Raw genomic sequence first — 144,173 nt, forward strand, 5'->3', positions numbered from 1 at the left:
GGCAATCTCTCCTGACATGACAAAAGTGGGATGATGGGCCTCATTTTTTTTTTTTTCAATATTCAGGTAGGAATGCAGACTCCATGATCCGATCAGGCCTAGACTGTAGGCTTCCACAGATGTTCAGAGCAGGAAGCTTGTGTTTACTGCTCGTTGCCACGTCCCTGCGTCTTGAGAGATGGTCACTGCAAGTGTGCCTCAGCTAAGTACCACACCCACCAAGCGGGGCAGTCCTGGGCTTCTGCCATCTCACCCGTGAGTCTGTGCTGTCTCGACGGTGGGCATTGCTCCTATCCTGTGCTTACAGTTTCCTCACCCAACCTCCAGCTCTGCAGAATGGGGAGGATCATGGAAGCAGAGGCAGGCTTGTGAGAAGGGTATCAGCTGGGGCTCTTGATGACAAGCTTAAGCAAAGAAGGAAAACTGTTGGCTCAGCCAGTGGAGCGCCCAGTCAGTCTCTGGGAAGCCGTAGGCAAGGCTGGACGCAGGGGCTTGTGCTGGACTCCTGCCTCTTTTCCTTCTTCTTTCCTCTGTGATGGCTTCATTGGTAGACCCTCTCAGGTGCACTCTCAGCTCCAAACATGCATTGTCATTCCAGCAACCCCAGCTGGAAGAATGCTCACCCTGCTCACACTTCCAGCCTAGGGTTGTGTCTCTGTGGTTGGACCTGGTTATACTGCCAATTACAGCATTGCTGGCAGGTGGTCAGAACACCATGATGCTTCCCACTTACTTCTGTTTCCACCATGAGAAAGCCTGGGACAGAAGAAACCCATCCAAATAGCCCAGACTGCAGCAGAATGAAGGAGGCTTCAATGTTTGGAGAGGAATGGATGCTACAAAGGTGTAAGCCATCTTTCTCCTCAGATGGTCAGTTTCCTGGAAGACTAAATCACTTTGAACGAAGCAGGGTTGGGGCAGACAGAGAGGCAGGTTGTTAACCAGCTTCCAGAGACTTCCATAAAAAAGGAAGTCTGCTAATCCTGGATGGGTGCATTAAGTCTGCTGGGAGATTGGCAGGTAACTTCCAAAAGCCTGAGTGGGTCTGTGTGTGTGTGTGTGTGTGTGTGTGTGTGTGTGTGTGTGTGTGTATGTGTGTGTGTGTACACGCGCGCTTGTGGATGGGCTGGGCATCCTTATTTGCTGAAGGTGGCATCCATGAGTGCAAGTGGTGTAAAAGTGACAACTGAGATGAGAACTGGGAACCAGGAGACCCCCAGCTTCCTCATGAGTACCATGGGGATATGTGAGGGAACCAGGAGACCCCCAGATCCCTCATGGGTACCATGGGGATATATGACAGCTTCTCAGGGGGCAGCAGTTGGCATATGAGGGGATGGGTGCATTTAGTCAGGATTAAGGAAGAGGCTGAAAGTGTGAGAAGGTTTGTGTAGCAGAAACATGTTGGTAGGAAGCCAGAAGCCCAAGCTGGGAGCAGTGATACATGCTGGTAACCCCAGTACTCAGGAAGTTTAGGCAGGAGGATTGTGGTTTGGAGGTCAGCCTGGGCTATAGTGAGGGTCAGCCTTGGCAACTTAGTGACAATCTGTCCCAAAGAAAGTAGGGACAGAGATCAGGTCATCACGTAGGGCCACACTGAAGAGCAGTAGGAGTAGAGTGGTGTCTTGGTCAGGCTTTCTAATGCTCTGAAGAGACACCATGACCACAGCTGCTCTTATAAAGGAAAGCGTTGAACTGGGGCTGGCTTACAGTTCAGAGGTTTAGTCCATTATCATCATGGCAGGAAGCAGGGTAGTATGCAGGCAGACACGGTGCTGGAGAAGGAGCTGAGAGTTCTACATGTGGATCTGAAGGCAGCAGAAGAAAGTGTGAGGCACTTGACCTGGTGTGAGCTTCTGAGTCTTCAAAGTCCACCCCAGTCACACACTTCCTCCAACAAGGCTACACCTGCTCAACAAGGCCACACCTCCTAGTAGTGCCACTCCCTATGAGCCTATGGGGGCCAATTACATTCACACCGCCGCATTCCACTCCCTGGCCCCCATAGGCTGGTAGCCATATTACAGTACAGAAATGCATTTAGTCCAAGTTCAAAAGTCCCCATAGTCTTTAACAGTCTCAAACCTGTTTAGAATCTACAGTTCCAAGTCTCTTCTGAGATTCATGCAATCTCTTAACTGTAACCTCCTATAAAATTAAAATTGAAAAGCAGATCACATCCTCCCAACATCCAATGGCACAGGATATACATTACCATTCCACAAGGCAGGCAAGGGGCAGAGTGAAGCCTCCAGCCTCTAATGGTGGATGGATAAAACATCATATGCACATGTTGAGCAAGTCACCCAACTGGACCAGCTTCTCTCTGCCAGAGAATTTGTCTCCTAAAGTTATGTCTCTAACATCCAGGATAAGTCTATTTAATGATTCAATTCAGTTAAGTACTTTTTTTCCTCTCCAAGGAATTTTAAGTAACAAAGTCACAAGCTCCCTGAAAGACCTCCAGCAGAGGGGTTTCTGGGCCAACCTCTCGCCTGCAGAGACACCACACAGATGAAAAGAAAGTGCCAGTAGTTTATTTATTTCTCCCAACATAGTCAGCCAGCCCAGGATGCATACTGATGTCATCTCTAATTAGCAGAGGCCCCTGCCCGCCTGGTCACAGTGTGGACTGGCTGGTCTGTGGGCAGGGGCCGTCTCTGAACTGCTCTCCCGCTGAGACACTGCAATTACCAGTTAGGAAAACAAGCTTTTTGAGGTTGTACAGACAGTTGTCAACATCTCCCCAACAGGGCAAATAATTGTTAACACACTTTCAGCCAGGGAGGGGTTTCCAAAGGTAACAGCACCAGATTCTGGGGAACTAGAAATCAGGGTTTCTCTTCATTTCCACTGTCTTGTTTTTGGGGCCCCTGGCTATTATTGCCCACTGTTGTGGAATCAGACCCACCCTAAGAATGAGGTTCAACATCTGATAGCTTACAGCAGATAGAATATGAGTCACGACTGATCAACTTCACAATGGACTGTTCGGCGTGAACCCCCTGTGGCAGCTTTCCCCTTAGCGTGCAGTCCTGCACAGTCCTCCCACTCTGTGTCTTCTGTGTCATGCATGGCCCCTGTATCTGCTGGTCCCTTTGGATCACACCTCCCCCCCCCCTTCATTCTCCTGGCTAACCTCACCATCTTGTCTTTCTCAGCTCACGCTCAGGCACTACCATCTTTCAAAGCCCCCATAACACCCTCCCTCCATGCTCTTCCAGCTCCTGCCTTCAAACAATGCTACCAGTGCCTTCCTCGAACCAGATCTGGTGACAGGCTAAGCAGAGCATCTGGTTGACAAGATCATGGAATGGGCAAGACTCAGAGGCAGGCGGGCATTGAGGAGGCTGCAGCGGAGGCTCACACAGTGTGGTTAAGCCTCTGTGGCTATTTGGATGACATTTGTTGATGTCGTCATTTTAACACGGACTGTTTCATGTCACCACCGGCAGGTACCACCACATCTTCATTTTACAGAAGGGGAAGTCAAGATTTGCAGAGGTTGATTGGCAGGAATAGAGTTGAGAGCCCGAGATAGGTCCACATTTCTGATTTGAGGCATTTGGTGGATGAAGTCACTTGTCAAGTGGGAGAAAAACAAAAGAGACTGTGCTTTGGGGAGGGAGGGAGGCAAATGGCAGTTTGGAAAGTGTGAGCTGTCTTAGGAGACTGTCTTGCTGTGTGTTTGGCAGAGGTTCATCTTGTTGTAAGAGATGGTTTATATGTCAGCCGCCATCGTAAGCTCCTGAGGGACAGAAGAAGGAAGTGGGGATGCCTAGGACAACAAGACATCAATATTTGAGCTGTCCCCAAGTCAGAGATGTGCTACCCACTGGGTTAGCACAGGACCCGACACCTGCTTGACAGACATCTTTGGGATAGTTCATGGTGGGGGAGGATTGTTCACTCAAGTGTCTGCTCAGGAAATCAACACATCTCTATGCAGAGGGCCAGGTCGGGACACAGTGCTGCTGCTGCTCCGGCTTCAAGGGTTCATACTCTCCACCCACCAACAGAGGAGAACAGGAGCACAATCCCACCGTCCGGGCTTTTCAGTGAACTGGTGATAGACTAGGCACGCGGTTCAGGAGGCCTTGGGGTTTGATATTCCAGTTTGCTAAATGTGTGTGTGTGTGTGTGTGTGTGTGTGTGTGTGTGTATGTGTGTATGTATATGTGTGTGTATGTATTTGTGTGTGTATGTGTGTGTATATGTGTGTGTATGTATATGTGTGTGTATGTGTGTGCATGTGTGTATTTGTGTGTGTATATATGTGTGTGTGTGTATATGTGTGTGTATGTGTGTGTGTATGTGTGTGTATGTGTGTGTATATGTGTGTGTATGTGTATGTATATATGTGTGTGTGTGTATGTATATGTGTGTGTGTATGTATATGTGTGTGTATGTGTGTGTGTATGTGTGTGTGTATGTATATGTGTGTATGTATATATGTGTATGTGTGTGTGGGGGTGTGTGTGTGTGTGGGGTGGAGGACAACTTGCAGAAGTTGGTTCCCTCTTTCCACATGGGGTCCAGGAATTGAACTTAGGTGGCTAGGCAGCAAGTACCTTTAACCACTAAATGATTTCATCAGCATAAATTTGCTAGTTTTTTTAAAGAGTAAATAAATCTTTTAAAGGTATGCTGAGATGAAACCATCTTGCATCTCTGAGGACTTGAAGGACAGCCTGGAAGACCAAGAACTTTAGGTGGCAACAAAGGCAGATCAGTTCTTCCTTCAGTACTGAAGAAGTCAGATGCTCTGGGTGGAGGGGAGGATTCAGAGAAAGCCAGATGTTGCCAGTTTTGTACATGGGTGGCCCCTGCCTGGTGAGAGGGGAACTGTGCATAAAATTTCTGCTTCCTCAGGGAGCAGAGCACCTCTGGGAGATGCACCTGCTTGGGCTGTCCACAGACTGCCGCATCGCCTAGGCCACCTCTCCGTCCACTCGGGCTGTCCACAGACTGCTGCATCGCCTAGGCCACTTCTCTGTCCACTCAGCCCCATCACTCCTCCCACCCGTCTTGTTCCTGTCTCCGAAGGACTTTGTCCTCTCCTAAATCCATACAACCTTCTCCAAGTGGCCCTATTCCACAAATGAACGTGTCCCAGAACATCCTAGAACCACTGTGAATTTTAAAAGTTCAGGTCTAGTTTCAGTTACAAAGTTTTCATTTCTACTCCTTGGAAGAGCTTCCCTATTCTGAGCGTGTACTCTTTGCAGTAGGTTTTCTAGTGCCTAGAGGAAGAGTTCCAGCATCCGAGGCACCTTGGGCTCACTGACTTTCCCTTTGAGAATGACTTGAGTCTTTGCCCTCCCCTCTTCTCTTCTCTCCCCTACCCCATGTCAAGCACTCTGGAGTTGTATCTTAGGCACTGTGATGCTATTCTTTAGAGCATCTGGGTTCTGCTATGTTCCTCTGGAGACCTCTAAGCTTTTGCTTTAGTAGTAGAACAGATTGGACTCCCATTGCATGGACACGCTCTGTTTGCTCTGGACAGTGGTCAGATCTTGTCCCAGTCTTTGTAGCTTTTGCTATTTTGCCCGTTTGGCTCACAGGTGCTTTGGGGCAGGCAGAGATTTGTAGAGAGTCTGCATATATAAACAGTCTTTCCATCCCTGGTCCTCTTCCCTCTAAGGTTTTTCACTTACTCTCCAGTGGCCTGGGCTCCTTTGTCTGGTTTCTTTGGACTAAGCAACAGCAGATATTTGCAAAACTATTATTTATCCCTAACTCACAGCTTAGCAACAGTGGTTTGTCCTTAGGGCAAAATCGCGGTGAGAGAGAAGGAATATAATTCATTCCCAGGCCAATTCTCCCTCTCTAAGTTTGATTTAAAAATGTTGTTTCAGAATAAAATCTATTGTAGTACTTACAGTATACAACAGAATATTGTGAGGCACACATTTTGCTGTGGCTAGAAGATGAAATGTCCCCAACAACTCATGTGCTGAATGTTTGTGCCTCAGCTAGCAAAACTGTTTTGGAAGGTTACATAACCTTGAGGAGGTGGGGCCCAGATGTAGGAGTGACTGCAGCTTTTGGGGGTCTGTCTGGTCCTTTCTCCTCTCTTCTGTCTGCATGAGGAAAGCGGCCTCTGCCACATGCTCCCACCAAGGTGAAGTTCTGCTTCACCATGGACCCAGATCCAACAGTGTAAAACTATGGATCCCATGACACTGTCAGTTGAAAATAAATGTTGCCTCTTTTTGAAAAGTTGGCACTCTGTCTTTCTTACACATGCACTTACTAAGGTGGGCGACAGGAACTAGTCCATTATTTCAGTTACCCCTTTTCCTCCTGGCAGGAAGAACGGCTGTGATTGACTGAGCTGCTCTTGTGTTTTACCTGAGGTTCCGATTTGTTTACTCTACACATTAGCTACTCTGAACCCTCTGACCCACACCTCCCTTGATCCTCTCGACCCTTGGAACCACTGCTTTGTACTAGAGTTATGTATTTTACCTTTGTATTTCTGAGTGTGGCGTGCATGCATGTGTGTGCCTATGTGCACCTATGTGCATGTGTGTACCTATGTGCGTATATGTGCCTATGTGCATGTGTGCCTATGTGCTTGCATGTGCCTATGTGCATGTGTGCACCTATGTGCATGTGTGCGCCTATGTGTATGTGTGCCTGTGTGCATGTGTGTGCCTGTGTGCATGTGTGTGCCTATGTGCAGGCATGTGGAGGTGTAAGGCTGATGACAGGAGTTTCCTTCAGTCGTTCTTCACTGTTCATGTTGCGATGGGCTCTCTCGGTTGAACCCAGAGCTCACTCAAGCAGCCCCTATCACTAGCCAGCTTGCCTCGTCTGTACAGTCTCCACCCTCTGAGCACTCCCTGGCTTACAGGCAGCTACCATGCTCACTTGAAATTTTCTGGGGATCCAAGCTCCAGTCCTCAGCCTTGCTGCTTATGCAGCAAACATTTTAAGTATTAAGTCATCTTTCCAGCCACTTTGCTTTGTAAATACTTATATTTCACATATGTGTGACATCATGTAACATTCCATTGTATAATATACTCTAGGTATAAGGAACTCATCTATTTAAAGGCTGAAATACACACACATACATACTACACACATACATATGTGTATTGCACTTGACTGCCTACTCCTCTTTCCATCTCTTCGTCCTACCTGGATGGTCACAGCCTTTGGATGACATCTGCACTTTCATATTCACTGCAGCATTGTCCTCTAGGTTTTGAGTCCTCTGAATTTGTCCATTTCTCAAGTCTCAGGTATGCTTTGGGGCTTCAGTGGAGGCAGTTGGTGTGTGGAGACTCAGTCCACGGGTCCCCACGGGGCAGCCCTTGCTCTCCTTTCTGTTCAGATGCACTGTGACTTTCTCTCATCTGTCACTCAAACACGGACACTGCTGTAGGTCCACCAGCTTCCTAGCCTTCCCTGGGTCTCTGCAGAGCTGCTAATCCAGGAGCCGGTGGGCGGCTCCCACACTAGATGGCACTCTCTTCAGCCGCTGCCATGACTGCCAGGCCGGGGTCAGCCCTTCCCTAGGGCTTCTGCTCTGATGGCTGCTCCATAGCCATTCAGGAAGCCAGGCCCAGAAGAGCTGGGACACCTCCAAGGTCTTCACTGTGCTCTGGGACCAAGCATAAAAGTGGGGTACTTGTTATTTTCTAACTTCCTGATGACATCTAGCTTGGGTGACAATTTGGAAAGAATTAGGGTGAGCATCCCTGTTCTGGATATATGGAATCCAAAATGTTCTAGCACAGGAAATGGCTAAATTTGGAATTTTGGATTAGGAATGTGCAACCTTGTGCATATGCAGATATTTAAAAGAGCCTGATGTGGTGGCACATGCCTAGAATCCCAGAGTAAGGAGTTCAAGGTTATCTCTGGCTACAGAGCTGAGTCTCAGGCTAACCTGGGCTATATGAGGCCCTGTCTCAACAAAACAAAAAAACAAATAAAACACAAAAACTGAAATAAGGGATACTTAACCTGTAGCACAAGACTGAGGAATGTGGCCCCTTCCTTAGCTCCTCTTGAGTATTGAGGGTTCATATTGGCTGCCCGTGATTGCCACTGCTGTACAGCTGTCTTAGGGGTTCTATGTGAGAGGCACCATGACCACTGCTGTACAGCTGTCTTAGGGGTTCTATGTGAAAGGCACTATGACCATGGCAACTCTTATAAAGAAAACAATATGGAAGAAGGTTGTTTGGCTCAAAATGTTTGGCACCCAGGCAGGGGGGTGGAGATCCATCCCTAGTACATGGGCAGGCTTTTGGGAGCCCGGTTGACTGTGGTGTGACGCCTTGCACAGCCTTGGTGCAGTGGGGAGGGGCTTGGACCTGCCTAGGTTCAGTGTGCTGGGCTCTGCTGACTCCCCATGGGAGATCTTGATTTGGGGGATGTGGGGATGTGGGGTGGCTAGGGAGAGAGGGCTGGAGGGTGGGAGAAGGGATGAGGGAGGATCTGTGGGTGGTTTGCAGAGGGAGTAGAAAATGTCTTCTTTCTTTCTTTCTTTCTTTCCTTTTTTTTTTTTTTTTTAAAAAGATTTACTTATTATGTATACAGTGTTCTGCCTGCATGTATCCCTGCAGGCCAGAAGAGGGTGCCTGATCTCATTACAGATGGTTGTGAGCCACCATGTGGTTGCTGGGATTTGAACTCAGGACCCCTGTAAGAACAACCAGTGCTTCTAACCTCTGAGCCATCTCTCCAGCCCAGAAAACTTAATACAGAAAAATGAAAACAAAACAAAACAAAAAAACCCCGAAAAGCAATTAACTGTAGGCTTGCTCACAGTTTCAGAGGTTCAGTCAGTTATCATCATGATGGGGAGCATGCTGAGAGTCCTATATCTTGTAGGCAATAGGAACTCAACTGAGATATTGGGTCATATTCTGAGCATAGGAAACCTAAAAGCCCGCCCCCACAGTGACACACTTCCTCCAACAAGGCCATGCCCACACTAATAAAGCCACACCTCCTAATAGTGCCACTCCCTATGAGATTATGGGGGCCAATTACATTCAAAGTACCACAACAGCTTTACTCTCTCCCTTTATTCTGTGAGCAGCTGGGGCACGAAATACCTTCAGGCACAGTGCTGGGTATATTGCAGTAACAAGTAACAGGAGTGACCCTGGTGTCCTATGGCTTGCATCCTGGTGGAGGTGACTTTTAATGACCTTTTGGTTGTCAATCAAGCACCTTTTCTTTCTTTCTTTCTTTCTTTCTTTCTTTCTTTCTTTCTTTCTTTCTTTCTCTCTCTCTCTCTCTCTCTCTCTCTCTCTCTCTCTCTCTCTCCTCCCTCCCTCCCTCCCTCCCTCCCTCCCTCCCTTCCTTCTTTCTTTTCTTTGTTTTGTTTTTTGAGACAGGGTTTCTCTGCATAGCTTTGGAGCCTTTCCTGGAACTCACTCTGTAGCTCAGGCTGGCCTAGAATTCAGAGATCCACCTGCTTCTGCTTCCCTAGTGCTGGGATTAAAGGCGTGTGCCACCATTGCCCAGCTTCAAGCACATTTCTTAGTATACTACAACACACACACACACACACACACACACACACACACACACACACACACACACGGAGACTTGGCTGTATAGTGCAGGAAGACCACTCTCAGGAGTGACTGCTGAACTTTGAAAACAGTAACAAGGTACCAATGCCTGTCACAAGAAAGAGCCAGTGTGAAAGCCTAGATTTAGGAATGGCCAGCAAAGCTGTCCAGAGACTGGCTTGAGGGCAGACTTGGGACATAGAGAGTGTGGCCTGATAGCTCAATAAGGACTTCAGGCTGAAGCCCTCAAAATGAGAAAGATTACTGTTAAAGGTGCCCAATGGAATAATGAAAGGTCACATTATTATTTGATCAAATTTATTTACACACTGAAAACACACATGGCAGACTCAGTAAGTACTGTGAAGCCACCAAGTTTTAAAATAAGGTAACAGCAACTGACTGAATGAAAGAGAACCTGAGGAAAGAGAACCCAGTCAGTAGAAGATTTTCTGGAAAAATGCTGTGATTATTCAAAAAAAAAATTGCGCGCGCGCGCACGCACGCACGCACACACACACACACACACACACACACACACACACACACACACCCTCTCTTGAAGACAAAAGCAGCGTTTTATGTAGTTAGGTAGAAAAAACCACCAGCCAATTTTTTTTTTTTTGGCCTGTGCAGCCAAGTTGCTATGGTTAAGTGAGAAAAACAACCTCTCCCCTCAGTGTCTACCGCAAAAAGTATCAGCAGAGCCTGCTCCTGGCTCAAGGCAATACCATGCTTACTCAATGACTGCAGAGCCATGCAGATGCTGCCTAGCGGGTAAGAATGGAGAGTTCAGGGCTGGAGAGATGGCTCAGAGGTTAAGAACACTGGCTGTTCTTCCAGAGGTTCTGAGTTCAATTCCCAGCACCCACATGGTGGCTCACAACCATCTGTAATGAGATCTGGCTCCCTCTTCTGGCCTGCAGGGATACATGCAAACAGAACACTGTATACATAATAAATAAACAAATCTTTTTTTTTAAAAAAAAAAAAAGAATGGAGAGTTCAAATACAGGCAAACCGTGTTTCTGCCCTGACTTTGCTCTAGGACCATGTCATGAGGGTAGGTAGCATCTACAGCTGTGAGCAACGGGCCTAGGTATTTGTGGGGCCTTACAACTCGTCTCTTGCCTTGAGTTTCTACCTGCAGTGACACTCACCCGAGGCAGATGTTTAAGACACGCAGTGTTCTGTTAGCTAAGCACACAGTTCACTGCCCCTCACCTCTACCCCGCCACAACCTGTAAAAAATGTAGTTAAGATGGCCACCCATCCCACCCTCCTCCACAAACTCCTTCTTCTGAGCCTTGAAAATCCAATTTGAGACCACTTAAAATAACCTTTCCTCTTTAGTGGCCCCTTGACTTTCTAATTAAAGTGACTAATGGGAAGGGGGTAAGAACTGACATTTCTGAATCTGTGGGGGTGGCAACTATAAGCAAAGAGTGTATGAGTCTGTTACTATAATGAGATACCTGAGGTTAGGTACTTGATAAAGCAGAGAGGTTTATGTATTGTTCAGGGCCTTCAAGGGCAGGCATGGTGGCTCTGTTAAAGCCTGCTTGGTAGATAGTAACACCATGGCAGAGATCACGCTGTAAGACAAGAAGCCAGAGAGCAATTGGAGCCAAAGAACAACCTAAGAGCCACCCACTAGGACCTTGTCACAGCTTCATGATGAGGATCAAACTTCAAAGTCTAGAATCCTCTGAGGACAAGTCATATCCAAATTAAAAACCACAGCAACAGCAAGGAGTAATGCCCCACCGGATGTGGTGTGCTCTGCCTGGGGACGGAGCTGCCCGAATCCCTGTCCTTCCATGCCCATAGATGGGCTGGCACCCTGGAACCAGCCTGGGCCTTTCAGAGCTAAAACATCAGCTAAAACACCCAAAGAACATTCAAAAACAGAGCACGTGCATGTGGGAAGTCTTTTATTATTTTTTCTTTTAATGAGATTCTTTTTGTAGAAAAGGCACGGGAGTGACTGGAACAGTGACATGTCATCTGAGTTACACGGATGCCCATTGGTTCCCACAGCTGCAGGCCCCACCTTGATACAGCTGCGCCAGTGACCCCTGGAAATGCCACGACGCCATTCCTTTCCCTAGCACAGTCTCAGGTTTCGGAATCAGCTCTTTGATTTGTGTTTTGGAGACAAGGACTCACTTCATTTCCACTGCTTCATACCATATCCTTGTCCCCATGCTGGGGCTGCTTTTTCATATGGATCTTGGACAAAGGGCATGCCTTCCGCCCACTGTAATTAAACTTTCTCCCATCATGGAGTCAAGCCCACATGTTCTGGGTTCAGGGGTTGCAGTAATCACATCTGGACAACTGGACTATTAGTTTTGCCCCTTATCCAACTTCTTTCCTGACTTCTTACATTCTGCTATAAAGAAAAATGAAAACACACTGGGCAGTGGTGGCGCACGCCTTTAATCCCAGCACTCGGGAGGCAGAGGCAGGTGGATCTCTGTGAGTTTGAGGCCAGCCTGGTATACAGAGTGAGATCCAGGACCGGCACCAAAACTGCACAGAGAAACCCTGTCTCGAAAAAAACCAAAAAAAAAAAAAAAAAAAAAAAAGGAAACAAACAGGAATGTAGCCAAGCACCACAAGATCATTCTGGTTTGAAAAATTTAATTTTCTTGTGCTACCTAACAATGAACGCTGGTGTGTCACCAACCTGTAACATAACTTCTTGTATCTTTTGTTCCATATGAATTTACATATCCAATTATCTTTTTATTTAATTTCTCATGGTTTTGCTACATTGACTAAACTTTTTAATGAGAAAGTTCTTTAATTTAATGGGCTTTGCGGTTCATTTATAACCAGTGAGTTTTTAAAGTAGGTTTAGGATCCCCCGTGCCCCTGCAGGACACTGTAAAACTTCCGCAGCAGGATAGAGAGCCTCGGTTACTCGAGCATCAGGTTAGGAGCTGCGTGGAGGGTCAGAGCCAGAGGTCAGCGCTCCAGGAGGAGGCAGCAGAGCGGATTCCACCAAGAAAAGGATTTTAAGTAACTCACACTGTTTTTTTGTCCAGGGGTATTGTATGTCAGTGGTAATTAACATGATATAGTTTGCCCAGGGACAGTTCTGGGTTGTTCTCGGGAGAAGTCTGCATCACATCCAGTTTTCCCACTAGGTTCACTGTGATCTGATAATGCTGTGGGCTGGCCGCAGCGGGAGGATATAAACAGGGCAGACACATGGGCTGTACAGTGTCTTCGTGCTGCAGCCTCTCTTCTGGTCACCTGGAACACAGAGTCTGTACATGAAGGTGACATCTGTCATCAGAAAGGCAAACACACCCTCACGTGGACCACCTGTGTTTGCACCATCAGCAGTAACAGAAGTCTTGAAATTCGCATCAGTGGTGGTTATGAAGCTCCCTGTTATGAGGAGTCTATGGCCCTGGGACAGAGTGGTACTATTTGGTCGGCCAGTAAGAAGGAGGGACCTTTGTTTTCCCAGTGTTCTGGGAGTCATGACCACAATTTAACAAAAGCAGAAACAGTTTGTTGGAGGAATTATTGATGATCACACTTGGGTACTGAGCTGGGATTGTGGGCAGGAGGTGGGTATTGACTGTAAACTGTAAGGAACAGTGGGAATCCAGGGCAGGTTGAAAGCTGCACCATGAGGAGAGTTTACCCAAACATCATGTGGAAAGTCTCACGCCATAATTAGAAAATATTGACAGCCTTCTTTTCTGGCTTTCTAAAGGGAAGACAGCCCTCTTTTGAATATAATTGAAGCTAGGACCCAGCATTTTGATTTATATAAAAGGACATCCATTCACAAACTTGCCTGTCTACTCAGACATTGCTATGAGGCGCTGTGGACATTCGTGGGCATGAAACCTGGGTGGATTACATGGGGAATCACTCCTTCATCAGCTCCTTCAGGTCCTCATCAATTCCTCTCTTGCTCAGCTCTTCTAAGCTGTAGTAACGGTGAACAACTTTCTCAGCAGTGATGACCACCACACGGAGCCCGTGGGTGTCTCTGCCCAGCTGGCACCCGATTGCAGATGAAACCACCATGTCAAGATCCTGGTAGGTTCCCCCCGCATTCCTGTGGTAGTGGCCCGAGAACACAGCTCTGATACCTGCAGGGAAGGCAAAGACATGAGAGGGCTTAGGACTCCATGCAGGTAACCTGTGGGAGCCAAATTTTGATTCTGCGAATGATATTAACATTAATGCTAACTACTTGAGAATGCATTAAATGAACTTTTCATAGTAGCTCATTAACAATGAGTTCACGAAGTTCCTTAAAGTGTAACAGTCACAGGGCTGGGAGTGTAGCTGTGTCCTAGAGTGTGTAAGTCAATTCACTAGCACGTGGGAGGCCCAGGCGTAACTCTCACTGTATGCATGTACATGAGCACATGTATCTAGAGTTCTCCAGCATACCTCTGAGCTTGAGAATCTCAACCTGAGGCTCTAGAAGGGACAGTTCCCAGATTTTACAGGGGATCTCTAAATGACAATGAAGAAGTCAGGTGCGGATGAGGGTGTGTGTGTGTGTGTGTGTGTGTGTGTGTGTGTGTGTGTGTGTGTGTGTCTGGGCCCATGAGGCCAGGACAAAAACAGAAAGTCCTGATTGCTCACACTGAACCAGAAGAAAGAAACATCTTCCAGAGCTTTAAGAAACTTCTTGCTAAGTAAGGCAGTCCAGACACCTCGGTCAGGCAGGAGTTCACTCCAGGGTGATTAATTATAAGAAAGGCTTGACAAGTACCAAAATAAATACTTTTTGTATGTCAGAGTTCTTAAGAAAGACTAGCAGCTATAAAAACAAGATCCTTTGACAGAAAACAGACAAAAATTGAATAATGGGAAGCAACGAAAACCCAGAAACAGGGTATTAAGACACATACTAAAACCCCCGATAAAACAAATGGAGTAAATTCTATTCGGTAACAGTCAAAGAAGAAATGAGCCAACAGAAGAAGAGAATCAAGGAAATGAATCGGAAGACACACCAGATACAAAGCAGTAGACATGGAGCCCGGGAACAGAAACTAGAAACAGAGAAAGGAGGAAATGATGCAGAAAAGAAGAGATTATTAGCTTAAAAATTTCCAGAAAGGATGAAGACATGGGTCCTCAGAGAAAACTGTGGAGTAGGGAACAACTTCCGCACCGACGTACAGCGTAGTAAAACTGTGGTACGTCGAAGCGGAGGGATTAGGACGCCCTTAGAAGGACAGCAAGGCGGCACCAGGAGGACACGACAGTCAGGCAATATTGAGAGCAGAAGCCAGGAGCCTCAAGTCCTACACCTAAGCTCACCCGACACTTGAGGGCAAAATAAAAGACATGTCTAGAATGTGGGGGGAAATCAGATCTCACCATTTCCAAAATATTTGCTTATGAATTATCAAGAGAAATAATTCAGCAAGGGATGGGATGAAAAACAAAAAAGAGAAACACTGATAGGTGAATCCTGAGAAGCCACTTTGATAACTACTGCTGGTTTGTTGATTAAAACCATGTATAGTTTTTACCGTTAAAAGCGAGAGCAAGCAGTGGCACAGGCAGTGGATGTCTGTGTAGAACAGTCAGAAAGCGGCGAGATTCACGTCTTCCAGACAGGAGGACACTCTGCAGAGCGCTGTCAGCCAACGTGATTCTCAACCATGTTAGACACAGAGCTAACGACCCAGAGCCTCCACTCTAGACAAAGACCCAAGAGAAATGAAACACACATCGACGCTGATGGCCTAGCATGCAGGAATGAACTAAATGTCTGTCCAGAACAGTGTTCAGCCATAAAAAGGAACAAAGTATGAGTACCGACTACAATGTTAGTGAGCCTTGAAAACATTAAGCTAGGTGAGAGAAAAGGCCATAAAACGTAAGACTCCGCGCATATGAAACGTTCCGAGTAAACAGAGTTAGAGCCCAACAGTAGATTACTGACAGAGGCTGAGAGGCGTAGGGGCTGATGCTATGAATACAGGGATTCTCTGTGAAATGGGAAATACAAATGGCCAGCTCCTAGACAATGGTGATGGTGCACAACCTTTTGAAAATATTTAAACCACTGAATTTTACTTTGAAAGGGAGAATTTTATAATGTGGATTACATTTAAAAAAAGCAATTTATGGGAAGAACAGGAAGCTAGAATATTTTACTTCAGATGTTTCCAGAGAAGGATTGAAGCTGTGCGTGTGCATGTGCGTGTGTGTGTGTGTGTGTGTGTGTGTGTGTGTGTGTGTATGGATATGGTACAATGCTGACTGAAGCTGTCGGTAATGCTCACTTACAGGTGATGGCTATATTGTACACAGATGCCCCTCTCACCCATGAGCAAGACAGCCATAACCCCCAGTGGATACCTGAACCTGGCTGTGCCGACCCCAGGTATGCTTTCCCTGTGTACACAGATGCCATGAACACTATGCTTCCCCCATGTACACACATGCCATGAATACCACGCTTCCCCTGTGTATACAGATGCCATGAATACCATGCTTCCCCCATGTACACACATGCCATGAATACCATGCTTCCCCTGTGTACACACATGCCATGAATACCATGCTTTCCCTGTGTATACTGACCCCATGAATACCATGCTTCCCCCGTGTATACAGATGCCATGAATACCATGCTTTCCCTGTGTATACTGACCCCATGAATACCATGCTTTCCTTGTGTATACTGACCCCATGAATACCATGCTTCCCCTGTGTATACTGACCCCATGAACTCTATGCTTTTTTATGCTCCCTGAGGCATTGCCACACAGTAATGGAGTTCATCTGTCTTTTCATATGTTCTGACTTATTGCCAGTCTTGCACTTTGGGGCTATTAATCAAAAGCATGGTTGCCTGAAACAAGCTGTGATACTGTGACAGCCAATGTGATACCTGAGAAGGCTACTGCATGACTAAATGCATGGGCAGCATATATAGTGTGGATAATGACCAAAGGACAATCCAGAGCAGGACAGAGTGGGGTAACACTAGGTGACACTTCAGCACGCCCTTCAGAATAGCACAGAACTTACAATTTATAGACTGTTCATTCCTGGAACTTGCCAGTTAATATTTTTAGATGGGAGGTACATGTGGATAGCAGACCTCTAGACTGGGCAGGCTACTGAATTTAGAAAGGAGGTAGTTTTACATTTGCTTTTATTGTAAGGGGGTTCTTAACAAGGGAATAATTACTCCCTTTCTCATAACTGTAAATCAGCTGTTCTCAACCTGTGGGTCATGACCCCTTTGACAAACTGCTATCTCCAAAAGTATGTACATTATGATTCATAACAGTATCAAAATTACAGTTATGAAGTAACATCCAAGATAATTGTATGGTTGGGGTCACCACAGCATGAGGAACTGTATTAAAGGGTCGCAGCACTAGGAAGGTTGAGAACCACTGCTTTAGGTCAATGCTTACTTACAATGACCATGACTTGATCTGTTGGTCAGGAGCAGTCCAGGAAGGAGATGTGAATGGGACAGTGGTGGCCAGATGGACCCAGCAAGGGCATTAGGGCTGCAGGTGCTGTTACACCAGGGTGAACCACACAGAGCTGTGGTGGGAGCGCCTGGACTAGGCATCTGAGGAGTCTGCACTACACATGGAGAACCAAATGCTCCTGACTGCCAGACCTGAGTCTGAAGGCTGTTGTTATCTGAAGCCTGATCAAGAGCTTGGGATGATCAGTTTCCCTTGGGGACTCAGTAGCTGCACAGAACATACTGCACAGTATTCTTTGTCTACGCTAATGTTAATGAAACACGAGTCAATGTGTAGCTTACAGTCATAAACAGCACTGTTTTTTTTGTAGAGGAAATGCCTGGTAATTTTGAGAAGGGCTCACAATAGCAGTAGTTAGCTAGACTCAGTTTGGATGAAGTGTCAAGTCATGTTCCTTGGCATTCATGGAGATAGGACCAGGGGCCTTGACTGGTCAAGGGGCCCATGGGACTTTCAGAGTAGAACTTACTGGGCCTCAGTCACATGCTCTGCACCATGTACGTTCCCTTTCTGTGCCCACCAACACTCTGAGGGTTCACCATTTACTATTAGTGTCTAAAGACAAAGAAAATGACCAAAGCAGAATTCTTAGCAGAGCAAAGATACCTAAAGAGGACTAGAAATAAATAGTCAGTAAGCAAAAGAGATTCCGTCGTGTAACAAGGAACTAACATTGGGGTTCTTAGTGAGAAATCAAGTAATGGTAATGTGATGGTTACAAAGGAAGGGTCTGGAAGGAGGTTGAAGTCTGTCTAAAAGCAGAGAGACTGAACCATTCCTTCATGACTCTGATGGTCCTCTCAGAAGCTCTGGGTCTCCTGGCTGGCTGAGAAACCACCAGAAACAGGAAGGATGAGATGCTGTAGGCAATGATGGAGATTCTGTGGATCAGAACTGGATCTGTAGGAAGCCTGGTGAAGTTGGGCAGTGGGAAATTCTGGGTCTCTTGCTGACTCTAAGCCACGCCTAGGCATTTTAAGTCTGAACATGCTTTCTTTGCATGGCCTTGTTAACGAGGTGGGTGGGATACAAAGGGGAGATCCTTTTTGATCTCATCCTGGTGCTTCCTCCCAATGGTCCTGGGGCCTCTCACCATTTCCATGGTCCAAATGGGAAAAGAGAAGCCCAAATAGGTTAAGAAACTAACACAGAGCCTGATCTCAGATACTTGCAGACACAGGTTCAATTTTACTGGGGCATGGGCACATTTTGACCTTTATGGCTGATTCCTTACCTAAGATGAATGCTAACAATAGCACCCCCATGAGTAGGACAAACATCTGGAGAGAAGCAGGGGCGTGTGAACAAGCTTACTGCCTGGCCTGGACTCTGGATAGCCTTTCTCCAGAGCAGCCCAGCTGCTCATTGCTGGCCTGGGGCCCAGCTCTGCGCTGGCATCTGAGCTCTGCAATGTGTGAGCTGAGTCCAAGCGGTGATCCCACTGAGTTCACGCCTATAGGCTGTGAGACCTTGTCAGAAGTTCAACTGCCTTAGTGATTCCCCTGAGTTCACGCCTATAGGCTGGAGGCCTCATCAGAAGTTTGACTACCTGGCTCTACAGCGGCTTCTGAGCACTGAGCCACACTCAATGGTGGAAAGAAATGCACTGATAAATCATGGCTTCCCTGGAGTGGCACATGTGGGTGTGGAGCTCCCAGGAGTCAGGCAGAGCTGCTATTCCTCCTGTTCTTCAGGCATCTGTGGTTCACATGCCTCTGTGGTTCCTTAATTGAGAATCATGGATAAACTGATTTTGAGTTATAAACTGTTCTCTTAAAATTACTGCCAGAGAAAGGATTCCCAGTGAAGGCAGCCCCTGCATCTGCCAGGACCTTGTGTGTGGCAGTCACTGCACATTTATTTCTCCATGGTATTAAGTCATAAAGAGACAAAAAAGTTATTTTTTAAACTGCCTTGACTCAAATTTATTCCCAATCAATCAGAGGATTGGGATACAATCTCTGCATAATTTAATGCCCTGATATTGGAAACTTGCCATAAATCACAGAAGTGAGGTGCAACCTACAATTCTGGTCTGAAAGGCGGGTGCCCTAAAAGCTGGGGTGCTTCTGACTTAGGTCTGAAATGCACTGAGTTCTAATTGGACAGCTTTCATTTTTATCCTGTGTTGAGTATATATTTATGAAAATCCTATGCCACTTTATACTGCAGCAGGAACAGTGAAAACTACCTAAGTCTCCAAGCACACTTGATTTATTCTTCCTCAGTGGTGAGGAAAACTGTAACTCACAAGGGGAGGAGGGTAAGGAAGGAAGGTGGGTGTGGTGTGACCCTCAGAAAACAGGTCCACATACACACTCGCTCAAGGAGCGGGACTTCATCAGCAGGCAGCCAGGATGCCAGTGTGGAGGGACGTGATTGGTGAACCCACTCTGGGTTCTTAAAGTGAGGGCGCCATGGGTTTCCAGTCTGGGGGTCTGCACTTCCTTCTCACCTTTCTGGTGGGGGACATGTGGGAACAGGTGGTGGCGGTTAACTACAGGCTCTTAGAGAAGTCAGGAGACGGTTTCCCCAGTCAATCTGAAGCAGTTACACGTGCCAATCCCCCTCCTGAAGCCATATGTTGGTAATGCACAACAGGACACTGGGAAAGAGGGTCAAGGTGGGCTCCAGCAGCCTCTGAACCAAACTCCGACAAAGGCTTCTAAATGTACTTCCAGCACTTGAACCCTGCGGACACTGGACTTGGGAAACAAGCTCTTCCCAGTATTTTCCAGGAGGGCTGGGAGTGGAAGTCTGGATGTGGGATACAGCAGCAGGCTCAACAAGGATCAGTTGTGCTGGAGGACAGGGGGCTGAAGAGCTGGGCAAGGGCAAGCTGGATCTGGGCTGGGGAAAGGCGGGAATGACTTAAGCAAAGTGCCAACCTCACACCTGTCTTCTTGTCAGACACACGGAAGAGGCATCGCAACACTCGGCCTTCAGCTGATCAAACCCTCCTGCACACTCTTGAGCTGGTGTTCATTCACGTGGGACCCCAGGCATTCCACAAAGCTTCCGAGGATGGCTCCTCATTCCACTGACCTACACCTTCCAGAATGGTCAGGGATTTCAGCTTCTGTGGACTCCATGGACCACTCACATTCTTTTTGTAGTGTGAAAGCAAGAGAGAGGAAGGATGTGAGCCAATAAAACTAAGTGGGAGGAGGGCAACCCCCGCAAGGCAGAGAGAGACACTACTAAAAAATATGCAGTCTACTGAAGAGGTTCAGGCAATATCTCAAGATCCTGCAGCAGCTGCAGGTCTCTGTGCTTCTCAAGACTAACAGAAAGGACACATGTGACACTGAACATAGCTCATGAAAACACGCGTGCTGTTCATGATCAGGAGATGCCAGTGCACAGAGCTCAGAGAGCACATCCTTCTGTGAACAGGAGCACCTGTGCAGGGAAGGACATCCAGGAGGCTCAGTGTGGAGATGTCTGTTCAGCAAGCTGGAGGCCCTGGATTTGACCTCAGAACTGAAACATAACAAAACATCCTCCCCCCCCCCCCGCCCCATGAATTGGTAGTTAGAGAAATACAGCAATATGTGCACAGAGTTAGCCTCAAAATTTTTTATAAAACATAAAACTGGCTGAGCTTGGTGGCACACATCTCTAATCCCAGCACTCAGAAGCCAGGCAGATCTCTGAGTTTGAGGCCAGTCTGGTAAACATAACAAGTTCCAGGTCAGCCAGGGCTACATAGTGAGACCTCATGTTAGGAACAATTGCTAGAATTTTGACTGAATCTGTGTATCAGTTTTGGGGAACTGCCATATTGCCTGCCTGCAGAACCATGGCATGTCTCACCTTCCCACTTAAAAGCTTTTGCTTTCACAAGGTTTCTGCTTTCCTCCTGACACCATGCTGCTCTCAGGGTTTCTGCTTTCCTCCTGACACCATGTTACTCTCGGGGTTTCCTCCTGGACACTATGCTGCTCTCAGGGTTTCCGCTTTCCTCCTGACACCATGTTACTCTCGGGTTTTTGTTTTCCTCTTGGTGGTGCTGGAGATTAAGTTGTTCTCAAAAATGTTTGCTAAGAGTATATAAGAACACAATTGATTTTTACCTATTATTAGCCTTACAGTCTTGGGACCTTACTAAATAACTTACTAGTAAATGTTTTTGTGGATTCCTGGGATTTTCCAAATTAAAAAAACAACCACCTGCCAACAGGTACTGCTTTAACTTTGATCTTTATGTCTTTCCTTTTTCTTGCCCTTTTACAAGGGTAAAGGTGTCCAATAAGGAGGTGTGTGGCTAAGAACTACAGCATCTTTCCTTGATGGAAATTGAGTCTTTTTATTGCTATTTTTTCAGACTTGACACAATTCAAAAATTCAAGTTATTCTTCAGAAAAATTTAAATAACTAAAATTCCCATCAAGGTTGTGAGTCTGGCCACAGAGACATCTCCAGTGGCAATCTCAATAGGAAGTGATTTGACGCACGACACACAGTAGGTCCTTCTTACCCAGAACATCCGGGAGCTGCTGCCCGAATGCCAGGTTTGTGTCATCGTGCTGACAGCTGGTGTCTTCCTCCTGACAGAGCCCCACCACTCGCTACGGTGGACACCATGGTATGCAGTGGCCCCTGGACAGCGGATGTGTCCATTCTCTGCTGTCGGGAGGGTGGGTTGCTCAGAATGCAAAGCAGCTTCTTTCTTAGGAGGGTCCCTTCCCTTGAAGGGCCTGAAGGAGTCACGGCCACTCAAGCAGCAGACCATATGGAGCCACTTAATGAACTGTTCAGGACAGAAAATTCCCCTGGCTGGGATTTCTGGAGCTGGGATGAGGCAGAAGGAAATGCAGGGGTAACTGCAAGAAGGTTACAAGGTTGCTTTACCGGGAAAAGAAAGTACAGAGCAAGTTGTGGTGTGCGTAAACTTTCGATGAACTGTATTGTAGGATGGTTATGTGGATATCTCAAAGTGTTATCAGAAAAAGGAAATCACTCATAGTAACTGCAGTTACAATAATAGGAACTCCAATAGTAACTGGTGACCTACTTTGGTCCAGGCACTGTGAACAAGCTTTAGGACATGTTATTTAAAATTTCTTAACATTCTTTTTTCTTTTCCCCCCTGTTCACAGTCTTAAAATGCATGGCTATACATAGGTTGGGTGCCTGCCCCTGCCTCAGGATGGGACCCCCAGGGATCCGGCTGAGTCAGGTGATGGGTGAGACCACACCTTTCTTGGCTTTGCTGCAGTCCCTCTTCCTCATTCCCGTCCCCAAGTGTCCTCCTAGGGAGCACCTAACACTGCCGCTGGCCAGACTTCTGAGATGGCATTGCTGTGACTGCAGGATGAACTTCAGGAGGTAAGTGACAAACTGGCTCTGTGGCCACCCAGCACCTCCTCTCTTAGGTCCATGTTAAATACAACAGAAACCTGCTGTCATTTCAGCTTGCTCTCTTACTACTGTTTTTAACCACCTACAAAGTAAATCATGCCTCAAGAGAGATGAATAAACTGTGGCTTACACACACACACACACACACACACACACACACACACACACACACACACACACGCAAACACAGCAGACATAAAACAGAAAGAGGACCATCTCCACGAGTTGACAACGAGTGACTGCTAAGAACAGTGACTAAGTTAACAAACAGAAACAAACAAAAGTGGATACATGAGATAGGCTATCCTTTGTGTGATGCACGCAACTTGCCCTCAAATAGATCAGCAATATATATATTTCATATACACATGCAACAGCTCTCAAAAACAATCAGATTAATAAACAATAGGGTAAATGTTCAGGTCAAATATTCACTACCATATTCTAGCAACTTTAATAAGCCTAATAGTATTTCTGGATAGAAAGCCAAAAAGAACAACAGAAGACACTAGAAATGAAAGCAAATACTGTAAGAAGTGTAGACTGTCAAGGCAGAAACAACAACAAAGAGGCAGAAGGAAGCTCTCTCTTCAACCTGTCTTCTCACTTTAGGAGTTCAGCACGTTCTTTCCAGATCATTTGAATACAATTAGGGACGGCAGGATTATATGCATGCACACAGATTTCACAAAGTTCTGTTGTCCCTGAGGTATGTATGACTTGGTGTACTATATTCAAAAATACATTTTCAGGTGTTCCATATAGGTCACACCGCTGCATATCAGAGCTACCCTCTAAAATACTGAGAACTGTATTTTTGGTATGTAAAACCTAAGGATTAAGATGTTCTTTTTGTATTTTAATAAGAACTCAGTCATCATGGAAGGCAGTGGTTTAAGGGTCTTTTAGACCCCTTGGGACTGCCCAAACAGGGACTTAGGCAGCTGGTGCCAACTGTCAGGGAACCCAGGGCGTGAGGCAGAGGTGGGGTGAGGTACGGGAGGAGCTCCTCACTGCGATGCACTGGTTTCGGGAGGTCCACCACCCAGCAGTTCCACCTCTGCATGGCCGGGAGCACAGCAGAGCGGTGGGGACACTATGTACCTGAGAGGCTGAAGTCGGGTTCTGTGGTGGGTGCCCTGTGCACCCAAACGTTTAGACTGGTCACTTCAGTCAACTACTGCGACATGAAGTCTTGGCTTTTCTGGGACTCACAGCTCCTCTTCTGGCTTCCTCTTCCCCAGTTCTTCTCTTCCTTCATCAGTCTCTCTTCCCTTCACTCTCTGGCTCTCTTTTAGGTAAGAAGAAATAACTCAACTGTTGCAATGACCTTCACCCAAGGCTACCTCGTCCTGTATAACCTACAGGGGTTCCTTCTCTTTCTTTCAAGGATTTCCCACCATTTTTTTATTGTCTAAGAATTAGCTATGAAAATTGTACTTATCTTGCCTTATCTAAATATTAATCAAGTTACATTTTAATGGCAAGCAGCAAAGGATGGCACATACTTCTTGGTAACAGAGAAGCAGCTAAGAGAAAAGTGAGATCAGTGTGCATACAGTTTACATAGGACATAGTAGGTTCTTCTGTAAAAGTTTCCAGGAGCACCATGACAGTAACTCCTGGGGTGGCTATCAGGGGCCATTGTTCCTGTTTGTAGCATGGCATTTTCCATGCCAGGCCTTGGCATACACATTTTATGGTGCAGAACAATGTTTGCTTTACCCTCTACAGCTTGCAAGTTTTCAGCTCCAGGATAAACAGTGTGCTAGGAAATACTTACTCTCCAGAGCCCAGAGGTAACCGGGAGCTGCCATGAATCGGCTGCCCAGAAGGTGTGATTAGCACCCAGTACCACTCCTTGGCTGAGACTTCATATTAATTACAGCCCTTCAGCCTTCCTGCCCCACCCCTGAATCCTGTTCTCCACAGCACATGATGCTCAACTTTTAAGTTGATTTCCTTCTGGATGAGCTGGGCATTCCAGACCTGTGGAGAATATACAAGAGGCCTCTTTTTTATTCATATCAGTATTTGATTGCCAGAGAAGCAGCACCAGGAAGGCATGCTCTACACTTACTTCTGTGATGCCAAGCTGAGGGACATGGCACCTGCTTCAACATCTCCAGGCCTTGCTTTCCTCATTTGGAAGGCAGGCTCAGCATAAACCACTCAGGGTCATTGAGGAAATCAAATGAGAAGCGAATGACATGTGGCTGGGGGTCAGAGGGGTATGTCACATGGCAGGAAGCTGCAAGTTACATATTTAATTCTTGCTTGATAATTATATTTTTCATCTTCCAACTATCTGATCAGGAGATCTTTTTTTTTCCTTCATTTGCACAAACTGCATCTTTCTCACTATTCATAACATTCTCTGTACTTTTAAAAGAAGAGAGCAGGCTTGGGAAAGAGATGGCATGTGGGGCAGGCATGAAGGCTTCAGTCCAGAATGGACAATTTTCTACTCTTCTATTAAGCTTCCCATGCCCGTCTTAAACACAGCTGTCAGGACAAGAGGCTCATTAAAAAGATTGTTTTGACTGATGGAGTGTTCATGTATCAAATTGGAAATCTGTCCAAAAATACTAGAGGGAGGTAGATAGAGGTGGCTGTGAGCCACGAAGGGAATGGTCTTCAGAATGTGAAAGGTACATGTGCCAGGAGCAAGTGCCTCTGCCTGAAGCCTTCAAGTATGAACAGCTTGGCTAGGTCCATTTCTGTTTTAAAACCTGTGGAAAGACAAATTCCTACCAGGAGTCCCTTAGACAGCCTATGCACTGAAATGCCCATCACACAGTGGCTTGAAACAGGGATGAGGGGGTTGCCCTAATGTCCCCTTCCTGGTTCATTCCTCTTCATTCTCAGTGTGCTCTCTGTGAACTCCTGTCTGCGTCCTCTTTGATTCCGGATGTGTTAGGATGATACTCAGCTGTTAGGGGCTCTAGTGTCTTAACCGAAACTTGTGTCTATGTTTAGCTGTGATCTGTCCATACCCTAAGAGAGGTGGGTGGGTCATCCAGTTTAGATGGGTGCGATTGCTTGAAGGTTTCACTAAGGTCCAGGCTCCTTTTATCTTTTTGTTTTGTTACTCTGGGATTGTAGCTTATGTCTTCAACAACATAGAAGAACTACAGGTTCTGGGCATTGCATCTTAGTTCTAACTGGGAAGATGAAATGACCAACACACAAGTCTTCATGGAAACTTTACTTGATAAATTCTAGAACTGGGTCATGAGGCCACATGTAGGTTTATAGAGTCCTTCAGCCTAAATAGTGGCCTCAACAAACCAGGCACAAAATGGTGCTCTATGAATAAGGACAAGACTGAATCGGGCCACCTTCCCCAAATGCAAATACCCAACCATATCAATTCTGGGAAAGCATTCGGGGCACCCCACTTCAGGTTCCTTATCTGGCTCCTGTCCTGTGACAATACAGAGTGTCTCCTTGGGCTGCAGTCACCAGGTACCTCAGTGCTGGCCCTCATCCAGTAGGGCTATCCTGCAGCTCTGGCCTCTGCCTGCCCTGTGCTCTGTCTGATGCCTCTTTCCTTTCCAAATGCTTGATAAACTTAAATATTTTTATATATTTTGGAGATCAACCCTCTGTCAGATGTGGGGTTGATGAAGATCTTTTCCCATTCTGTAGGCTGCCGTTTTGTCTTACTGACCGTGTCCTTTGCCTTACAGAAGCGTTTCAGTTTCAGGAGGTCACATTTATTAATTGTTGATCTCAGGGTCTGTGCTACTGGTGTTATATTCAGGAAGTGGTCTCCTTTGCCAATGCATTTAAAGCTATTTCCCACTTTATCTTCTATCAGGTTCAGTATAACCAGATTTATGTTAAGGTATTTAATCTACTTGTACTTGAGTTTTGTGCAGGGCAATAGATATGGATCTATTTGCGTTCTTCTACATGTCAACATCCAGTTATGACAGCACCATTTGTTGAAGATGCTCCCCCTCCACATTGTGCAATTTTGGCTTCTCAAGAAACTAGACATCAAAATACCAAATAATCCAATTTAAAAATGGGGTGCTGATCTAAACAGAGAATTCTCAACAGAAGAATCTCAAATGGCTGAAAGACATTTAAGGAACTGCTCAACATCCTTAGTCATCAGAGAAATGCAAATCAAAATGACTCTGAGATACCATCTTACACCTGTCAGAATGGCTAAGATCAAAAACACAGATGACAGCTTATGTTGAAGAGGATGTAGTAAGGGGAACACTCCTCCACTGCTGGTGGGAGTATAAACTTGTACAGACACTTTGGAAATCAGTATGGTGGTTTTTCAGAAAATTGGGAATCAGTACCTTAAGACCCAGCTATACCACTCTTGGGCATATACCCAAAGGATGCTCAGTCATACCACAAGGACACTTGCTCAACTATGTTCATAACAGCATTATTCATAATAGCCAGAACCTGGAAACAACCTAGAGTCCCTTCAACTGAAGAATGGATAAAGAAAATGTGGTACATATACACAATGGAGTAATACTCAGCTGTGAAAAACAATGACATCATGAAATTTGCAGGTAAAAGAATAGAACTAGAAAAAAATCATCCTGATTAAGGTAACCTAGACTCAGAAAGATAAATATGGTACGTACTCACTCATAAGTGGATAGTAGATGTAAAGCAAAGGATAATAAGGCTACAATTCACAGCCCCAGAGAAGCTAGGGAACAAGGAGGACACTAAGAGGGACACATGAATTGCCCTGGGAAGGGGAAATAATGAGATTTCCAGGAGTAAACTGGGGGTGGGGGGTGGAGGGGAGGGGATGGAGGATGGGAACATGAGGGAATGGGATGGTTGAGTTTGGGGAGGGATGGAGGAGGAGAGCAACAAAAGAGATATCTTGATAGGGTGGCCATTATGGGGTTAAGGAAGAAACCTGGTGTCAGGGAAATTTCCAGGAATCCACAAGGTTGACAACAGCTAAGACTCCTAGCAATGGTAGAGAGGGTGCCTGAACTGGCCTTCTCCTTAATCAGATTGGTGACTACCCTAATTATCATCATAGAACCTTCATTCAGTAATTGATTAGAGAAGATGCAGAGATCCACAGCTAAGCACTGGGCCAAGCTCTGGGAGTCCAGCTGAAGAGATGGAGGAGGGATTATATGGGTGTGTGTGTGTGTCAAGATCAAGATGGAGGAACCCACAGAGACAGCTGACCCAGGTTGTGGGAGCTCATAGACTCTAGATGGACAGCTAGAGAGCCTACATGGGACTGATCTAGGCCCTCTGCATGTGGGTGACAGCTGTGTAGCTTGGTCTGTTTGTAGGGCCCCTAGCAGTGGGACCAGGATCTGTCCCTGGTGCATAAGCTGGCTTTTTGGAACCTCCTCCATATGGTGGTATACCTTGCTCAGCCTTGATGCAGGGGGGTGGGGGGTAGAGCTTAGTCCTGCCTCAACTTGTTATGTCATGCTTTGTTGACTCCCAAGGGAGGCCTGCTCCTTTCTGAGGAGTGGATGAGGGGGCAGGAAGGAGATGGGGAGGGAACAGTAGAAGAGGAGGGAGGAGAAACTGTGGTTGGTATGTAAAATATATATATTTTGGTTTTTCGAGACAGGTTTCTCTCTGTAGCTTTGCGCCTTTCCTGGAGTTCACTTGGTAGCCCAGGCTGGCCTCGAACTCACAGAGATCCACCTGGCTCTGCCTCCCGAGTGCTGGGATTAAAGGTGTGCGCCACCACCGCCCGGCCAAATAAAAATATTTTTTAATTAAAATTTTTATGTGTATGGGTGTTTTGCCTGCATGTATACCCGTGCATCATGTGGGTGTCCAGTGCCCACAGAGGATGGATAAGGCTGGCTCAGGAGGGTCCAGCTTTGGAGAAGAGCTGTGATGGGAGAGTGGGACAGAGGTCTGCTTAGATCCTGGTCGCCACCAGCCACAGGCAGCCTCTGCATATGGCAGGATAAGTCTTCTTCTTCCCTGAACTTTCCTGTTTCCTGGAACTCAAAGGAACTCAGGACTCTGTACTTGTTAGAACAGCAACTCTCATTCTGGGGCTACAAGTTTTAAACATCATTTAGGGTTGTCTTTGGAGGCACTTGGAAATGAGCAGATTCTGCCTGTTATCTATGAGTTCCAGAGGTTTCCTGGTTGGGCTGGAGTTTTATGATTCAGGGTCGGCAATGACTGTGACATTACTGGAACTGTCTTCCCAGGTGCCTTATGTTCATCAGAACCCAAACACTAGTACAAGGCAGCTCCATGCTGGTTCCTTATTGGAGTAGGGAAGACACAGACTCGGTGGCTGTCATTCCAGCCACATTCAGGAAATGGGAAATAGACAATACACATTGAGGTGGAGTGTGAGCCATTAACCCCTACAGAAAACAAAGATCTCTTTGATTTCGATGGTGGTCTTTCCCTGTGGTAGAGGACGTGAGGTGTGGGAAAGGTGGCCTGTGTAATGTCTAGAAGAGAACTGATGAGTGGGTATGTACTATCCTCAGATAAAGTACCCGTGGTTACCTAGTTATCACCCACTGTTTCTCTTAGGGCCTATGAGTGAAGAATATGCTCCTTGTGTTTTTACCTAGTCATGTGTAGGCTTCTGTAAGAACCCATGTGATGGGCCCAATTTTGCTTCTAACTCCAGAGAGCCCAAATCTGCACTGTCTGGCTCTTTACAGGCATGGTTTGCCAACTTCTGATCTATACTTCATCATAGGATATATATATTTATTTAATGATGCCCTGAACAAAACCAGGACTTTGTGAGAAAGGACAAAAGATAAAATACATCCTGGTAGACTGAACAAGGCCATCTTCCCTCAAAGTATATATTTTTTTAATTTAAAAGAGAGATGAGCACAAAAAGTAAAATAATGCATCATTCATACAGCTACCACTCACAGGTAGCATGCCACAAGCTCCCTCACTGTGAAAGAGAAATATAGTTATAGCATCTCTGAAGCTCCTGGCTTAACCTCCAGGCCTGGCTAGAATTTAGGCTGGTGGGGCCGGTCAGTGACCTCCACAAGACTGGTGTGGATTTTCAGGGAAAAGGAACCTGTATACATTGCTTGTGGGATTGTTTAGCCACTAAAGAAATTGGCATGGAGGTCTCTAAAAACACTGAAAATAGAAGTACTATATGATCTGGCTATACTATTCCTGAACTATACATATGAAGGAATCCAACTCAGCACACAATAGTAATACCAGCACAACTGTTATCATGTCACTATTCACAATGGCTAGACTGTGATGCTCATGTATCCATCAAAGGATGACTGGATAATGAAAAGATGGTACAAGTACAGAGTGGGTATCTATTTGGTCTCAAAAAACAAATCATGTTGCTTATAGCAAAATGGATGGAAGTAGTGACCACCATGTTAAGTGAATAAGCCAGACACACACAAAAAAGACAAGTATCATGTTTTTTTCTCATGTTATGGAATAGTTCTTTTTTTTTTTTTGTACATTGTGAAGATGTGTTGCTCTCATTGGTTTAACAAAGAACTAATGGCCAATAGCTAGGCAGAAAGAGGTTAGGTGGGACTTTTGGACAGAGAAAAAGAGAGCATGAGGATGAAGAAGGGTAGAGTCACCAGAAGATGCAGAGGAAGCAGGAGATGAACATGCCAGGCTGAAAAAAGGTAGTGAGCCATGTGGTAGTATGTAGATAAGAAATATAGGGTAATTTAAGTTGTAAGAGCTAGTTTAGTAACAAACCTAAGCTATCAACCAAGCATTTATAACTAATAAGAAGTCTCTATGTGGTTATTTGGGAGCTAGCTGGCATGACAGAATATCCCGCCTATACTCTTATACATGAAACTGGGGGAGGAGATGGAAGCAAAAAACGGACTATTATGGGGATCTGGAAGCAGAAAAGGGGGGAGAAGCTAAGAAAGGGTACAAGAAGGGATTTAAATGGTCAAAGTGCACTGTACATATGGAAAGATCAGAATGAAGCCCATTCTTTGCACAGCTAATACATACAAATGAAAAAAAAGATTTTTTTCAATACAAGTTCAAATAACTTCTCAATATAAGTTCAAATAAAAAACATTTGGGAAGAAAAATAATGACTACTCCATAACCTGACTGAAGAACCAGGAACTGGGTCTCAATGCTTCCTTGAAATGGTAGAATCATTGCATTCTTCTCTTGGTAAGGGTAGACACAGGCACTTAGCACAGGCTGCATCACCTCCAGACACATACATTAACCAGATTTTAGGTGCGTCTAAGGCAGAAGACACAACCATGAGACTAATGTTCCTATGAATTAAAGGGGTAGGACTTTCAACTGTGGACCTAGGGAGTAGAAAAGAAAAAAGGAGGCAAGAACTGTTGCCAACATGGAAGTCATTGTGGAACACAGGTGTCAGGCACCTCCCATGATAAGAGGACCATACCAGGTCACCCTGCAAGGAGCCTGTGCATCCTTCAAGTGTGGCTCACAGAAAGAAGCATTCAGATGGAAAGAAGGCTCCAGGGAAAGGTTGAAGGGTGGGTCTAAGCTACATCCAGGAGGAACAGGAAGTTCCTCAAAGCTGATGACTACAGATAAAAGAAAGTTATCATCTACTAAATGAACAGGAAACCAGCTTAGAAGATTTTTACCCTTAAAAATAAATGTTTGAGAGAGATATGATGTGATTTAATGTCATGCAGTATATGCATGTTTGAAGATGTCACATGGCACCTCACTCACGTAACGCATGATGAAGTGCCATTTGGTGACAATGTGACTGCTTCCCAGGCTTCGCCCTAGGCTCTGAGCCTCTCAAAGGTGGGCAAGGGCTTATTCACTTGACCCCCTTCTGTTTACAGAGAGCATGTGACACATGATGACATGCTAAAGACAGAAAGAGCAATGACACACCAGTGCCAGGAGCTCCAGACAGATGCTGAGTCCATCAAAGCACGTGGCCACACTGAGGGCACCTTCAGTCACTGGCTCTGTAAACAGGACACAAGCAAGCATCTTAAGATTTAGGCCTGTCTGTGCACAAAGAAGTTCACAGCAGCAGCATTTATCACCCAGAACAGGTGGAAACATCCTAAATATCCAACAATGACAAAACAGTTAAAGGAACATGAACATGTGCAACACAGAGGACACTTGAAGAACATTTTTAAAGACATTAAATAATGCTTTGTGTTACTTCTTAGTAACAAGAAAATGCTAATGGATGGACTGTTTGCAAACCAAGACAATGATCACCCTCCCCTCAAGCCTGTACAACCAGCAGTTATAACAGGACACTAAAGATGCAGGGTCTCACACAGTATTAAAATTGGAGGTGACCTAACCAGGGAGGTCAATGGTTAGTAGGCTCTGGTAGAATGAACACATGCATTCATATGTATACAGACACATACCTTCTAGAGATGCCAAATGATTGGATTACTGACAAACTCATAAAGAGATTCTTAGAAAAACTAATTAAATCTGAAAACCATCTTCAACTGCTATTGTAAAAAGTCAAAGATTGGGGCTGGAGAGATGGCTCAGAGGTTAAGAGCACTGACTGTTCTTCCAGAGGTCCTGAGTTCAATTCCCAGCAACTACATGGTGGCTCACAACCATCTGTAATGAGATCTGGCACCGTCTTCTGGCATGCAGGAATACAAGCAAATAGAACCCTGTAAACATAATAAATAAATAAATCTTAAAAAAAAAGTCAGAGACCAAGATCACTGAATCTTTTCAGACAATTCAGGCCAGGGTAACCAAACCAACGCCTGCCTACTCCTCTGCTCATTCTGAGATGGTGGTGGTACACTCACAGGGACAGCTGTCCTCTGCTTATTCTGAGATGGTACACCTGAAGGGACATCTTACCAAAGGCAATCTGTGATGGTTAGTGTTCTCAACCTGACACACTCCCAAATCTGTGGGGGATTCACTTGATTATGTTAGTTGAGGTGGTAAAACCTGCTCACTGTGGGCAGCACGAGTCCCTGCCTGAGATGCTAGACTGTACACATGGAGAAAGGGAGCCAAGTAGCAATCACTCACCACACCTTCTCCTAACCATGGACTGGTGCTGTGGGATGTCATCCTGTATGCTGTGAATATGTGTTCTCTGATTGGTTGATAAATAAAACGCTGATTGGCCAGTAGCCAGGCAGGAAGTATAGGTAGGGTGAGCAGATGAGGAGAATTATGGGAAGAAAAAGGGCTGAGTCAGGAGTCACCAGCTAGACACAGAGGAAGCAAGATACAAGGCAGAACTGAGAAAAGGTACCAAGCCATGAGGCTAAACATATATAAAAATTATGGGTTAATTTAAGTGTAAGAGCTAGTTAGTAATAAGCCTGAGCTAATGGCCAAGCAGTTATAATTAATATATGCTTCTGAGTGATAATTTTATAAGCAGTCTATGGGACTGCAGGGTCCTGGCGGGACAGGAGAAACATTCCATCTACAGACTGGCTGTGGCCCGCTGTGTCAAGCTCCCGTTGCCTTAACTCCCACACCATGATGAACCTTGACCCCAGAGCCAGAATAAGCCCTTTCTCCCTTCAGTTGCTTTGGCAAGTGTTCTGTCACAGCAGATATAAAGAAACTGACACATATGCTTGTCTCTCAAGATGTCTCAAGCCTACATTTTAAATTCTTTTAATTTTATTCCTTTTTTTTTCTGGAGCTATAGTTTCCATTTCAAGTGACCTTTTCTTGGGGTCTATAATTCTCAGCTAATGTGCCCACCAGGATTTATATCCCCAAGGAGTTGTGGGGCCTAGGATCCTGGATCCCTCCATTTCAACAAAGACCAGCAACAAACAGCTTGCCTGTATTCCCAAGGTGACAGGAGAAAGGGGGTGGGGGGGAGAAGCTGCTACTTGCTGAGCCCACGGGGGAGTTACAAGCACTCATAACTCACACCCTGTGTGATATTCTGGAGACTCCTTTAGCACAGAGTCCTTGGAACATTCATGCACTAAGCTTCCTGGCTAGACAGACCAGCTCTTTCCCAGCAAAGGCCTGGGTAGAAGAAGTTCTGGAGGCTGTCCTATATAGCTGTGCCTCCTTCCCTCTGCTGGCCAGGGACACTAAAGTGCTCATTAATGCCCTCAGGACATTTGAACAGATCCCGGTAGGACCCTAGTGAGGCCTTGCTGTTTCCTGCCTGCCCTTTAGGGTGTCCTTGCATGTTTAAAGTCACAATGGTACTTGCCATGTAGCATTTTCTACATGGTAACTAGTAATAGTCTAGTCACTTTTTTAAACATACACATTAAAATTGATCCTCAAGAAGGCTGGTTAACCTGTGAATTTAACTCTCCACTGGAGACAGAGTGAGACCATTACAGGGATGGGGAATCCCCCAGCAGTCAGCAGAAAGGGATAGATAGCATCAGCACTTACAGAGAGACAAGGCTTGTGGGGGACCAGCCCCCCACATTTATTTACCCCAGGGACTCTTGAGGAATGAGGGATAAGAGACTTAGAAATAAAGAGGAGAGAAACAGAGAAAAGCAGGATAGACTCTGATGGGCTTGGATCCTTATCCACCGGCCCAGAACTTTATTCCAAAGGTCTATTTATAGCAATGCCAAGGGGTGGAGCAAAGACCTCCTGCTTGCTAGTTACAGTCAAGTGTAGACCCTTACAAACACCTGATACTCAAGCCTGTGGTCCAATCAACCTCTTATGCAGTCCTGCTGGATAGAGGCACTAGGAAACCTAGTTGGCTCCAACCAATATTAATATCAGTATGCTACCGGTACCAAAAAGAAAATGTGTCCTCCAAGTCTTAGTCTATCTAATGCTAAGTCATTTCAGTTGTTTCTCAGTAATAATGAGAAGAGTGAAGGAAATGAGAAAGACAACTGCCATAATTTGCATTAATGAGAACCAGCTGGAAGCAGTCCCTGGGTCAAGAGACTAGAGGCCAGCACCCGGCCGCACAGCTTTGCAGCCCCCAATGAGAACTTAGCCTCTAGGACCTGAGTTTGCAGGCAATGCCACCTCAGGAGTGGCTTGTGTAGGTGTGACAGCAACATGCATATCCCTAGGCATGGCTCTAAAGAAATTTGTTCACCTCCTGTACTTTTGAGGAGAAAAGTTCCTCCTGTAGGGTTCTTGGCACTGAGAAGACATGGCATTGGAAATTAAAGTCTCCCAAGTGAGCAGGAAGCTCAGATCGAGGCCTCACACTAACAGGATAGAGCAGTGCTAAGGTTGAGTAGACTTGCTCTGATATGACTCCTACCTGCAATGCCGGACGGAAGCACTCCTGTGCCTATGGAATTTTAATTGGACACAAGGCTTGGACAGCCCCTTTCCTAATTATTGATGTCTTGGTTGGTTCTCTTACCTGTACTGTAGAAATGAATAAGGCATCTGTAGTGATTAGCTCGCATAGAGGAAGTCTGAGTTACTTTTCAACTGCTATGATAAGATACCATGACCAAGGCAGGTCACAAAGGAAACTGTTTAATTTGGGGTTCACGGTTCCAGACAGAGTCCATGGCCATTGTGGCAGGGGACATGGTGACAGGCAGGCAGTCATAGTGCTGGTGCAATAGCCACGTGCTTGATTAACAAGCAGGAGGCAGAGAGACCTCACTGGAAAAAGTGTAGGCTTTTGGAGTTCAAAGCCCGCCCCTAGTGACACACCTCCTCTAACAAAGACACAGTTCTCAATCTTTCCTAGACAGTTCCACCAACTGGGGACCAAGCAGTCAAACCTATGAGTTTACGGAGGCCATTCAAACCATAAGGACCAGGACTGTTTCTGACCCAAGGGGATATTGCACAACTATGCTGCTGTCTTTCTTCCAAGGTCATCATCAACATACATTTGTCACTTTAGCACTTTTTATACACTTATTTGTTTACCATGCGTCCAGAAATCATGGCATATGTGTGGAGGTCAGAGGACAACCTGGAGGGTTCAATTCGATCCTCCTGTCAGGTGGGTTCCCAGGACTGAACACATCATCAGGCTTGGTGATGAATGCCACTGCCCACTGAGCAATCTCATTGACCCTGCAAATACTTAAGCAACACCAAAGAAAAGCAGCAGCATTCAAGCAGTTCTAGGTGATTCTGCAGAGCAAGGTCCCAGACCTGGACTGTGCTACTGGGAAGTGGAGATGAATACAGCAAGTGAAGGAGAATTTGAACTGGAGAGGAAGTTAGGGTGTTCTGTTCCAACAGGGACTATGGTCCCCACAAAGAAGTCATGCTATGTTTTCATACTCATTGTGAGGTATCAGGAGAATGAGAACATAAGGGTGGGGCCCTGATCCAATGGGTCTGTGGATTTACAAGACAGACCTGGGAAAGGATGCTGGCCTCATCATGTGACATCCAATACTGCCTTAGGAATACAGGAAATCCTCACCAGCAAAGATGTGGCCTCCTGATTTTGAACTTCCGAGCTTTCAGAACTATGAGCCAAATGAACCTTCATTCCTTACAAACGGCAGTCTGTGGTGTCAGTTAAAGCAACAGAGAGTGGACTAAGACATCAGCATTACCCAGATGTTACAAAGAGTCTCACTGGTCATTCAGAAGGATGCTAACTGCTATTTTAAAAACACGGCCTGAAAGAGCAGATAGAACATTCTTCCTTCACAAACCCAGACACCGCTTCTTTCTGAGCTCAGAAGCCCCCTTTTGAAACGCTGCAATGCAATTTTCACCAACACTTTTAACTTGCACTTTAAGAATGATCTGAAAGCTGGGAAGATTTAGTCAGTCAAGTACTTGCTGCATGAGAATGAGAACCTGGGTTCAACCATCAGAACACACATTAAAAAAAATCCAGATGTGGTGGCATGCCTTAGTAATCCCAGAACTGGCAGGTGGAGACAGGCAGATTCCTGGGGCTTGCTGGCCAGCTGGCATGCAGGACAAGGTAGATGGTGTCTGAGTAACAATACTCAGAGGTGATCTCTGGCCTGTACATGCACTTGTGTATATATGCACTACACACACACACACACACACACACACACACACACACACACACAGGTTCTGGAACTCTGGAGAAGAAAGCTCTACTGTTTGTTCATTTCTCTGGCCTGAGTGCTGTTGAGGGGCCTGCACTGTTTGCTGAATCAATACAGGCTGACTTAACTTCAGGAATCAGTACAACACATTCACACGCCAGATTCTCGATTTATAAATATTTACCATCAGGACTTGATTTTAACTTTAATTAGCCCAACTGTTAAGGATACCTCCAAAGTGAGAAATGAAATCCACCACTTCCCACCAGATGTAGCTTCAGCAGTTGGTCTTTTATCTTTTATGGTGAAGGAGATGCAAGCGTCAGATAAAGTATGATGTTTTACAGTGAATGGATCAAAACATAAAACTGACCAAATCCAGAAAAATGAATGGATGACTCATGCTAAAAGACAAATTATAGAGAGGGACATTTGTGGGGTTCAGTGGATGCTTTAAAAAGGGACACTTGTCTGGTCTTTTCCAAAGTTGGCTGAAGAGAAAAGCCACCCAGATTAGCTTCTTAAACATACACTTCAGACAGAGGGCTCTGTGGCGTGACTGCCACTGTCCTGCGCGCGCATTTCTTCGTTTAGAGATTCTGATTATGGAGCTATGCACCCAAAGGTTGTTTTTCAGAACAATGGTGAAGTGTGTGCTTTAATTGTTAAATTCCAAAGGAATTTTGCATCTAGTTTTGTGGCTCTCCCCCATCCAAACTAGTGATCCTTTTTCATAAAATTAAAAATACCATGCATTCCTTATCTATTCTAAAGAATCTCAGGCTCAAAAGAGTCTAATTTCCCACACACCTAAGGAGCCACAAGGCTTTTGTCTAGTAACAACTCCACCCCTAGCAGACTGCAGGCCAGTCCTTGGAGTGCATCTGTCCACCTGGCTCTGCCTGGAGTTTCAGGTGATCCCTTAAAGAAGGAAGCCAGTGTGCCTGGGTTGGGAAATACCCATCTGGCTAAAGGGGAGCGGAGGTTCTCTCCTCAGTTCAGGGTGGTCCTGGCAAACGGTTCTTTATTGAACACTGACTACGCACAGACGAGGTGCCCAATGCTTCTAGGACATGTCTCATCTCATCTGATGTAACAACCCTGAGGTCAGGAGGAGAATCTTTGTTTCACAAAGACAATATAAGGCAGAAAGAGATGCCACTTGGCTAAGGGGCCACCAAAGGATGAGGCTGAAGGTCTGCCCCAACCTACGGCCTAATACTTAGCTGCCCTGTTACACAGCTTCCCCTGTCCCACCTGCCTGCACACTAGCCACCCTGGACCAGTTTTGTAACTTTTCCCTTACTGGCAGCCTAACTATGCTGTTTCTTACTTAGTACTTGTGTTTAAGTTATTAAATTGCTTGTGTTTTCTAGCACATGTTAAAATAAACATTAACCATCAGACATTTGAAGTGTTGCCCTGGGCCTTCTCATCCCATCTCTACTCTAAACTGCATCATAGACCCCAGGCATAATATCGGGCTCACCCAGGCATACAGTCTCCTGGGAACCAGAGCAGGCTCTCTTGGGCAGAAGCCACAGTGAGCCAGCCACATCAGCACAGCGGGGTTTCTGGAAGCACAGTGCCATTAGACACGCACACTGTCTACCCAGGGGCATGGGCAGCAAACGTGCCTGCTGCAGGGGACCTGCTTGCAGACAGGAGCAGGCCCACCACCTCCTGTTTTAAAACAGTTGGAACATGGCTATAACCAGTTGTATACATGTTATATCTTGCCAATTCCATATTGCAAAAGCATTGCTCTATAGCTCTACAGCCTAAAATATTTACAGTTTAATGTTTTTCAAGAATACTTCTATGTCTATGGACATCTACTCTAGGGGTTCTTAAAGTTTTCTATTTATTACACCGTTTCGCTCGAGAAATTTTTATACAACCCTGAAATATAAAATAGGTATGCAAATAAAAATCACTGACAACAAATCATAAAGATATTTATTTATTTACTTATTTTTGGTTTTTCAAGACAGCGTTTCTCTGTGTAGCTTTACGCCTTTTCCTGGAACTCCCTCTGTAGTCCAGGCTGGCCTCGAACTCACAGAGATCTGCCTGCCTCTGCCTCCCGTGTGCTGGGATTAAAGGCGTGCGCCACCACTGCCTGGTCAAATCATAAAGTTATTTTATCATGATCCTTTGATATATGTATAATTTTATAATTTATTAAAGATGAAAGCAAATCTACATACTAATGATGTGGGTGTGCTTGCTTTTCTTTACATGAAGAATTAAATCTTAGGGACTGGAGAGATAGCTCAGTAGTTATGAGCACTGGTTGCTCTTCCCAGAGCACTGGGTTCGATTCCTAGCACCTACATAATGGCTCACTAACAGCTATAATTCCAGTCCCAGGGGGCCTGACACCATTCTGGCCTCTTTTGGACATCAGGCATGCACATGATATACAGATACACATGCAGGCAAAACACCTGTACACATAAAATAAATAAGTAAAATTTTAAAAAGAGAATTAAGTCTTGGCTGCATATTTGATACTACAGGACATTTTGCAGATTGGATATTTTGATTTTATAACTAAATGCTGAGAATGTCAATTCACAGAAATATGTAATACAAAATGGCAGAAGCACACTTTTATGGCCATTTTAGAAACTGTTGTAAATTCTGTCCTAATTGCAACCCAAAACTATTAACATATTTTAAAGGAAACTCAAACAACAGCTTTTAAAATAAAATGTTTTTGTATAACACTATCCAAAGATAGACTACTTTGGTTCTTCCATGCTAAGGAATGATTGCAGGGAACAATCATCTTTGTTTTCTGCAATGAAGCTATTATGTTTCTACAAGAGCAGAACACTGCGTGTGTACATTTAAAAACACCCTGCAATTCATAACATATAATAATCTTGAATTTGAGCAAAGACACCTCAGGCAGCAGCGTGCGGGTGTTGTGTGGTGTGATGGTATGTGTAGTGCTAAGCACATACATCCAGTGCTCAGCTACTCTATTCTGGTTTTGATGTTTCGAGACAGTTTCTCTGCATAGCTCTGGCTGTCCTGGAACTCACTCTGTAAACTAAGGGCATGCACCACACCACCCGGCTAAGTGTTCAGAACCAAGGCTGCAATGATGCTGTGCACCCCAGCCCATGCAACACAAACACCAATGCTTCGAGAAACACTTCGAGGTGTGGTGGGCTTGATTTTGTTAAATTTGAGTTAAATTTTGATCACTGCGTTCAAAGATGTTTTCCTGTCTGCCCAGTCTGCATTCAGTGGCCCGACCCTGCATGTGGGCACAGCCCAGTTTAAGCAGCAGTGCTCTAGCAGCATGTGGGCATCACCAGTGGCGCGGTTACTAGGGCGATGTGAGTCAAACCAGGCTCTGTCCCTGGTAACCAATTCGCTGTTATTTATCAAGGGGCAACCTTGTGTGCAGGCTCAGGCTGGACTTCCACCAGTGGACACAGCCGGGACCTTCCCTCCTAGTAGCACCAGGATCTGAACAGCTTCAGGACAATGGGGAGACAGGAGGCCCAGCATTCTCTTCTTCCTATAGTGTGCCCTGGAACTCTGACCTCTATGCTCTTTAAAACTTGAAACCCTAAAACCAAAACCAAAGGCTGGGAGTTCACCTTTCCTTTCTGTTTCTTTGTTAAAAAGCACACAAATGCCAGAGATGAAACTAGTCTGTGAAATTGCCCATTAACTTCTGCAGGAAAGATCAACTTGCTGGAATTTGTTGTAATTGCCAAATGTGCCCCAGGCTCTTTATTATACAGTGCTTTAAGCTCTGTGCTGAGAATGAGGAGAAAGAAAAGCTATCGAGACATTAAGGGGAAACACGGGCAGCTGAAGAGCCAGACTTCTGTTTTTGTTTGTTTGTTTGAAGACTGAAATTGTAAACTGCATCTGCATTAACAGGAGCACACATTAACCTTCTATGGAGAGAAGCCTGAGGAAAGAGACGATGTCCACCTTCCACCCAGATTTCATTATCTAAGATCTGTCTTTGCAACTCCAATGAGGTAGCAGGTGAATTAGGGGAAAACCAATTTCTGCATCCCTTGGATGTGATGAAATTGATTATCCCCAGGCAGAGCAAAAGAAGACTGGAAATAATCGGTGCTGCTTCCCATTTGTGCATCTGTCCTGCCCTGATATCTGTTTATTTCTACCAGTTATTGACAATGTTTTTGTACCACACAAAGAAGCCCCTCCCCTCTTATTGACTTCAAAAGTAGAAATAGGAAACATCCGTTTCTAGGGAAACCTGAGGTTGGAAACTTGGTTTTCGGATCACAGCTCGCATTCCTACACAATTGGTGGTCTATTGTTGGGTGACAGCCCTTCCTCCTCATTTACCTCATCCCATTTACAAAAATTAATGCAACAATGGGAGATGATTGTTGATGCTCATTATTAAATCATTTATTCATCCCACACAATGATTCAGAATTATTCATTAAACTTGCTGGAAGGAAGCAGGGTTTTATCTCCACAGTGGCTTGGGGAAGGATGTGTTCTTTAAAAGGATATTTTATAACAACACAATTATCGTAATTAAAAGCTACCCCGATCATCTGATGAGCTTCTGACATATTTTTGAGCACTGGCATTTTAGCACAAGGAGAAAAATGAGACTGAAATAGTGTTAGGAAATAATATTGCTGTGGGGGACGAAAGCTAGAGGCAACACTAAATACTACCTGCCACCACCACCCCAGCTTCATCAAATTCTTTAAGTTAATGAATTTACCAAATATCACTCAACTTTTGGCTTTCCAAAACGAGTTCAGGTTCTATTGCTGTGGCTTCAGTCACTGTCTGCACTCCTGAGTGGCTAGTGGCACCCCTCCCCCATCTGCTAACCAAGCCCCCAACCCAGCCCCCCATCTGCTAACCAAGCCCCCAACCCAGCCCCCCATCTGCTAACCAAGCCCCCCAACCCAGCCCCCATCTGCTAACCAAGCCCCCCAACCCAGCCCCCCATCTGCTATCCAAGCCTCCCAATCCAGCAGCCATGTAATTTTGTCCACACCTGAAACTACAACTTCAGATGTTGTCTGTGTTCTCTGTGTGACAGGGCCTGGCTTAGCACGCCATGGAATCCTACTGGTGAGTGCAGGAAGGGCTCCCATCTCTAGTTTTCCCTGGTGAAGTAGGCTTGCCTAGGGGAGGATCCTAAGACTATGGCCAAGAAGAGGTATCTCATCCCAGAAGGTGCCTTGGGGACAAATCAGAGCTGGGGGAACAGACTGCTGAGTGACCCTAGAAGACAGCAGAGAGACAAAGACCATGGCGCCCTGTCATGTGGAGGGCATACGATGTGGGACAGACAGTCTGAGTTGGAGTTTTCTGCATGTGCTTGTCCCAGGGGATGTTCTGGACACCCACTGTGCTTGGTGTGCGGGCCACTGAGGGTTGGATATGAGTTAGAGACTTCACTTCCGCACTCTGTCCATACCACTGATGCCTCATTGTGAGGTGACACCCGAGCCAGACCTCCTGAAGGCAGAGACAGATGGACCCTGTCTCTGCCTCCAATGAGCCGACAGTCCAGTGAGAGACTCAAGACATGTCAACACGTGCAAAGCCACTTGACAAGCCCTGGGGTCAAGGCAACACCGACGAGGATCTTGTGAGGAAAGGCACTTAATACCCAAAAGCTGAACACTGAGTAGGGTTTGCCATGTGACATGGAGGCAGCCAGAGCAAAAGGCAGGGACTTGGGGAGGGCAAGCTGAGGAGCTGAACCTTGTGCGGGTAGGAGAGGGTACCGAGGGCCTGGCTATACAGCTGCTTCAATATGAAGGAGGCAGGAAAAAAGGCCCATGACTGAACACCGTCTTGTCAGGCAAGGAGGCCCCTGTTGGACCCAGAGCGCTCAGGTGCCAGGGTCTGGTAACCACCAAGAATAGAAAAGGAAGGTGAACTCCTGCCCTGCCTTGTGCTTACAAAGCAACTCTCAAATTGTAATTTGGCTCCCATTTAGCTCTGCCTATGGGAAGGGGCCACATGGTCAGGGATTGTCCTGCCCAAAGGCACCAATCAGCCTCATGGCTGTAGATATCAACCTTTGCAAGATGGGGCCATGAGATCCCTGGGTGGATGTGCTGACAAGAAACCTGGTTCCAGAAGCCCTTGAGCTGCTGTTTCCCACATGTAAGGTCCCCTGTGCTCTGGGTGTCTAGTTACCACATTTTCTCCAGGGGAGCCCTGCTAACACTGTGGGTCCTCTCAGCACCTGGACAGTCTCACAGATGGCATGTGCTCTGTCCTGGGATGGGCAGCCCAGACCCACATGCCACTTGAGAAGAACAGAGAGCAGGAAGAGGACTGCGTTTGTATCATGCACCGTTTGTTGTGGGAGGACTGGTTTTGGTAGCATTGAACGTTCCACTGGCTTGATTCTCTGTTGCCAAACAGTCTCCATGGTGGAATGGATGCCATCCTGACACCAGGTTTCTTTGGCATCAAAAACACTTCCCACACTAACTCAAGCATGGCATAAAGTTTCAAAGACCTTTGGTAGACGTTTCCCAACCTCATCTCCATGGAACATTTGGAAATGTCTCTTTCTCATTATGCAAGTTTTTTTGTAAAATGTCTCAGAAGTTCAGAAGGGCCTACTGGACTTTCATAAGTAGATGAAAACATGCTGAACACTGGAGGGAATTAAGAGAGCAGTGGGCTTTTTTGTTTTCGTTTTTTTTTTTTTTTGGTCTAATAAATTTTGGCTCTTGGGTGCGATACCTCCATCCTTGCTTCCTCCCATAACAACTAAATGGAAGAACTCACATATTACAAGTGTTTTATACGAATAAGGCGTGGAACAGTCTAAGAGGGGGGATTAGGGACAGGACACATGCCGCTGTCACAGCTGGAGTCTTGACAACCACTGATCACTTAGGTAAGCCACTTAGGACACTCCATTTCTTTAGAGGCCCCTGGGAGAGGACCTAAGGAGTGTGTGTGGTGGGGAGGTAGCGTAAGATAGCACCAGGGAGTTATGCCATCAGCACTCAAGACTTACCTTCAGAACAGGGCATCTTCATTTTGTGATTGCACACTTGTGACTCACACAAATGATAAGTTGCAAGTCTACATGAGAGAGATCCTGTACATACATTTCCCTGTCGTAATTCAGGAAGGAACCACAATGTACTCCAGTATATGGAGGTCCCAGAACTCATTTACTGAAGCCTTACCCAAGGTTTTTTGCATGATACATGAGGGCAATTGGTAGGATGCCTGCTTCTTAAGGCTTATCTGTCCTTAAGCCAGTTCATGCTTCCCACAGAGATGAAGGAAGCCATCTCCAGCTCTTTACACCTCCCAGGGTACATGTCACCACATTCTGGGCTCTTCTGCTAGGAACCCTGACCTCCAAGACTCCCATCCTCAAATGGGGGCATTTATTTCAGGTTGGTGCTCGGCAGGTCAGGGGCCATCCTAAATATTCCCTAGGATTACTACTCAACCATCCTATGATATCTGTGGATACCAAGGCAGGAAGGATTTGGCAGCTTGTCCACAGCCATACTACTAGTGAGTGGTGAGCTGGGATCCGAGGCAGTCTCATCCAAAGCCCTGTCCCCTCCTCACCTTGCCAGGTGACAGAGAGAAGGGGACACCTGACCCCGACATTACCTGCTCCAGTGAGCTTGTCTGCCAGCTCCTTTCGCACGGCCTTGGTGAGGTTGAAGTAGTCGTCATCTTCATCGATACTCTGCAGGAACAGCGGGATATGCTGGAAGACAATGGCGTGCTGGCACCTCTTCTGCTGTGCGATGCTCAGCTGCTGGTCCAGCCAGTGGTCCTGGGCCTGCTTCAGTGCAGGGCACTTAGAGGCATCGTAGAAGAACTGGGAATTGAGCACCAGAAACAGGACGCCCCCTACCCAGAAGCTGAAGTAGTCATCTCCCCACGTCTGGCAGAACTCCTCCACGGTCTCGGCTGTGGGGACGTTGCCCAAGTCATGGTTGCCACTGACCAGCACCAGTGGGATGTCTTGGTCAACAGCCTTTAGTACTTGCTGCAGGTCCTTGGTCTGTTCTTTCCTCCAGGGAGTTCCTAGAAAATGAAGAGCGATCACCTGAGAGGGCTGTCGGCCATTTACCTATTTCTCACATGAAATGAAGACAGAATAGAGAATAACTGCCACAGAACTGTCAAAAAGGAGTCACCCTCTGAAAACAAGAGGATGAAGCGGGTACCCGTCTACTCCTTACGGTGGGACGATTCCCGTGCGTTTCTGCAACCTGAAAAGTTCAGTGTCTCTGTGGCCACCTGTGAGATCAAGGTATCCATCTGGCCTCACAGACTCCACCAGAATCTTTAGGGGAGAAATCCTTGGATCTAGCGATCAATGTGCCAAGTGTCCCAGCACGGAAGAGGTGTTTTGTATTCCTTCAGCAGCTCAACAAGGCATACACAGGCCCAGCATCTTAGCACTCAGCACATCCTCCCTCCCACTCTGGCCTGCAGGACTCAAAATGGAAATGATTATTTGGATAGAGAGTTGGAAAATGTGTGGGCAACCAGTACCCTCCTTCTTCAGATTGCTGGCTTCCGCACTTCCTGTAATAATGTATTAAAGCTTTAATAAATGGATTTTGAAATGACCAATTCAATTCCACATCTGTTCTTCAGAGCCTCTCTGTGTGAATTTATTCAACAAGTATTTACTAAGCATTGACTGCGTGTGAAGCACCAATTTAGTGACAGGGATAAGCATAAGTCCTTCCCTCTAAACTGGGGCATTGAATCGTGGGTTAGGTAAATCACCAGTGTGTACTCCACCTGCCTGTGATGCCATGAGGAGTTAATGAGCAAAGGAAAGCAGGGTGAGGATGCAACTCTAGACAGCTGCCACGGACAGTGTAGACTGTGGTCCTTAACCCTAATGCCGTGACTTTTTAATACAGCTCCTCATGCTGCAGTGACCCCAACCATAAAGTTATTTTCATTGCTACCTCATAACTGTTATTTTGATACTGTTATGAATTGTAATGTAAATATTTGTGTTCTCCCCCAGTCTTAGATGACCCCTGTGAAAGGGTCATTAGACCCCCAAATAGGTCACAACCCATAGGCATAAGAAAAATGATGGGAAAGAGTAGGTCCACTTCCTAAATATGATGAGACTCACAGCAGAGGGAAAGATGGCTTTGAGATCTCTGAAAATGATGGGTGAACACTGGAGTTGATGCTGTGCCCATTGCACGGTGCTGGGCATTACACACGAGTCCAAGTATCTAAACAGCCCATCAAACTGCACACTTAGGAAGGGCCCCATGAGCATCTGAGATGAGAAAGGTTGAAATGAAGAGATGAGGGAATTCAGTCATAGTAGCAAGTGTGAAGTGGGAACAGGGAGAACTCGGGGCAGAAGTTGAGGAAACAATGGCAGAAATGATAGCTGCACAAAGGAAGCTGCTTTCAAGGGTGCCCCTCCTCTCTGCTCTGGAGGTCCCAGGTGAGCGCCTCATCGATGCTGTGGCTCACACCGCCTACACTTACTCTTTGCTCCTGGCCTGATGAGGATTATTAGATCTAAGGGGCTCACTTAAGTGGCCACAACGATGGCAGATCGATCTGTTTCTCTTTGAGTCTCTGCTTTCAAACCATTCACTGTTAGCTGCATTGTTAGCGTGTAAGGCCAGAATTTCATTCTCAATGAAATGTTTTCTTCATGTATGACCCTAATGAAATAAATAAAAGAAAAAAGTGCAACTCTCCCGATAAGATGCCATCTTAGCCACTGTTCTGTTGCTGTGAAGAAACGTCATGACCATAACAACTCTTATAAAAGAAAACATTTAATTGGGGGCTGGCTTACAATCCAGAGGTTTAGTCCATTATCATGGCAAGGAGCATGGCAGCCCACAGGCAGATGTGGTGCTGGAGACTAGCTGAGAGTTCTACATCTGGATCAGCAGGCAGCTGACAGAGAGAGGCACCAGGCCTGGCTTAAGCATTTAAAGCCCCAAAGTCTACCCCAGTGACACACTTCCTCCAGCAAGGCCACACCTCCTAATAGCGCCACTCCCCAGTGACCAAGCATTCAAGTCTGTGAGCCTGTGGGGGCCATTCCTATTCAAACGCCACAGGTGCTTAACCCACACCAGGTAAAAACAAGGCACAAAGAGTAGAGTCACACACGAATGTGTTAAAGGCTTCCAGATACACTCAGGTGTTCTGTGTCTAGCGATTCAAGGATTCTACTTCTGATGAACACGAGAAACAGATTCGAGGGGTTGGAAACTGCAGGTATCATTTCTCCTTCCCTCTTCTCTTCTTTCAGGAAAGGGGGTGGCAAAGGAGAGCAAGAGTGGGATGTGGGATTGAAAGGGAGGAAGGGGAAAGGAGGGAGCAGGGAAGCATGGAGTGGGGGAGCAAGAGAGGAGAGAGCTGGGAAGAGGGAGGAGTGGAAGAGGAGTGTAGAATAGAGGAGGGAGGGAGGGAGAGGGAGAGGGGGGAGGAGGAGAGAGGGAGGGAGAGGGGGGAGAGGAGGAGAGAGAGGGAGGGAGAGGGGAGAGAGGAGGAGAGAGAGGGAGGGAGAGGGGAGAGAGGAGGAGAGAGAGGGAGAGGGGGGAGGAGGAGAGAGAGGGAGGGAGAGGGAGAGGAGAGAGAGGGAGGGAGAGGGGGGAGAGAAGGGGGGAGAGGGAGGGAGAGAGGGAGGGAGAGGGGGAGGGAGAGGGGGGAGAGAAGGGGGGAGAGAGGGAGGGAGAGGGAGGGAGAGGGGGAGGGAGAGGGAGGGAGAGGGGGAGAGAAGGGGGGAGAGGGAGGGAGAGAGGGAGGGAGAGGGAGGGAGAGGGGGAGGAGAGAGAGGGAGGGAGAGGGGGAGAGAGGGAGGGAGAGAGGGGGGAGAGGGAGGGAGAGAGGGAGGGAGAGGGAGGGAGAGGGGGAGGAGAGAGAGGGAGGGAGAGGGGGGAGAGAGGGAGGGAGAGAGGGGGAGAGGGAGGGAGAGAGGGAGGGAGAGGGGAGAGAGAGGGAGGGAGAGGGGGAGGGAGAGGGAGGGAGAGGGGGAGGAGGAGAGAGAGGGAGAGGAGAGGAGGAGAGGAGGAGAGAGAGGGAGGGAGAGGGGAGGAGGGAGAGGAGAGAGAGAAGGAGGGAGAGAGAGAGGGAGGGAGAGGGGAGAGAGGGAGGGGGGAAGAGGAGAGAGAGGGAGGGAGAGGGGGAGGGGGAAAAGAGGAGGAGAGAGAGGGAGGGAGAGGGAGAGGGGGAAAGAGGAAGAGAGAGGGGGGAAGAGGAGGAGAGAGAGAGTGAGTGAGTGAGAGAGAGAGAGAGAGAGAGAGAGAGAGAGAGAGAGAGAGAGAGAGATCTTTTAAGAGGTGCTTTTTGCCAGAAGACCCTAGGGCTTATTACAGAAGCTTCAGAGGTCACCCAGGCAGCTGCATCCTGCCATTTTATCCTTAGTGGAACCTGCCTGGGGGCAGCTGGAGGACCACACAGCAGAGTGAGGCTTCAGTCTGTGCACAGCTAACTGACCTCAGCTGGAGAAACAGCAGCTACTACCCCAGTACAGGGACCAGGAGGAGGTTCTGCTAATGGTGCTGGGATTTCACTTATCATGAATGGTCTGGGTTCTGAATCTAGGTTTGCAAGTAACCATGGACCTGCAAGTGTCTTCTTCAGCTGAACCCAGATAATATGCACCTGTGTTGGTGATCCCCTCAGAGGCTCTGTTGGCTCTTTGTGTGTGTGTGTGTGTGTGTGTGTGTGTGTGTGTGTGTGTGTGTGTCTAACCTGCTAGCTCAGACCTTGAACATGGAGGACCACTTCACACCACTTCACAGGTGTTCCACAGACCAAGGTCCATTAGTCACTACTCTCTTTATGAAGACTTTGTGGGACACTGTCAGTCTGCCTCCCTGATGGAGAATGCTGCAATGCTCAGGGATGGCCACCCTAAAGTCCCAACAAGTCAGGCACTCTTCTAAGACTGGCCCACAGCAGACAAGGTAGCTCAACCAAAAGGCCATCAGAGTTTGAAACAAGCTGTCCTGGTCATGAACAAGGGTCCTTGGTCTCAGGTGAGGGCACTCAGTCAGCCTGATCCATGGGCTTGAACTTTATGACCCTATGATGTACAGAACATCTCCATTCACTTTTATATTTATTTGTATTTTTTTCTAGAAAACATTAAGGCATTTTCATTTTCTTTATTGAAAATATTTTTTTATACAATATATTCTGATCAGTTTTCCCTCCCTTATCTCTTCATAGAAACTTCTCACCTCCCCACCCACCAACTCCATGCTTTCTTTCTCTATGTATTTAAAAATAAAAAAATACGCAAATTAAAAACAAACCAGAATAAAAAAGGCACACCACCACACACACGCACACCACACACACACACACACACACACACACACACACACACACACACCATAGAAGCAAAAAATTGGAAACCATAAAATACAAGCAAAACACCAGTAAGATACAAAAAAGTGTCCAAACAAAGCAATATGAGACATGTCTACAAACAAAAACCATTGTGATGGCTATTTTTGGTTATCAACTTATGGAACTAACTAAAATCCAAAAATGAAGGACCCAACAATGAAGGTTTTTTTGCTGAATTTGAAGTAGGAAGATCCACTTCTAATCTGGATTTCGAGGCAAGAAGACACACACCTCTAATCTGGACCACACGTTTGATAGAAGCCTATATAAGGACATGGAAAAGGGAAGCTCTCTCTTTGCCTGCCTGCCCTCTCCTTGCTAGCAAGTCCATTCTTTACTGGCACTAGAGACTACTTCTTTAGGATTTCAGAAGCTACTGAAGACATCCAGCCTTGTGGACTGAGCAACTGTTGGGTTCTTGTACTTTCCATACATAGGCAGTCACTGTTGGATGAGCTGGACTGCAGCCTGTAAGCCAGTCTAATAAATCACACACACACACACACACACACACACACACACACACACACATACACACGATGAGGGGAATTCATTCTATAAGTTCTGTTACTCTTGAGAACTGTAATTCAACCACTGAATTTGTTTTATGTTGGCCATCTGCTGCTGGGAAGGGGTCTGCCTTTAAGTGTGGCTTATATTATATGCCCAATGAACTCCATTAGAGAAACTGATTTTGCTTCTGCAAGTGGTTATCCAGTGGAGATAGCTTCTTGGCTAGGGAGGGAGCTCCTGTCCACCTCTACCCCTCTCGGTACTGGGACAGCATCTGGCTCGGACCCTGCAGGCCCTGTGTGTGCTGCCACAGTCTCTGTCAGTTCATATGTTCATCAGTCCTGCTGTGATGGAGGACACGGTTTCCTCTGCATCATCCACCCGCTCTGGCTCTTCACGTCTTTCTGTCTCCTCTTCCACATAGTTTCCTGAGCACTCAGGAGAGGGGACTGATGAAAACATCCTATTTAGGACCCAGTGTTCCAAAGTCTCCACTCTCAGCACATTGTCCAGCTGTGGGTCTCTATATTAGTTCCCATCTACTGCAGGGGGAAGCTTCTCCAAGGGTGGCTGAGAGAGACACTTGGCTATGGGTACAGCAGAATGTCATTAGGAATTACTTCATTGCTTTGTTCCTCTAGCAGAACAGTAGGATTTGGTTTTCTTCTGGGCTCATGGCTTATCTAGTCTCAGCGTCTTACCACCTGAAGAGTGTCAGGCACGGGCTCAAGCTCGTGGGGTAGGCCTTAAACCTACAACATTGGTGCCACCATTGCACCAGCACTTCATGCGGGCAGGTCACCACGGTATACTGCAGGGTTTAGCTGTGTTGGTGTTTACCTTTCTCCTGTGAGTGTGCCATGTACCTGCCAGTACCATCAACACTGGGGTGAAGGCCCTAATTAGGCACGAGCTTGACTTCTCTGTGTTCGATGAGGTGTGTAATTGACTTCAGCAATAGAGCCTTATCAGTTTGTGGACAGCAACGAATAGCCCTGGCAATAGCTGTGGTGGTTTGAATAGGAATGGCCTCCAATGGCTCATAGATTTGAATGCTTGGTCTGCATGGTCATGGTGTCCTTTCACAGCAACAGAAACCCTAATCAAGAAAGAAGTTGATACCAAGGACTTGGGTATTTTGGTGAGAGGTCTGACCATGCTTTGTTTGTTTGGAGGAACATGGAACACACTAAGACTGTGGATTAAAAAAGCGCTGAATGCTCTAAGTGGGGCTTAATAGGCCATACTAGTAGGAAGGAGCATGGAAGACAGTGCTGCTGAGGGTGATTTAAACTGTGGGAGCTTTCTGCCCTTGTCCAAAAATTCTGCCTGAGGCTAAATTTAACAGCTTTGGCAGAGATTTCAAAGTCAGCCCTAGTATTGACTGTGCTGTGAATGGCCAGTCTTATGCAGGCCTCTAATGAAAAGGAGAAAGTTGAGCAAGGAAAAATACAAAATGTACAGTTTGTGGAGAAAAGGGGTGCTAGGAAGTGTAAACAGATTAAGGAAAAGCTTGATGCTAATTGGAATAAAGGGAGTGGTGACCTCAGAGCAAGTACCACTTAGCTAAATTTCCAACTGACGAAAAGGGATGAAAGAAAAGCTTAGAGCCTGGCGTGGTGGTGCACACCTTTAATCCCAGCACTCCAGAGGCAGAGGCAGGTGGATCTCTTCGTTTGAGGCCAGCCTGGGCTACATAGTGAGTTCCAGGATAGTCAAGCTTAGGCAGTGAAGGAAACCACTGAAAACACAAAGCTGGTGAAAACATATTTGAATAAGGGGGCCATGTTCTTGCCCCAGCAACCTGGGTTTTATTTTGAGAGTGTTTCTCCATCCTGTAATTCACTCTGTAGACCAGGCCTGCCTCAAACCCACAGGTCCACCTGCCTCTTACTCCTGAGTGTAGGGATTACAGGTGTGCACCAGCTTTGACCACATAGCTCTGACTTTAGAGTCAAGAATATAAGAAAAGGGTTATGGAATCTTGCTCCATGACTAAGGAAAGCTGTTGAGGCCAGGCATGTCAGAGGTGTCCCGGCATGGAGGCCTAGAGAGGTCACTGCATGAAGTTGTGAAGGTGAAGCTGGATTGCCTTGGAGACCCCAAGATGTTGGAGATGACAGAGTTCTGGGATACCTGCTGAGGAGAGCTACTATCCAGCCCAAGAGAAAGTATGTTGCAGTCAACAAAGCTGAATGGAGTTGGAGATCTGAAGAATATCTTGACATCAGATATGGAGATGTAGAGCTTGGAGTTTGCCCAGCTGGTTTTTGGTCTTGCTTTGGTACAGTATTTTCTCATTATACTCTCTTTCCTTCCTTTTGGAATGATATTATATATCCTGTACCATCATATGTTGGAAGTATGTGATCTTTTCATTTTGATTTAACAAGTGATAACAGTTATGAGATTGCTATGAGTTTCAGAAGAGCCTGGACTTTTAAACAGGGTTGATACTATTATAGGCTGTGGGGGCTTTTGAAGTTGGACTAAATGCCATTTGCATTATGGTATGACTACAAGCCCAAATGGCCTCCACAGACTCATAGGGAGTAGCATTATTAGTGGTATGGCCTTGTTCGAGTAGGTATGGCCTTGTTGGAGGAAGTGTGTCATTGGGGGTGAGCTTTGAGGTTTCAGAAGCTCAAGCCAGGCCCAGTGTCTCTCTCTTTTTCTGCTGCCTGATGATCCAGATGCAGAACTTTTGGCTACTTCTCCAGCACCACATCTGCCTTCATGCTGCCACGCTTCCTGCCATGATGGTAATGGACTAAACATTTGAAACTGTAAGCAAATCCCAATTAAATGTTTTCCTTATTAAGAGTTGCCATGGTCATGGTGTCTTTTTCTGGGGTTTCTATGGCCCCTTTGGCCAACAACTGAATTAGATGTAACCCAATCCTGGAACTGGAGATTTCGTTTGGTGGCACTGCCTCCTCTGTGATCTGGCGACTCTGTTTATATTTCTTTCATATATGCATATATTTTAAGAAGCGTCTACTCTAGTAGGTTTTCATATCACCCCTCAAGTGGCCCACAGTGTTAGCTGTCCCTCTGTATTCCCTCCCTTGCATCCCTCTCCACTTAATCCTTCCCTTCCAGTCACCCCCAACCCCCATCTCTTCCTAACTATATATTCTGTTTCTCCTTCCTTAGGAGATCCTTCTCACTCCCAATTCCTTACTCTATGCATAACCCTTGTGATTACTCAGATAATAGCATGTCTACTGAAGACTAATGGTAGAATACAAACCATAAATTCTTTCTGGATTTGTGTTACTTCACTCAGGATGATTTTTTTTCTAGCTCCAGCCATTTACCTACAAATTGCATGATTTTTTTAACAGTTGAATAATATTCCATTGTGTAAATGTGCCACATTTTCATTACCCATGCATCAGTTGATGGATATCTAGGTTGTTTCCAATTTATGGCTATTGCGAATAGAGCAGCACTGAACACTGTTGAGCAAATATCTCTGTAGTAGGAAGTAGAGTCCTATGGGTCTATGGTCAAGTATAGTGGGATCTTCAGGTAGATGGATTCCCATCTTCCTGAGGAACTACCACACTGATTTCCATAGTGGCTGTAAAAGTTTGCACTCCCACCAGCAATGGAGGAGTGTTCTCCTTACTCCACATCCTTACCAGCATGAGTTGTCACTTGTTTTATTGATTTTAGTGTAAGATGAAATCTCAAAGTAGTTTTTATTTGCATTTCACTGATGACTAAGGTTATTGAACATTTCTTTAGTTGTTTCTCAGCCATTTGATTTTCCTCTTTTGAGAATTCTCTGTTAGTTCTGTACTCAATTTTTTAAATTGCATTGTCTTCTTTTTTCTAAATTTCTTTTCTTTCTTTCTTTCTTTCTTTCTTTCTTTCTTTCTTTCTTTCTTTCTTTCTTTCTTTCTTTCTTTCTTTCTTTCTTTCTTTCTTTCTTTCTTTCAGATTTATTTATTTATTATGTATACAGTGAGTGTTCTGTCTGCAGGCCAGAAGAGGGAGCCAGATCTCATTGTAGATGGTTGTGAGCCACCATGTGGTTGCTGGGAATTGAACTCAGAACCTCTGGAAGAACAGCCAGTGCTCTTAACCTCTGAGCCATCTCTCCAGCCCACATTGTCTCCTTGATGCCCAGATTTTTTAGTTTTTTTTAAATATTTTTTTAATATATTTTGGATATCAACCTGGCTATGTAATTGGCAAAGATCTTTTCCCACTCTGTAGGCTGCTGCTTTGTCCAAGCGATGGTGTCCTTTCTCAGACAGAAGCTTTTCAGTTCTGTGAAGTCTCATTTACTAGTTGTTGGTCTGAGTGGTTGTTCTATCAGTGTCCTGTTCAGAAAGTCTTCTCCTGTGATAATAAGTTCAAGACTATTACTTACTTTCTCTTCTATAAGATTCAGGGTATCTGACCTTATATTGAAGCACTTGATCCATTTGGAGTTGAGTTTTGTACAGGATGATGGGTATGAATCTATAAGCATTCATCTACATGCAGCCATCCAATGTGACCAGCACCATTTGTAGAAGATGTCTTTTTTCCAGTGTGTATTTCTGGCTCCTTTGTCAAAAATCAGGTGTCCATAGGTATGTGGGCTTATGTCTGGGTCTTCAATTCAACTCCATTGACCAATGTGTCTCTTTTTATGCCAATACCAGTTTATATTACTATAGCTCTGTAGTACAACTTAAAATCAGAGGTGGTGATATCTCCAACAGTTGTTTCTTTCTTTCTTTTTATTTTTTTAAATTCAGGATTGTTTTAGCTATCCTGGGTCTTTTTTTGTGTTTCTATATAATGCTAGAAATTGTCCTTTCAAATTCTGTAAAGAACTGTGTTGGAATTTTGACGGTAATTGTGTTGAATCTGCAGATTGCTTTTGGTAGGATGACCATTTTCACTATATTTAACACTAGTAATTCATGACCATGGGAGATCTTTCCATCTTCTACAATTTTCTTCAAGTCTTTCATTTGTTTGGTTAGAACTATCCCAAGATAGGTATATATTTTGAGGCTACTGTTTCTGATTTCTTTCTCAGTCTGTCATGTGTATATGGAGAAGCTACTTATTTTTGTGTGTTAATTTGTATCCTGCTACTTTGCTGAAAGTGTGTACCAGCTGTGGAAGTTTCCTGTTGGAGTTTTTAGGGTCATAAAATGTGTAAATGTATAAATCATACCATCTGCAAATAGGTACTTTAACTTCTTCCTCCCTAGCTGTATGCCTTTATTCAGTTGTTTGATTGCTTTGGCTAAGACTATATTGAGTACTATATTGAATAGGTATGGAGGGAGAGAACATTTCCCATTTTTGATGTTCAGGTGCATTCATAATGGCCATCAATACACTTACTCCAGTAGACACAGGGAATGCTGGAGTGTGAGTTAACAGCTACACAGCACAGTTAAGGAGCATTCCAACAGAAAGGTTTAATCGAAACTCTGGACAGACAGCTACAGTAGAGGGCTGGGGTCACGTGCAGGTACAGGGAATGTGCTCCCAAACAGCATAAGGATGCTACTTTGAGGAAACCACACTATCTCCTAATAACCAATCAATAATAATGAGGCCCAACTTCCCTGAACCTCTTCACTTACAGACACATCTTGCCAAGCTGTTCCAGTACTGTGTAACCTTTCTTACAGTGTTTCAGACACTGGAGGAAGAGTCAGTGAGATGAGTCCTCTGAGCCTTGGGTCCCCACATGTGAGGGTGAGGTGATGATACTGAAAGCTTGGGCACAGCCAGAAGGATTCACACTGGGTGACTTCGTCTTGAGTCTAGTGCACACAAGGCTTGCAGAACACTAGCTGCCCTCCCTCCTCAACAACACCAACATAATGAATTCTTCATTTTTCAGTGGTGATCCACTCACTGCATGCACATGACAATCAACACACCACTTCTGAAGGCAGAAAAGCATTCCCTAGGGACACATACCATGCTTAGCTGAGTTTAGAAATAAAGGAGTAAATTATGGATTATGAAAGTCAACTTGAAGGAAAATATTTGCACTTTGTTTAACAAGTGCTTACTGTGTGTTCTGGAATCTCTTTTGGGTCAGTCTCGGCACAGCTATCCAGAGCAGTCCTGCTGCTGCTGCAGCACCCGAGATGACAAAGCCGGCACCAGACCCTACAGCAACAAACAGAACCAACGGAAACCTGGCCGTGGCTACGGGTTTCCTATGCTGCAAGCAGGCTCTGCACTCCACAGAAAGGACGTGTGTGCGTGTGTGTGTGTGTGTGTGTGTGTGTGTGTGTGTGTGTGTGTGTGTGTGCGCGCACGGGCGCGCACGCGCGCACATGCAAAGGATGGGAGAGAAGCAGGAAAGAAGGGAAAGACTGAAAAATGTAAAAATTTACTCAGAAGAAAGTTAGGGGGTCTTCAAAGCAGATAGATGTGAGGTGTAGGCTGTGGACAGGAAACCCAAAGCCTGTTGCTAGATTTTGGGGTGGGGCTGAGTAAAACAGAAGAGCAATGTGCAAAGCTGCAAGATATACAAAATAGTAGAACCAAAACTTTGTCATAAGATTACAATAATTATTATAGAATATTACAAAATAGATTTTTACAGAATAATACCAAATGAAAATATCACAATCATTCACTGATACCTTGTGATTTAGTAGCAAGAAATCTACAATTTATTTTTGCCACTATCTATTAAGGGATATTAAAGCTATTCTTATTTTGGTTGTGTTCAAAATAGCCTTAAAATATTACCTAATAAAATTTCTTAGCAAAGTAGGAAAAGAGGCATACATCCTTAGCCTGACTAGGGACATGTGTAGGAAACACAGTGATGTTGCACTCAATAGTCAGAACGGAAGGGAGAGGACAGGGAGAACTGCTCTTAGCCCTCCATGGAGTGTAAGGAGAAACCTAGCCATGCAGTGCAGCAGGAGAGGCAAGCAGCATATAGACCAGAAAGTGAGAGATAACTACGGGACCCGACGGGACCCTACAGGACCGGGAATCAGTGTGACCACAAGATCAATATATGAAAACGGACTGTAGTTCTTTAACATTTTTAAAGATTTTTCTTATTTTATGTTAAAGCTCTCCTCACGGGGCTATCAGGAAATATCAACTCAAACTTTCAATAAGGCACCAGAATGACACCAGCCTGAAGAAGCACACACAAGACCCCTCAGCACACCTGTTCCCTGTGTCATTAGCTGGGACCCCAGCTGTGGATGGTGGTGTGTCCCAGCTGTGAACAGGTGTGTCCTTAAGCAGTGATAAGAACAGAGAAAGCCTGCATCCAGCAAAAACAACACACCTGAGCTCTATTCTGACAGTTTGGGGGAACTTGGCCTTGGGCAGGGCCAGGCAAACAGGAGATGGCAGGTGCTATTAGAAATGACAAAATTGTGTTGAAAATAAATCACAGAGAACATCAGGAGATAAAATATCTAGAGAAAAATGGCAGATCTGTTAGTGCTGACATCTATGAGGTGGGAGAGGGGTGGGCACACACCAGGTCCCTGCACACCCTGAATGTTACATAAGCATAAATTACTTTCAAAGTAAGAAAAACAATCAAAATATCTAAAAACTAACAAATGTGCTGAAATTAGCTCTCGTTAGGTAAACAAGTATAAATATAATTTTAACAGGAACAAAGTAAATGCCAAGGCCCTCTTTACTCTTAGAAACAGAAATGGGAGAGGAGAAAATGACAGAAAGGTGCTTCAGACACTTAAAAACACAAAGCAACACACCACCAGTGACATCAATTAAAAAATGTGTAACAAGACTGTGCTCGGAACAAACTGTGCTCTTCCTGAACAACTGCACTTCCATTAATAGCACTCTGATCTAGGACAGAGACTTCCGAAGTCAACATCTGGGGCTGATGGTGTGGCTTGGTGGTACTCTGCCCAGGGCTCCATCCAGGCATCTGGAGGGAAGGTGGTACCAAGGAGGGCAGTGCTCACCGCGGTTTCAAATATCTAGCGTAGTACTCCCGTCCATAGGAGACGGCTGTTACTTCACTTTTACAATTATTAATTCTACTTATCATCACAAGTTCCCCTAAGGAGTCTGAAAGCAGGCATGGCTTGTCCTAACCCTCTATGGTATGTTGTGACTGACTTCCTTTGGTGAACCACGTTTCCAAGTTGTATCTGTTGAGTGACACTTTGCTTATAGTCAACACAATGACAGGTTACACTCTGATTAGGCTGGACTCCTATCTGCTATGTTTGTCCCCAGTTGAGAGTCTGCGGGCATGGTGCATGAAAAGGATCAACACAGGAATGGTCAGAATAGCTTTGCATGGACTACTGTCATGATCATCCAGAAACAGTGGTAAAGCCCTGTATGCAAAACCTAGAGATGAACTCTGGGCTTCCTGAGGACTCTAAGGTACCACCATTTATGTTTACTGAGAATCAGGTGGCTTGTTTTATTTCAAAGAACACAGTTTTATCCATATTGTAGCCATTTTCCCCTCTTCAGATAAGGACTGATTTTCGGAGGGGAAAATCACTGTGCTTTACTTCAGTGTACCTCAGCCAGAGGTATAGGCCGACACCACACAAATGTAGTGCTTACACCTACATAACACATCACAGTCATAACACACCGTCTTCCCTCTGAGTGTAAAAGAGTAAAGGAGCTGCTGAAAACGACTGAAGACTATACCCCTCTCACAGAAAAGTCAGAACGAGAAGTGAGCGAGCAGCTGTCAGTCCTCGGACCTCTCTTCTCTGGTGACAGCCCTGACTAGGCAGTAGCCTGCAGACAAGACAAAATTCCACTAGTGAACTGCTGTTTCAGTTATTAGGGCTGAAGATAACACAGTCAGTGAAGCAAGCACCAGGACCCAAGCCTGAGCCCAGAACCCACGGAAGGAAGCCCAACACACTAGCTTGTGCTTGTAATCTTAGCAACGTGGAGGTGGGATGATCCCTGGGATTCCCTGGCTGGCCAGCCTATTGTACTTGGAGGGCTCTCGGCCAACAAGAAAACTGTCTCAAAAAACATACGTGCCTTCTGAGAATAACACCTGAGTTTGTCCTCTGGCCTCTACGTGCATGCACACACATGTACAACCATACACATATGCACCTACACACATGCATATGTGAGCACATGTACACACACACAAGCCATTCATTTTTAAGACCTTCAAAATATCTTCTCTTCCCTACAGAGGTTGTTTAAATAATACATTGCAAACAGGTTTCAGGCGGGTTATGAATCCATTTACTGTTTGACTAATAAGAACAAGCAAACTAATGTTCTCTGTATCAAACAGACAAGACAGGATGTCGCTTAGTCAAAGAAAATGAGACCTTTGTAATCCCTACTCCCTGAAGGCACAAGTCCTCAAGAGAACTGATCATAAAATACTCAACTATTGCTGGAAAAAGTTTAATTAAATAACAGGACAACCTCAGTAAGCTGAGGAACAAGATTCAGGGGCAGCAGGGTGAGTCTACCCACTCAATACAAGCCATATTGAAAAGAAGAGAGGAGTCAATAAAGCAGACTCCAAGCAGTTACTTGCAAACTCAAAGATCTCGCCAGCTGGGCCAAATAAATGCAGGACAGGCAGTGGTGGTTTGTCACAGGAAGGATTTCCAGCTGTTACTCTTTGTCTAGTCATGTCCCACATACCTGGTCTCTGGGGCCCCAGCTTTCAGGAGCTCTGGACAGTGAGTGCTGTGCAGGAAGAATACACTCCAGCTGCACATTTCTTTGCAAAAGAAGGTGCTCAGTAGGTATTGTGGATTCGGTCTGCTTTGCAATGCATGTGTGCAGACATTAAGAGGCAGTGAGGAATATAGACAAAACACCCCATCTGTTGTCTTTCTTCACCAAAATTTCAGTGATGGGATGTCAACCAGGGTAGCCTGAGGGTCCTTCCCACTGCTCAGGTTATCCAATGAAAACAGCAGAACCTGCAGCTTCTCCATCCAGCCCAAGACAACTCTGATATGTCTACATCCATGTATGTGCATGTGCCCTGTGCACACATAGCTTCACCCTATCTTAAGAGGTTCTCCCCACAAAAGAGCAAGAACCAAGCCCTAGGCTGACAAAGGCAATTCACCTCCTGGCTTACTGCAATCTGGAAGGTCACCAAGGGTAGGACATCCTCCTTACTGACTCAACTGGGTAATCCTCAACTCTTAAATTGAAACCCAATCCCCAGAACTTTAGGATGTGATGTATTTGGAGCTGGGTCCTGAGGGAGGTAATTAAAATGAAAAGAATCCATTGCAATGGGCCCCAATCCACCCAACTCTGGTTCCTCTAAGGAGTTTAGGATATGGGAACACAAGGAGAAGGCACCATCTGCAAGCCAAGATGTGGGGGCTGGACCTTAGAAATTATACTTTTGCTGTTGAGAACAAGTGGTCTGATCCTTGTTAACAAAGCATTACAGGTTCCTAGCACACCTCCTGTGGGTCAGGACAGCAGGGTGTGGACAGCTGAGCTTTCCTGGCCTAAACCTGTGACTCTAGAAGGAACACCTGGAAAATCCAGGCAGCAAAATAGCATGGACTATGGGTTTGTGACAGGCTTCAATGGTTTCTAACCATGCCTCATCCAACACATTCAGCCCTTCTGCAAAAGCCACGTCACCCACCCAGCTGCCAAGAGGGGTCTACGAGTGTGCCCTGACACTTGTTCCTTCCTCCAGTTCCCATGTCTAGCAACCCACAGACCCCAGACATTATTCTCTTAAGCATCTCTCAAATCCATGCAGTGAGCATCACTTCCCAACAGCAGCATCCTGCATCCTGACCTGAGCACGAACTGAGTATCACCTTCCAACAACAGATCCTTCATTTTGACCTAAGCATGCAGAGCATCACCTCCCTACAGCAGCATCCTGTATCCTGACCCGAGCATGCACTGAGCATCACCTCCCTACAGCAGCATCCTGTATCCTGCCCTGAGTCAGAGCATGCTTCACCTAAGACCTGAGGACATGATGTTAGCCACCTCCCTGCTGGGGCCTGCTGGAGCTTCAAAAGCAGACTGATGACAATAAGGGTGGGGATGACAAGGTACCTTTTTATTCACAGTGGAGGGAGGGAGCAGACAGGATACAATATGCTCAGTGGTGATATGTTTTAGCCTCTCTGACTCCGGGCATCTGCCCTCTTCCCAGGAAGGCTCTCCCCAGGGAGCTCAGCAGTTGTTCTCTGCATCAGTTTCTCTGAACTTGACTTCTTCCTCATGTACCACAGAACCCTCAGGACTACGTTTTGCCCTGATCTCATATCACTGCTTGATGACAGCAATAACATCTATCTGGCTCCTTCCTCCCATGAGTGTCCTGATAGAATCTGTGTGCTATCTAAATTTCTCTAGCTATAAAATAGAGAATTTGCATCTATTTTCAAACAATAGAGGAAAAACAAATAATGATTTGTTGTATTCAAAGCCAGGTGCCTTGAGGATCCTGAGATCAACGGGATGGTCTCTCCCCATGATACACTCAGAGCGCAGAGCACACACTCAAAGTTCGTGCCAGAGCTGGGGGTGGCAGGGTGGTGGATGCTTCCATTCCGCTCTAAGCACTGTCCACATACCACCTGTCAAGCGAATACATAGGATAAGGGACCTGCCCAGGCATTCTACCATACACAACTGACTTCTGGGCTTACCAAGCATGCAACACATGCCCAATACAGCAGGATTTCCAATACTGCTGAAAGGTACCTGGCTAGTCATCCATACAGGTGTTCCGATGATGAACGGCAACAGCACAGCACTCATACTCTGTGCGGCTGGCCAAGGCTACACTGTTTGCTCTCCTGGAAAAAATATTTGACACTTCTGTTAATGTTGCAAGATTTTGTGTCATTTCTCCTTGTCACAACTGCTCTGGTCATTAGCCCAGAAGCCCAACCGCTGTGCAGTCTCTGAGAGAGCAACGACATAAGGGGACTCAACAGGGTAAGGAAGACAGACATATTAGGTAGAGTAATAATGTTGAGTAAAAATAATTATGTGGTTATTTATATCTGGAAATACGGTTTGTTACCTTTACCAAAGGAAAATATACTAAACTGCTAGATTCAGAATAATGTGCCCTTGTTATATTATGAGGCAGGGACGAAAGAATCTTCAGGTTAATAGTATTTGTGAGACACCCCTGCCTCTGTAACCCCTGATATGAGTCAGCCATGACTTGGTTTTGGCCAAGTGAAGCAAAGGATCCTTCTAGGCTGCTCAGAAACAAAGGCCAAATGCCAGTCACAGAATCCCATCTGTATTGCTGGACTGCAGCTTGAACAGCCTGTTCCAGGGGGAGACGCTGCATTCCTGGAGAGAATCGCAGCTTTGCTGCCAGTTCTGCAGCACGGGAGGGGCAGAGAGGTCGGCTGCAAGAGGAACGGAGGCAGAGAACAAGGGAGCTCACTGGAGGTCAGCCATCTCTAGCCATCTCTAGGGCATCTTTGCACTGAGCATGCCTGTCTTGTCTGTCTGCAGGCAAAGCCCCACAACTGTGAACAGAGAAGGAGCTGGGCCTGATATCATCTCTGCACAGGAGGAAACATCAGGGGGAGTCTGGAGACCAAGGGCACAGGGCTTTAACTACAGGGCACTGCTTCTTTGGAGAAACCTGTCCTGACTGCTAATTCCAGGTACCCAGGTATTCAACCATGTCTCCTAGCCCAGGTATACTCAAGCTAGCATGGCAGAGACAGCTCCAGAAAGAAGCAGAACCCCTAGGAACCAAGTTTGGAACACTACAAGGTTATACATGGGCATATTACAAGGCTAAACACAATCAAATTTGTGAGACTTGAACCAGATCAGCTTGAAAACCCATAATCTAAAGTCTATGACACTAGGAGTTCTGAAAACTTGGGGGAATTGTGTCAGAAAAATAATACCACAGACTATGCTTTTCAATCATGCTGCCTATTAATCACCATATCTGGTAAAGATGCAAAGCTGGAATTATCTTGGCATTTTGTTGGTGACATAGAACGTGAGGAATGGTCTCTGGAATGGCAGTGGAAGGCTAAGAGCATTGGACCCTTGTTTCTATAAAGCCATCAAGCAAAAATGACTCAGAGGAAATACCAGGGTAATTATGGCCCCTGAAACAAGGATGCGAAAAGCCAGTGTAGACTCCTAGCAGAGGTTTCCAGCCGAAGATTGTGGATTTGAAAACACCCTTCCCTCTATTCCTTCTACATGTCCCATTACAAAGACAGCCCACACTCAGACAGACATACAGTAGCAGAGAAATTAGCCACAGACTCTACAAAACAGAAAGCAGACAGACAGGTGGCAATGGGCTTAGCTGAGTTTATACAATCAGACAATGAAAAAGAACACACAAAACCTCCGGCATGGTACAATCACTCTCTGTGCCTTGTTTATCCAGGAATTCTGTCCCTTTGAAACATCCAAAAATCGGTTGAGTACACTGGTCTAGTAAGTGACATGTACAGAGTGTCCAACAGATTTATTCGTAAGGTTCCGAGAGTAGAAACCACTGTATCCATCAGCCCAGAGACCCATCCAGGAGACTAAATGCCACAGGCAGTAGTAAAGAACTTCCTGTTGCCAGGCACTGTAACAGGAAGGGACCTCAGTATGCACTGCCTGGTTCCATCTGTACCAAGTTCAAGAACAGGAAAGACCAACTAACAGGAACAGGAAGATTTATCAACAGAGAAGGACACAAGAAAGTGGCAAATGTCCCTTCCTTCTCGGGATTTATATGGTGCCAAAGTGGAGTTTTCACTTCAGACCGACCAGTTAATCAGTTTACATTAAATTTGAATTTTTTTGTTTTTGTTTTTTGAGACAGGGTTTCTCTGTGTAGCTTTGTGCCTTTCCTGGATCTCGCTCTGTAGACCAGGCTGGCCTCGAACTCACAGAGATCTGCCTGCCTCTGCCTCCGGAGTGCTGGGATTAAAGGTGTGCACCACCACCACTACCTGGCCAAATTTGAATTTTAATAACAAGTTTCTAAAACAGCTAATAAGAAAATATATATGACTCGTATTAGTGACCTCCCAGCAGCCTGGTTGTATCACAGGTGTTCTGTGAGGGGTGCAGCAGAGAGACAGAGCAGAAGGATGGATGGCTGCAAGCCTGGAAGCTGCACCTCAGAGCTTTTGTAAGGAGGAAACAGGGGTCCGAAGGGAAAAGGCTTGACCTTGAACTTCACCAGGCTTCCTTTCTTCCTCCTCATGAATTTTCTTCAGCCCTTAGAATGAAAGCAAATGGGTCCAACCTTGCTTCTAGCTGGCACCACTCTGCAAGACTCCGAGAGCCTCAGACAGCCTGGCATGGTGGTACAGGCCTGTCACCCTGGCACTCAAAAGTCTAAGGTAAAAGGCTGAGAGCTGCAGGCTACCACCCTGTGAGCTACCAGTGAGCCCAAGGCCAGTCTGGGTACAGATAAGTTACCCAAAGACACTGGTATTATGGGATAGCAGCCTTTATCACCCATGTAAAGATCACAGGCATTCAACCGCTGCTACATTAGTCAACTTTCATGTTCTTTTTACAAGCTTTAAGTACCCGGCTCTCGCCGGGTGGTGGTGGCGCACGCCTTTAATCCCAGCACTCGGGAGGCAGAGCCAGGCAGATCTCTGTGAGTTCGAGGCCAGCCTGGTCTCCAAAACGAGTTCCAGGAAAGGTGCAAAGCAACACAGAGATACCCTGTCTCGAAAAACCAAAAAAAAAAAAAAAAAAAAAAAAAAGACACCATACTCATTAAATTATGTAATGCTACTTTTAAAAGGAGTAAAGTCCAAAAGAGAACTTGGAAATTAGCATTATGTATCAGAGGAACTGGGGAGATATCTCAGTGGCTGAGAATGCATGCTGCTCTTGCAGAGGACTGGAGTTCAAACCCTAGCATGCCAGGCAAGCAGTTTACAACTGTCTGTAACTCCAGTTCCAGGGCATCTGATGCCCTCTTCTGGCCTCTGTGGGCACACAGCCACAAAAGTAGATACACACATACATAAATAAAAATAAAATCTTATTTAAAAATGTCTACAGAAAGAAAATGACAGACAGTTTAAAGCTAAGAAATAATCTTAAGAAGCAAAGTGAGCAAGAAAAGGAGGGGGGCTAGAAAAGGGGGAGCGGACAGGGTCATCAGAAACACAGAGGGGACTAAGGAATTAACTTTGGGAGACTTCCTAGAACAGAAGGTGTGTGACAGATTTCTGTTATTCCTCTGCCCCCTTCTTGGGACAGAGATATTTTAATTATATATAAATATACCTACTAGATGGTTAAGCTAACTCTCAGCTTGCCATCTATATAGATTATATATTATTGATACAAGTATTGATCATATATCAATATTTACTGGCCATTACTTATCATTTATGCCAGTATCTCCAAACCCAATATTAATCCACATCATTCATTGCCCTAGAGAGAATTAAACATCCTTTTTTACTATACAAGGAAAGAGGAATTGTGGTGAGTCACAAGAATATGTCATAAGGAATCCAGCTGTGTATTAAAGTCATACCTTGACCAGGCCAAGGGTCAGTCAAGTAGGAAGCCATCTAGGATGGACTATTTGGTGTTACACAGCTTAATACTCAGCTGTGCCTTGTTATGAATTTCTTGTGCTCAAAATTCCCATAGAATGTTTGTGTGAACTTCCTGCTTGGGCCAGTACTTGGATAAGGTCACATAGGCAGAGCCAAGCAGGCATAGATGCTTAGCTTTGTTTCTTGTGCAAATGAAGCTCACCCCCTTGCCTTGAGGCCTAGTGGCTCCCCAGAGCAACTGACTGAGAACAAATAAGGTGGAAGGTAGGGTGGAGCAACATTCCTGAAGAGGCAGACAACCCTGTGGCCAGAGGAAGAAGAGACAGGCATTTTCTGTAGAGGCAGACAGAAAGGCATGAAAAGGGAGAAGGGAAGAACACAGAGGTTTTGTAGATGGTAGGGCAGAACTCTTGTAGAGTTCATCAGAGCCAGGAGTAGAGAGCAAGTAGAGATGGAGGGCGAAAAAACAGAGGATGAAGATGAGGCGGGAAGCGTAAGAGCTTAGTTGTTAGCAGGACTGTGAGAGGGCAGTAAAAGAGGGGACAAAGAGGACTGAGTGTCAGGACGGAACTGAAGCTGTGTAGACAGGATTTCATCCCAGAGAAATAAAGTAGACGGACAAAGAGCTTGGTGCATCTAGATTTATCCCTGCCCTGAATGCCTGACAGAGCTGGAGCTGTATTGATAGAATTTTGTCATAGAGGAATAAAGTTAGCAGACATAAGAGCATAGTGTACGTGGGTTTTTTCCCTAAGATATCCCATGCCGGACGTAGCGTCTTCCCCAGACTCTGGGCAATCCATAAGAAGGCTAAGAGTCCACAGAGCACAGAGACACAAACAGTGGTGTGGCACAGTTATCTACGCACTTTGGTGGCAATGCGAAGGCGCTGTGCATTCCCAGTTTCAAATGAAGGGTCAGGAGAGGCGATGGCATTGAATGGCTTAAAGTCCATACCAAAGGGGCAAAGATGAGGAAGCAAGGCCTTCACAGTTCAGAGGAAGACACATGGTAACTGCTGTGCTTCAGTCCCAGCACTCAGGGGGCAGGGGCAGGAAGGTCTCTGTGAGTTCAAGGCCATCCTGGTCTACATAGTGAGTTTCCAGACAGCCAGGGTTATACAGTGAAAACTTGTACCAAACCAAAACAATATTTGGAAAGAACAAATAAGGAAGACATCTTCAGCTATAAATGCCTTCCCAGAAGCACCAGAAGATGGGATCCACCTAAAAGGGAAGCAAATGGGATTCTAACATGAGACAAACCTGAAGGAACATCCTGGAATGGAGACAAGATCCCAAGATGTTGGCTGCTGACAGTCAGGAAATGGAGGCCTCTTAGGGAAACTCTCTCAAGTTGCTGACATGGACAGAAACCTAAGACTTTCAAGGTAATGACAGAAAACTGATAGAGTATCTCTCTAGTAGAGCTTGAAGTTGAACTTGTTCATTTAAAAAAAGGCTGAACTAATTTAAAAAAAACCTAACAAATAAATATACAGGGAAAATGACCACAACACATAATTTGACTGTGAACAATTCTTAAAATAACATAATGTAGGTAAGAAGTCATCAGCACTGAATGTCCATGTAACCCAAATCAGGACTTAATGACCTGGGGTGAGAGTGGGATGGAGGGGGATGGGCTGCATCTCCATCATCCGGCAAATTCCACAGTAACGGCAATGGAAGCACGGCATGAAGAATATGGGAACAAATGGGGAGGCTCCCTGGGTGTGAGTGAAGAGCGGGTGCACAGGAAGGGGCTACAGTTTTTCACAGCTGTGACAATATTTATCTCATTGGTCTCTAGGCACATGACAAAGACAGGAAAGCAACAAAGTAAACTTGTAAATTACAGCCCTGTGTTTGTCTACAAAATTAACTGAGTCACCAACAGAAATCATTATGTGGTTCTGTTTGTTTCAAGGTGCAGGCTTCACAAATGCCAGGTGCAGGCTCTAAAACTAAGACATATACCCAGGTCAAAGGGTAATTCCTATAATTACAAGACAATCTTTTCCATCCTTAAAGGTATTTAAATACAGCCCAGTTGCCCTCAGATTCTGAGGATCCTCCTGACACTGTTCATCAGAGCAGAAGATCACCAGGATGTGCACCTGCTGAAAACCAAGACTAACAGAGAGTGGGGAGCTGTGTGATGCCCGGGGCGGGCACCAGGGGGCTTCTGTCACTGGCTGTGAGGTAGCTCATCCAGGCTCACTCTAGGCATTCATCATAGACATCTGAGGCCATGAAACTTCTAGAGAAACTCGAGGTTGAAGTCAGGAAAAGAGAATGAATCCTGGCAAGAGAAGCTTGTCATCAGGAGACACTTGGTGCCCACGATAGTGCCCAGAGATGGAGAGACCATGTGAGAAACTCCCTTTATTGACCTGAAAATTTATTCCACTTCCATGACAACCAAGAAAGAAAGATAAGTTTTGCCTTTTCCTTGAAAAAATGGATGGGACTATCATCCAAAAAGCAATGTGCACTCAGATCTGGGTATCCCTTCTTCATAGGTAAATTACGCCCAACCACATAATATGCACAATTAGCCCATCACAGGATGGTTCAGAAGACTAAGCAAGTTCATCTTTGTAAAGCGCCAAGGGCAATGCCTTGTCCATTGCAAGCCTGTAGTTACCATAAAATAAAACACAGGACAAACATTTTCACTAATGTGCTGTGAAAAGCTGCCCTCTGTCCAGAAATGGGCTTGTGTGTTGATTAAATGCTTCTGCAGGAGATTAAAAGGGAGCCTGTCCCCTCAGTACCCCAGTGAGGAAATGAAGTTATATTTAGATCAAACTGCCCCCAATGGGGGTGGAGGGGAGAGAGCCATGCATGGATACCATTAAGGGCCATTACTTTACCCTGGAGGAGGAGTGAGTCAGACTCTTCCCACCAAGGGAACAAGATGCCCTGAGTCGTCCCACTGAGCTTGATGCCAGCACTTCTATGTTCTGACTTGGTCCACGAGAGCCAGACCCGGACAGTCCTATATGTATGACAGCCGGAAGAACACTCTCCGTGAAAGGCATGTTGCAGCCCTTCACAGAGGTACTCGCAGTCACAAGGAGGCTTGTCTGTGTTACCTACTGCAGCACACAGAACTGCAAAGGGAGTATGGATCCAGCTATGGAAAATATATAAAAAAGATTAGAAAGGAAATATGTCAATATGTTAATCTCATTGCCTCTGGCTGGTGTAGAATTAGGAGTGATTTTTCTCATTCTTCCCAAATTTCTTCCAATTGCCTATCTATTACTTTTATAACCACATGCACCAAAACCCTCCGCACATTATTAAAAAAACATGTTGTGGGGATGAAATGTCTCTGAATATTTTAGTTCCCAAATGCGTAACTGTAAGTTGTGGACATGAATATGGATGATCAGTTTCATTTATTCTGAACAAGGATGCTGGGATTTTTCAGCAATAATAAAAGGGCAAAGCCTCCTGGCAAAGTGCTTCCCCTCCTGAAACTGGAAAAGGTTATGCAAATTACTTAGAGCCTTAGGAGTGGGGACCAACCACTGGTTAAATGCCTATTAAGTAGCCCACCAAACGAGGACCTGTGTTAAAAATGATAACCCTGCTCATAAAATGAATGCCACTTCGTTAGGCTCCAAACACAAAAATCACCCCAAATTATAGCTGCATTTTTTTCAGTTGCAATACCATTAGCAAACCATTTTGCCGAAGTATGTTTAACACTGAAGCTCAGATGATGGGTGGATGATCACCCAGTAGAAAACGATACACATTGTGATTCCACATGTGGTCCTAGGACTCAAAGGGGGCTCAGGGAGGCACTGCCACACCATGGAAGCTGAGCAGGTTTTGGAGGGGGGTGCTTTGGGTGTGTGTCATGATTCTGCTCATCCAGAGGTGCACAGACATTTACTCTTCCAGAAACTGTCTCCAATCACAAGATGAGAACTATAGTATCTACCTTTTCAGAACCCAAATGAAAATAAGAAAGTGTGTGTGTGTGTGTGTGTGTGTGTGTGTGTGCGCGCGCGCGCGCGCACGCGCGCGTTGGGAGAATGTCCACACTAGAGCCTGGGCTACAGTAGACACAGAGTGCATGACAGAACCAATGGATGATGAAGGCTATTGGGTTTATCTCACCAATTCCGCAATTCAGGTGCCAGGAAAGCTACCTGTATGGTTTGTAGTCTGTTCTCTGGCTGAAAGTGGCCAAGGGACAAAGAGCAAGACGCAGAAAACAGCTAGGGTGAATTCTTGAGAATACATGTACTTTCTTATCAGAGGGTCAAGGGTCAGTAGTACAGCTTCCCTTCTTTCTCCTGGAGAAGTGATAGCTCATCTGTTGTGGTTACTCTACAACCAGGAGGTGAGTAAGAAATTGGCAGACACTGATCATGATGTGTTAACTGAACCAATGTAAGACACTGACTCCCTTTACCTCATGTGAGAAAGATAAGCCCTGCTTTATTCGCCTGTAAGCAAAAGAATTCCTAATGAATACAAATCATCACCAAAGAATGTCTGTGTGTTTCCACAGAAGCTGAACTGAGGAGAGACCTTCCCGTGGGCAGCAACATCCCATGTGTTGGGGTACTTGTCAAAATAAAAAGGGAAAAATGGAGAAAAGAAACTGAGCACTAGCATTCATGTCTCTCTGCCTGCAGACTGCTGATACAATGTGACCAGTGGACTTACATGGCCATCGCCAAGGTGAACTATACACACCGTCCCCTTCTGAAGCTGCTTCTCTCGGCTGTTTGTCATAGCAGCGAGAAAGTGACTAGCAGTGTAGAAGGCAGTCATCACTGTGAGACCCGTGTACATGGCTCCCAAGCAGTCAGAAATGGTAGAGTAAATGTTTTCAGCTGTGAGCTACAGAACCGCCAGAATGGTGAAAGAAGAGCTTCCTGGGCCATTTTGATAGGAGATCAGAATTTTGGGAGATCAGAATACTGGCAGAAATATGCATAGTAAGGACTGTGCTCGTTAAGTCTCAGAGGGGAACAAGGACTTTATAGGGAACAGAGCTAGAGGTCATTCATGTCATATTCTGACAAAGGAGCTGGCTATGTTTACACCCATGTCTTGAAAACTGGAGGGAGGCAAAATTCAAAAGTAATGAACTAAGTTGTCTGGTAGAACAAATTTCAAGGCAGCATACTATTCAGGCTTTCCTGCTCAGATTATTGCATTTATTTATGATGAAATAAAAAAGTGTGGTTTGAAGAGGTAAGAATCATCATGCAAACACAGTGGAAAGCAGCTGCAATCACTAAATAGATCAACATCTTTACATCATTCTTCACTGAAACATAGGAAAGGGACTCTGAGGTCAAGATCTCACCCATTGAAGGCTCAACTTATAAAAGTGAAAATTCACTTGAAAGGAGAGATCCAGAATTAATGCTACTGAAGGGGCTCCCTGCTTAAAAACTACCAGAGGAAGTATTTCCCACGTTCAGCCACCAAAGTGCACACAGGCCCCTGAAGTGCTTTGAGTGTGTGTGTGTGTGTGTGTGTGTGTGTGTGTGTGTGTGTGTGTGTGTGTGTGCAAAATACAAGGGTTATAGGATCATAGAGGCTTGCATCAAGGTTCCAGAAAGCACAACGGTCAGGTATTGTACACAAGGTATTGCACACAAAACTGTAAAGACAAAGCCTAAGTTGCCGTGGAGACCTCAGGATATGGGAGAGGCCAGGACTGTGGCACTCATGCTGAGGAAAGCCACAGGCATGGAGAGGCATTGGCTCAAGAGAGGCTATCACACGCTACTGCATGCTGCAGAACTGGAGGGGTGGGACTGCCCAAAGCTGTAGGAGCCCAAAGGGTTCTCTCCTGAGCCCCAGTCACCAAGTGCAGAGCTGCAGTGTTTGGTCTGCCTGCCTGGGCTTTGGTCTTCCTTTGGTCTGCCCTTTCTCCACTGTTCTCTCCTGCCTGCTTTTTCGAATGGTAATGCATCCTCTGTGCCCTTGCACTGGAAGCATGAGGCTTTTTAAAATTTTATTTAACTGGGGCTCACAGTTAAGGCTCACCCTGAGTCTCAGAAGACACTTAAGACTTTTGAACAACATCGAACTGTTGAGATTTTGGGAACTCTCACAGATAAACTAGATGCATTTTGAATTGTGAGATATCCATTAGCCTTTGAGGACCAGGGAAGTGTGTTATAGAGAAAAGCGATGTGTTTGAGCATCAAGCTGACAAGGGCAGACATGATGACTAATAGTCTTGAGAACCCCAGATCTGAAAACACTACTGAGGGTGCTGTTGGGAAGTCTAACTGAAGAGGGAGGACCAGCAGTGTCACTCCTTGTCACTACCCTGACTGTGGATACAGGGAGCCTCATTCACTACTCCCTACTTCCTGACTGTGGATGCAGTGTAACCAGCTACCTCACACTCCTGTCCCCACACCTTCTCCTCCCAGAGGCTTTAGGGCAGCTATGATTATACTTCTAGCCACCTATGCCTGCTCTGGACATCATGACAGCAGTCTTCAGTGAGGTCCAGGAGAGGAGGAGATGTCATTCCACCATGTACTTAGCAGAAGCATGTGATCCCTGGAAGTGTCTGGATGTTCCTATGGGAGGCTTGTGATTGGTGTATGTACAAAATCTGTGCTTGGTGTGTATGTGAGGATCACGATGGTGGAATCAAAAGTCATTCACATGCAAGTCTATGTGACTGGTGAAACCAGAAGCTGCCCAAAAGCATGTCATGCCTCTCTTCTGGCAATAAGGAAATTGCTTTTCGTCCTTTTTGGTTATTTCTTGTGTCCTACTTACTCACCCACTCTTGTTTTTTTGTTTTTTGGCTTACACTTCCAGAGGGATAAGAGTCCATCATGTCAGAGAAGCATGACAACAAGTAGCAGGCATGGCTGGACCAGGATGCTGAGAGCTCACATCATAAACCACAAGCACAAAACAGAGGATGTGAACTGGAAGTGGCATGAGACTTTTTTTTTTTTTTTTTTTTTTTTTGGTTTTTCGAGACAGGGTTTCTCTGTGTAGCTTTGCGCCTTTCCTGGAGCTCACTTGGTAGCCCAGGCTGGCCTCGAACTCACAGAGATCCGCCTGCCTCTGCCTCCCGAGTGCTGGGATTAAAGGCGTGCGCCACCACCGCCCGAGGCTTTTAATCCCAAAGTCTATTTCACTGGTAAGGTACTTCTTTAAAGGCTGCACCACCTAAACCTCCCCAAACTGCTCTACCACTGAGAACCAAATGTTCAAACATGTCAGCCTGTGGGGGTCTCCCATACAAACTGCTCCATGAGCCAACTGTGCACCAGTGTCCTCTCCCCCTTCTGTGTCATTGGACACCCAGCTTTGCCCAGGGTAGTTCTGTGTCACAATGGCTGATCCAAACCAATAGGCACACCTCTTGTCCATGTCGTCCACAGACCCTGGAAAGTCCAGGAACATATGAATGGTGGGACCTCAGCACAGGTCTACCCGGTGGTAGATTTGGGGTTGCCAGAACCTTCTAATTAGTGTGTTTGCCTTCCTGGTAAAAGGAGACCCACACAGGGCCAAGGCAGCCATCTTTGGACCACAAGACAACAAAGAAGAAGAGGAAATGAATGTGCTAAGGGGGCTGATGACCAAGTGAGCCAGACCCTGGGTCTCCAAGGGCCCTGATGGGTGGCTGCACCACAGAAACCTCCCACTTTAAGCTATCAGGACACTCACGGTGGCCTGTGCAGTTAGCTAGCATCAAAGTCACAGAGGAGCACAATCTTTTACATGCTACTGTGTACAGGGCGACTGCAGACAATTATGGACTGCTAAAAACACAGAACAAGATGGGATTCTGAATATTTTCCCCAAGATAAATGATAGCTTTTTATGGAGATAGTATGTGTAGTCTGACCTAAACATGCTGAAAAGATCGGGTGGTAGTCCACTAACATGTACAACCTTTCAGTACCAGTTATGAAAAGACAATATACTTCAAGCACTGACTGATGGGGAGAAGAGGCTACAGTCCACGCTTTGTCACTTTTCCAGTAGCTCCAGGAACTGGTGCTGAATGGAGACTACTTCCATTTCCAACCCAGGAAGATGGCCTGGCATGACAACCTAATGAGGCCCAATTATGACAGAATATGACAATCACTCCAGGCCAACTGGCCGGCTGGTATCCATAATGCAGTGGGCCAAGATGGCAGGGAGGCTAAATCATCTGACAGAATGGTTCTGCCTCATAAATGGCACCAGAGATGCTTGGAATGGTTTTATACCAAATGTCTAAAAATCAAAAGAAAACAATTAATCTCCTTTTAGATGCTCTTTTTGTGGAACAAGTGGATGGAGACAGACTTGTTTATGGAGCCCTGAGGAGTCACTGTGAGTGGAGAGAGTGTCTGAGGCATTAGCAGTAGTCAGGAGATGCTGCTGTGAGTGTGATTTAGGACTCTAAGCTTGATTTTGAGCAGTTCTGAAAATGGCTGTCATTGTTTGCTTCCCCTCATTAGGAGAGAAATTAGTTGGGCACTACTGATCTGTTTATGTGAGTACCAGAGAAACTCATCACCAGACATTAGGGTGGGAGGTGCTTCTGCAGGCAGAAGACACCAAGTAAGCAGAGACTCGGCTAGAATTGGGAGAGGAGGCTCCAGTTAGCTATGCCACAGGGCACACTGCCTGGTGGGGAGTGCCAGTCACAGAGTCTGCACTTCCCCTCTGTGGCCAAAGACAATATGATTCAACCTATTAAAAAAAAAAAGGATGTTCTTACAAATCCACAAACTAATAAACCCTTATACTCTGTGTTGGGATGCAAACTGGTCCAGCCAATGTATACATGAGTATGGGGGTTCACCTAAAAGGAAAGGAGAACTACCCCATGAGCTAACTAAAGCACCCCTCAGTCTCCAAGTCAGTACACCACAGAGATACTTGAATACCTGTGTTTACTGCAACACTATTCACAATCCCTGTTTATGGAATCAGCCTAGATGTCCACCAACAGATAAAGAAATGTGGTACATATACACAATGGAGTTTTAAGCCATAAAGAACAAAATTAGGACATTTAGAAGAAAATTGAAATCTCCCATGCTCATTCATAGGTAGGATTAATATAGTAAAAATAGCAATCTTACCAAAAGCAATCTACAGATTCAATGCAATCCCCAATCAAAATCCCAACACAATTCTTCACTAACCTGGAAAGAACAATACTCAGCTTCATATGGAAAAACAAAAAACCCAGGATAGCTAAAAAAAAAATCCTGTATAATAAAGCAACCTCTGGAGGCATCACCATCCCTGACCTCAAACTCTACTATAGAGCTACAGTTATAAAAACAGCTTGGTACTGGCATGAAAACCAACATGTGGACCAATGGAATTGAACTGAAGACCCCGACATTAATCCACACACATATGAACACCTAATTTTTGACAAAGAAGCCAAAATTGTACAATGGAAAAAAGAAAGTATCTTCAACAAATGGTGCTGGCATAACTGGATCTCAACATGTAGAAGACTGCAAATAGATTCATATCTGTTGCCATGCACAAAACTTAAGTCCAAGTGGACTGAAGACCTCAACATTAATCTAGTTACTCTGAACCTGACAGAAGAGAAAGTAAGAAGTAGTCTTGAACATACTGGCACCGGAGATCACTTCCTAAATATAACACCAGAAGCACAGACACTGAGAGCAACAATTAATAAATGAGACCTCTTGAAACTGTAGGGCAAAGGACATGGTCAATAAAACAAAACAACAGCCTACAGAATGGGAAAAGATCTTCACCAACTCCACATCTGACAGAGGGCTGATCTCCAAAATATATAAAGAACTCAAGAAACTAGAGAGCAAAATATCTAACAGTCCAATTAAAAAATGGACAGCTAAACAGAGAATTCTCAACAGAAGAATCTCATATGGCTGAAAGACATTTAAGGAATTGCTCAACATCCTTAGTCATCAGGGAAATGTAAATCAAAATGACTCTGAGATACCACCTTACACCCATCAGAATGGCTAAGATCAAAAGCACTGAAGACAGCTTATGTCGGGGAGGATGTGGAGCAAGGGGAACACTCCTACACTGTTGGTGGGAATGCAAACTTGTACAACTACTTTGGAAATCAGTATGGCAGTTTCTCAGAAATTTGGGAATCAATCTTCCTCAAGACTCAGCTATACCACTCTTGGGCGTATACCCAAGGAATGCTCAATTATACCACAAGGACACATGCTCAACTATGTTCATAGCAGCATTATTTGTAATAGCCAGAACCTGGAAACAACCTAGATGCCCTTCAACTGAAGAATGGATAAAGAAAATGTGGTACATATACACAGTGGAGTACTACTCAGCAGAGAAAAATAATGACATCATGAGGTTTGCAGGCAAATGGATAGAACTAATAGAACTAGAAAATATCATCCTGAGTGAGGTAACCCAGACTCAGAAGGACAAACATGGTATGTACTCACTCATAAGTGGATAATAGCTGTAAAGCAAAGGATAACCATACTGCAACCCATAGTTCCAGGGAGGCTAGCTAGTAAGGAAGACCCTAGGAAGGACACATGGATTGCCCAGTGATGGAGAAATGGATGAGATCTACATGAGCAAACTGGGGGTGAGGGAGGTTAATGGAGGGCAAGGGATGGGGGATGAGAACATAGGGGAGTAGGAGGTTATAGCTGGAATGGGGACAGAGTGGGAGAGCAAGGAAAAGAGATACTATGATAAATGAAGACACTATGGGAATAGGGAGAAGCAGAGTGCTAGGGAGGTTCCCAGGAAACCACAAGGATGACTCCACCATAGACTACTGGCAATAGTGGAGAGGGTGCCTGAGTTGACCTACTCTGGTGGTCAGATGGCTGAATACCCTAACTGTCATCATAGAACCCTCATCCAGTGACTGATGGAAGCAGATGCAGAGATCCACGGCTGGAACCCAGGCTGAGCTCCAAGAGTCCAATCGATGAGAGAGAGGATGGATTCTATGAGCAAGGGATATCGAGACCATGATTAGAAAAAGTACAGAGACAACCAGCCAAACTAGTGGAAATGCATGAACTGTGGACCAATAGCTGAGGACCCCCAATGGTACTGGACTAGGCCCTCTGATTAAGTGAGATAGTTGTTTAGCTAGAACTGTTTAGGGGGCCCCCAGGCAGTAGGATCAGGACCTGTCCCTAGTGCATTAGCTGGCTTTTTGGAGCCTAGTGCCTATGCTGAGACACTTTGCTCAGAGCCTTGGTGCGGAGAAGGGGCTTCGACCTTCCTCAACTGAATGTACCAGGCTCTGCTGACTCCCCATGGGAGACCTTGCCTTGGAGGATGTGGGAATGGGGGATTGAGTTGGGGGGGAGGCTGGGGGGTGGGAGGAGGGAGGATGGGGAATCTGTGGTTGGTATGTAGAATGAATAGAAAATCTCTTAATAAAAAATTTTCTCTCGCCGGGCGTTGGTGGCGCACGCCATTAATCCCAGCACTCGGGAGGCAGAGGCAGGTGGATCTCTGTGAGTTTGAGGCCAGCCTGGGCTACCAAGTGAGCTCCAGGAAAGGCGCAAAAGCTACACAGAGAAACCCTGTCTCGAAAAACCAAAAACAAAAAACAAAACAAAACAAAAAAAATTTCTCTCTTTCTCTCTCTCAGACACACACACACACACACACACACACACACACACACACACACACACACGCATACATACACACACACACACAGATGCACATGTGCACACAAGCAGACACACAAACATAATAAAAACCAGAAGGGAACTACTTGGGAAGACAAAGGAGGCCAGGATGGCGGGAGGGGACAATGCAGGGAAGATGAGTACAGAACATGACATGACTGTGACAATGTCAAAATGAAACCCGTCATCTGTACAATGAGTTTATGCTGATGAAGAAAAAAGAAAAGAGAAATGACTATAATACTTTTAAGGAAAATTAAAAAACTGTGGGACATGTCTTCAAGCATTTTAGTGTACCTGTACATCCATATTCCTAGGGGAAAGCAGCTATAAGAACAGCTTGATGAGTCAAACATAGCAAGGCAGGGCTGTGGAGCCTAGAATGTAACCTCAGGGATTCGGATTCGAAAGGAAAAACTGGGATAGCAGGAAATGCCTAGCTAAAGACATCACAGAAACACGTTCCAAAATGATAAAAATTATGACTACCAGTTAAAATAGGTGTGAAAATATTTATGTTACTAATTACAACACACATAATACACCCACTTGGAAGATTCACTGGTAGCCATTTAACACCCTCCTCCGCCTCCCTGCTGGGCACTTTCACTGTTCCTTTCCTAAGGCTGTGAAGATTGGTAGGTATGGTTGAATGCCATGTCCTTCCTAAAACCCTTGAAAGGGAAAGAGTGAGACAAAGAAGCTAATATCCAAGAGTAGAACTCTGCCCAGAGAGCTACTTCTCAGTATTACTGAAATGTCAGAGGGGAAAGAATGTTATATGGAGGTCCTAAGACGAGCCCAAATGAGATGAGTCAGGCTAAGAGGACTCATGGGGCCCAGTGCACAATCACTCTCATGGCTGTGACTGAGAGGGAACAAACCAGTAGAGTTACAAAGGACACAGAAAACCAGGCTCTGGCTTCCTGAGGTCCCCTCTCTGTCCTAAATATCTCCAGCAATGACCATGATGACATGTCACTGTTCCTACCAGGGAAGTCCATGGAGACCCAGAGCCAAGGACTTCTGTTGGAGCTGGTCACAAAGACAACCTTGTTCCTACAGTAGTCTTGGCACGGTGAGCTTCTGTGACCAGTGCTGAGAGAACTATGGGAATCTAGGCTGCAAGATGCCTGCTGAGGGCCTGCTGGAAAGCAGGCTTCTCCTGGGCTGAGGCACAGGTAAATGGTGCTGGGGCAGCTTGGAATGCCAGAAAGATAAACAAGATTGCTTCTTTCCCGACATAGGCTGAAAATCAATTCCAGATGCATCAAAAGCCTGTGGGGGAAGGAAAGGGGGAGGCAGAATGCAATGACGCTTGCATATGAAGACATTATGAGGCAACCCCATCACTGTACACGCCAACCCAAAGGTTAAGGACCCCAGAACGAAGAGTGACTTCTCAGGTCTGCAGATGTGGCTCAGTGGTACAGCGCCTGCCTAGCATGCATGAGGCCCTGAGGTCCATTGCCACTAAAACAAACAAGCAAACACACAAACAAACATGCTCTCTGTTGTTTTAGAGACAAGGTACAGCTATGTGGCCTAGGATGGCCTAGAACTCGCCATCTTTTTTTTTTTTTTTTTTTTTTTTGGTTTTTCGAGACAGGGTTTATCTGTGTAGCTTTGCGCCTTTCCTGGAACTCACTTGGTAGCCCAGGCTGGCCTCAAACTCACAGAGATCCGCCTGGCTCTGCCTCCCGAGTGCTGGGATTAAAGGCGTGCACCACTACCGCCAGGCCGGAACTCGCCATCTTTAGCCTTGGCCTTCCCAGTGCTATGATTCCAGGTGTGTGTGTATACAACCACTCCTTACCAAGAGCAAGTCCTTGGGGGGAAAATGCACTGACTATAACAGAAAAGGACAAATTAGGCACCCTGAAGACTAAAGTTCCTAATCATCAAAAGATTGTCCTACCTCAACTTGATATGCCAGCTTTGTTGACACCCATGGGAGGCCTGCTCCTACTGAACAGAGACAGGATTGGGGGCACAGAGGGGAGACAGGTAGAGGGAGGGAGTGGGAAGAGAGGAGAGAGGGGAAACTGTGGTTGGGATGCAAAATAAATGAATAAATTTAATTAATACATTTTTTTTAAAGAACATAACTTCTAACAGGGGAAGAAAAGTTAGATCTAAGAAAAATAGCAATAACCAATATAAATGGATCAAAAATTACTCTGTGTAGGAAGGACAAGGACATGCTTCTTAGTGGAACAGATTGGATGGTGTGCATGGAAAATTCAGAGGAGGAAATCCAGCACTCAGAAGACCTGTGCAGGCTGCAGTGGTGGCACATGCCTGTAATCCCAACACTCGGGTCGCGGAGGCAGGGGGACAGCCAGGGCAGCACAACAAAATGGTCTCAAGAGGGAAAAGCACACTGTAATTATGTCTCTGTCTCTCTTGGTGCTGGGGCTTGAACCCAGGGCCTTGAACACACCAGGTAAGTACTCTACCAAGCTGCATCCTCAGTCTGAATTTTTAAAAATATATTTCAAAAAAATTTATTTTGAAAATTTTATAATGCATACAATGTATTTTGATCATATTCACCCTCTCTCCTCTCTGTAACTACTCCAAGATCCATTCCTGACTCTCTCCCAACTTCATATCCTGTTTTTTTTTTGTTTTTTTTTTTTTAATAACCCATTGATTCCAAATTTTGCTGCCTATATACTCACAGGCTTGGGGTCATCCAAGGGAGCATGGTCCACCACTGAGCGTCAGACCTTTAAATTAAACTGACTTTCCCTCCCTCGGCAGCCATCAACTGTCAACAGCTCCAAAATTAGGGATGAAGAGTCCATTAGACCATCCTCCCTCCATGTTGGAACATGGATTGGATTGATCTTGTTTAGGCAACCACAGCTGCTGCATTCACCAAAACAGTGGTCCTGTTATACCCGGAAGATACTGTTCGCCCTGGTTCTCCCTGACTTCTGGCTTTCCATCCCCTCTTCTGCAATGGTGCCTGAGCCTTGGGGTGCACGTGTGTGTGTGTGTGTGTGTGTGTGTGTGTGTGTGTGTGTGTGTGTGTGTGTTTATGTGTGTGCGTGCTTGTATGTGATATAGATGTCCCATTTGTGGCTGAGCACTCCACAGATACTTATTCTCTCTTCATTTGGACTAGTTTTGAGTTTCTGCATCAACTACCATCTACTGCACAAAGAAATTTGTAACATGATTTCAGAAAGCAGGTGGTTACCCTGTAAGTACCATTCATGCCACTACTGCATCCACTGGCATATCTTGGCATACCAATCACTACTGGAGTTCACAGCTGGACAAGAATTTGGTGATTTTTATTCCCCATCACCTGCACAGCACCTGCAGGTACCATGAGAGCTAGCCAGGAAGGTAGGAGCTTCTTGGTCAGTATCACCTTGATTTCCCTAAGTCCTATGGCCAGTGGGTCCACCCTAGAATTTATGTTACAAGTACATCAACCATATATTAGTGATTCTAAAATCAAATACAGCAGAGTGCCACCTCACACCCCAGACACTGGCAGCAATGAGAAGCCCAGCAATTTCAAATGCTGGTGAGGAAATGGCCAGTGTGCACTCTTACCAGCATGTGCCATTTTATAGAGAAAATCGGTGATCTTCAGGAGGGCTGAACATTGGGAGGCTTTGGCCCAACACTACCACTCCTAATGATTATTCTAGAAGCTGAAGCTCATGGGAATAGGAACAAATGGGAGTCTGCAGCAGCACTGCACAGAGCATGCCCAGCAGCAGCAGTGGTGGGATGCTCCTATGCTGGAGTCCTCCACCACAGTGACGAGACAAGACCAGAGCAACATGGGAACAAGCTGGGGAAGGACACTTGGAATATTGTGAGGTTCAGAAATAACATAGAACAAACCTATATATTTCTGTGGAATTCCTACACATATAACAATAATATAGAACTATAATTTAAAAAATAATCCGTTAACATGGGGGAGGCCCTGGGAGAGGGCTGGCAAGCACACCATCAATGACCCTTCTCTTCACTCTTACAAGTGATCTCTGATAGCATTTTCCAGTACAGTTCTGGTCTGCACATCACTGGATAAAAATACTTAAAAAGCCTTTCTGCCATTTCCACTTGTTCTTTGTAGGATGCAGATGTGATGGGTGTAGTTTCTGTGACTATTTTGTAGTCATGAAGACATAGGCCATACCCCGAAGATAAAGGAGCAAAAGCTTAAACAGCTTGGCTTCCAGGAATAACTGCCTCTAAACTTCTTATTACCTGAGGGAAAATAAACTGTTCTCTTACATATGCCAATGTTATTTGGATTTTCTGTCACATGCCCTTAATCCTTAACTGAAACTGGCACACGGGAGGATTCAACAGAATTGATGTTTTATTTCCTAAGCTGGCTGGTAGATACATGTGTATTCATTAATCTCTGAGCTATTTTTGGTGTTTTTTGTACTTTTCCATTTTTCTAATATTTTGAAATGTTTAAAATTCTTAAAGAATGTTGCCCAGTTCCTCACAGTAAAATCAGAAGGACCTGTTAATTAAGTACAAGAAATGCCTGCGTTTAGGTAACTCAGTAACAGTAAAGGAGTAACAGTGGAGATCAAGTAGCCTAGATTATTAAGGGCAAAGCCCAGGTGCAGAATTCACATGCAGGCTCCTCATTGCCCACCTCCTCAAAGACTAAGCCCCAAAGCACAGCTCTGCCCTGCCTGAATACACAGTTTCCTCTCGGCACACCGGCTTCCACTTACCTAGGTGGTTGTAGCAGAACTCCAGACACTAGCTAAGGCAAGAGTGTGCTCTCCAAGAGGGTGTGTTACAAGAACATCAGATGAGCTAGATGGTGGTGAGTAGCATTCCTTGGCTGTTTGAAAGTCTCTTCAATACTACCTGATTGACAGAACCCTGCACCTGACCCTGTTCAGGGTTTAATGAGTGGCTGAGCTTGATAAAGAATATTCCCATTGTCTGTTACCACACAAAACAAACTCTGTTGCATCTTGACAGCCCCCACTTCATCCTTACTAACTGCTTTCTGTTCAAAAGCTACAGTCTGATTGGGGAATAAATCAACCTGTGTCAGTTGAGCACACTGGATTTATTAAACTCTGGGAACCAGCTGCTTGAGGCCATCCCACCAGGTAAACAATTGAAGAGCAACGAAGAGACCATGCAGAATGCATGAAAAATCACAGCCAGTCTCTCCATATGGCAGTACCAACCCCAGGCTCTCCTGTCTTCCAGATTTACAAGCCAAAGACTGAGAGCAGAGTGATGTCTCCTTAAGCATACTGTGTCACAATTGGAGCTTATGATTAATATCCTTTTCGTATCCTATTGCAATGCTGTGTTAGTTACTTCTGTCTTGACATTACGTTATTTTCCTGAATGTGCATTTGCATTCCTCACTAGCATTCTCCCAGGATGACCCTCTCACAGAATATCAATGGAAACTTTACCTGGAAATACATACAAACGCCTTTGAGAAGATTATGGCTGATACAACAGCATCAGTTCACTCGTTTTTACAGGCAAACAGATAGATACACTCAGCAAATTTGGAAGATACACTTGGGATACTGAGACACAGAGTCCAGGTTCAATGACATATTGTCATCCCTTTGCAGCTGTGGGTTTAATAAACACACACGTAACCAAACACATACAAAAAGCTTTTGCTTTTTTTTTTTTTTTTTAATTTTTAACCGGCATTGTACCTATTGTGCACCAACTTCTTTCTACCTGTCCTTACACCCTACTAGATGCAGCAGAGCAGGTCTGTCACAACATTCACAGAGTACTAGACATAGCAAGTCACCTCGACTGTTACAGTACATGGGGGATAGGCATGGGTCACCTGAAAGCAATGTGTATACAAGGCGAATGTGTATATACAATGTGTATACGAGGCGAATCAACATCCCAGGATCTTCATGTCTGTGAGAACACACAAGAGGCGCCAAGGTGAGTGTAGGATTTATCTTAAACTCTTATGGTACAACTCAGGTACCCCACTCTCTTCCTTGGCTCACAGCTGGCAATTTTGGTTCAATGTTCTAAAAGGCATGTATCATGACAAATTACAATATAGATCCCAAAAAGCTCTGCTATTTCTATCAAGAGTGGTCACCTGCCTCCATGTGCTCACAACTAAGGCATTTTATACCTTTCACCATAAACCATAGTGGTCCCTAGCACAGCAGGCTAGAGAGTCACTGGACTGGAGCAGGCCAAGATTCCAAAGCTCAACTACAAATCAGCATCACTGAGAGAGGAAGGGCACACTATAATGCTGTCTACTATATAATCGTACAGAAGACCTTACTATGCTGGGAAATAAAAGCCCACACAGCTGAATGGCTGGCTATCTTTCCTGTTGATGTCAGGGGTTTTACAGACAGTGCCTCAGACTTACACATGGATCTATGTCACTTACACATCTCATGTCTTCACTGAGGAAACTACCGAGGAAAGACAACTGAGCTACCCATACCCTCCCTTTCAGCTGGCTCTCTGTGGCACGGGTGTCGTGAGTGACAGTTTGTATATGTGACAGGCTTCCTTCCTGGAAGACAATCTGTACATCAGTCCTCATCACACATGTCAGATGACGTCAGAAGGAAACACTGTAATTATTTACAGGAGTTGGCGGTGCATCAGAGCATTTGGCCGAAGGCTGTTCCCAGATAGATTTGCCGACAGCTGGGGCTGCTCAGAAACAGAGCAGAAGACTTGCAACACAAGGCAGAAGAGGTCACTTAGGTGACTCATAGCCAGTGTTTCACAGGGAGGCTTCCTCGGCACTGTTTCCTCATGCAAACTTGGGGATACCTGGAATATGAGTTAAAGGGGCAAGGAGCCATCAAAGATCCTTTTTGTCCCTCAAACCATTTCCTGCAGGAAATGGAATACAGTAGCATACAATCAAGCAGGGTGTCAAATGAAGATAGAGGGGACAATGACATCACCCCACTACTGCCATCACTCATGTATACTCCAAGTCCTTTCATGTGCAATTCTGCTGAGTCTTCTGACAACTCAGAGATGTGGACAGCAACACCCTGGTTTGCAGATAAAGTCCCAGAAACTACCCATGACAGTGGGTCATAAAGGACACTCAGCTTTAGGCACATTTGTCCCCAACAAGTCTCTATGCTTTGAACACCTATGTATTCTCAAGTACTGTGGTCAGTACTCAGAAACTATTAAGAATGTAACACTTGAATCTTGCCATTGCTTTGCAGCAGACCTCCCCCAACAAGTACTGATAGGCAGCCTCCTGGACATTGGTCCTTGTGCCCCTAGTGAGCAGCCTCACGGGGCCATGATATCTGACCTGGGAAGTGAGTTTACGTCAGAGGGTGCCACATCCGGTTCCCTGCCTGGGAATCAAAGCCTGGCTGCAGGTTCTTTCTGTGAATCCCCTAATCCTCAAAAGTTATATAAAAAAGAGGCCCCCTCTTCTGCCTACGGGCTCTAATTCTCTTCAGAGACCCTGCCATGCTGTCTGTCCTTGGTGCTAGGCCTGAACTCTCCTCAGAGCACTTGTTGAGCTGTCTGTCGCCCCAGCTGTCAGTCCATGTCATTAATAACTCTTCTAATAAGTGCCTTAGTCCCCACCTGTCCACCCCAAACCTAACAGAAACAGAGGGAGAGAACTACTCCCAGAAGCCTTCAGGCCTGAAAGGAAGAAAATCTACAGCTGTGGCCATTACAGTTTCTGAAGGCTTGCTGTCTGCTTAATATTGTGCGATGTGTCTCCCAGTCATTATTTCGGCTAATCCTTCCACCCACCCATGGATAAAGAAAACTACTTCCCATTTTTTATTCAGTCAGTACCGTGTGGCATGCCTCACATGGAGGCACCATTGTTAGCTTTGTTTTGTTTCTGGGCTCTGCGGTCCTAACATGCTGGGTTTGGCACTCCATTCTCTCAATAGGCCAATTAAACAGAGAGGTAGCTCTGAAAGCAGAGAAAGGAGATTTCTTCAATATTGCCACACTGGGAAGAGAAGCAAATGGTCCAGTGATCCTATTCCCCACCTCAAGTCCATCTTCAGGGTCCTGCTGTGAGATTTAGGTTCATACATACAAGACATATGCATAGCTAAGCAGTCTGGCTGAGGTGTGGTCCTGCCCATCACTGCCGGGTTCCAGTCTTTCCTATAAGGTGGTCTGACAAGTTGTCAGTGCTGTGTGCAATCCCTTCCTGGGAGACAAGCTCCATTTCTGGCCAGTAACAAAACTTCGGACCTTCCCTTACCCAAGGAGAGGGTCCCAGAGAATCCCAATTTTTAGGGTCCCTGTTTCAATAGTCTGGAGATCAAAGAGAGGGTCATCAAGGGTCTCTCTGGAATATCTCCATTCCTGCCAGGGTGATAACAATTTACAGAGGTGAATGTCCACCCAGCAGGTAAGGACAATAGTGTGGTCAGCGCTCTGGGTCCCCACCTTTAGAAATGTGATAGAAAAAGCAAACGGTGGGGCTTTCAGTAGAACTTGTCTGGTGAATGAGGGACCTCCCTCACCCCCCACAGACCAGCAATCCAGAGGGTCTTGGTACAGGCTAGGCAGGGAGGGAGGAAGCACAGCTCATGTATGGACCAAGAAGCCCACAACTTGAGCTGGGCTGTGGCTCAGTGGTAGAGCCCTTGCCATGTACTGGTATAGAACCCATGTATCTGGGTTCTGTCAAGTGATACTAGGTGAGGACAAAAAGGATGCACTTTTGTGGTCCAGGAGTGGCAGCATGTCTGCCACCAAACAGGAGGAGACTAGGAGAAGTGTGAGCTTCGTGGAACAGGCAGCTGTACATGGCAGGAAGTGTCCCTGCAAGGCAGTTAAGGATGTGAACAGAAGACGTGCTGGGGAGTGTCTACTGGTCAGGCTCTAGTTGCTGACTCTAGCTAGTTCACACAGAGAATCAACCGATTTATCAAAGGGATATTAGGTATGAGTGTAAAGCTGGAGGGCCAAGTTGAAGCCACAAGGGCAGAGGTGGTCTTCCTAGCCGTATGAAAACTCTTCCCAGGGAGAAACATGCCTGGGCATAGAGCTCTCGCTTGTCCCATTGACACTGCTGGAGGTGCACACCAAATGCTGATCCTGGTCCCAGTGATCCTGGAATAGCAAAGGTAGCTGCTGTGTCCCTCCATGATTAGGGGGAAGCCTGCCTCTCATTCATCACCCTTCTAGAGGAATTGACTACAGTTCAGGTGGATCTGGCTGGCTAAGACAGAGTCATGGGTCTGAGCCACATCTCGGCTGAAGGATGCAGAGCACTATTGGACATCTTGCTGCCAACCCAGCAGGTGGCCTTTGCTTCTGCCAGACTATACCTAGAGGGAGGCTCTTCAGATGTGAAAGGACAATGTCCACTATAAATGTCTTCAACAACAACAAAGACTGACTGCTAACTTGTCCTTCACAAGTGAAAATAATGCTGCATGTCTCAAAATGAACAGAGTTCGGAATGGCAATGCTCTGGTGGGAGATGGTCACACCTGTCCTCCCTGGAATCTGGGGACTGTTAACAATGATGTGGTCAGAGGCTTTTTTATGTTGGGGTTGTGACAGGGCACTCTCTCAGCAGACATGGGCACAGACAGTGACACAACTGTTTTCATCACAAGTGCTGCCAACCCCACACCATGTGATAAGTGTTTAGAGAGCCCTAGACCAGGGGCTCCAGGGGCTGATTTTAATTTACTGATAAGTGAACATTTTAAATGTGCCAACTTTGAGTACTGCTGTCCCCATCTATTAAACAAAGAACAGCAACTCCCCAGGCGGAATCTTCCTATTAACCGAACCCTGGCAATGCCCATGTGGCCAAGGGCTGCCAGGGTGGCCCAGATCATAGCAACACACCCTTTCTATTTTTACCACAAGGCTCTGCACTGGTGTAGATGGAGGGAGAGATCGTTTTGCACTTAATGGTCTACATCCAAAAGGGCATCTCAGATGGGCTGTCATCAAATTCAGGAAGAAATGCAGGTCTTTGCCACACACTTGGTCCCTTCTTTACCTGTCTCCATGCAGGCGTGGCCTAGTGGAGGGCAGCAAAGGGAAGACTCATTTGCAGCAACTGTGACTCCCAGGAAGTCCAAGCTGTGGTTACTTAGCTGAGGTGCAAGCTATCTACCGAGTGGTTCTGGGCACGGCAAGCCGATGGTTTCCACATCCCCACAGAAAGACAAAAGCACCACTTCTAACAGCACAGCTCCCTCGGCGCTGCTCCAGTGCCGCGTACATCACTCAGCTCTCGTCACAGCTCTGCAGAGCATCTGTCAGGACAGTCCATCTTGGTGGGGAAGTTGTGGAGGCTGGAGTGGACTGGTCACAGAGGTGAGGGCTTGTAGCAATGACTCCTCCCACGGATGCACATAGAAGAGACCCAAATGGGGACTAGAGCCAGTAGCAGACACCACTTTCACGGCTGGTATCCAGCAAGCCACATCTGCACGTTAAGCCACAGTCCCAAAGGCTCCGCAACACCCCACCACAATTCTGTGAACCAGAGACCCATGTTCAAACACTTGTTCAAACTGCCCTAAGTCAATGTAGTAAGCTTACATTACATTCTAGTTCCCCAATGTTTGGGCTATTCAGACAAAACAGTCTCCACTAAAAATGAGAAACAAGACAAGGAGTCAAGTCTCACAGTGAGTAGACACTCAGCTCTTTGAGCTGCAGTCTAGGGCCAGCTATAGGCAGCAGCTTGGGCACTAAGACCTTCCTTCTACTTAAGTTCCCGGGGTCTTATTTTATTTTCACACATCAATAATAATGTGTCTGGGCTGGAAATGCAGCTCGGTTGGTAGAGTGCTCATCTAGAGTGTGTACCCTGGGTTCAGTCCCCAGCACTGCCCAAAGCTGGGCATGGTGGCACATGCCCGTAATCATGGCACCCACGAGGTAGAGACAGGAGGGAGTTCAAGGTCATCCTCAGCTACATAGTAAGTCCGAAGCCAATCTGAGATATATAAGACCCTGTTGCAAAAAACAAAAAACAAAGCAAAAGACCCCTCTCTCCTTTTATTTGGGTAAGGGACATGTAACATAAAGGAGATGAGGAATTTGATTTCTTGGGTCATTAGAAGTATTACTTAGTAATGATGTTGGTTAAAAAGTATCAAATTGTACTAGTTGTACCATACATCAGGGAAAAGGATAAACTTTGATTTTCCTTCGTATTATCATTTGGTTCAACATCTCACAAGATATTGTCTCACAAGACAATAAAAAATATAGTTTTAGTAGGTTATTAAATGTGGCATATTCATAAAGCAAGTATGTATTCAATAAAAGTGACAATATACATGAGTCAAGGAAACACTGTGCTAAGTGAAAGAAGCCAGGCCCTCCTGTTGTGTGGTTTCAGTTACCCAAAACATCCAGAATAGGCCATTCTACAGACGGAAGAGTGAACTGGCCGTGAACTGGCCGGTGTGTGGGGTTGGAGGTAGTATGGATGAATATGGGCTTTCCTTTGGGGCTATCAGAGTATAGTATAGCAGATTGTAGTGATGGTTGTATGCTAAAGCAATAGATTGAAATAAACAGATAAAATGTAATAAAATAGGGGCTGAGGAGATGGCTCAGTGGTTAAGGGCATTTGTTGCTCTTGCAGAGATTCTGGATTTGGTTCCCCACACTCACATGGTAGGTCATGACCATCTGTAACTCCATCCTCTTCTGGTCTCTGTGGGCACTAGGAATACATGTGGTACGTATACACACATGGCAACAAAGCACTCATGTGTGATATAAATCTAAACAAAACTCATAAAAAAATCTAGTAGGTACTAGAGGGCACTAAACTCCAACCAGAGCCCTAGAACCTCTTACTGATTATCTCACTGGATTCCTGTAAGAAGCATGAAGTTAGTACAATCCCCTCCTACAGAAACACTATTCAGCTGAAGAGGAAATAAGTAACTTACCTGGCAGGTAAGCAGTCAAGCCAGGATTTGAATATCAGTCATGTGACTTCACAGCCATGTTCCTTTACCTGATCCATAGATGTACAGAGGTAGGCTCAGAGAGGGTAACTTATAGCCCTGGTTACCACAGGACCTAACATGAGAGCCCACCAGCAGGGGCTGTTAGACACCTGCCGGGATTCTGTTCACAGACCAACAGTCACGTCTACACAAACCTGGTTTTCAGTCATGAATCCCTATGCTTGCATCTCTGTTCCTGCCCAGCCTGTAGGCTTCCTGTGCTCAGACACGCTTCTTGCTTCTTGCTAAAACCACGAGGACATTTGTTGTCACCAACCAGAAAAACTAATGAGTAAATTTGATGACTTCAAAAACCAGCTGTGAGGGACTAGCTGTGACTACAGGGGCCAGAGACACTTCTCAGGAAAGGTCCTTCTGCCGCAGGAACTGTGTCCCCACTAGGAGTGGGGGCATGGCTACATGATCTGCCACAAGTGGGACTCGTGGGAGTGATTTACTCCTTTGATTGGACACATTTGCTTTCATCCAGCCTCAGAAAATTTATGGAGCCATAATCCTTTCCATCTCTAATGCTTTCATTATCCTCCCCTAATTACCTGAGGTATGTAAATTCACTGATCTCAAACTTTGCAGGCATAAACATCACTCATGTGGTGACGCGACCCACGCTGCTAACAGATCAAGCTTAATCAGCTTCTACCCGTTTTCAAATTATACATGTTATTAGATAAGATTCATTTAATTTTGCATCTAAAAGCTACAGCTTATTATCCTAGCAGCACCCAGGCTCTCCTAGCTCCTCACTGTTGCATCTGTACCATTAGCCAGTGGAGGAGACACAATTAATAAAATGTAACTGGCTGACACACCAAGAGGCTTCAGTGTGCTATCAAATACGCTCTCATGTGCTTTTGAAACCAGGAGAAGGCTGAGAAAGGCGAACGGTCCACACAAAAATTCCAGTTACTTCTGACTGACACAAAGTCCCTTCTCCCCTGCCACCAATCAGGCTGGCCCTGGGCCACACAGCCAAGCAAGTGCATAGCTATTCAGAGTCCCATTCCTCTTTTGGCTTTTTATTTTGAGACAGAACCTCACTAAGATGCTCAGGCTAGTCTGGAACTCACTTAGTAGCCTAAGTAAACCCTGGATTTGCAATCCTCTTGCCTCAGCCCCATGGGTGGCTGAGTTTACAGGCCTGTACCACCAAGCCTGGCTTAATATAAAATTTCTTCTAAAAAATATTAACAGATTATAACAATAGTACTTCATCATGGTAAGATAATAAATGAAAAGAATAATGAGGTTTTATACAAATCAAGTAATATACAGTGGCTTCCCGGTGGACTATGGAAGGAAAGGTGAACACAGAATCTGGAACATGCAGGCAAGCCTCCAAATGTCGGCAGTCTGAGAAACACAGTCCTCAGCAGCTGTGGCATTTAAATTTCCATTTTCCAGTCTCTCATTATTTTGTCCATTTCCCATTCTGATCACTTGACCAATTACCTGATAATTGAACTCCTTCAGGATCATGTCCCCTTTTAGTACCTCATTTAGGTGCAGAAAATAGGCCAGTGAAAAAGGTGGAATGCTCTAATTCCAGAAAATGAGAGTAGAAACAGCACAGGAAAGATGTAACTACACCAATTGCTAAGCGGAAGGTAGAAGGCATTAGCTGTGTCTATGTGTCTATGTGTCTCCATGTTGCTGTGCCAGGACTTCTTCGGGCTCCAGATGTCTCCATGCACTGGCTCCAGAAAAGCCCAAGGAAAGGGATGAGGTAGAAGGGGTCCCAGTGCAGCCCTGCTGCGGGGGTGGGCTGGCACCTCTTAGCAGCCTGCCACTCGCTCTTGCCAAGGCTTGCAGGCATGGTCTGCTGTGAGTCAAGGGTCCCCAGGAGGGAGCAGAAATTAGGAACCATATCACAAGCATATCTGCTCCTAGGACTTGGAAGCTTCCACCCTTGAGTCACAGAGCCCGTTATGTGTCAGGGTTCTCCAGAGAACCAACAGAGCGACACAGAATATTATCAGAGCAAGTTCATTATGGGAACTGGCTCTTGTTTATTGAGGCCAAGAAATTATGTCCCGCTGCCCATAAGCCATAGCCCAAGAAGGTTGGTGGTGTGAACTGGCAGCCTGAGACCTGGAGCAGTCACATCCAAGGAGATAGTCTCAGCTCAAAGGAGAGACACACTTGCCCTTCTTCTACCATTTTGTTTTATGGTGACCTCTGCACTGAATGCCATCTGTCTACACTGGTGAGGTCAGGTCTTTCCTCAATTCAACTCAAATGTCTATCTTTTCTAGAAACACCCTTGTAAACAGAAGCAGAAACGTTGATTTAACAACCACTTGGGGATCTTTAAGACCAGTGATGTTGACAGATTAAAATTAAGTCTCAGAAGCCGTTAAAAGATTTGATGAAAACTAAGGACTTTTCCCCCACCTAATTCCTTAAGGAATCTATCTATGCAAACACCATGAACTCCACCCAGTTCTACAGGGTTTACCAGCAAGACAAAATCCTACTTATGAATGACCACTCAGGTTAAGAAACTGGCCCTAGGGAGCTCGAGAGATGGCTCAGAGGTTAAGAACACTGGCTGTTCTTCCGGAGGTCATGAGTTCAATTCCCAGCAACCACATGTTGGCTGACAACCATCTATGAGATCTAGTGCCCTCTTCTGGTGTGCAGACAGAACACTGTATACATAATAAATAAATAAATATATCTTAAAAAAAAAGAAAGAGAGAAAAAGAAAGAAAGAGAGAGAGAAAGAAAGAAAGAAAGAAAGAAAGAAAGAAAGAAAGAAAGAAAGAAAGAAAGAAAGAAAGAAAGAAACTGGTCCCAAAGATCCACCATCTTGGACCTGTGTTACAGTGCCCAGAGGAAACCCTGACTTGCTCTGTGAGCTTCTGTTTGCCTTCGGTGTGACTTTGGTATCTTCCTTATCGTTTCCTACTGTGTGCTTGGTTTCTTTGAAGGTTTCTCATGCATCACGGAGAACACAGCATGGCAAGTTTCTCTCAACTGGCAGGTGTTTGTTTCTTTTTGTTTTGTTCTGATCTCAATGCTGAAGCCAGAGATAAGGAATCTGGAAGATTTTCATGTGTCCCTAATCAAAAGGTAACTTAGTCCCTACTATCAACTGTAGCCATTTCTTCTCATCAAATAATCACATATCCATCTCTTCCTGGTGGGAGTACAAACTTGTATAGCTACTCTGGAAATCAGTATGGTGGTTTCTCAGAAAATTGGGAATCAATCTTCCTCAAGACCCACTGATACCACTCTTGGGCATATACCCAAGGAATGCTCAAACATACCACAAGGACACTTGCTCAACTATGTTCATAGCAGCATTATTCATAATAGCCAGAACCTGGAAGCAACTTAGATGCCCCTCAATGAAAGATGGATAAAGAAAATGTGGTACATTTACACAATGGAGTATTACTCAGTGGTAAAAAACATTGACATCATGAAATTAGTAGTCAAATGGATGGAACTAGAAAATACCATCCTGAGTGAGGTAACCCAGACCCAGAAAGACAAACATGGCATGTACTCACTCATAAGTAGATATTAGATGCAAAGCTATGGATAACCTGACTATAATCTACAACCCCAGAGAAGCTAGGTAAAAAAGAGGACCCTAAGAAGGACACGCATGGATCGCCTCAGGAAGGGGGAATAGTTATGATTTCCTGGGTAAACTGGGGGTGAAGGGTATGGGTAGAAGGGAGGGGATGGGGGATGGGAACATGAGAGATTGCCGAGTTGAGGGAGGGATGGAGAGGTAGAGAAATGAAAGAGATATCTTGATAGAGGGAGCCATTACAGAGTCATGGAGAAACCTGCTACTAGGGAAATCCCAGGAACCCACAAGGATGACCCCAGATAAGATTCCTAGCAATAGTAGAGAGGGTGCCTGAACTGGCCTTCCCCTGTAATCAGATTGGTGACTACCCTAATTACCATCATAGAACCTTCATCCAGTGACTGATGGAAGCAGATGCAGAGACCCACAGCCAAGCACTGGAAGAAGCTCCTGGAGTTCAGTTGAAGAGAGGGAGGAGGGGTTATAGGAGCAAGGGGGGTCAAGACCATGGCAGGGAAAACCACACAGACAGCTGACCCATGTTGAGGGAGCTCACAGACTCTAGACAGACAGCTGGGGAGCCTGCATGGGACTAAACTAGGCTCTCAATGTGGTGACAGTTGTGTGGCTTGATCTGTTTGTGGGGCCCTGGCAGTGGGACCAGGACTTATCCTGGGTACATGAACTGGCTTTCTGCAGCCCATTCCCTATGGTGGATGCCTTGCACAGCCTTGATGCAGGGGGGAGGGGCTTGGTCCTGCCCCAACTTGGTATGCCAGTCTGTGTTGACTCCCCAAGGGAGGCCTCACCCCCTGTGAGAAGTGGATGGGGAGTGAGGCCAAGGGGATGAGGGGAACTGTGGTTGGTATGTAAAATGAAAAGTTTTTACATAAATGAAAGAGATATTAAAAAAATAATCAAATGTCCATCTTTTCCTAGCTACAATTAAGCGAGTTTTAATTAAAAGTCAAGTTTCTCCACTGAGTCTGCACATTGGCTAGTAAATAATGTTCACACTTTCACTATGAAGCAGCAGCTCTGAGAGAGAACAAGAGGAATGTGCTCTTGTGGGAGGGGGATACAGGCTCTTAATCTGGGCCCTAGGTACTGCAGAGGTGGGGTGGGGATTTAAGATGAGAGAAAACAAGATTCCCATAAACTCATGCTGATGAAGCACCCCTTCCATCACAGAGTTAGCAGCGGCTCATGGGGGCAGCAAGGACTCTGACTTTAGTGTCAGAAAGCACACAGATGTCCCATCACACTTCAGCTGCTGCCCATGCACTACCACTATAAAACTCAGAGTTATTAACCATGCTGTCCGATGTCAGATAACAGATCAACAAAGAAGCATGCATACCACCCAATCGGATTATGCAATAGTGTTTGGATGATTATATTTCAATATTAATCGTTTTGTTGGAAACCTGTATTTAAAAACATTACTATGTGATGTGGTCCAGGGACTTTGTCAATCTACCAAAAGAGTCCCCAGGCACAGGCAGCGCTAAGGTGCCCTGACAGGGAACGGAGAGCTGACACCATTCCAGCAGCCATGTGCACATGTGGGACGATGGCAGGGGTGGAAGCACAGTCACACACCTAATCAGAAACAGCCATGCAGCTGAGGCCCCGCGGCCCCCAATTAGTAATATTAGGTAAATTAGTTCAAACCTCTTTTAATCAACCTTAGCAGAGGGAAGTATTGTCCCTGATTGCTTGGACGCTTTCCTGGGGCTTATAATGGATGTGAAGGAGTGAGGGAGCCAAGGGGCTGAGCTGATTGCCCTCTGGTCGCTTCTTGGCATAAAAATGAATGTAGACAGCCCCACTCATTCCCCATCCCCAAGCCTGCTGATGTTTTGACTGAGGCATCATACCCTTGCAAGCAAATAAATCCCTTTGTTTCTGTATATGAAGCTGTACTGTAAATTGTCTTTAAATCTTGGCGTTTCTTGGAGTACACACTTAAAAATAAAAATGCAAGGCTAATTACAGAGTGGAGGAAATGAATGTGTGGTAACTGGAGTTTCTTAACAACAAGAGCCACCTCATGATGGACACAAGGGCTTCCACGCAGTGGAAACTTTCCGCGATGTGGTGTGCAGAACTCGTCCACCTGTGTCACAGGGGCTGAGGCTGTTGGTTACATAAAAGGATCACATGGAAGAAGAGTGCTGGTCAGTCCCGTCCCCAGAGAGGTCCTCAGGGAAGCACAAAGAAGAGTGGCTGGTGAAGGCAGGCACACTGACTGCACTGGAGCAGAGCTGAGGGTCTTTCCAGCAGTACTCAGGTCACCTCCCACTCTCAATTATCTCAGGGAGATTACCTCCACTAGTGTGACCAGGAGGGAAGGGTCTCAAGTGTGACAGTCTGTACACGACAACACAGAAGGATGCTCAGACACTGGAAGGGGAAGAAATAAACCACAGAACAATGTGTAACCGTGTTCAGACTTCAGAAAAGGCTGCTGCACACATACACACTTGGAACTACAGTGACTCCAGGTCAAGAACTTGGGGAAGGGAGTCATGGTTTTCAGTCTTGGCAAAGGCAGCCTAGCCTATTCACACATTGCTTGCACAATTTAAAAGTGAATAAAAGGCCCAGATCTATTCTAGCTCGAATCCTTCAAGAGAGTAAAGTGGCAGAGAGAGAGAGAGAGAGAGAGAGAGAGAGAGAGAGAGAGAGAGAGAATAAATGAATGAATTCCAAGTCTCTCTCTATACTTATCCTTTACTTCTGGGTTAAACAGGTTCATCCATTTCATCACTGACAGCAGAAGCATCTAGAACACAGTCTGGTATAGAATAGGCACTGAGAATGGATTTGTCAAATTAAACTTCATCTATTCTAGAAATGTGTAATAGGGTGCAGTCACTTGCTAAGACCCTGGGAGGCAGACACAGGATCATCTGACATGCATTCCCTCCCCATGTCCAGCATTCAATAACCCCACATACCCCTCACATGCACACTGCCCCTAGGATCTTAGAACTAAGCTTTGGGGAAGGTGAACTTGATGATGTATGGGGGCTGAGATAAGGCCCTTTGCCGGCCAGAGCCTTAATCCTGGCTTTGGTTTTAAAATTATGCCTCTGAGGCTTTGCTTATCAGAGTCTGTTTTGTACCAGAATTTTGTTCACATGTTTGCCTGGCCTGGGAAAAATGAACATCAACCTCTTGGACTATGTAAGCAAGAGGAAGACAAATGGCTCTACTCCTTGCCTAGATCCCAGAACACCAATACATTCCATCTTTGCTCAATGCCTTCCTTTCCCAACTTATTCATTCTTCATAGAAGTAGAAGCCACCAAGTGGGGGAAAGTGTCTGCATGTTTATAGGGTGGTGACAACTTTTATTTGGACGTTAGCCCACCCCTTTGCACCCAATTTAAGGTGAAGGCTATCATGCCAGAAGAAAGTTTACTTTTCTGATCTGTTCAGGCCTTTTACCTGAAGGAAAAACATAATCCCATTTATCAGTGTATCTAATCAAACTCCCATGGTGACACCCATTCCTCAATACCTGGCCACTGAGTGGCCCTCTCCAGCCTCTGCCGTCATTTCTGCTGAAGCTCGGCCCTTCTCTCCCATAAAGACGTCTCCACCTAAGAACAAACCCCACCTCTGTGCACACCCTCTCCTCCATCTGCTCCCCTCATCTCTGGAGTCAATTTCAGTTTTACACTGAGGCCCTTTGGTCCCAACAGAAATATTTGCCATGTAATTAACTTGAGGAATCACACAAGCTGGAACAGGAAAGAAGCTTTTGTTTCTAGGGATGAAGTGGTTTTGTAAGTTGCAAGCATCTATTCTGCAGATCCACAAATTCTTATGCAAAACCTTCTGGGCTGGGTCTTGTTTAAAACTGGATTTTTACAAACTTTGGAAGGGGAACAGAGAGGACAGAATATGTACTAACAAAGCAAGAGCTTGAGAACAACTCACTACAGCCCGGGAATTCTCTACTAACAAATGTGGGAGTATCCCATTAGATAAAGACTAGGAATAGTCTATTCAGGGCAGTTTTGTTACCAGTCAAGTAAATTTAAATTTAAGAAAAACAGTCTTAATTTTCAGAGCCTCCTTCCTGAGTGTTGGAATGACAGATAACGAGTTCTGTTGCATGTACGCGATCCAAATAAAAAACCCAGTCCTGGCTATCTATGTACAAATCCAGTTAAAGAAAATGGGTGTGCCTGTTTTCCAAGGCACTTTGCTAACATGCTGCTGTGGGTGTTTTCTATAGGAGAGATCATCCTGCTTTAGTTACTCAGAGTATCTAAGGAGTAAAACAAAACCTACACATTCAAAAGCATTCCTCTGAAACCTGAGTAAACGAATAAAGGAATGATGGTTCTCTTGCTTAAATGCCATCATTGATAACACTTGAAGGGAATTCTCACTGGCTCCTGGCAGGCACACAAGTATTTTATATATAATACATGAAAAGCAGAACACACTGGGCCTATGCATTCTAGTCTGGTAAGCCTATGCACCTCAAGCCTTATTGTCTGTAAGGTTCATCTGGTGACTAATAAAGACCTGCTAGATCTTTATGTCTGGGGCAGAAATGCTTCATTTCCAGGAGGCTCTGGTCATTTTCTGGGCCACATTTTTTAATAGTAACTATTAAAACCTTATGTGGGAAGTACAGGAGGTCTAGAAAGGAAGCGAGTCCACCACATTTAGGCTACGAGGCCTTAGGAGAAGGCACTTCCTTGGTCTGAGCCAGTTACCCTGCCAGCAAAAATGGAAACCGCATAACGATTGCATCTGTTTTGCATTGCTGTTCTAAGCAGGTGAGCTGGCAGCACCGACAATGGCCAGTTATAGACCTTGGATTTCACTCAGCACAAGTCATCTATGGTGGCCTGAATAAAGCCCGCTCTGAGATGTCCACATGCTAACTCCCAGTACTTGTAAGTACCTTATCTGCCATGGCAAAGGAGACTCTGCAGACTGAGAGGTTACTCTACTCTAGGCTATCAGGTAGGCCCAATGCAATCACAATGATCAGTATCAGAGGGAGGGAGGGAGGCCAGTCAGATGGAGGAGCATCCCAGAAGCTGGAGCAGAGGCCAGAGAAGACACAAGGCTATAGGCTTTGTAGATGTACAACAAGCCAAGAAATGCACGCAGCTTCTAGATGGGAGAGGCTTCCCAGGAGCACAGCCCTACAGATTCCTATTGCACTTTGTGTCTCCAGATCTGTCTGAGTGAGTGTGCATTGTTTCAGCAGCTACAGAAGATGAATGATGGGAACATTGCCTCCCTTTACAGAACGGAAGCTCCTGAGGCTAATGCTCACTAGAAACTCAAGCATGCCACAGTTGCTTAGGCAGAGGTAACATACAAGAACTCTTCTAAGACACTTTATGTAAGGGAAGAATCAGCCTGTATTGTCCGTTTCATGGAGTTACAGCAGTCCAAATACACAGGGATGAACACATGGTTAGTAAAACACAAGAGGCTCACTGGAATCTCTCATTCCATAATTACACCATCGCATTCTGACTGGTCATCCACATGAAACTGCTGGCCTCTAACAAGGCTCCTGGGGACACTCTCGGTGGGTCGATGAATCAGTGTCAGGAGGGCCTACAAAAGTCACCCTGCGCTTGAGAGCTGAAGGACTGGAAATCAATGGTCTCAGGAACATATACAAGATCTTAATTTGCCACTTTTAATGTGGTTAATCTCACAGAGAAGGTATAATAGCAAATAAAAAGCCACTTAAAAATCCTAAGTGTACCTGTAAAATGAAGGCATGTTTGTCCAAAACCAAGCTGGAGCCTTGGCACAGTGATGCCTCCCACCACCTATGCATCAACTCTCAGCTCTGCGAAAGGCCTTGATCTCTCATTTCCACTATTATACCCACAGTGACCAGGGCTGTAATTGGCACTTACTCTGCACTCAATGAATATTTGTGGATGAATGAATATTACAGTGGATAGTTACAATGAAAAAGGATATTATTACTTTCACTAAAAAAAACATTATTTGGAAAGTTCTTTTGCTTCATTTTGAGTTAATATCTACTTGACCCAAGATGCTATTTATGGTAGAATTAAAAGCATGCCTTCTGATTTTATTTGCTTATTAATATATGCATTTGGTCATTAACAATGTGCTAAGCAGTCAAAGCAAATAATTACTTTTCTAGTCAGCCCTGGCATACGTGCTAAATGAGGGAAGCAACTTACTGCATATTAAAAAATTGTAACTAGCTTTAAAACATTCTGTTTAATCTCAGGCAAAATATTAAAAAACAGGTAAAGTCCTCTATCTGGCTCAGCTAAAACCCCTCAACACAGCCCACATCTTCAGAGGAGATTATGACTTCTGATCCAGTCACCTTGGATATAAAGTGTATGTTCAGGAGTTTGCAGGCTCACATTTTAAGATTTTCTGACCAATGGTTAGGATTGATCATAAAAATGTATCTTTTCATTTATTTGTATTCAGTATATTCTATTTAAGAAGAAATGCAATTGCAAGAAAAGCTTTCATTTTACATCTGATTTTGAAATGTGACTGAATATATTAACATAATTCAGAACAAGTTGGTAAACATCCACGGGGACATATTATATAATTCCAGGGAGTCTCATGATACCCTGAAGCTACTGAACAGAAAAATGCTAGTTTTGTGTCATGTTCAAGGGTCAATAGAACCAGACCTTTGCCCACCATGCGGTCCAGAACAACAATACCAAGCTGATGGCACATGGGGCCCTATCACCCTGAAGATACCAGCTAACTGCAAAGCAGACCATTTAGAAATAACAATAATGTGCTGGGTCAATGAATCCATCACCTTAGTTTGCCTTAGTATGTCAGAAGCTAAGGCCAATAGCTATTTCTACATTGTAGTATCTTAACACCTGTGAACCTTTGGCCATAAGTCATTAAAAAAAAAGGTCAAGTTTATGAGTAGCTAGTATTTAACTTCACTACAAAACAAAGGACTATTTTCACAAATATATTTCTGTATGGAGCTGCCCAGATGGTCAGCTCTATTGTACAGGTAGGGAGGGTGCTGCTGTCCCCATGCCATGTGTCTGGATGCAGAAACTTCAAAGTTGTTACAGGGTCTGGATCTCCCCATTGCTCAGCTCTGCTTTCTAGCTACTATGCAGCCCCAGGCTGTGTTGTGGTTTTACATTCTTGCTGTTTTTGTGGATTCTTGGCTCAAAAACTGAGAGCCTGAGGTAAGGGCATTGTCTCCTCCCACCTACTTCATCACAAGTGGGCAGGGAGCTGGTAGCCCAGGCTCCTGGGTTCTAACTGAGGTGACAGTCTTCTGTTCTCTCTTTCTGTTAGTTTTTTATAGGCCCAGTCCAGGAGTCATCAATGTGGACATGGCCATACGCATGACTTTGTGTAAGACACCAGTGAACAGAGACAAGGACACTCCTGAGAATTTTCCCTGCTTGTTGTTCCCCATGAATGTTAAAACAAAACAAAACAAAACAAAACAAAACAAAACAAAACAAACAGCTCCAGCTCTGCTCCTTTTCCATCACATCTTCACTCTGAGTTTAGTTCTGGACACACAGGTGGCCAGACAGTAGGAGCTGGATACTGATCACTGCAATGTGCCCAGTTTTTTGCAAAGCATCTCAGCTTCTGGAGCAGTTAATATAAGTAAAGTTAGACAAATGCAGATATCCCCAGGCACTGCTCATGATTTCTGCCCTGGTCTTCAAGTCACTTCTATTATAGCAAGAGAGACGGGCAGGGAAGGGGAACAGGCCATGGCAGCTACCTCTGCCTCTGATGGCAAGGGCCACTGTCTACTTGCTTACATTTAATCACTGGGTTGAAGGCCTATCTGAGACAGAAGGCTACTCAGTGTTGGAGAGAAGGAAGAGAGTTCCAGAAATTTCCAAGCACTGCTTCTCCCTGTTCTCCTCCTCACTTGCTCCTTTGCTCTTCCTTCTTGCCCTCCCCTTCTCCTCCTGTGAACAAAGCAATAGAAAAGATCAGAACACATGGTAAAAGCAGCAGGCCACACGAACAGAGATGCTCAAGGCCCAGCATCTTACTTTTCTTTAGGAAAACCACCCCATTCTTCAGACCACATGGCTGTAGTAGAGCTAACCTCACAATTTAGCTTTGGGCACATGTAAGTCAGGTAAATGTGGTCTGTGACTCTGACTGGACCATCCAAAATAGGTCACTTTGTTTCTGTTGTGATTTCTATGACCCTAGAACTCCCTAGGTTTATAGCCACTATCTAGAGAGCCTGACTGCAAATGAAGTCAACTAAGAGGAAAGCACAGCTGAGAGATGGAGAGATCAAAATCAGATAACAACTTCTGAGCCCTGGACCCAGATATACCTAAAGCAACCACACATGGGAGAAATAAAAGTGTAAGAAGCAAAGCAAGTAGGGTTAGAGAGGTGGCTCTGTGGTTAAGAGCACTGGCTGCTCTTGCAAAGCACCTAGGTTCAATTCCTAGCAGCCACATGTAGCTCACAAAAGTTTGGAACTCCAGTTTGAGAGGCTCTTATGCCTCTTCTGGTTTGTGCAGGTACTGCACACACAGTGCACATACATACACGAAGGCAAAACACCCATACACATAAATAAAAATCTAAAGAGAGACAGCTAAAGACGGGACCAGCTTATAGTTACAGATTAGAGTTAAAAATTACAGACATGGTGTGTGGAAGTTGTAATGTTTGCCCCTGGAAACATAGCGAGGTGACATAGGGGTGTATTTTCCTACTAAGCTTGGATCACCAGAACTGTAACCAGGCCTAATTACTGTTGTTAATCTTGCCAAGTTCTAAATATAAAGCGAGTATGCTCTTTCTGATATTTAATGATATCACAACTACTTTGAAGAGTAAGAACAACACCAAACAGAGATGTCTTTGGAGGAAAATCTACTTTTCCTGCCTACACTTGGTCAGGATTAACTCAAGAAGAAAAGATTACCCATGACAACCCAAAGCTTACCTGGCATGGCATGGATGAGGTCTCCACAAAGAACAAAGAATTTGGGTTTTGGGTTCAGTTTGTTGATGGCCTCAACAGCTTGCTCAGTGAGACGCATCTCCTGCCCCCACTCATCTCCGCCATTGTCACAATCCCCAGTGGACCAGGCCTTCATCAGCCCAAACTGGGGGTCTGCACCTTGGATGAAGTAGAATGGGCCTTTCCATTCCCTTTCCTTTTCTAAGAAAAAAAAAAAGGTGGGGAAGGGTGATAGAAAATCTGTCAGTGACAGCATTCAGGTTAGCATGCAAGTGGAAACAATATTTTTCTTAAATTAAATAGGTCATTTTGATACGGTGCTGTCCAAACATACCATTTCCCTGTCACTATCTAGAGGATTTTGATTTACACTAATTACACTGGACATCTAGTGATTCCCAAAGGCCACAGGACACCATGTGGGTTGCTATAGTCACGTACCCAAGCTGTTTGTTTAAAAGCTAGATATCCAAAATGAACCAGAGACCACAACGGAGCACAGTGCAGGAGATATTAATGTTCAGTAATAGTGTTCTAATTAGAATTAAAAATACCCAAAACCAATGCTGCCAGAGTGTTATATTTAAATTACTAGGTAAAGTGCTTACGAATCTTTTCTTCCAGGCTTAATGGCACCATTTGTGCTGTTTTGGGGGAATGCAACAGAATTTTAATTATAAAACTTGGCGTTCAAAACTCTGGCTATGTGGTGGGAGATGTGGCGCCAGGAATAAAGTCTTGAAATCTTGAAATGAATAGATCAATGTGAAAGGGAAAAAAGGAAGGAAAAAAATCAAAGCTAAAATTCAAAGGCAATTGGGTATCAGCACCCTGAGAGTGAACATTGGAATTTTATTTTTTCTAGTCTAAATGAGGTAGAACTGACAAAAAAAAAAACAACAAAAAAAACAATAGCACACACACACACAATTGTTATACATGCAAATGGTGAAATAATTACCAGAACCAAACAATTAACATATCTATCACCTCAACCTTTGTGTGGGGGTGGTGAGAAAAATTAGTATCTACTGTTGGCAAATTGCAAGAATATAACACATTATAAAGTCACCAAACTTGCAGAACAAAGGGTACCTGCATGTTAACCCATGAGTCCTTGATCTATATTATAACATGGCTGTTAAGTCTACTCACAACCAACCTAAGCTCATTACAAGCAAGGAGTGGTGTGCATCTCACAGTACAGGACAGAGAGCAAGCTCTACTGAAGGATTCAACTCATATTTATTCAGCCTTTACTGTGTGTGATAGAAAGACCAAGGTGGTCCCCAAAGGTATTGCCTGATAGTATTCACATCCTTTGTAATCTTGGGTATGGACTGTACCTGCTTCCAATAAACAGAATACAGTTAGCAATATGTCCCTTCAGATAAAGGGTGGAAGAAGACCGTGATCTTCATCCCTCTCCTTTCCTTGTTCCATAGTCAAAAGCTGTCATATCAAGCTATGTGCAGAAGTGCATGTTTAATCCTAGTACTCAGAAGATGGAGACACATTCCAGGTCAGCCAGCGGCTATAGAGAGAGATTTTTGTCTACGAAGAAAACAAAACAAAAGTCGTCATATAGTAAACTGCCCTATGGGGTGGCTAACATGGCAAGGAACAGAAGGAAGAGTCTGGTCAACATCCCAGAAAGAACTGCATCTTGCAAATGGCCCTGTATGTGACCAGAAAGAGAGATGTCCATTACTGAGCTTTCGGATAAGAGCAGAGCCTTAACTGGAGCCTTAGGAGAGTCTGTGGCAGCAGAACCCAGCAATGATGTACCCAAAGGGGACTCTGTGACAATTCAGGCTTGCTACTTCACACTGCCGAGGTTCAGGGTAGTTTGTTGATGGCAATAGATGACTACAGATCAGGCTGGTGACAGAGTCAAAGGGAAAGACTCTTCCTGAAGAGCTGAATACACTTCATAAATAGAAAAAGAAATAAGAAACAACAAAACCCTACTAGATGCTGCTTTGTGTTTTTAAAATTAACTGTTAGTAACATTTTCCTATTATTTCAGTAGTAACCTTTGTATGCCGCTGACTGCTTTTAGCTATGTTCTGATTTCTGAGGCCCTCTGCAGAGCTATTTAAAACATATAAATTAATCAGAAACAGATCCAGGGGGTGAGTGGCACCCAAGGTCACAGAGTAAATCAACCTGCTGCCACAGTTCAGAAAGTTTCCTGCAGCAAACATTTTAATAAGTGGTTTCCCATGACAAACAGCCAAGAACCTCAAAAAGTCAATAGTCCTTGGCTCTATTAATATAAATCTTTCATTACATGTTACTTAGTAAAAACTTAAGAGTGTCAATTTTATGATGATGAAGCCCAAAATAAAGAGATTCGACTTGTCGATTCAAAAATACAGCTTTCACCTCAAAAGGGAGAAAAGAGTTTATTCTGGAGTCAAATATGAGACCATGTGACCATGTCCAGGAACACAGATTCAAGTGACTCCAAATTCCATTTCCAACATGGAAACAGTTTCATGAAGCTTTAAATAAAAGAACATAGGCAATCATAAATCAAGACATTCTTCGAGTATGTTGGTGGAAACATCAGGTAGGCAGTCACAGCTCAGTCACAGGGCTCAGACACTCTATGACGCCATTCTAAGCCTTTGCACTGCTAGAAGCTATTGCTCTGTCCATCCCAAATGATTTAACTCGTGGCCACAAAGGTATTAGGTCACATACACAGGAAGGGAATAAACGACTCCTAAGTGGGCTAAAGACAACCCAAGATAATTTAGCTCTGAACTTGCAACATTGCAAACTGTCCATGTCACTGAACTAGTGAGTTAATCAGCTTTGTAGTCAAAGCTTTGCAGACATTCTCCTTCCAGATAAAGAAAATGAAGTTCTGCACATTCAATACACACCTACTGTGTCTATCTAATAAAGTGGATGTTGGCTCAGGGTGCTGCACTTGCAAAGCATCTTTTAGGGGTTTGCTCAGGGGCTAATGGTCTTTAGTATCACCTTAATGTGAATCAAGGTCAAACAGTCCAACTGTGTGATGACAGATGTGTGCAAACCTGACACTTGAGCATGGAACCAAAAGGAGCTGGAATTGGAGGCCACTCTGGGCTACATGGTAGGTATTTGTATTTAAAAAGATGATGGCAAGAGACAGCCAAGATAAAAGCCCTTGCTACATAAGCCTGATAACATGAATTCAATACCCTTATTCTACAGTGGAACAGAATGGACTCACAAAAGTTGTCCTCTAACCTTCAGTTACACAGTTGACACACAGGTGCCCCCCCCCCACACACACACCACAGTAAGAGCAAGTTTGTAAATATATAAAGGACAGGCTGAATTATGTGGGACTATAGAAAGTTTGTCCTGGAAGGAGGGCTATTCTGTGGGCCCATCTCTTTCATCTCTCAGAGGGCAGCTTTTTACAAGATGAAGATGAATTCCAAAGTGCAGGCTTATCCCAGAATACCTGTAGGATGACCTGTATGGCACCCTTTCTAAAGCAAAGCTACTATCTGCTTCCCACCCCAGGAAAGCCCAGCTTCTCAAGACCCTCTGGAAGCACTGTCATAGCAGTTCAAGCCATGGCAATTCATTAATCTGAGACCCATTTATGAATTGGTTGATTTACAATCAGAGTTTCTGTCATTACTGAAAAACACATGCACAGAGACCCCATATGCCCCTAACTTTTCCTAAAAAACTGTCCTCTTAGAGGGTAAATGCCTGACAAGTCTAATTAAGAACTGCCTGGAAATGGAGGCTGGAGGGAGGAGAAAGAGATGCTGGCAACAGTGAATATTGTGCAAGTAAAGAGGTCTTCCGGGCTCACTGTGATGTACTGGGGTCCAGCAACATCAGCAGGAAGTGGGGCCAAGCCAGTCAAACCTCCCAATGACCCCTGCACTCACTGACATCTGAGAATAGCTGGTAGCAGACTCCAGTGTCCTGGGGAAGTGACAGACATGGAGTCTTCAGCTCCCCTGCACTGAAACACCACTCTGAGGAGGCCTTTTGATTTTTAACTGTTGCATATTTGGGGTTGTTTCTTTTTCTGCTCATTTTCTTTTTGTTCCTGATTCTATTTAGCTTAGGTATTTGGTCCTAAACATTTCTTAGTATTGTCACAATTATCACATTTGAAATTGCTTTTCAAAATCAACCCAAGATTATGTGAATGGTAAGAGCTTAATTGAAGAATTCTTTAGTGACTAGCGAGTTCTAATACTTTATTATATCTTTTTACTTATTTTTGGAAGAGGGCACATGTGAGTTTGTATGACAAGGTCACAGGACAACCTTCCACAATGTGAGTCTCAGGAACCAAACACAGGTCACTAACTTGGAGGCAAGAACCTTTGCTCACTCAGCTGTCTCACTGGTCCTAGTTCTAACACTTAGCTCTTACATGACACAGTGATGCACAGTGAAACCAGCCATAACCAAGGACATGTGCACCTCACAGGAGCACAGAGAGAGGCATGATTTTTCTTGTGGGAGAATGCAGGCAGGAGTTCTAACTGATGACTATGATGAGAATGTGGTCAACTTTGAGACTAAGTCTGTGTGATAGAACACAATGCTGCTTAAGAAAGCCTCAGATCTGACCCAGATGGCACCTGTGGGAGTTTAAAAGAAAATGGTCCTGAAAGGGAGTGGCTCTGTTCAGAGGTGTGGCCTTGTTGAAGGAAATGTGCCACGGGAGAGGGGGTTTGAGGTCTTATGTATGCTCAAGCTACACCTGGTGTCACAGTTCAGTTCCTGCTGCCTATGGATCAAGATGTAGAACTCTCAGCTGCTTCTTCAGCACCATGTCTGCCTGCACACTGCCATATCCCACCATGGACTGAACCTCTGAAATTGTAAGCTGCCACCCCAACTAAATATTTTCTTTTATAAGAGTTGCCATGGTCATGGTGTCTCTCCACAGCAACTGAAACCCGAACTAAGATGTAGTTGGTTGTTTTTCACTCTTTACTCTTTGGGGGCATGCCACCCAGCTCCCAAATAAATACATATGGAGACTTATTATTTCTTATAAATGCCTGGCCTTAACTTGGCTTATTTTTGGCCAGCTTTTCTAACTTTAAATTATCCCATCTACCTTTTGCCTCTGTGCCTTTTCCTTTTCTTACTTCTGTGTATCTTACTTTCACTCCTACTCCATGGCTGGCTGTGTGGCTGTCCCTTTCTTTTCTTGCTCCTTGATCTCTCTTGCTTTCCTTCTACTTCTTCTCTGCCTGCCGGTCCCACCTATCATTTCTCCTGCCTAGCTACTGGCTGTTCAGCTTCTTATTAGCCCAATCAGATGTATTAGACAGGCACAGCAACACAGCTTCATAGCATTAAACAAATGCAACATAAAAGAATGCAACACATCTTTGCATTATTAAACAAATGTTCTGCAGGATAAACAAATGTAACACGTCTTAAAATAATAGTACACAACACTAAGAGAGCATCAAAACAAAGATATATAGTCCTTACAAATATTTGATATAAAGCTCTGGAAAAATGTACAGAACATTTAGCATTAAATCATAATAAAGCACATATTTGTTTAATTGAAACACATAAGACAGCCATGAATAACAATGTCCATAATGAATGTAATTTTTTAATCTCAACTGCGTATGATGAGTACGTGTATTGTATTCATGTGTGTATGTACAGGCTTAAGTGTGCTGCAGTGTGTGTAGAGGTCAAAGGACAAACTCAAGTCCTTGCCTGCTATCTTCAGACAGGGACTCTGTTCTTTTTCTGTTCTATAACTCGGGGGGAAAGGGCTACTGAGGATTCTTCTCTCTGCCTCCCATGACTCTATAGAAGTGCTGTGATTATAGACCCAGGTACCAGCTTTACATGGACTTGAGGATTCAGATTCATGTTTTCACACTTACACAGACAGTGCTTATCTCCTGAACCATCTCTCCGGCCTGCTTGTCAACAAATTCAATTAGCTTTCTATTGCTAGGTGGCAAATTACCAGAAATGCAGAAGCTTAAGACAGCACACATCTCATAGTCACTAGGGGTCAGGAATCAAGCTCTGCTCAGTCTGCCCTGTGGTCGGAGCCCCTCATAAGCAGCAAATAGGGTGTTGGCCAGTGTGGAGCTCTCAGCTGAGAACTCACGAGAGCAATTCTACCTCCAAGCTGCAGGCCCTGTGGCAAGTGGACTTGAGCATATGAATTAACTAGCTTTGCTGCAGGGCCATCCCTGGCTCCTTGGCGGCTCACAGCATGAGAACTTGCATTATCAAAGCCATTGGGGGAAAGAATCTGCTGGCAATAGCATATTATAATTGTACACGACACAGCCCTGGACGTGACACCCCCCTACCGGTGTTGCTTCTGGGGAGCTCTTTATCACAATGTAGTTGCTAGAGCAGCCAACACCAAGGACAGGGGACCATAATCCCACAGGTAAGGATTCCAGGAGGCAGGATCAGGGGGGCACAGCCGAGTCAGCCATACACACTAATATAAAGCTCTGGGCTAGGTGGTGGCACACAGCTGTAACCCTGCCCTGGGATGAGATATTCAAGGTTAGCCTCAGCTACATACAGCTCAAGGCCAGCCTAGGCCATACAAGACATTATCTCAAGCAAAACAAAAATAAGCAAGCAAACAAACAAAAACCCAGGCCTGGCTTCTCATGCACTTAATCAGTTAAATTCAAGTTTGCTACTGACTTTCTAGTACTGAACAGATTTAAGCCCATTTATTTTGGCCCATCCACAGGAAGCTGGAAAGCTTGGCCACAAAGGCTACCTGAGCTATGACAAGTTTCTAAAAATTGACTTAGCCAGTTTTTTTTCATTCAACCAAGGTGTGATGCTGAGTGACAGCTAGTATTTTCAGGACTGGAGTTCACACAGTGAACACCTTCTGCCCAAGAGCCCTTGAGTTTCTCTGGCTGGAGAGATGCACAAACTTAGCTGCCCAAAAGTCGTTGCTCTCCATATAGACATTTTGTCTCCAAAAAGTTCCCTTCAAACAGAGTGACTCAGTAAAGGAGATGGACGCATAAACTAAGGCTGCTGAGGCCCAGCACCATCTCCCAGTAGTCTGTGATGCCCACAGTCGCTGCCAACAGCGTGGGGCTGACTCAGGGTACGACTGCTGCCCAGACACAGTTTCTGAGGCTGTTAATTGGAGAGCTCCTTTAGTCTGCCAAACTCAAGGTCTGGCCAGCAGATGTGTTCCGTTGGACCTACACACTATTTATAAAATTTGAAATCTGTTGCCAACATTTTAAATTTATATACATACATACATGTATGTATGCAAAGGTATGCACGCCTGGATTTCTGAATTCTCTTAGAAAATTGGCCACACTGTGCTCATATGACACATTCCAAGGATTGGCTGCAACTATGTGATCCTTCTACATGCCCTCAAACTTGTTCTAGCCCACACACAGCCAATTCACCACTGGGCTCCCATCTATGGAAACCCTTCTACTTTGCTCAAGGTGAGAAAGAGCAGACCCAGAACACATACAAGGAGTAAAAGCAGGTTCAAATGTCCTATCCACCCCAGTGCGGGATCAGGTAGTCACACAGCTGACATTACACAAAAGTCACAAGCCCATACCTCAAGGTTGCCACCAATTTCTAAATCAAACTTTTAATTTAAAAGTATTTTTTAAAGAAAAAGCTTTGCCTTATCAACCCAATCCATCTGTTGCACATAGTTACAAGGTCTGGCTAAGTCTGATTTCTGCTGCCTGATAAAAGACTATCATGGCAACCATCTTGCAAAATTAAGGAATTAATAGTGGATCTTGGGAGATAATAAACTACTCACAGAAAAAGCCTCTGAGATTTTTTAGCTGTTTAATCAGGTGCAAGGCAGTAACTTGAAACCAGGACGAATCTTAAAAGCCTGTAGGAATTCACACACTGCCTCTCTATTAAGCCTTCCTATGAGACTGTTTATGTGCTAAATCCTGCTGAAAGATAGACATTCAAACTGCAATTCTCTGTACAGTTTGCACTTTCTGTACCACAAAATAAATTTCTTCTTGATTTGTTTCTGCCAATATATTTCCTTGTGTTCACTTTTATTACCATTTGGGTATATTTGTCCATTGTTGGTGGAAGCTGACTTTTAATATATTCTTAAAATTAGAAACATTATAGATTCTTTTGCTATTGCCTGCTAGTCACTGACTATAAGAAATTCAGCCCCCAAAGCAAAGAAATCACTGTTCTCATCCCACGACTAGGAAAAGGCTAAAGAATGACACTGTGTCATTAATGCCTGATGCTGTAATAATGTATACACTCATGATATGCTACTTAAAAAGAGCCTCAAATAACTAAAGGTAAAAAAGAATGGATAAACAGATCTCTTAATTTTTACAAAGGGGAAAAAATAAATCACACTTTCTGTCTTAGTTAGGGTTTTCATTGCTGTGAAGAGACACCATAACCATGGCTACTCTTATAAAGGAAAACATTTAATTGGGGTTGGCTTACAGTTCAGAGGTTTAGTCCATTATCATCATGGCAGAAAACATGGCAGCATGCAGGCAGACATGGTGCTGGAGAGGTAGCTGAGAGTTCTACATGCGGATCCCCAGGCAACAGGAAGTGGGAGTGACACTGGGCCTGGCTTGAACTTCTGAGACCTCACAGTGACACACCTCCTCCAACAAGGCCACAGCTCCTAACAGTGCCGCTCCCTCTGAGCTGATGGAGCCATTTTCATTTCACACCACCATACTTTCTAAGTTGAGTTTGGTTAAACACAACACAGGGCATCAAACCCTGGCCGAGCAGTCTGACTAAGAGGCCTCGGGCAGGACGGCCTCACATCATCACAAGGTACAAGGATTTAAGAATTCAAGGTGTTGGTTTCTGTTAATTTAGCAAACTCAAAATAACACATGACTAGACAGCTAAAGAATTGACTTTAAAATGGGCAGAGCATAGTAGGTAGGTTTATTTTTCTGCGAATGCTTAAATGTTGAATTTGTACATTTCTACAGTTCATGCGTTTCACTCACAATTCATGTGTTTTACTCATCCTGGTTCCTCCCCGGAGTCCTCTAAGTTCCGCCTCCATCATCTACAGTCCCTTAGTCTTGGGATCAGGTCTTTAAGCTCACACAGGCAGTCAAGCTGCAGCATTCCTTTTCTCCATCACCTGCCCCAGTCTTCCTGTCCTGTACCACAACCCCCTGGGGTCGGCTCTCTGCTGTTCCTTCAAAAACAACTCTGCAAATCCTCTACTCCAGTCCACCCAGATTGCGGCTGCCACTGTGCTGTTCCCAAGCCTTCCCCCATCACTCCTCACCCCATGAGCGTTGCTGCTCTGACTCAGGCTCCTATCTGCTTCTCTCTCCAGAACACACGTGTCATTTAGGCCTGTCTTGAGGCTGGCAGGTAGCAAATACCTGATGACAGCAAGGATGAGTGGAGATGCCACCGGGCCCTGGCTCATTCTGACACTGGGGAACTGGGATATCTACCACAGGTCCAGCCAGTGGCTCTACACTCAATGGACCAGATGATTTTAGGACATTTTTTTTTTTTTTTTTTTTTTTTTTTTTCTTTTTTTTTTTTTTGGTTTTTCGAGACAGGGTTTCTCTGTGTAGCTTTGCGCCTTTCCTGGAGCTCACTTGGTAGCCCAGGCTGGCCTCGAACTCACAGAGATCCGCCTGGCTCTGCCTCCCGAGTGCTGGGATTAAAGGCGTGCGCCACCAACGCCCGGCTGATTTTAGGACATTTTAACACCCACACCATTGATGATTTTAACATAAAATGTCTAGACATCTCTGGATGTGAAATGGGTGGGTTGTATTAGTCACTGTCATTGGTGCTGTGATAAATACTTGACAAAGGGACTTACAGAAAGGTTTGTTTTGGATCACTGTGTGAGGGCACAATGCACCATAACAGGAGTTCCAGTGGCAGGGACTCGAGCCTCTGTCACATTGTATCTACAGTTGGGAAGCAGACAGTAACAAATGCTAATTTCTCACTTTTATTCAGTCAGTTGCTCCAGACCATGGTATGGTTCTTCCCACAGATAGGATGTGTCTTCCTATCTCATTCTGGTTACTATCTCACAGGCATGCCTCTTTGGTGATTCTAGGTCCTGTCAAGTTGCTAATCAATCTTACCTATCATAGTGGAACTACTAGAACACAGGAGGTAAGCGCTCGGCATATTGCTGACATCCACTACACAGGCCAGAACCAGTAATGGCACGATGCCAAGGCTGAGGAACCCTACTCAAGACACACCATAGAACCCCTCCAAGATGAAGCACTGTCTACCTCCTCTCACATGCCCACACTTGCCATCCATCCAAGGGCTGCTCTCCACTCTGGCAACCCTTCCTACCAAAAGGATCATCTACCTTGGCCAGCCCAGCTGCTTCCTCCACAGAGCCTGTCTTTACCCAGGAAAGCAGTCGCCACTCTGGCTTTCATTCAAACACACAAGAGCTGGGCAGGATGGTGCATGCCTGTAACCCCAGCGTAGAGGAGGCTGAAGCAGGAGGGTTGACTCTACACAGTAATACTGTTTCAAAAGGAGGGAAGCATATTCTACTCTGGACATGCCTCTGTGGTGTGGGTCATGTGCAATGCTAGACATTCAGCAGTGGACACTGCAGGCAGGTCCTGTCTTCTGAGGCCTTCCAGAACAGTGGGGAAGGTGGGCAGAATGAGGTTATTTGAAACCATGCTTGTGGGATCTTAGGTGTAATCAAGAGAGTCACAAGGCAGAGTGACTAGCAGGGTGCTGGGAAGGTCACACTCCTGGGTGGGCTAAGGCTAGAACAGGAAGACCACACAGGACCCACCCTTATCTGATCCATGTACTCCAGGTTCTGAGTTTCAAGAGTTCACGCCCCAATCCATTTCTATTCCTTACTAACCGTAACACATTCAAGCTCCTTACCCTCTCTGGGATTCAGTCTCCTCATCTGCAGAGAATGAATAAAGGCAGCTCCTTGAACGAGGCTCAGAGTAAATGGTCCAATGTGAGTTACCTACAGTTACCATGATTACCATTCGGTGTCACCATGAGTTTTGTCTTAGTAGAGACAGGCTCCTGGAGTTTGAGCCATGTCTTTGTCTCCATGAAAACAGCAGGTGACATTTTAGAGTAAGTATCTACATGCTTTGTCCCCACACCCTTACCTTTCCTATACCGTAGATACTGTGTTGGTTATAAAACAGAAAGACAGGAGAGCCTTACAGCCGCCTGGAGGCTGTTAGGCTAAAGAGCAAATGCCAGCAAAATACAATTTTTGCAGCTCCTCCCGGCAGCAATCTGCGCGGTGAATTGCAATCTAAATGTCTTCAGCAAAATCCTTTTTCTTCTCAGGGGACTAATCTTATTTTAGTGGGGAAAAAGTTGTTAAACAATATTCATCACTACTCTGGGACTCTTTCTGGTCTAACAATAGCCTCATCATAAAACAGCCAGGCTGGGTGTGGCAGATGATGGCGTCCTTCCATACTGCTTGTCCGGGGGCCGGGGGCCGGGGGCTGGGGCTGGGGGCAGCTACGAGGGTACAGGGTTCTTCTTCAGGATGGTGGGATGCAAAGTTGACTGCAGTGACAGCTGCACAACTCTGTGCATGTGATAAAGAGCATGAACCACACACCTGAAAGGGGTGAGCGTCCAGTATTTGAAAAGTAATTTCAAAGTGTCCCCCAGGGACTGATTCTTCTCCCCAAAGGATTAGCCATAACAGTTTTCCTCAAAACTGCCAAATTATTTGTCTCAGGTACCAGGGTGAATTTACCCTATTTTTAGTTGAAGTGCATTAAAAACAAAAAATGGTTTTGAGACACAAAGACTTCTGAGTCGGCTTGGCGGGCACACTTACCACCCGTGAAGACCTGCCAAACCCTTTGGAGACCAGACATGAGGTGGGCCATGATTTCTTGGCTAGGGTGTCTCTTAGCATCACTGGCTTTGGCCAACACAATCTTAGACAAATTACAGAATAGTAAGACATCTCCAGAACCTTATTGTGGCATTTGGGAGTGCCTTTTTGGGGTAGATGTTGGCTATACCTTTGCCCCATGTCCCTATTTCCCTACCAAGATGCAGGCAGCTGCTGACTCGCTGGAGTTTAAGGGAGACATGGAAGTGGTGCCTTCTCTGGGCAGGTGCAGCCCTGCAGGGGTCAGGCTGGGCAAACAGAGTCTTGAATGAAGAAAGAGGGTAACTGTTCTTGCAGCTAAGGGCACCTATCATAAGAAGAAAGTGCATTATGAACTGTCCTAAGTGTCAGCAAGAAAAAGAATGGGTTATAGTAAGTGTTGGAGACCTAATTTATAAGAGATGAGCAACACAGTCTTCTTCAACTATAACCTGAAGGAGAAGACATAAGGAAAAAAGAGAGACAGAGAAGACCTAGTCTGGGGGGACAGACCCCAAACTTGTTTGAGGCAGTCATCTTAAGTTAGTGGTGTAGCTCCCTGGGAAAATACTCACCTAGAATGTGGGAAGCCCTGAATTTCACCCCAGTACTACAAACAAAACCCAACATTTTCCAAAATGGTTCCTAAAGAGACTGCAAGGGCAAAAGTGAATGTACAAAGCTGCTGGGACTGTTCAAGTGTGAGCTAGAGGTGGCCAGGATTCTTGTGGTGGCACCTGGGTAGGAGAATGGTAACAAACTAAGTGCACCCTCAAGGATGAATGCACAAGACCAGGGATAATTTGCACAGGGAAGAGATAGACAAGAAGAAGACCACTAAGATCTCTCAGCTTCAGATGAACAGGTAAACCGGAAACATTTGTAGAAAGAGCAGCCGAAACAGATGGGAACCTTTCCCTGCTCTGGTGTCACTTGTCATCAGAGCAAAGGTCTCTGGACCTGCCCATTCACTAGGGTAAGAACTTACATCACAAAATGCCTTGGTACCCCTTATATGGGAAGCCAGCACAAACCAAAGTCAATGCATATTTGATCACAGCTGTGCCTTAAGGCACATCAACTAAGCTGGGCCCCTATTTTATAAATGAGGACAGGTGACATTGGCATGTTTTCTCTTCTCTTTCAGAAGGCTACACAGAGAGCAGTCACTTATTCTTTGGGTGTCTGACTCACCTGTACATCAAACTTGGTTGCGGGGCAGAAGGCCAGGCGTTCGTTCCTAGGCTACTGGGGTCTGCCATTGCCCTAGCTCTGCGTCACTGCCCCTTCCTCACTGGAGACTCAGCAAAGTTCAAATTTGGGTAGTGTACAGAAATAAAAGCTGTCTGCCAGCCTTCTCTGGTGAGTGGTCCACAGGGTGCCAGGAAGGTCTGGCCAGCACTCCAGAAGACTTCTGCAGCAGACTGTCACTGCCAGCCAGTGGCTCAGACCTCAGTGGCACTCCTACTTCCGCCCTGGCCCCACAGTGGCTTGCTTTGACTTGTCCCCAGTCTGTGGATGCTGATGCTTATTTTTAAATTGCCTCATTTAGTGAAATGTGTGGAGCAGAGGAACACGGAGAATTGTTTCCACCTCTAAGCATGCCTCTAACGAAAATGAAAGTTCTGTGGAGAGATTCAATAAAAATGAGCTGGTAAAAAAAATAAGCACCAAACAGGAAAAATCTAAACCTAAGAATTCCCCATGTAGAGTACTTCCAGGGGTGGGGTGAGATTTAATTGACTGCATGTCTATGGAGAGTGGGGAGCAAACTGGAAAAGATTCTTGCATTGGTACTTAATGCAAAAATGTCACACACAAGCCCATGTATACATCCAGGCTGTCTTAGGGTTTCTATTGCTGTGAAGAGACATCATGACCACAGCAAGTCTTCTAAAGGAAACATTTAATTGAGGTGGCAGCTTACAGTTCAGAGGCTCAGTCCATTGTCATTATGGTAGAACATGGCAGTGTCTAGGCAGACATGGTGCTGGAGAAGTAGCCTAGTGTCCTACATCTTGGCTTGTAGGCAACAGGAAGTCAACTGAGACACTGGGTGGTGTCCTGGGCATATATGAGAACTCAAAGCCTGCCCCCACAGTGACACACTTCCTCCAGTAAGGCCATACCTATTCCAGCAAAGTCACACTTCCTTAGAGTACCATTCCTTATGAGCTTATGGGGGCCAATTGCATTCAAATACAAGTGCTTGACCTGACCTAAAAAAGATGGATAAATAAATGTGCATTTATGGTCTACATGAAAATGAAATGTTAAAAGCCACAGCATATTCTTTCTGTTTTAAACTGTTTAATCTATGAAGATTCCACTGTGGGTGGAAAAGAAAGCAACAATGGGAGCTTGCTAATAATTAGACCCTCTATATCACAGACAAATCACCTTGAAACTGTCCAAGGGGCTGGAAGTGTAGCTCAGTGGTTGAGTCCTTGCCTAAGGTGCTTCAGGAGTGGGTCCCATCTTCATCCCTGTAAACTAATTTCCTTAACTTACTTTATTATTATGGGGGGCACCCATGTGCCACAGCACACCTACGGAGGAGAGAGGATAATTTGGGGGAGTCTGTTCTTGCCTTGCACCTTATTTCTGAGGCAGGCTCTCTCGTGTTTTCTGTTCTGCATACTCCAGGATGCCTGCCCTGCAAGCTGCATGGTCTGCAACTCTCCTGTCTCTGTCTCATGTCTTCCTGTAGGAGTGCTGGGGTTACAGACATATATTATATCCAGTTTCCCCTGTCGGTTCCAGGTATCAAACTCTAGTCATCTGGCTTTTATGGTAAATGCTTTTATCCAGTAAGCAAGCTCACTGGCCCTTTGAGAACTTAAAAAAAAGCCAAAAAACAAAAAACTTGCTGAAATGTAAGAACTGTTACCATAAAATACATTAAATATTGGATTAAATCTTCATTATCTGCAACTTGGGCAAAGAAAATTTTTGTAGGTGTGACATGATAAACAAAAAAGTGGATCAACTGGATTTCATCATGAATGAAAAGCTCATCTGAAAACAATTCACAGGGTGGAAGAAGATGCCCGTGCATCATACATTCAGTAAGGAGGGTCTGGTCCAGAAACAAGAACTCTTTAGGCTCAATTATAAAAAGACAACATATTTTAAAATGGCTAATGAGCTAAGTAAATATTTCTTCCGAGATCTACCAGTGGCCACTGAGCACACAAAAAGGTATTCAGTACTATCAGTGTGGTGGTCAATCAACTTCATTTGATTTAATTAATTATCATGGGACTACACCTCTGGTTTTGTCTGTGAGGGTGTTTCCAGAAAGGTTTAACTGATGAGAGAAGATCAGCCCTTAATGTGGGTGACACCCTTCAGGGACTGGAATCCCAGACTTAAGAAAGAGGGGGGAGATGGGCACAAGCATCCATTCTCCATCTCTGCTTCCTGAATGTGAGTGCAATATAAGAAGCCGCCTCACACTCCTCTGCCACAGTTGCGATCCCTTTTGGCACCACACCTCCAATTATGAGCCAAAAAATAAACCTTCTTCCTTGAGTTGCTTTGGCTAGGTATTTTGTTCCAGCAATGAAAAAGGTAACTAATATAATCAGCCATTAAGAAAACACAAACCAACACCACAATGAGAACCCACCCCATGCTACAATCAAACAGACAGCAAGTGCTGCAAGAAAGCAGAGAAACTAAAACCCACAGACACTGCTAGCAAGGAGGTAAAATGGTGTAGGTGCTTTGGCAAACAGACTGGCAGACTCTCAAAACATTAAGTATAGCTACTGCATGACCCAGAAATTCCAAACCTACACATCTGCCGAAAAGAAACAAAAATATATAAAGACTTGTATGCTGCTGTTCACAGTTGCTACTCATCTTTTTAAATGCCTTAATGAATATCCATCAATATAAAAAACCCAAATTCTTGTCAATAAAGTGGACACACAAATTTGGTTATTCACACAATGAAACGTAATGCAGTAAAAAGGGACAAAATACTAACTACTTGCTACAATGTGAATGAGCTTCTAAAACATTCCTAGGCAAAGCCAACCAGGAAAGTCCACATAGGATTCCAATCACAGGAAAGGTCCAAATAAGACATGTCTGTACAGGAATTTAGTAGCTATGTGTGAAGTGTGGGAGTGGAAACACAGACGAAAATGGGCACAAAGCTGCTTTAAACTACTGCATGTCTGTGTCACTCTGTAAATTTATTGAAAACAAGCTGTAAGCTCAATATGAATGAAAGTTATGGTAAATAAGACCCAATAAAGTTTTTTAAAAATAAAAACACAGCCTGGTAATTCCAGCACTGGGGAGACTGAGGCAGGCAGCTCATTAGTTCCAGTTCAGCTTGGGCTAGAGCCTATCTCAAATAAACAGACCAAAGAGTACAGTTAGAAACCAGTTTTTTGAAAAGTGTGATCTTTTAAAATATGTAAATGTGCGCTGATCACTGGATCCCTTGGCTGGTTATTACACTGAGAAAGTGAGAAAGGACTGACGTTCCTTTAGTCACAAGAACTTCCTTCATTCAGTTATTTGAACGAAGCAAAACAAACCAAAGATGTCTTGTGAGCAGGCAGCTCTTAGAGGCAGCGAGCTCTGAGAACTCCAACATCAGGCCAGGTAGCATGTAAGTAACAGAAAGCAGATGTGAAAACCTGAAGCAATTTAACTGGCTACAGTGTAGTCATCAGGCCAACAGTCACTGAGTTCCAGCTCACCTGGTTAATAGCTTATAGCTCAGTTATCACCACAGGGCCTTCCACAACCAACCCAAGTCCAGCTACTGTGATTAAACTCTATTGATTTAGGCTGTTGGGCCAAATCCATCCACTCCCACAGCTTTTATTGAACAGAACGGTCTTCAAATAAGAAAGAACTAATTTGTCCTAAATGAAAAGGCACAATTGGAGCTCTCACTTCATCTTCTGCCCAGTTACAACTGTTTAAACCTGATTATTTCTACTGAGAATCCACTTATTCTCTCCAGCGAGAGGATTTACAGGAAGGACCAAGAAATGTTCAAAATTAAGTCAGTTCCTACAAGGCAGCTGCAGAGGGGCAAAATGTCCAGGAAAACAATCTTTTATTTATTATTGTTTAAAATACAGTTCTTTAAAAGCTATTTTTTTATTCTTTTATTTCTTTGCATACCTATGTGTAAGTGTATACTACATGTATCTGGTGCCTGGGGAATCTAGAAGAGGGTGCTAGATCCCCTTGATGGAGTTACGGGTGGTTGTAAGCCACCTAACCTGGGTGCTGAGAATTAAAGCCAGGTCCTCTAGCAGAGTGGAAAATGTTCTTAAATGCTGAGCCATCTCCCCAGCCCCCCAAACAATCCTTTAAAGGAAGCCACCCAAGAAGGTGGAAATTTCCGATGGGGGACGGGGTGTCAGGGAAAATGAACTTAGTGCCTCAACAAATTACACAGTTTTATTAATTTTATTTTTTATTTTGTGGGGGTGTGGTTGTACACATGCCACAGTACACGTCTGGAGGTCAGAGGACAACCTATGGGAGTTGGTCTTCTCCTACCACGTGGGCTCTCAGAATCAAACTCAGGTCGTCAGACTTGGCGGCAAACACCGCTACCCTCTGACCCATCTTGTTGACCCTTAAATATAATTTTTAAAAGCACCCTTGTCCTGATTTCTCCTTTTCAGAATTCCTTCAGAACAGATGCAGTAAACCTCTGAGAAGACAGTTACATGCAGAAAAAAAGTCCTAATTAGGATATGTCAAGAAACTATAATTATCAATTGGTCTAATTAAAATGAGTAGCTGAATGGGGCTTAGGAACATGAACTTTCTCAGGTGAGACATTTACATTTTATTTCTTATAAACCCCATTAGCAAAGCCTAGCAGATTATGTGAACAGGATGGTTGAAACTGAGACTCACTTACCCAACTCCTGGAGAAACAGAAGTACTGTCCCTCAGGGATATCACCTCCGGTAGGGATGGTATTTTCATTTCATTTGGGGGACAGACAGCTCACTGGGGACTGTGAGCACAGTGTAAACTACGGGCGTGGCTTGAGTTAACTGAACTCCTCGGATGGTCGTGTGAGGTCTGTCTCTACAGACAGAGTAACTGGACAGCCCCGCGGCACCGTGAGTCGGTAGCTCAGCTTGTACTCACACACATTCTGTGGCACCGGACACCATGTGCCTTCCTGCCTAAGCCTTCCTGCCAGGTTTAGGTGCCAAGACTGGCTGCTGGTTTTTCCAGAATTTCTGGCTGTTTCTACTTTTGGATCTTTGATGTATGCTACATTCTTCTGATTGTAAACAGCACAGACAACACACAGGCACTACCCACTGTGGCACACTGTCCCCCTTCACAATAATGCCTCCAAAATCTTAAAGCAATGAACCCCATCCCTACTTCCCTAAATGTTCTGAATTCCAGATATCTCAAACCCGCTCTCTGACGCCAATCAACGCCCCCACCCCCACCCCCATCCTAGCCATCAAGCATGGCCAAGTACTTACAATCCTGACTCCTCCCACTGCGGTGGCTATTGGGTGCCAGGGATTACTATTGGGTGCCACAGCTCTGGGCCTAGATTTGCAGCCTGAGGACTGGGAATTTGTCACCCCTTCTTTTTCTATTCCCCACAACTTACTAGAGTGTAAATGAGACATGATAAGTGTTTCTCAGACTTCAGCAGGAGACTCTCCTGTCTGCTGGAGGGAACATGGATGGTATAGCCCTCTGGAAGGTAACACCCAGTAAATCTGGGAGTAATTACACCCTATAACCCATACCCTTGCTCCTGAAGAAATTCTCCTATGTGTCTACAGAAGGCTTATTATGACATTGTTAACAAGAATGAAAAGCAAATAACCAAATGATCATTGTACCAGTCAGGACCAAGGAAGAAACAGTTAACATACTAAAATTAGGAAAATTCCTGGGTCATCTTCAAAGGGATTATTTGGGATGGTTGAATGTAAAGAAACTATGAGGGACAGTTTAGCAGCCAAAGACAGAGCCACTATCACTCAGATGCCTCAATCTGGAAAAGGAGTCTTAGAAAACAGACTGCTGAGAGAAGCAGGGCTTTCAGGGGAGGAATACAGCCCTCAAAAGGGAACCCTGGAAGGACACCAAGTGCCGGAATAAGTGTGCTGGTGTTCTGTTTTCCCTTTGCCCTGATCTCCTGTAGGAGCTCCCCATTGGTGGAGTCTCTTCCTTGCCCAGCTCTCAAGCCTTCCTAAGGAATAGGGCAAAGAGTTCATTGCTGCGTGTCCATAGAAGTCACTCTCATAGAGCACTGTGGGAGAAAGAAAATTGGAGACAGAAAGAGAAAAGAAAGATACCAAGTTGGAGAAGACTCAGCATATCCAGTAACAAAATGTACAACACATATACTCAATCAATGGAATATTGCCCAGAAAGGAAATAAGGAGAACTACTTACAGTAAAATGGATGCATCTAAAAAACATACAGGGAAAAAAGAAACAGATAAAAAATAAGACACATTAAAAATTGTAGAAAATGGCACCATAGCAGATTGTATTTTCCCCAGTCAACCACAAGTGGATTTTTGGCCATGCACTCGTGCAGAACATTGAGTTGCAAAGAGAGAAAAGCACCAAAGACCTATGAGAGAATTGGAGGATTGATGTACTTTGGCTAGGCAACCAGAGGCAAGACTAGGGAAATGAACTTGAAAATAGGATGTGAAGGCTGAGACGAGCCAGACTTTCCAGTCCCACAGGGACCGTGAGAGCAGAGAAGAGCAGGTGCCAAGGCCCTCCAGGGTTTGGAACCGGCCTGATTCTTTTTCAGAGCAGTTCAGGCAAATTAGAGGCAGGAGAACGAGGCAAGAAAGGATTGCAAGAGTCAAGAAAGGAGAACTTTCCTGTGATTCTAAGCCAAGTGCCCGAGAGGGATCAACCCCAAAGACCCAAACAAAACAGAGGGGTACAGGAACCATTCGCGTTCCCTGAGTAGCTCAAGGCCTAGCACCTGTGTTCCACCGTGGGCTACAGAAATATTCTGAATGTGTTAACGCTCCCTTTGAGGCTAAGACCAAGATCCAAGAACGTCACCAGGACCCAGACAGCCTTCCCTCTCTACTGTTATAACAAACAGCCGCAATCGTGGGGTACAAAACACAATCTTACAAGTCACAACCTCTGACACACACACCCCGCGCTTGTCAGGTGCCTCTCAAAAGCTCGCCTCCCATAACCACGGGGCCAGTTCTACGGATGAGGAAGTCGAAAGATAGGTGCCAAGGCAGTTGTTATTCACGTCTCTGCATCTCCACCCGACTTCCGTTTCTGGTTCTTTTTGTTTGTTTGGTTTTTTTTTTTTTTTTTGCTTGCAAGGTCAGGGCAAGGCCAGGGTAGAACCCAGCACCGCGAAGAAGGCGCAACCCCTACAGAGGTCCCCTGGTGCCGTGTGTGCAACCGGCGAAGCGGTCCGGCTGGAAGTGTGCCCCGTGACCGTAAGGTTCCCGCGCGGAAGGTTCCGCAGCTCTGAAGTGCCCCCTTCCCGGGCGAAGAGCCAAGCAGTACCTGAGGAAAACGCGTCCAGGGTCCTGCCCCGGGCTCTGTGGAAAACATCCCCCGCCTCCGCAGATGACATGGCGAGCGACTTTCTGGTCTTGCCTGGGCACGTTCTGTGGGAGGAGGGAGCGACTCCACACCGCCGGGCAGCCCCGCCGGAACAGTTTCTGGAACTTGCCCTCGGCTCCCAGAGGGACTGGCGGGGCGGGGCCGCTCCGGTGCGGCTAGTGCTGCCTGGGAAGGACAAGGGACATGCTGCCCCTCTGGGATCGACCCGAGCGCCTGGTCAGGGTCCCACTTGCACAGGGGCAGACTTGGTGTTGACGCGTGGAGCCCTGAGTTGCCATATCTAACAAGTATAGGGCCACTTCGTAATTTGGAATTTCAGATTGAAAACAAGAATAGCAAAAAAGATACAGTATAAGTATATCCCATACAATAGTTGGGAGATACTTATGCTGTTTTTTTTTTAAATATTGTTTATCTAAAATTCCATTTCAATTTGATGCCCTAGCTTTTGCAACCCTTCCAAGCTGCCCACAACCTCGGGGGCTTTAAGGCATCTTGACTGCCTGAACATTGCCACTGTTAACATGTCACTTTTCTTTTGCTGTGCAGAGGGCATTGCCCTTAACACTTTGTGTTTAGCTCAATACCTCATTGGCTTCATTTGGCAGGTGGGGAAACTGACACTCAGAGAGCTTACAACCCTTGAAAATTAAGAGCTGCAGGCGAGCAAGGCAAGCTGGGGTCTGCCCTGCACAAAAGCCATCACACGCGACCACAGCCCTCATACTTGCTACCAATTCCGATGTCAAGGCTGAAATGTTGAATTCAGATCTCCAAGAAGAGGATGTTTTGATCAAGCTCTACAGAGGTAACTTAGGGTTTGCCAAGTTTGTGAAATTCTCTTCTCGACAAGTGGCCGACACCTGGAATGTTTTTGTGGTTAGTGGAGCCAGGATGACTGTCCCATGACCTTGAGTCAGATATAGGTCATAGTGATCAAGACAGAAATGAGCTCATGTCTCCGTACTTGGGTTCATCTTAATACTACCACTTACTGTAGGTATGACCTTCAAAATTACTTTGTATCTCAGTTTTCCTACCTATCAAATGAGAACAATACCTAGGGTTATAGCGGTGATTTCTCAACCTTCCTAATGCTGCAACCCCTTAATACAGTTCTTCGTGTTGAGATGACCCCCAACCACAAAATTATTTTGTTGCTACATCATAACTGTAATTTTGCTACTGTAATGATTGTAATGTAAATATCTGATATGCAGATGCTCTTAGGTGACCCCTGTGAAAGAATCATTTGACCCTTAAGGGGTTGCAACTCACAGGTTGAGAACCACTGGGTTATAGGGTTGCTGAGAAACTTAGATGATGTTATGATTTGAACATAAGATGTCTCTCTTAGGCCCTGTTAACTCCACTGGTTGGGAATAAGACCACTACCAAAATTTAAAGCCAAATCTGAAATGAGCTTTAATTAAATACTGATCAGGATGGGCTCTGGCCAGATCCATCTCTGGGTTCCCAGGAAATAGTCACGAGTCACTTTTTTGCAGGAGCTTAAAGAGGCAAAACCTCTAACTTACTGCATTTCCCATCAGGTCCAGTCAGAGGCACACATACATCCTACCGTTATTTCCTGCTCAGGTACCTCCTGCCCACTGTGATCAGGCACACCCAGTTCAGATCGATCAAACGAGCACAGGACAAACAGGAACTTATTCTTAACAGCAAACAGAACTCTTAACCTGCAAGGTAAATGTTTCCTGTTTTGGTCTCCCATTTACTTAGGAAGTATCACAGCCCATGCTGGACAGTTCCCCCAGTCACTGACAGTGTTTTTGGAGGTTCAGAAGATGGCACCAGGTCGGAGAAACAAGTTCTTTTGGAAAGTATGTCTTGGGGATAATCTTGTTCCTAGCCACTTCCTGCTGCAGCCTACTTCTCGTCCACTGTAAGGTGAGAACATCCTCTGCCATGTACTCCCACTTTCGTGATGTTCTGCCCAAGTGCATGGCCCAAGCATCTGAACCGTCTGAGACAGTGTGCTCACACAAGTCCTTCCTCCAGAAGTGTTTTCTGTCACAGCAATGAGCAAAGGAACAAGTACCAATGCATTTGTATGTCAAAGTGCTTAAAATGGCAGGAATGAGTAACTGAGGTATGTTAGCCATGGTTATTACTGCTAATCATTATACCTCTGTTGCCCACATACAACCTGGACTTAAGGAGGGATCTGAGGAAATGTACAAGGTAGAAATGAGTGACAGTCCAAGCCCTAATGTTACCAAGTGGTCCAGCCCCAGCCTTGTTCTCAGGCAGTAACTTTTGTAGCCACAGGTCTCTCAGTTCATTAAACATGTAGATACAATTCTTCCTTTGCACAGCCCATTTGAGTGGGGCCTTTGGAAAAGGAGAACTGTTACCAGGGGTGGATTGGGAGGAAAGGGGTAGATTTTAGAAGGGTGGAAGTCACTGGCTGGAATGCTACTCCACCCCATGACCATCCTTATAAGGAAACAGAATAAGCAATCTGCAGGAGCTTAAACTGTCTTAAACAATAGGCCATCCCATCTTTCTCAAGAAAGCAGTGTTGAGATCTCTTTTCAGGAGAATGGAGATTCCTGTCCTCAGCATGTAGTTGGGTAGCAGTGACATCAGCTCTTCCTCAGGGGCTCCTATGGCTGGAGCCAATAGAAACACGCCATCTACTCTTCTCAGCTTGTGTTGTGTAGCAATTCCTTCCAAGTTGAAAACATTACATCCTAAAGGGTAGCTCCTGTCCTGGGCTGTGTGAGTGCCTCCCTCCATGAAGCAAGCAGAACAATTGTCTGCTTTTAACACTCTCTTTCTACGTTTTGTAGACCATTTGTCTCCTCCTTGCAACTGGGCTATGCGTAGTCACCCTTACTGTTCCAGCACCCGCCACAGCACACCCTTCCGGTCTACCTCCCTCCGTTGTTTCTTGGTTGCCCCAGCTGGTGGAGCCAGTTGGTGGCCTGTGAGCCACCTTGACTTCTTTTCTTTCTTTCTATCTCTCTTTCATTTTTTCTTTTTTCCTTTCTTTCTTTCCTTTCCTTTTTTTTTTTTTTTTGAGATAGCATTTCTCTGTGTAGCCCTGGCTGTCCTGGAACTCCTTCTATAGACCAGGCTGGCCTCAAACTCACAGAGATCTCCCTGGCTCTGCCTCCTGAGTGCTGGGATTAAAGGTGTGCGCCATTATGCCTGGCTACTCTGGATATTTCTGAATTGGTGATTTTGAATGAGTTTGTATTTACCTATGGACTTTGCAGTTTTACTTTCCATAGTGTGGTGGGCATCGTGTTAGTTGCTGTCTTAGTCAGTGTTCTATTGCTGTGAAGAGACACATGACCAAAGCAACTCTTAAAGGAAAACATTTAATTGAGACCGGCTTACAGTTCAGAGGTTCAGTCCATTGTCATCATGGCGGGAAGCCATGCAGCAAACATGGTGCTGGAAAAGGAGCTGAGAGTTCCTTGTCTGGACCTGCAGGCAGTGGAAAAAGAGAAAGACACTGGGCCTGACTGGAGCTTTTGAAATCCCAAAGCCCACCTCTATTGGCACACTTCCTCCAACAGGGCCACACCCACTCCAGCAAGGCCACACCTCCCAATCCCTGTGGAATAGTGCCACTCCCTGGTGACCAAGCATTCAGATACAGGAGCCTGTGGGAGGCGTTACTCCAACCACTACAGTTACCTTTCTCCTTGCTGTGGATGTGACAGTTTGTATGAGAAATGTCTCCTATAAATCTCAGGTGTTTGAATACTTGGTCCCCAATTGATGGCACTGTTTGGGAAGCTTAGGAGATGGGGCCTTGTTGAAGGATGTATGTCACTGATGGCCTTTGAGAGTTTAATGGCTTACACCATTCTGAATCTGCTCTGCTTCCTGCTTGCCAATCTAGATGTGAGCCCACAGCTGTTGCTGCCATGATGTCCCTCTGGAACTGCAAGCCCAGAAAAAAAACAAAAACAAAAACAAAACCCTTCCTTCTATAAACTGCTTCTGGATATGGTGTTTTAATCACAGCAACAGGAAAGTGACTAATACACTGGACAAGAAGCAATTCAAGTTAAAAAATGTTCACTTTGACTCACAATGTGAGGCAGGGAAAGTGTGGAGGCAGGAATGTGAGGAGCTGGTCCCATGGCATCTGCGGTCAGGAAACAGAGGCAACTGGTCACATGGCATCTGTGGTCAGGAGGCAGAGAGAGCTGGTCACATGGCATCTGTGGTCAGGAAGCAGAGGGAGATGGATGCTGGTGCTTGACTCACTGGCTCCTTTTCATTCAGTCTAAGATTTTAGCCCATGGATGATGATACTCAATATTTAGCACAGGTCTGGCTTCTTGATTCAGTTAACCTACTGGAGAACACCTCACAGGACTGCCCTGAGGCTCGATTCTAGATCCTGTCAAGTTGACAGTCAGTATTAATCATCACAGACCTCATTCAGTCAGTCATGGGGCTAGATGGAGAAGAGACTGACCTCTTCCCAAGCAAGAGGAATTCAGCCCCACAGACAGCCTCTGAACTTAAAGTGAGAATCAGTGCTCTTTCCAGAGTCTTCAGTGCTCATCTTGGGGTCATCAGCCTGCCAGACCACAGGTAGCTTCCATAATCACATGAGCAAATTCCTTCAAATAAGCCCACGTACAGATTATTGGTTCTGTTTCTTTCAGTACAGACTATAAGAGATTTTTCTTCTAAAATGCTGAAATCCCAGAGTTGGGGGCATGGTTCATGTTGTTGTCATCTGGAGTGAAGGATAATATCCTCACAGAAAGTGGAAAGAGCAGTGTGTCTCTTCAGTTCTATGCGTAGACATACCCTTCAGCCTTACTCAGTACTGCCTTACACAGGGCATGGTTGGAGTCATGACAGAGGGAAGTCCAGAAGTAGCACAGAGTTTTCACTTCTGCAAATTTGGTCTCTGCCATGTACATGTATGCACATGTGTATATTCCTGTCTGTGTACATGTGCATGGATATGTACGCCATGTGCATGGTGGCCAGTGGGCAACAGTTAAATTGTTCCTCAGATGCTGTCTTACTCTTTCTCTTTTTGTTTTGTTGTTGTTGTTTTGTTTTTAAGCCAGGATCTCTCACTGGTCCAGAGCTCACTAAGTAGGCTAGGGTATGTGGCCAGTGAACCCCGGGGATTTACTTGTCTTTGTCCCTCCTTTTCTGGGATTACAAGCACATAGCACTAGGGCAGCATTTTTTTATGTCAGAGTTGGGATGGAATTCAGGTTCTCATGCTTGTAAAGTAATTCCTTAAGCCATCTACCCAGCCCCTGATTTGTTTTCTGGTTTTGTTTGTTTGTTTTGGTATGTGTGTGTTTTAAGGGAAAAGCAAATATCTTGTTTTTTAGAACTAGACATGCCATGTATGCTTGAAAACAGCAGCCACAACAACAAAAAATTAGGGATCTTTGTTTTGTTTGGCTTTGCAGTTTGGAAATAGGATCTCAGTATGAAGCACAGGCCGGCCTTCTATCCTCCTGTCTTCTCCAAAAGGCCGAGATTACAGGCATATGCCACCATGCCTGGCTTACTTTTAATTTAGCATTTCAGTGATAATGCTAATGGGTTGATAGTAATAACACTCCACCTCTCATTAGATATGTTTTTGGAGACTTCCAAATTAGACCTGTATTCCTCAGCAGTAATGGGATTTCATGCCCTTGCTCCCTTTAGGAATCTCTAGAACCCTCTTCAGTGAGCTTACCTGTTTCTCTGTTACGAGAAATAAAACTATTTTGAGTGTCATAATATATAGGTTTTTTTTTTTTGGCAGCAAGGGACTCACATGCTTTTATTTTTATATGAACAAATACATTAAAGATGAACAAATTTTGCCACAATCTTAGTGCTTTTGTTTCTTCTTCTTATTTATTTTTTTTTTTTTTGGTTTTTCGAGACAGGGTTTCTCTGTGTAGCTTTGCGCCTTTCCTGGAACTCACTTGGTAGCCCAGGCTGGCCTCGAACTCACAGAGATCTGCCTGGCTCTGCCTCCCGAGTGCTGGGATTAAAGGCGTGCGCCACCACCGCCCGGCCCTTGTTTCTTCTTAATTTGCAGGCATCTCACCAACTCCGCAGCTTCCAAATGCGAGATACTTCCAGTTTAACCATGCCTATATGCCTTGCTATTCTGCCCTATAGTTTTTTTATAAGTTATCTACTAAGATATTCATATACATTTTCTCCTTTAATTACCAAAACAAAATAAATTTTCACTTCTTTTTAAAGTTGAGCCCACAGAGCCCAGAGTCACCCATCATTTCTCAAGATGGCAGAACTCAGATCCCTCTTCCTGTTTCTTGCACTTTGGTTTCAATTTCACGCCACTGCCCTTTAGAACTCTTCTATGCTGACCTTCTTTCTTACCTATGTTTTTCTTACCTATGTTTTGACCTTAGAGTTTCTTAAGTCTGTTTCTTTTGAAAGGCTCTCACTATGTTGCTCACATTGACTTAGAACTCCTAAGTCCAATCGATCCTCTTGTCTCCACATCCCAAGCTCTAGGACTACAGGTATATATCGCCCACACTCAACATGAGTTTCTTAATGCTTATCTTTGTGAATGTGCGTCAATTTGACATCATCGTTTAATTATCAACCAGTAGCTGGCTTATCTCTAAGGATGCTGAGTCACAACCTGAAGTTGCTATCACATGACAGTGTTTATTCTACTTGCTGTAAATACTGTAGACTGAGGCAAAGTCATTAATCCCACTGAGTTCTGTTTATCTTGCCTGTAAAATGGACTTCTTGTGTTTAACTACAGAGTTGCTTGGAGGATTTGGTGACATGGGGTATTTAAGGCATGTATTGTTGTATATGGTAATTGTTCAATAAATGGCTTGTTGCGGTTGCTGTTTTGAAAGCCACCAATGGCCTTTCAGTGGGGCACAATCCTCAAGTCCCTTGGGCACAGAGGCAGGCAGGATCCTGATATTCAGAAGCTTTTTCATCTAGTAACTTGAATTTAATCAATCCATGTGGGTTTTTATTTATCCACCAATCTCCTTTTCTATCTCCCTGCATTGCGTAACACTCCCTTAAAAAGATGATCAGAGGTGCTGGTTACTCTCAAATCTTTTTTTTTTCTTCATCATGAATAGTGACTCCATCCCCCTAAAAATCATCTTAGTATTTTTATATTTATTAAATTTGGTGATACAAAGGTCTTTCCTCCTTTCTTGGTGAGAATAAAGGAAAACACTTTCTCACCATAAACCAGTCCTCTTGATTTAAGTGTCCATCGACTATAATTTAAGCTTTCTGTAGAGGTACAAGCTCCCCAGAGAGCTTAGAAGATAGCAAAAATCCAGAACAGACCATCTCAACACACAAAGCCCTTAATCAATTACAGGATGGATCTAACTTCAATTTTATTCTTGATTAAACTTGTTGATGTTTACCATCCTGAGGGCAGACAGCATGTCCACCTCAAAGGTCATCAATTCCATATAAAGTTTCCCAATGACAGTAACTTAGATTAAACTAGAGACAAAGAAATCTTTTAAAGTTATAAATATATTCAGAAACTTTGAAGAAGACACAAATAAACACCTAAACTATTGTGTAATATTAGTTGAAGATGTGTTACATTTATTTATGCTATGGAACATTTATTTGATGATGCAAAGATGTGTTGCATTCTTTTATGCTGCATTTGTTTAACTCTGTGAAGCTGTGTTACTTTGCCTGTCTAAAACATCTGATTGGTCTAATAAAGAGTTGAACAGCTAATAACAAGGCAGGAGAAAGGATAGGTGGGGCTGACAGGCAGAGAGAATAAGTAGGAGAAATCTGGGAAGAGAAGATGAAGGAGTGAGAAAAGGAGGAGAGCAGGATGCCAGAGGCCAGCCACCCAGCCACCCAGCCACCCAGCCAGACACGGAATAAGAATGAAAGAGATAGACAGAAATAGAAGAAGGTAGAAGCCCAGAGGCAAAAGGTAGATGGGATAATTAGTTCAGAAAAGCTGGCTAGAGATAAGCCAAGCTAAGGGCTAGGCATTCATAAGAAAGAATAAGCCTCCATGTATTTATTTGGGAGCTGGGTAGTGGACCCCCAAAAGAACCAGAGTCAAAGAGTCAAAAATACCAACAACACTAAACAAAGAGGATAGAATAAATCCTTCAGTGACTTCCAAGAGAACAAAAACATCTGAATGAAAATAAAAAAGACAATTCAGGAAAATTGGAGTCAATAAAGAGAAACATTTCACAAATATAAATGAAGCTGGAAATTAAAAGGCCAACAAGTCCACTACAAAACTCAGTGGAAGGCCTCACCTGTAGAATGGGTATGAGGAACTCAGTGGAAGGCCTCACCTGTAGAATGAATTATGTGGAAAACAGAATATCAGGGGTTGAAAACAAAGAGGAATTGGATAATTTAGTCAAAGAAAATGATTTTTTTAATCTTGTGAGTGACACTTGAGATCTTTGGAACACCAAGAAAAGATCAAACTTTTGACTTATAAGCACTGAAGAAAGAGAATTCTGTGCTAAAGGCATAGAAAATATTTTCAATAAAACCAAAGAAGAAATTAACCCAAATATAGTGAAAGAGATGCAAATTGAGGTATAGAGACATATAAAACACCAAATAGGCAGGATCAGAAAAGAAACACCCTTTGTCATATTGTAGTTAAAAGAAACTGTATTAAAAGCTTCAAGAGAGGACTAGCAAGCCAAATACAAACAAAGCCACATGTAGGGACAGAAGAATAACCACTTGCTTTTCAACGGGAACCTTAAAAGCCAGAAAGGCTTGGAACAGTGCATTTGAATTTCTCCACAGATGCCAACCAAAATTAGTAAACTCAGAAAACTTATCAGTCACATTGAAAAAGAAACAGCCAACTGCATAATAAGGTAATCTACAGAATTAAGGATATCTTTGCCTGCTATATACCTGACAGAGTTTGAATACCTAGAATATACAAAGAGCTAAAAAAAATTAAGCACTAAGTAAACAGACAGAGGAGGCCAGTGAGTGGCTCGTGGGTAGAAGCACTTTTGTGCAAGCCTGATAGCTTGAGTCTTACTCCTGCAACTCCATGGTGAAAGGTAACAGTGGATACACAGAAATTGTGCTTTGATCTGCATATGCATGCTATGGCATGCATGTCCCCCACTAATAATAAATAATTTCATAAAAGAAAATAAATATCAACCTAAAATGGGCTGTGAAATTGAACATAGTTCTCAAAAGATGAAATATGAATGACTAGTAACATTTCAAAAAAGTATTTAACATTCTTAGCCATCAAAGAAATACCGAACTACCTAGCAAAATATGTACCTGGTGCAATGATGCCATGACTGCCTTGGAGGTAACCAGAACATTCATGCCACTATATCTGGAGAGGTCACAATGCTCTGTGGGGAATTACTACTGATGTGCTAAATGAACATGTAATTGAGTTACCTTTTAAATTTTATATTAATACCCATAGACTAGTGTAGCTCTCAGCCTTGGTTACCCCCTCTGAGGCCCAAGGAACATTGCAGAAGATGGTGGGCATCTGTAGGAGCTGAAGGATGCGGAGGAGGGCAGGGAGTGGTGTGTCTTCTGGATACAGTGGGGTTATTGCAATCATGGACACACAGCAGCTGTGACTGTCTTCACAGAAAAGGAGGGACATGAGGGTAAAATGTAGACTCCCTGGAAAGAAGGGGGAAGGTAGGAGAGGGGGGAATGAGAGGTGGTAGTAGCTGGGTGAACGTAATCACAGCACATTGTATATGAAATTGTCAAAAAATTATCAAATAAAAATATTTAATAATGCAAGAGAAGAATGCTATTATATACATATGCACATATATGCAGTTGCCCATCAATATTCTCAGAAGATTGACTCCAGTTTCCCTACCAAAGATGCCCAACCTGTAAACACTCGAGTCCATTATACAGGGTGAGCAAGCATTTGCAAATAACCTATACAACATCGTCCAGGATACTTTAAATCATTTATAGGTTACCATGATGCCTAATACAGTAAAATATTATATATTAATAAATATTATATACAGCATGCATTCCAATTCTTTTTAATAAGCAAAACCTGGAGTCAGATACCAGGGTGAAGAAAGATCACAGAAGCAGAACAGCCAGCCATTAGAAAACTTCGTCCTGCTAAGAATCCTAAGACTGAAAGGGGGCCAAGCTCCTTTCTCCGCTCGGCCTCATGACTTCCTCTCTCCATCCAGCCATATCACTTCCTGTTTCCTCCTCCCAAGTGCTGGGATCAAAGGTGTGTGCTACCACTGCCTGACCTCTAGTGGCTAACTCTGTACTCTGATCTCCAGGCAAGCTTTATTTGTTAAAGCACAAACAATATATCACCACATTTATGGTGTATTGTCTAGGCCACACAATAAAAAAAGGTTTGTGGATGTGTAAAATAGACACAAAAATTCAAATATTTTGATCTGTGGTTGAATCTGAAGGTATGAAATCCATGGATATAAAGACATGACTGTATGTGTATGTATGTGAATGTGTATGAGGTGAAAGTTCAACTGATCCACAGTCCCACTTGGATTTTAAAATTGTCTCAAATGCTGTTCTTCTAAGTAAAACTATATGAAATTGCCATATTTGGAGGCCAAAATGGTGAAATGCCAGTTGGTTCCTAGTGTTCTTGTCCTTGAACAGAGCAACTGAAAACTTCTGGTACCATTGTCTGATAGCCTCTTAGAAAACTTGCCCAGAAATGGGGTGACTGTTGGAGAGTGCCCTCCCATCCCCACCAATGACATATGGGACTTCTAATTCCCCGTGCATTTGCCAAACTGTCCTGTAGGCCGTGAGGGAAACACTTGACTGGCCAAGTCCATATGCTCCTCTCTCTGTTGGGATTTTCTGTGGAACGTCTGTTCCCAGGTACCTCCCTTTGGAATCCCCTTTGCTGTGGCAACAAGACACACATAACTGTCTCCCTCGCCCTCAGTGTACAAGGGTCGTGCAGCGGAAGCCTGACTGTACCTACAATAGTAGCACAGAATCCCCTGAAATCTGGTTTCTAAACGTTGGCTATGTCTTTAAAATTCCTGTACATCACATTAATTATCCTGAGATGGTTAAGAATTGTGAACACAGAATGTTGTGAATAAAATAATAGTACAGTATAAAGTCAGTTTACAAGGACTAGCTATAGTGTTAAGTGTTAGCCTCCTGATGCCTCATCATTACTCTAAGATCTAAGTATCATCTAGTTGCCTGTTCCTACAAAACAAGCTAGCAGAATTTAGCACTTTGACACAACACATATATTTTTTACTGTTTATCTATTTTCTTATTTAATGCATTTATTTTTAAAAACAGGGTCTTGCTATATAGCACTGGCTGGGTGCACACTGCCCCTCGGTCTCTGAGTGTTGAGATTGCAGGCATACCTCATCATGCATTCTTCACCAATATTCTGCTGTGGGCTGCAAGAGGCTGAGATCAAGGCACCATCCAGGGCTGGGGTCTCATGTTAGGGAACAGATCTGCTTTCAAGTTTATCCACGTGGTTGTTGGATGCTTTCAGTTTCTCAGGGGTGGACTGCAAATCTTGTCACCTGTTAGCTCCCTGTCCATGGTTCTTTCAAACACAGACATTCACACATGGACACTTACTTCATTAATGCCAGCAAAGGACAGAACGAACTTCTTGTATAGCCTTATCACAGAAGTGACATCTCATTTTCTTTTGGTTAGAAACAAATTCCAGGCTAGCCCATTGGTGGTTGATATTGATTGTCCATAAGGCAGGATCCAAAACTGCCTAGGAGACAACCTTCTGGGTGTGTTTGTGATGTAGTTCTAGACTGGGTTGAGGTGGGAAGATCCATCCACATGTGGGTGGCACCGTTCCATGGACTAAGGTACCAGACGGAATAAAAAGGAGAAGGAGGGCCAGACATCAGCATTCATCGTTCTCTGCTTCCTGACTGCAGATGGGATGTGCTGACCTCAGACTTTTGCTCCCCTGACTTGCCCACCATGATGGACTGCCTCTGTGCCTGCATGGAGAGACAAAGCAAATCCTCCCTTTCTTAAGTTGCTTTGTTGCAGATCAATAGCGGAACCAGGGTGTGAAGCCACTCCCGGAACTCTGAAGCCCCCAGTTAGCCGCTGTCCTCTGTTGCCTCAGATGGGTTAACCTGATTAGTTCTCTAAAGGCTTAGTACGCTTAGTCTCATATGGACTCCAGCATTTTTCAAAATGTGTTATCCTTTTAAATTTAATCTTCCAAGTCAGAAGGAAGCTGAACAATCCTGCAGAGGACACACTTTCTAGTTTTACAGATTTCATCTAGAGATAACTTTTAATCATAAGACTAATAAGACTTCTAATGCTAAACCCTGACCCCTAGCTATTAAACACACCCTTCTACATGATCCTTAGAACATCTGAAAATTTGCATAAGGAGAAATAAAAATCAAGCAAACTCAAAGCGGAGACACAAAGTGCCTTGAGAGAGAGAGAGAGAGAGAGAGAGAGAGAGAGAGAGAGAGAGAGAGAGAACTGATATTATCCATGCACTCTCCCCCTCTGCCTTTGTATTTAGCATCTGTAACTAAATTCAGAATTGAATTGACTAGCCTTGACAAACATCTTTAGACTCAGCCATACATCTGTGTATAATTTGGTTTTCAATTTGGGGAGCAGGGGGACTAGTTCATGGGAGCCTCTGTGGGCAGAGGTATATCTTAATTCACTGAAATGTTCCTAGCAACAGAAATTGTTTTCTTTTTCGCCCCCAAGTCCTCTGAATGGAAACAGACAAAACTGATGACAAGACATCTAGAAAATGGTCGATGTGCTTCAGTTTCCTACCAGTGCGATTTGTGTTGTGAGGATATTCCATCGCATTTACCAACAGGAAGTCCAAGTGCTGTGGTTTTTAAAAATCTAATGACAAACATGAGTTACTGCAGGTTTTTTTTTCCTTCAAAAGCTAACATATGGAACAGCAGGTAAATGCGATCATGTCATACTGCCTAGGGATTGTTCTGGCATTTCAATTGCATTTTCCTTGCAGGGTGATTTTTCTTATTATCTGTTTCCATATTATTTAGCTCTGCATGCATTCAGAAGTTAGACAACTCAGTTCCTTCTGGAAAGTAACAATAACAATAATAGCAGTTATTAGCATTTTTATTGGTCACTCTATGTGCTCAGTCTTCCCTGTGCATTTTGCATGTGTGTGTGGTATGTAGTGTGTGCGCAGGAGCATTGACTGAGATACAGGTGCTTGCAGCCAAGCTTTTGTGTGTGTGTTAGTGATGGGGGCACTACTGAGGTACCTCCTCAAACTGCATCCTATACATTTTCCATGCAACACATCATTTTGTTTTCATAATAATCCTAAAAATTTGGTTCATTCGTACTGAAAACAGAAATGAAACTCAAGGCTCAAAGAATATATGTAACTTGTCCACGGTGGCTCAGGTAGTCATTAGGAGGGCAGGTTTTTGAGGCCCTGTTCTTCAGTGAACTGCCTCCCCAATGTCTCAACATATGCAATTAATGAATGAGTGAGCAATTTGGATGTCCCCTGATTTCTCACCCTTCCTTGGCACAGAGTACAATAGAGCAAGCCCTCAGTCATGTCTGCTGCCATTGAGAATGCAAACAGTGGGGTCAAACAGACTTGCAGTTTCTTAGCTCTGTGGCCTTGGTCAAGGTTCTAAAGCCTTGGTGACTCTGTTTGCTTTGACAGAACAGCAGTTATGACTGTGCCTTCTTTTTGCAGTGGATGTGAGAGTTTCATGAGGATATACATGTAAAATGTTTAGCATGGTGTGTTATGTGTAAAGATGTAGGATTCTGTAGTGCTGAACAGTCCTGCTTCTTCCTATGACCAGGAATAAGTCATTTCATCTTCTGGGACTCAGTTGTTCTGCCTGTTAACTAGACATCATAGTAATACCTTGGCATGGGGAATATTTTAAAAGGGTTGCATGAAAGACACCAAATATCACCTAGAAGACATTTGGCAATGCCTGGAGCCATTTGGTTGTTAGAGCTGAAGGATATTCTTGTTTTTTTTTTTTTTGTTTGTTTGTTTGTGTGTGTGTGTGTGTGTGTGTGTGTGTGTGTGTGTGTGTGTGTTACAGCTATGGATATTGGATACTCCTGGCATCTAGTAAATAGAGGCCAGGGATGTTGCCAAATGTTCCGTAGGTACAGGACAACCCTCTACAATCAAAAATTATCTGGTCTGAAATGCCAGTAGTTCCAACATCAAGATACCCAACAGTGGGCATTTCATACACGAGGCCCAAGAAATGCTGCCAGTGATGATGTTCTGTCTTTTGGAGTTCCCATTTTCCTCATTATTTTTAAAGGTCCTTCCAGCTCTAGAACTCTCCTGTTCAGCATGAGGTAAAACATAGATCCAGCTCCATACACGACTCAAAAAGGGTATAAATACTGTGTTTGAGTAGGCTTTCATCAAGATGAGTTGGAAGCAATGATCTATTTTGGTGAGCTAGAAAACAATTTTTTAAAAATTGAAGTTTTATGAAAGTCTAACTTTCTAGTGGTATTTGAAATAGTCCTTACTGAAGCTGCATTCCCTACTTTATGTTAAAAAGAACAACCCTAAAGTTATCTATTTGGCTGTAACCTCATTCCTCTTTGCAAGGGCATTGAAAGATTGTGGGAGCCCGTTCTGGGGTTCCTCGTGGCTTTACCCAGCAGGTCCGAATAGAGGATGATCAGGACCACGGGCCTGAGTGCAGGTGTCTGAGATGGCCTGCACTTGGCTGTGCTGGGGGAGGAGGTCTTTTGCTCCACCCCCTTGGTGTCTCTATAAAAACCCTGGGCCAGAGACAGTCGGGGCCCGTTGGAATAGGTTCCAGGCCCTCTCGAGGCTATCCTTTATTTTCTATCTGTTTATCTCCACAAGATTCTCCGCTATAAATCCTTCTATCTAATATTTCCTGCTGATTGCACTCAAGAAAACTCTGGGAAGCTGTGGGGGTGGTGGGTAAACGCCCCACAAAAGATAAAACTCACTGTTTTCTTTTCTGAGAAGAGAAATGATAAATTATCATTGATTTTTTTGAAGTATTATGGCCATGGACAAACCCATACACTCTTCTTACGAGTTATGGGGCCAGTTGTGGTGGCACACACTGGTAAGATAGGCTGAAGAGGCAGAAGCAGGAGGGTCAGAAGTTTGAGGCAAGCCTCAGATATACATTTTAAAACATTATGGGACCACACTGAAGATGGATGAGAAAGATGATAAAGCCAGAAGTCAGGAGAACTGGAACAAAACAATGTCTTCAGAACATGACAGGACTACTGTACTCACGAACCCACAACACTGTGCCTGCACCAAACCTGCACAAGATCCAGCCAGTCAGCACTCCAACAAGGAGGGTCTTGGTAGTCATTAATCCTCATGCCTAATTGAAGAGCAATTGACAGCTGATAGTTTCTGGGGACATACAGTTTCTTTAAGGGTGTGGCCCCTGGTAGGTGGGCCATGCTCCCGTGGACCATCCCATACCATGAGTATGTTGGACTCAATGAAATAGATAGGAAATGAAGTTGGGAGGATGGGGGTGAACCTGGGAGGGGTAGGAGTGAGTGTGAGCAAAACACTTTTTATGAAATTCTTTAAAAATTAATACAAATATTATATTTTTTTAAAAAAAGAGCTCTTCCCCAAATACAGTTATGGGACTTGGCAAGATGGCCTAGCAGGAAAAAGCACTTTCCAAGCAAGCCTTATGACCTGAGCTTGAGTCCTTGTGATGATCTGAATAGGAATGACCCTCACCCACCCTGGGCTCATGTTGGAATGCTTGGTCATCAGGGAATAGTGCTACTTGAGAAGGATTGGTAGGTGTGGCCTTGTTGGAGGAAGTGTGTCACTAGGGGTGGGATTGAGGTTTTAAAAGCCCAAGCCAAGACCAGTGTGTCTCCCTTCCCGCTGCCTGGGGATCCAAATGTAAGACTATCAGCTAATTTTCTAGCACCATGTTTGTCTGTATGCCACCATGCTTCTCTCCATGATAATAATGGACTAAATCTCTGAACTGTAAGGCACCCCCAGTTAAATGCTTTTCTTTATAAGAGTTGCCATGTGTAGTCGGACTTTTTCATCAGGCCCGTCAGGTCCCCAGTAATGACACAGAGACTTATTACTAATTATGAAAGCTCGGCTGACAGCTTGGGCTTGTTCCTAACTAGTTCTGATAACTTAAATCAACCCATATATTTTAATCTACATTCTTTTACATGGTTCAGTTATTTTTAGGTTACTCTTACTCTGTACTGCCCATCCTGCTTTCTTTGAGTCTCCTGGTGTTTCCTGGCTTCTCCACCTTTCTTCTTCCCAGTGTCTTCTATGTCTGGAAATCCTGCCTAGCAATTGGTTGTTCAGCTTTTTATTAAACCAATCAGAGTGACACTTCTTCACAGTGTACAAGAAGATTATCACACAACAGCTGTGGTCTCTTCACAGCAATAGAAACCCTAAGTGACATGGCAACTCTTATAAAGGAAAAGATTTAGTTGGGGCTAGCTTATAGTTTCAGAGGTTTAGTCCATTATTGTCATGGCATGGAGCATGACGGCATGCAGGCAGACATGGTGCTGGAGAGAGTTCTGTATCCAGATTGTCAGGCAATAGGAAGAGAGACACACGTTGGACCTGGCTTGAGCATTTGAAACCTCAAAGTCCACCCCCAGTAACACACTTCCTCTAACAGGCCACACCTACTAGTACCACTCCCTAGGGACCAAGTATTTAAATCTATGAGCCCCCTGTTCAAAACACCACACTCCACTCCCTGGACCTCATAGGCTTGTAGTCATAGATAATGCAGAAATGCATTCAGTCCAGCTTCAAAAGTCCCCATAGTCTCAACACTATGTAAAAGTTCAAAGTTAAAAGTCTTCTGAGATTCATTCAATCTCTTAACTGTAACCCCCTGTAAAATCAAGATGAAAAAGCAGATCACATACTTCCAACATCCAATGGCACACGATATACATTACCATCCCAAAAGGGAGGAAAGGAGCATAGTGAGGAAATACTGGACCAAAGCAAGACCAAAAAGCAGCTGGGCAAACTACACACTCTGCATCTCCATGTCTGATGTCAAAATGCTCTTCAGATCTCCAACTCCTTTCAGCATTGTTGACTGCAACATACTTCTCTCTCACTGGCTTGTTCCATTCCCTGTTAGCAGCTCTTCTAGGCAGGAATCCCATGGCTCTGGCATTTCCAATATCTTTGGGTCTCCAAGGCAATCCAGGCTTAACCTTCACAGCTTCATGCAATGGCCTTTCTAAAACTCCATGTAGGGATACTCCTGACATATGCCTGGCCTCATTGGCTTGCTTTATTTGTGGAGGGAGATTCCATACCCCCTTTCTTGTAACCTTGACTCTAAAGCCAGAACCACATGGCCAAAGCTGCCAAGTTCTGCCACCTGCTGGGCCTGGAACATGCCCTTTCATTCACATATATTTCCACCAGTTTTCTGTTTTCCATGGTTTCCCTCAGTGCCTATGCTTGACTGTCCTGGAACTTGATATGTAAACTAATTTGGCCTGGAACTCAGACACCTGCCTTCCTCTGCCTCTGGAGTGCTAGGATTAAAGGTGTGCACCAGCACTAAACTTTTTTTTAATTCTTTTTAACAAGTAGGAAGCTTAGCGGGTGGGGTCTTACTCTGAGCTCACCACTTCCTTTACTCCATTTAGCATCATATCGCCTCAAGCCCAGGACTTGACTTCATTACACTTCCTGGTGCTCCTTTTCTCCTTAAACTATACATTTTACATTTTTCCTTTCTTAGCTTGCTTCTTTTCATTATAGACCATCATAAGACTGGCCACTAATAACAAAGCCTACAGTCCATACTAGACTGTTTTGAAATCTCCTCTGCCAACAATGTTAATTCATAACACTTCAGTTTATCCTGGGGCTGATTTTTTAAACAAGGGCAGAAAGTAGCCACATTCTTCACTAAAGTGTCAAAAGATTGGTCTTTCTCTAGACCACATATGAATATTCTTCTCCTCTGAAACTTCTTGAGCAAGGGTCCTACAGTTCAAGTCATCCTTAGCGCCACTGTCTTCCATGCTTTTACTAGAATGGTCCATTAATCCCTGCTTAAAGCTTTCCTAATCCAAAGTCCTAAAATTCACATTTCCCCAAACAAAAGCATGGTCAGGCCTATCACAGCAATACTCCAGTCCCTGGTATCAACCTCTGTCTTAGGGTTTCTATTGCTGTGAAGAGACACCATGACCACAGCAACTCTTATAAAGGAAAATATTTAACTAGGGTGATATTACAGTTCAGAGGTTTAGTTCATTATCATCATGGCAGGAAGCATGGCACCATGTCTGCAAGCAGACATGGTGCTGGAGAGGTAGCTGAGAGTTCTACATTTAGATCATCAAGCATCAGGGCCTGGCTTGAGCATTTGAAACCTCAAAACTCACCTCCAGTGACATATTTCCTCCAATAAAGTCACACCTATGCCAACAAGGCCACACCTCCTAATAGTGCCATTCCTTATGTGACCAAGCATTTTAAATCTATAAGTCTATGAGGGCCATTCCTGTTCAATGTGCCACAATGTGGTCATGGTGTCTCTTCACAGCAATAGAACACTAAGACAGTCTACAGGCCCAGGTTAAAAAAAAAAAAAACTGGCTGTGGTGTCAGGCATTATAATCCCAGCACTCCTACAGCAGAATGAGAAACTGAGGCAAAAGAACCCTGCTAGCTTACAGGCCAACTGTTTTGGAGTATGCAGGATGGCAGAACCACAGGAGAGCTCCTGCGTCTATACCATGGAAGGAGAGAACCTACTCCCTGACCATGGAAGGAGAGAGCCTCTCACACTCATGAACACACATTCATATCATACCTATAGCAATAAAAAACAAATTCTAGAGAGTAAAACTGGACAGATTAGGCCTCTTGAGATCAGTCTTTTTTAAAGTTTTTATTCTATTTTTTCTTCTCTCATTTGCTTTTGTTAGTACTTCTCACTTTAAAGTCAAATAACATACTCATGAAATGTCAAGGAATTACAATTGTTTACCATGCAGTGGCCACTGCTATGGACACAATGGGAATTCACTACTGAATTCTTGGCTTTCATAATTTATTACTGATCACTAGTAAAACATATCTTTATTCAGAATTATTACCCGAGGACTAATAATAACAACAGTTAATCATTGTGAAGAATTCACAGAGTCTAAAGAAATATTGAAGAGGAGGAGAAGAAGAAGGAGAAGGAAGAGGAGGAGGAGGAGGAGGAGAGGAAGATCAATACTGCTAATCATGGCACATTTCTTCCTAATATTCTTCCAGTAAGCATTTTTACAGACATCAGAGCTAGCTTACCTTTCCTATTTAACCTACAACCCTCAAAATGTATAATCTCTTCCAAATAGTTCCTCCTTGAACAAATTAGCTCTGAAATGTGAAAAACTATAGAAAATTATATAAGACACTGATACTCTACATATGTATACACACACATTCTGTATGTGTGCACACATATTCATGTATGTAGATGCACATATGTGCACAGGGTGAGTTAAGTGTCTACCTCAATCACTCTACACCTTACATTTTGAGACAGGAGCTCTCTCTAAGTACAGAGCTCAATATATCAGCGAAAACAGCAGGTCACTGAATCCTGAGCACCTAACCATCTCCATTCTCCAGTGCTGAGAATACACATGTGTCAACACACTAGCCTTTTATATGGATTGGGAATCCAAACTCAGATCTTCGTGCTTACATAGGAAGCAATTTCCTGACTCTACAGCCTTGCAAAAATGCTCTTATACAGAACAGTGGTTAAAAGTAAAGATGTTGTGGTTCTGTAGTTTTGGTTACATCTCACAGTTCCATGTGTGTTTTCTAAGAAGGTGTCTATGGTAGCCATTAGTTTCATTTGTTACGTGTTTTGAGGTGTTAATATCCCCACCATATAGCATGACCACTAACTGCCTGCTTTATAGTTGGCTAAGATCATGTGACTGTCTTTGGCCAATGAGCTGTAGTCAGGTAAAAGTCTATGTAAGAACTTATTGGCTTTGCTCCGACAATGAGCAGTGCTCCAATTAGTAGATACTTATCATGAGTTCAGGAAGAAGGTCCACAGAACAGAGCTTCCAGGCAACCTGTGAACATGGAGAACAAGAAACATCATGCACCACTTTACTCTTACAGCATCATAATGTATCCTATCCTTATGCACACATGTAACTAAAACTCTACACATGATTCAGATGCTTAGCCACATACACTCATACAAATACAAACCTATTCAAATTGTCTTGTCTGTACATTTTTTATGAAAATTTGATTGAGTGTGGGCAGCACATGCCATGGTGTGTGTGTGGTCAGAGGGCAACTTTATGGAGTTGGTTCTCTCCTGTCACCTTGACCTGAGACCTGGGGATTGCAGTCATATTGTCAGGCGTGCTTTACCCACTGAGCCATTGTTTTTGACCTAATTTATTCTGTTGTAATAATTCTTTTAGGTGTTATTATTGTTAAGAAATATATTTATGGTTCAAAAGTTGATTGAACATCTATGTCTTGTTAACTTTTCCAGATTCTGTGTCAATAAAACCACCAAAAAGCAATAAGGTGGCAATGAAAAGCCTACCCTCAGTGGAGCTGATGCACGGATGGGCATTCATCTTGTAAATATTGATCTGCTTTGCTATTTTTAACCCCTTCTTTTAAGGACAGGATACGTTATGATGCTGTAAGAGTAAAGTGGTGCATGATGTTTCTTGTTCTCCATGTTCACAGGTTGCCTGGAAGCTCTGTTCTGTGGACCTTCTTCCTGAACTCATGATAAGCATCTACTAATTGGAGCACTGCTCATTGTCGGAGCAAAGCCAATAAGTTCTTACATAGACTTTTACCTGACTACAGCTCATTGGCCAAAGACAGCCACACCTCCCGTCCCTGATTCCTGTTTTCTCACCAGCACACACACTGTGGTAGGTGGATTCTGTATAACCACACTTTCTCCACAAAATGTCCCCTTTCCCTCTCTGGAGATAAAATAAAAAAGATCACCAGGGCAGGTTTTCCAGTCAACTCTAGGCCCCTCTGAACTGCTGTGGGCTGCCCTGTTCTGATGGAGGGTTTGCCTCTGGGACAGGGTGCCTGCTGCCTGTATTGTGCAATGTCCCAGAGAAGCAGTGAGTGTTCCAACTGCTCACAGTTAATGTTTCTTGCCCACCAATTGTCCATAGTATGACATTTAGTACTCCTGTTTAAGCGAATAATCAAAACAGCAGATGAACAAGAACAATGGAATTCTGTTGTCTTACTTTTTGGCCTATGCTGGAATAAGTAGCCTCATTATGCAGAGCTCCGTGTTTGACTGGAGTGGGGGTATGGCTCCTCTTGGGTACATTCCTGCTGTAAGAGGGGTGTGTGTGTGTGTGTGTGTGTGTGTGTGTGTCTGTGTCTGTGTCTGTGTGTGTGTGTCCTGGTGCATACAGAGGCTAGAAGGGGGGCATCAGGTGTCCTCTTTTGTCACTCTGTTTTGTTCCTTTGAGGCAGAGTCTCTTTCTGAACTCAGAGTTCATATTTTGAATTTGTTGGGGCCAGCAAGCCCCAAGAATTCTCCTCCTCTACTGCCCCCACTGTAGACATTTGAAGGACCACACCTGGCTTTTACATGAGTGTTAGGTCTGCCAACTCTGGTCTTCATCTTGTGGATCAGGAGTACTTAGTGAATGAGCCACATCTTCCTCCTCATTTTATAAAAATCTATTGCTGTCTACCTGTTTACTTTGTGCCAGGCATGGACTTGTGGACATGAGGATGCTTGAGTGAACAAAGCAGATGCCTGTCTTCATGAGACTTCTATTCTTGAAGAGGAACTCAGGAAAACACAGACCTGTGTGCCAAGAGATGATACTTAAACTACGAAGAAATAGAGATTACAGCAGGGCAGGGCAGAGGCAGATGACAGTGTTAAATTGCATGATCACAGTAGACCTCTATAAAAAAAAAAACCCACAATTTTAGCAAAGGTTTGAAAGCCATGAAAGAATTAACCAAGGAGATAAGGGGGAAGATTTGGTAGAAAGAAATAATCCAAAGGGAGTTGTGATGGAGTACATGCTGGGTATGGTAAGGAGCTGCAAAGACATAGATGTGATGGGAACAGATGGACAAAGGGGGAAGAATAGCCAGAGAGAGACTGTGAGTTCATTACCATATAACAACTTTAATACCACAGCATGAGCTTCCCACTATTTTGAAAGAAGTGCAGAGCCCTGACAGGTGGTAGGGGGTGACATGACCCGACTTACATTGAAAACTAAAGGCTGGAAGGAGGGAAAGCCAAGTCCTGGTGAGATGGTATTGTTATAATCTAGGTGAGGGTTGCATATGGTTCAAGCCAGAAGATGCTGACGGTGGAGGTGGAGAGAAATGGCTAGGTTCTGAATATACCTTAAACATGAGGCCAGCATGATTTCTTGTGTGCTTAGAAGCCAAGAAGGAGGTGGCGATAGTTCTAAGATTCCGTCCTCTGCTCCTGGAGGGAAGATGTTGTTCAGAGGGAAGAAGAGAACAAAGGCTGGGAGACAGTGATTGTGGGTCATACGGAATCAGAGAGCATCCTGGAAGTC

The 144,173-nt window shown here is 44.7% G+C and overlaps 1 protein-coding gene across 2 annotated transcripts; it reads right to left on the reverse strand.

Moving 5' to 3' along the window:
- Window positions 1-12,103: 12,103 nt before the first annotated feature.
- Cpped1 (calcineurin like phosphoesterase domain containing 1) lies at window positions 12,104-121,666 on the reverse strand. Of its 2 annotated transcripts, none has more exons than XM_028890043.2 (4): window positions 121,464-121,666; window positions 101,021-101,239; window positions 44,020-44,442; window positions 12,104-13,666 (listed from the first exon to the last, which is right to left on the reverse strand). In XM_028890043.2, exons 1-4 carry the CDS (start codon window positions 121,531-121,533, stop codon window positions 13,440-13,442), a joined length of 939 nt encoding a protein of 312 aa, XP_028745876.1. In that variant the 5' UTR covers window positions 121,534-121,666; the 3' UTR covers window positions 12,104-13,439. The 2 variants fall into 2 exon arrangements, with proteins under 2 accessions (XP_028745876.1, XP_028745879.1); XM_028890046.2 differs by lacking the exon at window positions 121,464-121,666 and adding an exon at window positions 121,093-121,372.
- Between the last annotated feature and the right edge of the window lie 22,507 nt (window positions 121,667-144,173).

The sequence above is a fragment of the Peromyscus leucopus genome, chromosome 8b (genome assembly GCF_004664715.2).
Source record: "Peromyscus leucopus breed LL Stock chromosome 8b, UCI_PerLeu_2.1, whole genome shotgun sequence".
NCBI lineage: Eukaryota > Metazoa > Chordata > Mammalia > Rodentia > Cricetidae > Peromyscus > Peromyscus leucopus.

Bases quoted from the DNA above. Each gene is read 5' to 3' on its own strand.
- Cpped1 (XM_028890043.2), bottom strand. From the start codon at position 121,533: ATGTCATCTGCGGAGGCGGGGGATGTTTTCCACAGAGCCCGGGGCAGG. The intron at 101,240-121,463 runs GTACTGCTTGGC...TTTTTTTCTTAG, and splicing joins CCTGGACGCGTTTTCCTCAG to AAAAGGAAAGGGAATGGAAA. The intron at 44,443-101,020 runs GTAAGCTTTGGG...TTCATTTTCTAG, and splicing joins CCTCATCCATGCCATGCCAG to GAACTCCCTGGAGGAAAGAA.